This window comes from Trichosurus vulpecula, chromosome 9 (genome assembly GCF_011100635.1).
Source record: "Trichosurus vulpecula isolate mTriVul1 chromosome 9, mTriVul1.pri, whole genome shotgun sequence".
Taxonomy (NCBI): Eukaryota; Metazoa; Chordata; class Mammalia; order Diprotodontia; family Phalangeridae; genus Trichosurus; species Trichosurus vulpecula.
Genome location: NC_050581.1, coordinates 85,985,775 through 86,129,953, shown reverse-complemented (window position 1 = coordinate 86,129,953; position 144,179 = coordinate 85,985,775). Strand labels below are relative to the sequence as shown.

General features: G+C 37.3%; 2 protein-coding genes across 2 annotated transcripts in view; one reads left to right on the top strand and one right to left on the bottom strand.

Annotated features, from left to right (window-relative positions):
* Nucleotides 1–34,561: 34,561 nt before the first annotated feature.
* KIAA2026 (KIAA2026 ortholog) lies at nucleotides 34,562–119,321 on the top strand. The gene is made up of 8 exons (XM_036737989.1): nucleotides 34,562–35,901; nucleotides 64,876–65,076; nucleotides 76,060–77,477; nucleotides 84,669–84,748; nucleotides 90,984–91,073; nucleotides 108,343–108,458; nucleotides 113,281–113,468; nucleotides 115,022–119,321. Exons 1-8 carry the CDS (start codon nucleotides 35,261–35,263, stop codon nucleotides 118,708–118,710), a joined length of 6,423 nt encoding a protein of 2,140 aa, XP_036593884.1. The 5' UTR covers nucleotides 34,562–35,260; the 3' UTR covers nucleotides 118,711–119,321.
* A 10,088-nt stretch (nucleotides 119,322–129,409) lies between these two features.
* Nucleotides 129,410–144,179, bottom strand: part of MLANA (melan-A) — an 18,919-nt gene continuing 4,149 nt past the window's right edge. Inside the window, exons 2-4 of the mRNA XM_036737693.1 lie at nucleotides 140,130–140,226; nucleotides 136,498–136,614; nucleotides 129,410–129,478 (exon numbers count right to left, since the gene is read on the bottom strand). Of these exons, the coding sequence (XP_036593588.1) occupies nucleotides 129,410–129,478; nucleotides 136,498–136,614; nucleotides 140,130–140,226 (283 nt within the window). The remainder of the gene's footprint in view (nucleotides 129,479–136,497; nucleotides 136,615–140,129; nucleotides 140,227–144,179) is intronic.

Sequence of the window (144,179 nt, the reverse complement as noted above, 5' to 3'; positions counted from 1 at the left end):
TATTCATATGATATTGTAAATCATAATGAATATACACATACACACATATGTATAGATAAATAGATATGTCATAATCTCTATGCCAGTATTTTACATAATTTTTTGCATTGGTAATTATTAATGATATTGATCTCTAGATCTCTTTCTTTGCCTTATCCTTTCCTCATCTGATGATAAAAAATCATGTTTGTTATCATTGAAAGAAGTAAATAAAGTATCATCTTCATCTATTTTCGAAAACTTATAAAGCATTGGAATATTTATGTAAATGTTTTATAGAATTTACTCATAAATCTATCTGGTCATGATAATTTTTTTTGAAGTTACGGTTCATTAGTACTGTTTGCTTATTTTTTATTGTATAATTTACTAAACTATATATTTCTTGGTGTGTTTTTTTTTTCAGTTCAGGTACTTATATTTTTGAAGGCATTCATCAATTTCTTTTACATCCTCAATGTCATTTTTATATAATTATGTGCAATTTTCCTTAATAGTTTTTTCAATATTTGTTAAATTTACCTCCCTTCTTATTTTTTACTTTATCAATTCAGTTTTTCATCTTCTTTTTAATAAAATTAGCTAATCAGGAAAATATTTTATTGATCTTTTTAAAAAATGAAACTAGCCCTTTGTTTATTACATATTTTTCTCCTTTCAATTCTATTAATTTTGCCATTTATCTTAGTGTGTTTTTTCGTGCTTGCCTTAAGGTGTATTAAGTTGTTGTTTTTTAAAATTTTTTGACTATAAACTCATTGATATTCTCTCTTGTTAATACAAGCAATTTCCTAAAGGAAAATAGGATCATAGATTTAAAGATAGAAGATACCTACCCCACCATTTTGCAGATTAGGAAATTGAAGCTAAGTGATTTGCCTTAGATCATGCAGGTCATAAGCAGCAGAGACAGCATTTGAACTCAGAAGCTCTGATTCAAAAGCCAGTGATCTTTCCACTGTGCCAAACCGTTGGAAAACAAGTTCACAAAGGATTTCATTTTTTAAAATAACTTTTACTGTATATCCTGAGCTCAGAACACATTTAACTCACTCTTCTTCATAAAATAAAAAGGATAAAAATGACCAGAGGTCTAACAGAATGACCACTTTTCAAAAACTTCCAGATACCAAATCAAAGTTTCAGATATTGCATAAGGCAGCAAAAAATATTAATACATTCATTTTAGAATGATTTTCAACACATTTCAAAACAGAGAGGGATTTTTACTTCACTGAGGAATTCAACTAAGCAAAACACCCCATTCCATGAGTATTCATTACTCAGGATTTTATCGAAACATTTTGGAATCAATGAAACCAAAAACTCTCCCTCCCCCTCCCCATGTAGTAGTCGCAAAAAATATGCTTAGAGAGAGAGAGAGTCCTGACTTTATACAAACAGCAGGTTAAATGGCAGAAAGGGAGTTATAATATAACTGTAGGGAGGAGTGAGCAGGAGTATAAAGGTACAGGCAGTCCAATTTATGCATTTATTTTTGGAACATGACACATTCACATTTAATAGTGGTGCAAAATTCAATCATTTGTCCATAGAAATTATTTCCAATTCAATTCAATTAAAAAAAATACCTGCTACATGCAAGGAGCTCTTCTGGCTGCTGCAAATACAAAGACAAAAAGAAAATCTCTGCCCTAAAGAAACTCACATTCTGTTGAGAGGAGAGGTTACAACATGTACCCAGTAAGTGATTACAAATTATATATGAAGCAATAAAGTAATTCTGAGGAGAGAGAACATAAACAACAAAAGATCACTAACACTTTGTGTAAGAAGGTGACCCCTGATCTGTATTTTGTAGGGACTTAGAATTTTAAGAGACAGAGGAGACAAAGGAGAGCATTCCAAAAATGGCCTTTGTCTGTGTAGAGGCATGAGATGGAGTTCGATGTCCTGGACAGGGAATATCATGTTAAACAGTATTATACATAATGATTAGAGTCTATAATACTACTGTGGAAAATATTATACTATTTTATATCATTTTTAATTTCAACTAGACCCAGAGCCTGAATTAATGAGTATGAGCTGAATTAATGAGAATGGGCTTCTTTGTTGTCTCTAAGTTTGCTCAGGAAATACCCTTACCACTGTCAACAAGGCCAGATTAGACTGACCTAAGGACATTCTTACCCCTGTTAGCCATTAAAGGATAAGACCCTAACTCCAAGAGAGAATATTAACTGACCTTTGTCAACATTCTTTACAACCCTATTCCATTAAGGAAAATCCTCTTCTTGTATCATGGTTAAACATACATGGGGGTCATAAACGTGAGGTAATACAGGTTTGCTAGGTCTGCTAAAATAACGTATATAAGTTTTCTCATTCCTTTGTTCAGACAGCCAGAGCTTATACTCTGACTCCTTGTACGTACAAGTAAGCTAGCTTAGCTATGCTTTAAGGGAAAATAATAAACAACATGGATTTTTCTATCACCTAGCTCTGTTGTTTCCTTCAACCAAATTTTCAGGTTTAACACTACTAACATGAGAGATACTTTCATAAGTAAGCTCTAATAGGCTTCCGAAGGCTAGTTAATTCATGAACCTGATCACCAACTATAAAAATGTTTCTGAGACAGCAGCTTCCTAGCATACTAAACTGGAACACTGATAGCAGAAATGACCTTGGTTTCTTTAAACAGCTGCATCCCTTACATTTTGGTGTGCTTTATTATTGCTGTTGTTTTCTTCTCTGACATTAAAAATAAACAAACAAAGAAACCACTGCTGGACGCAAGAGACTGGAGCATTGTACCCACTCCCTCTTCCTGGGTGTGGGGGGAGGGAGTCCCTCTGCTCTGGACCCACACACAGAATTCTGATCAGATTCAGTCCTGAGTAAGCCCCTCTTATGAGGAGAGGTTATGTTCATCTTTTCTCTCCTTTATCCTTCTCATTGCACCAACCATCATCTAATATTGTGTTGTCTATAAAAGCAGTGTTTAAAGTTTTATTTCTCTTAATTTATGAGTTTATTATGCTCCAGAGTGTGATTAATTTTTATTAATGATCTTTGTACACTGGAATTTTTTGGACAAAGCAGAAATAAAAATTTATAATATCAAAGGAGATAAACATGGAAATGACGTTATATTTAAATGAATCATAAACAAGAAAGCAACACCAATATCAAACATGTACAGGAAATACACTGGAATTAAAAGCTAAATTATCTAATCCATTTAATTTTTTCCACATATCTAATTTTTTTAGAATTCTATCCAATTCTCAAACTTGTCTTATTTTTCTTTTTTACTCACTGTATCCAGAAGATGCTGTAATAAAATATCTCATTATCAATATTTTTATTTGTATCCTTTTGAAATTTAGTCAACTCTTCTTTGAAAAATTTAGTTTGTATTCCATTGGATGAATATATATTCTAATAATTATATACTTTCAGTGTGAATGGACCCTTTAGTCAGGATATAGTTACTATCCTTATCTTTCTTAATGCTTCCTAACTTAAATTCAGCTTTGCTTATAGTCATAATTAAATGACCTAATTTTCCAGAATCAGATGACTCACAATGAATCTTAATAACCCTTCATTTAAATCAATGGCTCTTTTTGCTTTAAGCATGCTTCCTGTAGGAAATATATTATTGGATCTTTCTATATATTCTTTGTCTCATTTCTTATAGGTGAATTCAATACATTAGCTTTCAGTTATAATTGTTAAATTGTGATACCCATAATCAACGATTCTCCTTCCATTTATTTTTGTTGTTGTTGTATTAAGTACATACATATTAGTCTCTTTATTTACTTTCTTCCACACTCCCAAAGCACAATTGTAAGCTTAACAAGTTTTCAAATGAGCCATTGGGATCAATAGCAACCCAAATTTAGCATGGGTATAGATATGATATATAGATATATATTTCTGGAGAGTAGGAGGCTGAAAGTATCTGAGTATTCACTCCCTCATTCTCCTATCTTCAATAGGGCTATGGAGTTGGATATTTGCAGTCTAGGGATATGATATCCTTTGTGGGGTTCATGATAAAAGCTGCCTTCCCTGGTCACTCCAGGGGAAGGAGTAAAGGAGTCTCATCCCAGATTTGAAAGGTAACAGCTAAATCTTCACCAGCTTGGTTTCCCTTCCCACCAAACACTTGTTAACACAAACAACAATCAAAGGAGGATAATAAGAAAATGTATTTAATCCAAGAAAGTAGTAAAACCAATAGGGGAAATTTCATATATATATGTAGATATAGATATATATGCATATACATATACACATACACATATATACATGTACACACATATGAAAATTATATATACACACATATATACATGTACACACATATATATGAAAATTAAATATATATGTTTGTGTGTATATGTATGTGTGTATGTGTATACACACACACACACACACACACACACACATATATATATATATATATATATATATATATATATATATAAATACATTTAATCCAAGAAAGTAGTAAAACCAATAGGGGAAATTTCATATATAGATATAGATATATATGCATATACACATACATACACACATATATACATGTACACACACATATATGAAAATTATATATACACATATATACATGTACACACATATATGAAAATTATATATACACACATATACATGCACACATATATATATGAAAATTAAATATATGTTTGTGTGTATATGTGTGTGTGTGTGTGTGTATATATATGAAAATACATTTAATCCAAGAAAGTAGTAAAACCAATAGGGGAAATTATACTAGTTTAGGTGATAGAACATAAGAGTAAAATGACTATGACTTGAGAAAGAGATGAAACCTCAACTCAACCAAAGAGGGAAAAATCTAACCCAAGGAGACCACCCTTAGTAAACTCTGGGTGTACAGGAGCTAAGAATCAAAGGACATATTTAAGTGACACCTTTCTCCACAAGGCATGAGTTTCTGGAGGCTCCTGTTAACCATCCAAAAAGGTGGGGACTTCTTCACCTCTTCTCCCCTCATGTTTCCCCATTTTCTCTTTCTTTCCCTATAGTCTTTCCACCAAGCTAAAAGCAAGTCTCCCCGTACATGTTCAGGTACACAATATCATGGCCTCAGACGTCTTTTCAACCAATGAGTAGTTACATCTCCCTACACATACTCAGAGTCACAAGGCTGTTGTTTGGAGATAGGGGTGTTACATAAACTTTTAGTTGTTAACCAAAACATTTGTTAATTGAGTGACAGTCTTCATTGCCTTGTTGATCCCCCGGGTATTCCCATGCAGAAATAATACCAACACTTTTGTCATTCTGGTGTTATAAGCATGATCATGGGAATCCTTGATTTGCTTGACTGAGGCACCTCCACTGAGTAGTGGCTCTTGGCTAAACAACATACATACTGAGGGGATAACACAGAAACTCTGGATTGGTCCCAGTGAGACAGGGTCACACCAAAGATAGTTGGTTATTGAATGTAATGAGAGACAGACTCTTGCAGAGAAACCTTCCCCCTCAGTAGTCTCTGACAGCATTAGAAATGATACCAAGTCCCCTTTGAGGTACTTTTTATGTTAGACTTCTTCAGGACTCTTCAAGTGGTGAGTCGCTTCAAGAGGGAAAATGAAAAAGGCCAACCCCACTTCAGGCTGCTGAAGGAAAAGACTCTGGGAAGACATGAAAGATAATGGTAGTCTCCATTATGTCCCTACTGCCAGCTTCTTACACTACAGATTTCAGGAAATCTCTTGGAGTCTACTACATGAGTAAGATTTTCCACCCTTGGAGTGGCCCAGAGTCAATACAAAGTCAGAGTGAGACACTTTTCCAGCCTAAGATATCTTAGGAAGTTGACAGCAGAGGTTATGACACTGGGTTGGGGGCCATCCTAGAACACAGTTGCAGCAGCACCATAGGTGGGCATTGGAGGCAGCTGCGCCAGTAGCAACAGCTTCAGGAGCTCTCAGCCTAGGGACCATAAGGCAGATAGGACAACTGGTCAGAAAGAGATTGTAAGGCACCCTTTGCTGGCAGAGGGTATAGCTGGTGCTGACTGGCAATTCTATTGGCCATGAGCAGTTCTGGGTCACAGTTTCAGGGTAGAAAGGAGCACCAATGGTAGGTCACAAGGGAGCAGGGGCCCTGGTTGCAGTTCCAAGGTAGAAAGGAACATTAGTGCTTGAGGCTGCAGGGAAGTAGGGGCCCTTCCTCAGTAAAGACCAGGAGAACTGTGACTACAGAAAAAGGTAGAGGAAGATAGAATAAGAAGAAGAGAGACACAGAAAGATAGTAAGAGAAATCTGATCCCTGACCTCTTTTGGGAGACAGACACCACACCACACCACCTAACCGCCAAATGAATCTGGGCTCCTGCAAAGCCAGAGCCTATAATGGGAAGAGCTATCACGACAGAGAAAGAAAGACAGAAAGAGAGAGAAAGGAGGGAGAGAGGGAAGAAGGGAGGAAGGAAGGAAGGAAGGAACGAAGGAACGAAGGAAGGAAAGGAAAGACTTTTATGATGCCAATGATGACCAATACACAAACCCAGAAAAAAACTCAAAAATACCCATAATCAAAATCTCAAAGAAAAAAAATATCTCATTTCTTCTTCTCCCCTCCTCCTTATCTCACATCACCTAGATGCCTTCTACCACAGTGTCCTCCTTTATCTTCCTTTCTAAACGCACAAGTGATCTCATTTCATCTCATCTTCTCCAGCACATTGTCCCCTCCATTATCCTCCACTCTCTCATTTATCTATACCACTCTGGTACAGGCCCTCATCACCTCACACTGCAATAGCTTGCTAGTTAGTCTGCCTACCACAAATCTATCTTCATTCCAGTCCATTCTCCATTTAGCCACCAAATTGCTTTCCTAAAGCACAGGTCCAATTATGTTACCAACCTACTAAAAAAATTCCAGTGGTTCCCTATTACCTACAGGACCAAATATAAAATCCCCTGATTTTCATTCAAAGTCCTTCATAACCTAGTTCTCTCCCCACTCCATCTCTTAAATCTTATTACACCTTACATCCCCTTCACATACTTTTTGGTCTAGTGACACTGGCCTCCTTGCCATTTCTCAAACAAGATACTCTACCTTCAGACTTCCAGGCATTTGCACTGGCTGTCCTTTATGCATAAAATGCCATCCTTCCTCATCTCTGCTTCCTGGCTTCCTTTAAGTCTCAGCTAACACTCTACCTACCTTATACAGAAAGCTTTTCCAAATCCCTCTTAATTACAATACTTTCCTTCTATTGGTTATTTTCCTATTTATCCTGTAGATAGCTTGCTTGTACATAGTTGTTTGTATGTTGTCTGCAAACAATTAGACTGTAAACCCAGTGAGAGTCCAGTTTAGTTTATGTAACACAAATTTGCAGGATACATTCAGAACTTCCATTCAATAGTATATGCATAGAAAGCTAAGGTAGTGATAACAGAGTGATCCAAGGCTAAGACTTGGCAGGGTACAATCTGAATTATAATAAAAGGGCAACAGATTCAAGAAAGAAAGGGCAGTGTAGAATTAAACTGGTTCACCAAGGGGTCAAGAAGGGGAAAGGAAGAGAGTGTAGCTAGTGTAGGGGAGATTAGCCTGGGAGGGGAGTGAGCAGTCAAGGGATTGAAGGGTCACTGTGTGAAAGAAAAGCAGGGTTTAGTGTTGGAAGGCAGAAGAAGAGGTGGAATACCAATAGATTGTGTTCAGATAAGGGCATTTCAGAGTTCAATGAACTTTATTAAAGTGTGCTTTTGTGGGTGATGGCAAAATCAAGGGTATGACCATTTCTTTGTGTGGCTGAGGTACAGTGGAAGAGTAGGTCATAGGAAATTAGTAAATTGAAGAACTGTGAGTTTAGGGCATTTGAGGGTGATTCAACATTCTCCTAGTATGAAGGCAGAAACTGAGGATTAAAAAAAAGGATTGTGAGCCAGTGGAATGTCTCTAGACAACAATTACCAGGATTTTGATTGGGTGGGGCTTAAAGAACCCTAAAGAATCAACTAAAAAAATTAATTGAAACAATAACTTCAGCAAATTTGCAGGATATAAAATAAAAGGATGCAAATCATCAGCATTTCTATATAATACCAATAAAACCCAGCAGGAAGAAAGAGAAATTCCATTTAAAATTACTATCGAACATATAAAATACTTGGTGATGAAGCAATAGCTAGGGTGCAAAATGAGACATTTACTTTTGTATACAGCCAATGAGGAAATTTGTTTTGCTTGGCTATGCATATCATTTTGTTTTTCTTTCTTTTTTTTCCAGTGAGAGAGAAAATAGATTTCTGTTAAAAAATGTTTTTTTTAAATAGAGAAGTGGGAGTACAATAGAAATAAAACATTTCATGTGCTTTCAGATAAGGTCATCAGATTATGAGTTTGCTTAATTGTTTTATTTTGTTATAAGAGACCTCGTAGAGCGAGCATAATCTGCAAACATAATATGCAAACAAAGCACATTAATCGAACTTAAAAAAAAGTTTAACCCACCCTCCCCAGGATTGAAGGAGCATGCCCCTGGTTGGAGGGAATGGTTTGTACTTTCATTCTCACTCACCTTTGTAAAAGCTAACTGATGTTAATTGGTTAAATGTTACTAGGGAGCTAATCGTTAATCACTGCTGTCAATCAATGATATAAGGGAAATATTAACTATAGTTGGTGATTGATATTGGGGAGAACACATTCGGATGGGAGCTTGATCTAATGACATTAGAAAGATAATCCAGCCCCTGAGAGGTACTATGGGAATCTGATTTGCCAGGATGAGTGGGAGTTTGAATAAAGACCATCATGGGAAAAGAATATTGAGTAATAAGAGGAAAGGGTGTCTTGCAGTATGATTGGTCTGGCAGGAAATGAGAAGGTATTGCCTCAGAGATTGGCAGATAATTAAAATGAAGGAATAACTGAGAACGGAAAACAAGAAAGAGGACTAGGAACTGGATAAATTTCAAAAAGCAATACAAAGAACATCGTGAGCAAGAAAGAAAAGCAAGCTGATAAAGGACCTGGACTAAATAAGGAACTTGTAAAAGAGCAGCAAGAGTTCAATCAAGTGCTAAGGGCAAAGGTTGTGAAATAATAGGCTCAAAATCAGCTATTAAAAAGGGGAACACCCAGGCATTGAAGCACCTAAGAGAAGCAAGAATGAAGGAAAGGCATTCATTATGTATGTATCAGATGCCAAGTACTGTGGTAGGTGTTGGGGATAGAAACACAAAAATCAAGACAGTCCCTGTTCTTAGAGAGCTCATACTCTGATCAAAGGAGATAACACATATTGAAGTGTGCAACTGCAGGGCAAATGGGAACTCCCAGAGATGCTGAGTGGGCATTAGCAGGTCAGATGGCAGTATCTGGAGGTTTGGAGGGCTTAGTGACAGGATACGTAGTAAGAGCCAGAGGATCTTGGTCCACAGTTTAGAACAGATGTGTATACATACATACATACATATATACATACATACATATATATACACATACATATATAATACATATAAAATACACATATGTGTGCATATACATAAACATACACAAATGTATATATATACATACATAAACAGTATGTTTATGTGTGTGGACATACACACACATATATATGGATATATGTAATATTACTGTACCTTCTTCTCAACTCTACCTCTGGCAGCTCGCTTACATGATGCCTTGCCACTGGCTCTCCATCAATTGTAGAGAACTCCCAGGGTAGAATCTTACTTCACCAATGCAAATGGGCAATTCATCTGTAATCTGTAGTCTTATAGAATTGCCTGGGGGTCACTGAGAGGCTGTACATGGCTATACAGTATGTGTTGAAGCTTTTTGAGACTCAAACTAAAGTTTTTCAGACTCCAAGGCTAGCCTTCTCTAGTCACTATCCCATATTGCTTTAAGATATTGTTACAGAGCTAAAAAGGCTGCATAACCATGGGTAAATAACTTATCAGAACCTCAATTTTCCAAAAGTAGGATAATAACTGCCTGTACAACCTATCTCACCAGTTGTTGTGAGGCCCCAAATGAGATAATGTATGTAAAGCACTATATAAATGTCAGTTACTCTTATTAAGTATATAATCTTGGAGGCAAAATGGCATGGCTCTATAGCTCTAACAGAACCATAGCTCTTCATTCGTCTTTTTAGACAATAACACAGGGCTCCAGCTAAGAACTCTTTTATTTTATTTCCAAAAAAAAAACCATCAGTGGACCCAACCAGTTGGGATTGGGACTCCTAGAACTAGACTGATCACACAGCTTGTGTGAAGGAAATGCCTCTGTCTTAACTGCCCTAGAGTCATCTCAGCAGAGCTAGTATTAGGGGAAAAAACTTCGGCTCAGTGGAATCTAGCTGGGTGCTATGGCTTGATGAGGCATGCTAATTATTCTAATCTAGGCAATGTGCCCGGCAAGCCTGGGAAGGGGAAGTAACCTTCCCTGAGTCCTGCACAATGATTGAATTATGCAGCACCTTCCAATTTGACCTCCAATACTATTAGGAAGAGGGAGGAGTGGGTTAATATTTAAACTGAATAACTGTTTCCCCATTTGAACCAAAGTCACAGAATTTGAGATTTGGAAGGGATCTCAGGGCCTATCTAGTTCAACCCAAATACAAAGGGAATACCTACTGTAGTATACCTGACAAGTAGTGATCCAGCCTTTGCTTGAAAACCTTCAAGGAAGGAGAAACCACCACCTCTTAAGACAATACACCCCAGGTTTTATTTGTTTCAGCCTTGTCTGACTCTTTGTGATCCCATTTGGGTTTTGTTTTGGTTTTTTGGACAAATATAATGGAGTGGTTTGACATTTCTTTATCTAGCTCATTTTATAGATAAGGAAACTAAGGCAAACAGGGTTAAGCTATTTGCCCAGGGTCACACAGCTATTAAGTGTCTGAGGCTGGATTTGGACTCGTCTTCCTCACTCCTGGCCTAGCACTCTATCCATTGCACCACTTAGCTGCCCCTGGTTTAGACAGCTCTAATTGTTAGGAAGTTTTTCCTGACATCAAATCTAAATTAGCCTCTTGCAACTCGCACCTATTGCTCCTGGTTCGGTCCTTTGGTGCTAAATCAAATATTCATGATCCTTCTTCCATATGATAAGCCTTCAAATAACCTTGAAGACAGTTATCATATCTTCCCTGAGTCTTCTCTTGTTGAGGCTAAACATCCTCAGAACCTTCCATCTTCATGTGACATAGACTCAAGGCCCTTTACCATTTTTATTATCCTTAGAATACTCTCTAGTTTATCAATGTCCTTCTTAAACTGTAGTGCCCCAAACTAAGCATGAAACTCCAGGTGGGATCTGATGGGCAGAAGACAGTAGGATTCTTTAATATTGGAAGTTATGCCACTCTTACTTAATTTAGCCCAAGTTCATTAGCTTTTTGGGGTGCCACATCACACTGAGGACTCATATTGAGCTTGAAGTCTACTAAAACCCTCAGATCTCTTCCAGAACTCTAACTATCCCTCCCCAATCTTGTACTTGTGAGCTGAGTTTTGTGTAAGATTTTTATAGGATCACAGAATCATAAATCTACAACTAGAAGGAACTCTAGAGGTCATTCAGTTCAATCCCCTCATTTTACAGATAAGGAAAGTGAAGCCCAGCGAGATTAAGTGACTTGACCAGGGTCACACAGCTCATAAGGGTCTGAGGCAGGATTCAAACAAGATACTGTCCCTATTTATTTACATTTATCTCTACTGAATTTTGTCTTAATAGATTTAGCCAAATGTTCTAGCCTAGCAAGATCTTTTTGGGTATTGACTCTATTGTCTAGTGTGTTATCTATCTCTCTATTCCTCCCAGGTTTGTGTCATCTACAAATTTACTGAGCCTACCATCTATGCCATTATCCAAGTCATAGATAAAAATATTAAACAGGGCAGGGCCAACCACAGATCCCTGGGACACTCCACTGGAGACTTCCTACAACACTGATATTGAAACATTTACAATTACTCCTTGTTTCTGGCCATCCAAACAATTTTGAATCTAATTTTATTATTATCTAGTTCACATTTCTCATTATCTACAAAATAATAGTACAAAATGTTTTACCAAAAGCTTTCCTATAATCTAGGTAAGCTTTATCTACATTATTTCTCTCCTCCATCAGTTTGGTAAGCCTCTTTAAAAGCAAGCAAAGAGGGGAAAGGATTCTGGGAAGATGTCAGAGTAGGGCAGAAAACTTTCAGCTCTCCAAATTTCCTCCACAAAAAAAGACAGAATGTTGCCTCAGAGTAGCAGAAATAAATATGGGGTAAAGCAGTTATCCTCCTAAAACAATTTGAGAAATTTGGAGAAAGATCTCCAAGGGCAGAGACTCAGCCTTAGTGAAGTACAAACACCTCCAGGCTGACTCTGCAGAATCAATAAACAACAAGCCCTGAGGGCATCTGGGTTGAGAAGCAGCCTCAGCCTTAGAAACTTTCATTTGGCAGACAGCGTAGGAGTCTGACAGTGAGTAGGAGAAGAGTGAAGAACCTTATACTTTTGAAGGACACACCGAGGACAGGACAGAGAAAGAGCTACCACACACCTGGTGGGTGAGTGCAGTAGCGAGGGGTTGGGATCCTGTTGCTGTAGGCACTTGCACAACAGCAGAGTCCCTGGTTTCAGCCCCAGGGCAGAGAGGACAGCTATAGTTTGCAGCCACCTGGAGACCCTAGCAGTGGCTTAGGAGTGGAAGGAGAGCCCAAGGTTGGGTCCCAAGACAGACCTCAGAAAATAATAGTAAGAAGGGCCTGAGACTTGAAGCAGCATTCCCCATACCTCAGGACTACAACTTGATTACACTAGAAGCTGTTAAAAAACAAAGTAAAACAACAAAAAATAAAGAAATAAAAATGAGTAAGCAAAGGAGAAATAGCCCAACCATAGACAGTTACTGTGAGGATAGAGAATATCTGGATTCATTTTCAGAGGAAGATAATGGAGCTAAAAAAGCCACTCCTTTTTCAATGAGAAATGTCAAATGGTCCCAAGCACAAAAAGAGTTCTTGGAAGAGCTTAAAAAGGACTTTAAAAATCAAATAATAGAGATTGAAAAAAAATTTTTTTTAAAAAAGCACTCCAAGAAAATCAAGAAAATTATGAAAAGAAAGTCAACTTGAAATAGAGAATCAAAAATTTAAGGAAGAAAGTAATTCCCTGAAAACTAGACCTGGGCAAGGGGAAGTTAATGATGTTCTAAGACACCAAGAAATCATAAAACAAAATCAAAAGAATGAAAAAATAGAAGAGAAGGTGAAACATCTCATCAGATCTGGAGAACAGACTGAGGGGAAATAATATAAGAATAGTCAGACTGCATGAAAATTACTATAAAGAATCTTGATACAATATTATAAGACATTATCAAGGAAAATTGCCCTGACATTCTAGAACAAGAAGGCAAAGCAGAACAAAAATCCACTGATCACTACCTGAAAGAGTTCCCAGGAAGAAAATTTATGGGAATATCATAGCCAAGTTTCAAAGCTCCCAGGTTAAGGAGAAAATACTGAAAGCAACAAGAAAAAAAAAAACCAATTTCAATATCAAGGAGCTACAATAAGGATTACACAAGACCTAGCAGCTATTGCATTGAAGGACTGTAGGTCTTGGAATAATATATGCCATAGAGCAAAAGAGCTGGCGTTATAACCAAGGGTAACTAACCTAGCAAAGTTAAGTAAAATCCTGAATGGGAAAAAAACAGACATTTTACAAATTGAAAGACTTTCAAGTTTTTGTGACAAAAACCCCAGAAAATTTGACATATAACATCCAGGAGAAAGATAAGGTAAACATTAAAGACCAATTATAAGGGACTCAATAAGGTCAAATAGTTTATTTTGTATATGTAAAAATGTTAGCAGTACTTATGATTGGCATCATCATTTGGGTAATTTGAAAGAAAAGTTTGAGCTGAGCTGAATATGATGGGGTGATTCTAAAAAATAAAACTATGTAAGGAGAGATAAAAGGGAGTAATTATCTCATACAAATGAGGCATAAAAGGAAAAATTAATACAGAAGAAGCTAGTAGTGAAAAGGGCAGGTAGTGCTAGAAACTTATTCTCATCAGGAAGGGAAATATACACACATATAAATTTGGGTATAAATATATATGGGTATACATATATGACAAATTTATACATATATTACATATTATACATATATATATATATATATATACATACACATAAATCCTCTAAATTCAGAAAGAAATAAGAGGGCAAGGGGATAGGGTGGGGGGAGAGGATAAGAGAGGGACTTTTAGAGGGGTAGGTAGTGTGTGAGGTAAATGAAATGTGAAGACTGCACAGGGAAGATATGTATAAATATAGATCTATATCTATACTAAGAAATGTTTAAATATCAAGAAATAGGGAAATAGGGCAGTGGAAAAATTCTGAGGCTGTGAGAGCCTCTGGGAAAGTTTACCCTGAAACTTTTTGTTCTTTCTTCTGGTTCTGGTTTAAAGATTTGCTCAGTAAGAATAGGGTCACTGTGACCTGCTTTCCTTTACTGTAAAAGTATTGTAGAAGAATGGAGAGGGTCTCCCCCTCCCCTTATCCAATTCTCCTTCTTTAGATTTATAGATGTCATCTCAGTTGTAATCATTAACTAAGGGAATGGGAATTGGAGTTTCTGTGCCTCAATTTCCTGGTTGTTTGTCTAGCTTTTGTGCTCAGATTGTAAGCCCGCCTCCCAGCCAATGGTGAGAAGGGTCAGAAGTAGGCAAGAATTCTCTTGTGTTAGGGATAATTATTGGTGCTTTGCCCCTTGTAAAGCGCTTCCATTGCTAGATCTGTTCTAGCAGAGGATGCCCTATTCTTGAGAATTGAATAAAATTTATTTCTGTTCCCACCCTGAGATGGCTCCTTATTATAAATTTAATTGGTGGGGGTCTTTCATCCCACACAGTAGGTTAAGGAATAAGAGGGAAAAGAAGGGTAGAAGTAAAGCAGAGGAGTAAGGAGAGATAGGGTAAATAGGGTGAGAAGAATAGTGAGGGAAAATAGGAAAGAGGAAAATACACAGGCAATTGTAGCTCAGAATGTGAACGGAACAAATCTGCCCTTAAAATAGAAATGGATAGCAGATTAAAATTTTGAATTCAACAATATGTTACTTTCAGGAAACATTATAAAAATAAGATACACAGAAAGATAAAATAAAGGGCAGGAGTAGAATTTGTTATATAAAAAAGCAGGGATGGTAATCATGATCTCGGACAAAGTTAGTTAAAATAGATTTAATCAAAAGAGAAAAATGGAGAAACTACATTATGTAGCAGCAGTATTAACAATATTGTTTTAGACCATTTAAAAAATCTAGACATTATAAAATACCTGAGCATGTATCTATCAAAACAGACACAGGAACATAAACATAAAACACTTTTTATACAAATAAACTCAGATCTAAATAACTAAAGTAATATTTATTGTCCTGGGTAGGCAAAGCCAATACAATTTTTAAAACGACAATTTATCTAACTAATTTATTTATTCAATGTCATCCCAACTACACTACTAAAAAATTATTTTATTAAGCTAGAAAAAAATCATAACAGTTCATTTCAAAGAGCAAAAGGTCAGGAACTTCAAAGAAACTGGGAAAAAAGATGTAAAAGAAATAGATTCAGCAGTATCAGACCTTAAACTATATTATAAGGGAGAGCATTGTTAAAGTGTAAAAAAAGGATAATTTCTATTATTTTAAATTCAAATTTTCTTGTCTAAATAAAACCTATATAGCCAAGAATAGAAGGAATGCAGAAAATTTGGAAAAAAAAAACTTTCATAGACAATCGCTCAGATAGGATTTGATTGGGCCAGAATACTGCTATGGTACAGGAAATGATGAGCTGGTTGATTTAGAAAAACATGGACAGACTTGGACCCATGAAGGAAGATGCTGTCTACTTTTAGAGAAAAAGATGACAGGTAGAAATAAGCATAATACACTCTTACACATATGCGTATGAGTGCATATGTGTATATATGTTTATAGATAGCTAGGTATATGTACATATATACACACTTAATTATAGCCTTCTTTAAGGTAGAAATGGGATAGGGAAAAAAATAAAATAAAAAGTACACAGCAGAGAACAAAAGAAAACCAACAAAGAAGCAAAGAAAAGCTGGGCAGCTTTGAAAACAATGTGTAGTATTTATTATATAGGTTTTCTTGAAATGGAAATTTTTTGTTTCATATTGAATCCTCTTTTATGGTCTGCTATGTACATGGCAATGTTCCTTTTTTTGCCCTTTTCTCATTTTGTATTTAAGTTTAAAGTTTAAAAATTTATTAAAAAAAAAACAAATGAGGTTAGTCTTACATGACCTGTTTTTGATGAAGCCATGATGGCTCTTTATGATTACCATTTCCCTTTCTAGGTGCTCACAGACTATCTTAAGCATCCAGTCTAGATTTGTCCTAGGAATTGATGTCGTTTACTGGCCTATAGTTTGTAAGTTTTGTTCTCTTCCATTTTTCTTAAAATTGGGATATTTACTCTTCTTCAATCTTGTTATATCACTCCAGGTCTCCATAAGCTTTCAAATATTACTGTCAGGGCCTTAGCAATTATATCTGCCAGTTCTTGCAATAGCTAAGATGTAATTCATCTGAGCTAAGTGACTTGAATTCACAAAGAGCAACTAAGTTCTCTCATTCTCTGCTTACTTATCTTAAATATGAACTCTCTGTTAGTCATGTTGGTTCTGTCATTTCTAGTACAAAGGTCACTCTCCTTGGCAGAGAAAACAGAAGCAAAATAATTGAACAGCTCTGCCTTTTCTCTGTTGTCAATTATCATCCCATCTACCCCAAGAGGATGGCCTATCCTTTCTTTGATCTTAATTATTTTTCCCAATATAGCTTCTTTAAAAAACCATTAATATCAGTCCCTTCAGGCAAATCTCATTCTTATTTTTTATCATAATTGTTTTTCTTGGTATCTTCAGAATGCCAATCATAACTTTCCCACCACTTCTGGCCTGACTTATTCTGTAGTATCTTAGTCCATGAGATGCTACCTATCTTTCCTCTGTACTTTTTTAACTCCTTCCCTAACATATGTGGTACATGTTAGACCAGTCCTGCACAACTTGCAGCCCATCAAAGAATTTTGGGCAGCCTAGGAAAAATGTAGAGGAAAACATCCTCTACATTTTTCACAGGCTACCTGAAATCCTTTGGCAAGCCTCAAGTGGCCAGCCCATGGGTCCCTGGTTGTGCAAGCCTATGTTAAACTACGGTTGGATTCCCCATCTCTATTACAAACTTTAGGAAGAAGTGGTCATTCCTTACCTCCTGCAGGGCAATAAAATCCCAGGGTTCCATAATCATTGGCATTTCTTTTTAGGTGTCTTCAAGTAATATCCTTTGTGCTCTCATGAACCACCAGAAGTGAATAATTGTTATCCCTTTTGGTAAATCTTGGGTAGTTTTCTGCTTTGTCTTAAATACATACTGTGGTGAGACTACAGATTTTTCTTTTGTTATCAGGGTAACAAATAGCGATCTCAATAAACTTGAATAGGAATTTAGCAACTACTACTACTTATTCTCTTTCCTCTGACCCTTACTCCATGATCTCTCACCTGATATCTTCTGTGGTTCTACTATATCATAGTAGCAGAACTCACAGGAACATGTGTCCAACCAAAAAAATATCCTGTTGTTTCAAATGAGGCAAGTAGTTATCACTGGAGTGGTTGTTCTCCTTCAGCCAAAATGGAATCCAGAAATATCTTACAGAGACTCTCTAAGTCCACCATAGCTGAGTCCCACAATAACTAAGACCTGGCAGTCTAATATAGAATCTCAGAAATATGTGAGGCATGGGACAAAATATAAGGAGTGGTCAGTCTGAGGTTGAACAAAAGGCAGGTTTTGCCACCCTCATACACTTTGGCCAGTCTGTGTGTGAATCTGGCTATGCCCAAATTGGGAGTGGGGTGCAAAATACAACAACTATTCTTTGCCCCAGTTACACACATAATACAAATGGTTCTATACAATGAGCTGAGTGTGGTAGGATGCACCACAATTTTGGTCACAATTAGATATGGAAATTTGATGCATACAGAGTTTCAGATAAATGTGGGCAAAGTGGTAGCCATATCCACCTGAGCAAATTTATTATGAATGGGCCCTCTAAGCCCTTCAAAGTTTAATCTATCATAGCAAGAGTATTCCATGCCAAGTCTAACAAAGGAGTTGCTATAGTCTACCAAGGTTCTTTGCCTCTGTTGAAGCCAGAGAATGCACTGCTTAGCCATCTGACATTTTCTAAGGAGAATGTCAAAAGTCTCCTTAAGTTCCTAAAGAAACCTTTCGGTAGGCAGGGATCCAGTGAGGGTCTGGTCCACTAGGTGGGATACCACAAAAGCTACCTTGTCCTGGATTATAAGGAATCCATGAAGGTGGAGTTATGTGAAAATATTGCACTAAGATCAGAGAGGTCCTCTGCCAACAGTGAAAAAAATCCGGAGAAGGAAGAGACAAAAGAACAATATACATAATGACTATAGCAATGCAAGCAGTGTAAACAAAGCCGGAAGAGAAAGAGAGGCTAGTGACTTTGCACAGCCCTCCCTCACTTAAATCTAATTCATTTGCACGTCATGGCATCACTTCCCTGAAGTCACGGTCCTCTTTGAGAACAAAAGACAAACAACAAGGACACAGCTAGTAAGTATTTAAGGCCAGATCTGAATTCAGGTCTTCCTGACACCAGGCCCAGCACTACTCATTGTGCTAGCTGCTTCTAGATTAAATGATTCACCATTAGTCATGTTGCTAGTATGCTTCAGAGAAAGGACAAGAGCCAAATTTTCTTGACTCCAAGGCAGGCTCTCAAACTATAATAATAAACTTCCTCTCAAGTCACCAAGTGAAAGGAGGGAAAAACCAGTCTCATGTTAAGTGTAAGAGTACTGGGTAGCAATTTATCAGTAAGTGATATGCTATTAGGTAATTTTTCTTAACTATTTTTAGGTAACAGGTTTTGTAGGAGATTTGTTTGGATACTTGTTGGGAACTACGTGTTTTGCCAAAACAATGTATTGGTAGAAAGGAAAAAGAGAGGGAAGGGAATCAATAAATATTCATTAAGCACCTACAATATTCCAGGCACTGTGTTAGGCAACAGGGATCCAAAGACAAAAATAGAACACATCTTGTTCCCAAGGAACTTACATTCTATTGTGGGAGATAGCATATACACATTTAGCTGAGTTAAACTTTTTTTTTCAATTAACATTTATTTTCTCTCCTTCCTACCTTTCCTCCCTCTATGAGGAAAAAAAAAAGGAAAACAAAACCCTTTTAGCAAATAGGAATAGCCAAGCAAAATAAATTCCCAGAATGGTAATATTTAAAAATGTCTTTCATTCTGCGTATTTATTTCACCACCTTTTTGTTCACAGGTGGCTAGCATTCTTCACCATTGATCCTCTGGGATTATGGTTGATAATTACAGTGATCAGAGATATTAAGTCTTGCAAGGTTATTTATTTTCATAATGTTGTTATAATATAAATTTTCCTCTCTGCATCAATTTATTCATACAAGTCTTCCCAGGTTTCTCTGAAACTATCTTCTTCATCATTTCTTACATCACAATCATATCCTATTATATTCAGATTATATGGTGTAATTTATTTAGCTATTCCCCAAATGATGGGCACCCCTTTAGTTTCAAGTTCTTTGCTACCACAAAAAAGCTGCCATAAACATTTTGTACTTATGGGTCATTTCCTTCTTTTTTTCTCTCTCTCTTTTGGGTATAGAGATAAAAAGGTATCATTGGGTGAAAGAGTATACATTGTTTAGTAACTTTTAGGGACATAGTTCCAAATTGCTTTTCTTGGCTAGACCAATTCCCAGCCCTAACAAAGGTGAATTAATGTATCTGTTTTTCCATGGTACCCCCAACATTTTTCATTTTCCTTTTCTGTCATCTTCACCCATCTGATGGATGTAAAGTGGCACCTCAGGGTTGTTTTAACTTGTATTTATCTAATTATTAGTGATTTTAAACTTTTTTAATATGGCTATAGATCACTTCAGTTTCTTCCCTTGAGCACTACTTGTTCATATTGTTCAACCATTAATTGATTGGTACTTATTCTTATGAATTTGAATCAATTCTTTCTACAATTTGAAAATGAGAAATTTGATAGATGGATTTCCTCAGTCAATTGTTTCCATTTTAATCTTGTCTGAGTTGGTTTTGTTTGTGCAAAAACTTTTTCAACTCTACGTAATAAAAATTGTCCACTTCATGTTCTATATCCTCTCTGTGCCTTTTCTGGTCATGAATTCTTCCCTTATCCACAGAGCTGAAAGGTAATTTCTTCCTTGCTCCTCCAATTTGTTTATGATGTGGCCTTATGTATCTAGGTCATGTAACCAATTAGAGCTTATGTTGGTATATGGTATGAGGTGTTGGTTTAAACTTAATTTCTACCAGACTGTTACCCAATTTTCCCAGTAGCTTTTATTAGATAGTGAGTCTCCCCCCAGGAGTTGGGGTCTTTGGGTTTACTGAACACTGGGCTACTTTGTTTGCTCCTATACGTCATGGTGTATCTAATCTATTCCATTAATAGACCCCTCTAATTTTTAAACAGTACCAAACTATTTTCATGTTTATTGCTTAGTATTATAAATTGATACCTGCTAGTGTTAGGCCCCTTTCTTTTCCACATTTTTATTTGCCTTGCAGTTTTTGACCTTTTATTCTTCTGAATGAATTTCATTATTATTTTTTTTAGCTCTATAAAATAATCCTTTGGTAGTTTGGTGTGGTGCCAAATAAATAAAATAATGTAGGTACAATTGCTATTTTATTACATTGGCTTGGTCTATACATGAATAATTAATATTCCTCCAATTACTTAGGTCTGTTTTTATTTCCATAAACTGTTTTATAGTTGTATTTATAAAGTTCCTGTGTGTCTTGGTAGATGGACTCTCAAGTGTTTTACATATTCTATAGTTATTTAAAACAGAATTTATGTATCTGCTTTTGCTCAATTTGATTGGTAACATACATAAATGCTGATAATTTATGTGGACTTATTTTAAATCTCAAAACTCTCCAGAAATTATTGCTTCAATTAGTTTCAGTTGAGTCTCTAAGGTACTCTAAATGAACCATTACATCATCTACAAAAAAAAAAATAATTTTGTTTCTTCACTCAATTTCCTTTTCTTATCTTATTGTTATGGCTCATATTTTGAGCACTGTATCAAATAGTAGTGGTGACAATAAAAAGGTTTGCTTTACTCCTGATATTAATGTAAGGACTGTAGTATATTCTTGTTACATATAACATTGGCTCTTAGTTTTAAATATGCTACTTACCATAGTAAGTAAAATAGTAAGAAAGATCCATCTAGTTCTGTTTTCTAGTGCTTTTAACAGAAATGGCTTTTGTATTTTTGTCTACAGGTTTTTCTGCATCTACTGATATAATCATATGAATTTTGTTGTGTTATACTTAGTGTACTCAATTGGATCCAATTGAATTGGATCCTAATATTGCACCAATCCTGCATTCCTGCTATACATCCAACTTATTCTACAATAGTGTATAATATTTTAATATTTTTCCTTGCTAATATTTTAAGATTAAAAATATAGCAGAATAAACCACAAGCAAAAATTCTCATTAACCATCTACATCAGTTGGTTCATTTCCTACTGATCTTGGCATTACAGTATGTGCCTATTTTTTTAATTCTCATTATTATATTTTGTTTTTACATTACTGTCATTTTCAAATATGTCCTACCCTTCTCCCCTACCTAGCACTCCATCCCTTATCACAAAAAAAAAAAGAAAAGGAAAAAAACAATTCAGGAAAACTAACCCATCAGCCAAGTCTGACAGTATTTGCAATGTTCCTCATCCATAGTCCTTTACTTCCGTAAAGCAGTGAGCAATGCACGTTTTCACATCTGTTCTTTATAGCCAAACTTGGTCATTATAATTATACATCATTCATTTTCAGGGTTTTTTTTCCTCCCATTTAAATTACCGTGGTGATTATGAAGATTGTTTTCCTGGTTCTGCTTACATCTCTCTGCATTCATCCATTTAAGTCTCTTCTGCTTCTCTCAGTTCTTTACAGACATATACACATATATAATATATATACATACATACATATATATGTATACACACACATTTTTGTAATGTCACAGTAACATTCCATTATATCCACATACTGCAATTTGTTGGGTCATTTTCCAAATGATGAGACTCTCTACTTTGTTTCCAATCTTTGCTCTTACAAAAAGTGCTGCCATTAATATTTTGATGTATAAGGGGCCTTTCTGCCTTTGACTTCCCTGGGGTAAATACTTGGCAACGGAGGAGACTTTAAAGGTTATCTAGACCAGAAGTGTCAAACACGTGGCTCTATAGCATATGTAGACCACAACACTCCCAAGTGTGGCGTAAACCAGATTAAAATGCAATTGGTAAATATTTTTTAAAATGAATAAGAATACAATAAAGCATAGAAAATATTAATATATGGTTTTCTGGGTTGATATGCAACCTGTAGAAATCTTTATATATGGTTTAGTGGCCCCCGATTCTACTGGAGTCTTGACAACACTGACCTAGAGTAAATCATTCATTTTATACATGAGGAAACTGAGTTATAGATGTAGAATTACCAAGACTTGTCAATTAATTGAATGTAGGTATGAGGAAGAGAAGAGTCATATGTTCTTCCTAACTGAATTAGAACTAAACTAGAATTAAAAAGAAGACTTCAGGTGTGAGTTGAGCAGGGCAGAGTTCATTAGAACTATCACCACCTTGTTGCTAGAAGCTTGTCTTTCTGCGCAACCTATTAGTGGTTTTGGCTGCTGTAATATCTTTGGACTTATACTGAGTTTGGAGTTTACCAAAATTCCCAGCTCTCTTATCTCTCAGATAAACTGCAGACTTTGTCCACCCCAACTTGCAATTGTGAAGTTGATGTTTTGAACCAAAGAAAAAGACATTAAATGTATTCTCATTACATTTTATTCTTAATAATTACAATAACAGCTAACATTTATATAGCACTTACTATATGCCAGGGGCAGCTAGGTGGAGCAATGGATAGAATACTGGGCCTGGAGTCAGGAAAATTCATCTTCCTGAGTTCAAATCTGGCCTCAGATATTTACTAGCTATGACCTTGGGCAAGTCACTAACCCTGTTTGCGTCAGTTTCCTCATCTATAAAATGAGCTAGAGAAGGAAATGGCAACCTACTCAAGTATCTCTGCCAAGAAATCCCAAATGGGGTCAGAGAGAGTCAGACAGGACTGAATAACAACTATGTGCTAAGCTCTTTACAAACGTTACCTCATTTTAATGATAGCAACAACCCTTTAAGGTAAGTACTGTTATTATCCCCATTTTACAGTGCTCCATCCCCTGCACCTCCATCCACCTCACTGCCCCTCCTTAGGTTTTGTCCAATGTTCTATCCTGTCAAGAATTTTTTTGATCCTAACATCTAGTATGTTGGCTATTCCTCCCAGCATTGTGTCATCTGAAAATCTGACATACCATTTGTGCCTTTATCTAAGTTATTGATTAAAAAATAGTGAACAGCAAGGTATAAGGACAGATCTCTAAGGCATTCCACCGGAAGCCTTCTTGAGGGCTAACTACTATTTGGATCCATCCAGTCAATCAGTTCAGTACAATTACACAAAATTCTTTTACAACTCCCTTATCAATTTGCTATCTCACTTACCATAGCATCTTTTGTAAACTTTTTCATCCTTCCTCAAATCTTTCATGACTAGCCTCCCCCCCATCTCAGCTGAAAACCTTCCTTTACATCATGCTGAAAAAACTGAAACCACTCACTGAGCTCATTTTCATCCCTTCTTTCTCCATATCACACCACTCAGATGCCTTCTACCACTACCTCTTTCTTCACTCGTGTCTCACATAAACAAGTAGCTCTTCTCATTGCCAAAAGCTCCCATGGATTCAACTATCATCTCTTTGTTGATGATTCCCTGATCTATTTGTCTATCCCTAACCTCTCTCCTGACCTGCAGACTCACATCTCTAACTGCCCATTGTACATCTTGAGCTGGATGTCCTATAGACATTTTAAACTTAATATGTGCAAAACTGAACTCATTATCTTTTCCTCCAAACCCTTCTTTCTCTCTAATTTCCCTATTACTGTCCATTATCCTCCCGGTCACCCAAACTTGACTCCTCCCTCTTTCACCACCTCCTCCTCAATATCTGATCTCCTGCCAAGTCCTATCAATTCTACCTTAAAACCTCTCTCTTATATGCCTCTATCTCTCCTCTGACCCTGCCACCATCCTGGTCCAGGACTTCATCTGTCACACCTGGACTATAGCCTTCTAATTGGTCTTACTTCCTCAAGTCTCTTCCTATTCTATCCAGTCTATCCTCCACTCAGCTATCCAATTGATCTTCCTAGCATGAAGGTCTGATCATGTCACCTGATCATTCAATAAATGCCATGCCTCCCTATCACTTCTAGGACCAAATGTCAAATTCTCAAACCCTTTACAACCTGATTCTCTCCCATCTGTACCATTTCCTCCCCATCCCATCTATTCTGTGATCCAGTGACACTGGCCACCTTGCTGTTCTTAGAACAAGACACCTGAGCATTTTCACTTATTGTGAAAGCCTAGAATTCTCTCTTCACCACCACCCATACTGTACCCTATCCCCCACTACCCTCATCTCCATATCTTGTCTTTCCTGGTTTCCTTCAAGTCCTAGCTAAAATCTCACCACCCACAGGAAACCTTTCTCGATCCTCCCTTAATTTTAGTGCCTTCCCTCTATTGATTATTTCCAATTTATCCTGTACATATCTTGTTTATAAATAGTTGTTTGTATGTTGTCTACCCCATTTGAATGTGCTCTCCCTTCAGAACAACAGATGTTTTTTGCCTGTTTGGTTTTCTTTGCCTTTCTTTGTATCCTCAGTGCTTTAGCACAGTACCTAGCACATAATAGGTGCTGAATAAATATTTGTTGTCTATCATCTTTCCCACATATTTCCACAGTTTAATATCCAGGGAAACATGTTAGAAGAGAAGCAGTAATTCTCTTTTAAGCATTCTGAAGGCATGAGTAAAATAAGGGTAGGAAAGGTTAAAAACTAAAAATTAAATATTTTTCTAGCCATATGTATAATTCTTACTAAGCTGCATAGTCATTAAGCGTAAGTGATAGGCAGTTGATAAAGTTTTTATATTTTTCTCTTTGCTAGTACTCTAGTATCTATAAACCGTATCAATGTAGACATTTTTTCTTGTTATTATATATAACTTAATCTCCTTTCTCTCCCTCTCATATTTCTTAAAAGTAAAAATCCTTGGTTCCAATTTTTTAAAACCTCAGTTTCCCAAACATCCCTCCATGGCTCAAGACTGTGGCTTCCTCTACTCTTTTTTGACCACCCCCTCCCCACTTTCCTTTCCTATGTGCCTCATCATCTGAGAGAGTCCTTGATGACATCTACCTGTTCCTTATTCCCCACCTTCTTTCCCAGAAGAACTAGCCTTAACTATCTCAAGGTATGAGCAACTCTGGGCCACAAAATTAGAGACAGAAACATGATTGGGAGGTGGGACAAGAGAGATGGCACAGGGCACAGTGAGACTAGACTATGGATTACTAACATCTGGGAGCCCCTTTGGGAAGGTGTGTATGTTGTAGGGAGAGCAAAGTAAGGGGTCAGGAGAGGAAAGCTATATTGCTTCAGCAAGGCTAACTCCTGGTCCTGATAATTCCACTGGAAGAAGCTAGTGATATTCTGACACAGGTTGCCCTGACAGCACCCATGGCTGAGCTAATACTCTCTTTGTCAAAAGATCAACTCTTCCTTCTGCCATCCTCTACCCTATTTCAGGAACAAGGCTCTCTGCTCCACCAAGATACCCATATCCTATCACCAAAGAGCCATGTTGCCAATGGTGACACCAGGCAACCTAGCAACCTTCTGTTTTAGTATTCTGCATATAAGAGTCGAGAAGTTAACAGCCTAGCATAGCAACAACAGATTTTCGTCCTTCATATGTTGTAGGAAAGCCCTATACTGAAGGTCATAAGACCTATGTTCAAATCTCAATTCTGCTTGTGTCATCTTGGACAAGTTATTTATCTTCTCTGGGCTTTAGTTGAGGAAATTTATTAAATGAGAGCCTTGGACTAGACTACCTCTGAGATCTTCACCTGCTTTCTGATGCCCGATACCGGATCGGCTTATTGGCAACAATGCCTTTAATTTTACATAATAATGATGATTAACTTTTGCATAATTTTAAGATTTTAAAAATAATTTTCCTCACAACAAACCATTCAGTTAGTGCAATTATTACTCCGATTTGATCCAGGAGAAAACCAAGGTTCACAGAGCTTAAATAAATTGCCCAAGTTTATATGGTTTATAAACAGTACAGTTGAAATTCATATCTAGGTCTCTAGATCGACGCCATGCCCAGTGCAATTAGTATAATACCACACTGCCTTTTGGGGGGGGGGGCAGGAAATTGGACTTAAATGACTTGCTCCAGGCCACATAACTGATAAGTGTCTGAGACTGCATTTGAACTCACATTCTCCTTACTTCAGGACCTGTTGCTTTATCCACTATGCCACTCGCTGCCCCCATACTGCCTTTTAAAAGGCAAATATCCCAAGGAAATAATTGGGGTCCTCTGCTGTACCAATGGATTGGTGATTTCATTAATGTGTATAACCCTCTGTAAGGGCAAGCGAAGTGGGATTTCTGCTGTTATTTCTCTTGAAGTTCTAGTTCTTCTCAGCACCAAGGCAATCAAGTGCCTTTGACTGAGTCTTGCCTTTGATTCAATCAAGAGTCTTTGATAATCTGCTTAAGTCACAAGAAGGCCTAAGTCACATGAGCCTGGGTCAGGAGAGGAAAGCTGTATTGCTTCAGCAAGGCTAACTCCTGGTCCTGATAATTCCACTGGAAGAAGCTAGTGATATTCTGACACAGGTTGCTCTGGCAGCACCTGTGGCTGAGCTAATACTCCCTTTGTCAAAAGATCAACTGTTAAGTTGCCTCCTGGCTTTGAAAACCCAGATGTTGGTGCTTCTCTCTCTGGTAACTATGAACGTATTGTCTTGGTCAGACAGTTAGAAGCCTTGTCTGTTGATCTGTGTTTATTTTCTCTGTTTATAATTTCTGTTTGTGATTTCTGGTTGTATTTTCTCTGAAGTTCAGGGTGCTGACTTTTCCCCTGAACTAAGTGAATGATATATGTAAGTTCAGTTAAAGATTGTTGACCCCTTAAAGTTGCTTTCCTTTAAAAAAGCAGATCAAAGAACCTGTGCTAGAAGCCCTCCTGTGTGCTGGTGTTACTGGCCTTACACCTCCACAGCAGCTGCAAGTAACATTGTTGTTACACACTCCAATGACTCAGACTGAAATCTATCCATGTCTACTCAATCTGTACTCCTGTCTATATCCTCCTCCAGATCCACTACAGGAGTTCTACTCAATGGACATTCTTTAAGTGAAAGCATCTAGGAGGCACAGTGGATAGAGCACTGGACCTGAAGTTAGGAAGACCTGAGTTGAAACTCAGCCTCAGGCACTTACTAGTTTGTGTGATGCGGAGTGAGTCATTTAACCTCTGTCTGCCTCAGTTTGATAATCTTTAAAATGGGGTTAACAATAGCACCTAACTCCCAGGATTGCTGTGATGATAAAGTGAGATATATGTAAAGCAGTTTTATAAAACCTTAAAGGTCTATTAGAAATTCCATTATTAGTACATTTAAGCATTTGAAGGGCTATCATAAAGGAGGGACTGGACTTGTTCTGTTCGGCTTTAAGCACAGAACCAAAAGCAATGGGTGGAAGTTACAAAGAAGCAAATTAGGCTTGATGTTAGGATAAACTTCCTAATAATTGAAGCTATCCAAAATTAGAATGACCTGCCTGCAGTAGCAGGTTTCCCCTCCTTGGAGGTTTTCAAGAGAGGATGGAAAATTGGTCATAGTAGGGCTTCCTTTGGTGTTTAGGTTGGACTAGATGGCTGCTGAGGTCGCTTCCAATTCTCATATTCTCTGTTCTGTGATTCTCTGACCTTCAGTAGATACTTATGAGGGCTATTTCATGTTTATCTCCTGTTCCATTTTCTCAGTCATATGTTTTTCGAAGAACATCCTTTGTCAGCTTCTCATGCACAAATATTTTGTGCTACTGAGTTGTAATCTGCTCGCATTCACTAATACTCTTTGAGTCCTCAACTTCAGTTTTTTTTAAGACTATTATAGCATTCTATGATTGGTAGCTATTGAAGTATAAATTAACTGATAATCAGGACAGTGTTTGACCTAGTAGTAGGAAAAGAAATATTGTGTGCACTGGACCCTTGAATGAGAAAAAGGGAGAAATAAGACTGAAATATGAGGAGGCCAAAGACCCTAAAACAAATCACCTACTACACAACTTTGCTAGACTTGTTCCTGTTTACTATCAACTGTACAAGACAAATAAAAGCTGTGAGGTATTTAGGATCTGCCTGCTGGGTAGTCACCAGAATTAGAGTATTGCAAATACCTTTGGGGTATTTATGGTTCTTGGAAACAAGTCACCTGAATGGACAAGGCTCTAGTGTTTATCTGTGTGTATAAATACATACATATCTATATGCATTGTCTGCATATGTTTCTTGGGACAATAATAATTTTATTGTCATAATAATTTTAATGTCTCTTTTTTTTAAACTGAGATTATTCAGCATGAAATGTTCTATTTCCTTGATTCATAGTTTGGTTTGTAAATGATTTATAACTGTGTAAGAGTGTTCAGCTTAAGTAAGAACAAAAGTAAAACATGATTCCTTCTCATCTGAAGGAAAAATACTGTTACCTTTATTTCTCAGTCATCAATTCTCTCTTCTCCATTTACTTCCACTAACTTACACAATACTTCCATTATCAAATTAGCTAGAATGATATTTTTGCTTTTTAGTCACTCCTCAAAATGTTTATCTTTAAGAATAATTATATGGTGACTGTCACAGGCTGCTGCAACTTGAGTGACAGAAACTTGGGTGCTTTACTAGAATGCATTGGTCAGTGTGGTTTAGTGGGAAGCCCACTGGATTTGGAGACAAACTAGTTTGGCAGAGGTAAAAATTGACCTATAGGACCTATCCTATGGAGTATGCCCAGAGCTTCCCTTCCTGGTTCTGGTTTACCTCTTGGGGTCTTAGGGAATGCTTCTAGCCTAGCACCTAGCACTGAAAGAACCTAGTGTTTTGATCTGATGTAATGAACTTTGCATGGTACCTTGGTCCCTTCCCCTCATGAAATACTAGAACAATTTTAAAAAGACACAGCTTCCAGAGACTCCCAAGTGTGGCTAATATTGTGTTCCTTCTCTGAGCAACCTGTTTTACCAGTAGACATGTGCCTGGAGATGTTTGGAGAGGTGAACAGAGGTGAAATGTTAAATGCCTAATCAACAGCCCTTCATTGTTGATGATGTTTACGTATCAATTTCTTAGAGGATCATATCTATATTTATAAGTCAATGTAGCATTAATGTGATTGAAGATCTTCCCCACCCATTCAAAAGGCCTCAAGTGGTCCTAGGTGGGAAAGCTTGATAATATCTTTGTTTGTAAGTAGGCCTAAAGTGCCTACTTACTAGGTACTAAGCCCATGTGGGCATGAAGCCCTCAGGACCCTATGGGGAATTGCTAAGGCCAGAGCCAATGGTATGTGCACTGAGTTCTAGTCAATCATGAATTCAGCCAATCAGAAACCTGAGTTCTAGCCAATCAGATGCTGGCTAGGACTGTATAAAAGGAGAGTGCAGAATTGAAGAGGAGCAGAATTAAGAGGGGAAGAGAACTGAGAGCAGCAGAACTGAGAGCAGCAGACATCAAGAGGGCGCTAAAAAACAGACATTGAGAGAACCAGCATTGGCAGAGCTGCAGAAGAGAGTGCTGAGCAGAGTTAGGATTCTTGAATGATTGTTTACAGGAAGGCCCTGGGTGTGGGGGAGGGGGTTGTAAGGTTACAGGATGACGTGGTTCCTTGCTATAATACTGTATTTAATTTCCTTGTTACTACATAGAGGTGGGCTTACTGATTTTGGAATATAATTGCTACCATATCGATTGGGGGTATTGGTTCTCGGATTTGATCCTCTGGAGTGTAAATAAATTGTTATACTTCCTCTGCCTTCTACATAGAGAGTTTTTCATACTTTGAGATTCTGAACCATTCAGGTATGTTCACAGTCATCCCCAAGGTCATGAATCTTGCTTAACTGATATAGTCAAGTTGCTGAATTTTGTTTTAAGTTATTCTATTAATGCATATTACAAATCCCCTGTGTTTCATTTTTCTTTTGCATGTAGGAATAAAATACTAGTCCCATATCTGACTCACACTGTACACTGAGTACTTTTCTGCTACCCCATTTTAGGGAAACCCTAGACATGAGACATAATGTAAATCATAAGAAATTTTCCCCAAGGTACTGGGGTAAGATTTAATGATCCAAATAATATGAGAAAAAGAAGCCTAGATACCTTCTTAGAGGCCAGGCTTCCCCTGGACTAACATTGGTCCAAACTGTATGACAGTGGTTCTTCCATAGTTGTTCCTCCTTCATTCTCAGAGGACCGATGACATCATAAGGGTGATGTCTTGACTTTCTCTGCATTTAGACTTTAGTGAAGCAGAACTTCACCTTTAAAGTCTTCAGCCTCACCATCCCCTCCAGAGTCATCAGAAGCCAGAGGAAAGACAAGAATCAAGACAACTGCTGATAGCCCAGGGTTCAGTAGGTGACCCCAACCTTTCTCAATTAAGATCTTTCCCAGGTCTCAGTTTGTCTGAGGCAATGCACATTCAAAGACTAAGGGCTAGGTTGTTGTTTGTTTGTCCTTCATTCTTGAAGAGGACCATGACATCAAGACGGTGATGCCATAACTTGCAAATGAACTGGAATTAAGAATGAGGGCTGTGCAAAGTCACCAGCTTCACTTTCTCCTCTGGAGCCATCTGGGTCCAGTGGCAAGACAGAGATCAGGGTGACTGGAGATGGCACCCAAGGGCTAGATAAGAATTGAGACAAAAGATGGCCTACTTTACCACCTAGAAAGTATCAGTCTAAGAGGGGAAGAACCTCAAAGTTTCTGGTCAAAACAGAAAACAATTGCTATTCATACTCATTCTAAGCCATGGGGTGGGAACTATTATTCAGTGGAAGCCCCATAATTTGGGTTTAAAGGCTGGTCAAGTAGCTCCATTTGAATCACAATAGGCTTTTTTAAAGCCTGTTTTTTTAGAGCCATATTTCAAGAAATCATAAATGAAAACTTCACAGGACAAAAAGTAAATTGTTCCAGCTTTTTGAAAACCAAAAAAAAATAATTTGAAAAAAATCTAGCCCTGCAAACTTACAAAATATAAGTCACCAAAAACTAAATTCCTATGGATAGAACATCCACATATATGGCTATGGAGCCCCAAGTGGCAAAAGGGACCTTATGTAGTATGGGAAGAAGAAGCAGAAGAGGGAGAAGGAGAAGAGGAAAGAGGAGATGAGGAAAGAAAAGAAAGGAGGAGAAGAAGGAGGAAAAGAAGAGGAAGAAGGAAAAGAAAAGAAGAAGAAATAATAATAGGAGAATTCCCCAACTCAAATTGGTATGTTGGGTCCCCAGAGGGCAGCTACTATTTACTCATAGAAAAGATGGTAAAGACAGTTAATACAAAATGTTCTCCAAAAACATGGTTCACTCCTTCCACAAATACACGCAGCATCCATGGCAGGAGTAAGCTTAAACTTAGACCAAAATAGCAGTGAGGTACATGTGTAGAAAACATGTGACAAAAGTTTAAACTCATGATACTTGCTCTGGAAGTCCTCTTTGAAGAGGCCTTATGTAGAACCGTTTTTCTTGTTCTTGTTGTGGTTGCTGTGGCTGCTGATCCTTCATTCTTGAAGCGGAGTAATGAATGACCTTCCAAGGGTGATGTATTGACTTTTGAATAAATTGTATTTAAGTGAGGCTGAGCTGCACACAGTTGTCAGCCTCATTCTCTCCTCCAGAGGCATCTGTTTTTCCACATTAGACAAGGCTCTAATCCTGTCTCTATTTACACGGACACTGGGCAAGTAACTTATAATATCTGTGTGCCTCACTTTTCCCATTTATAACATTAAGGGAATAGAGATTTGACTGAGTGATCGTTGGCATACCTTTCAGCCCTAATCTGTGATTCTCCAACTAACCTTTACTATCTATAGATTCTTCATTGAAAATCCATTTAAAGGTAATTTCAAATTTGGTAATTTGCCTTTATTTGGACAGCTCTCGAAAGTCAAGAAGGTACTGTAACAAAAAGAGCAAGGAATCTGGAATCAGGAGACCTAAAACTGAGTCCTGACTCTGTCATTTACTAATTTTATGACTGGGTAAGTCACCTTACCTTTCTGTACCTTTATCTCTTCATCTGTAAAATGAGGGGATTGGATCAGTTGATTTCTAAGGTATCTTCCAGTTCTAAAACCCTAGTATTACTTACATTTGAATAGCACTTTAAGATTTATGACTTTCCTTACAGGATGCACAGGAGAACACGTACAAAAGTAGCACGGAAAACCAGGATGGGCTGTGCTCTGCATTGTTGTAATTAAACAATCGATAAGCATTGATCAAGAGCCTGTGCCAACACTGTAGATCTGCTAGGTGGTACAGTAGCTACAGCACTGAGCTTGGAATCAGGAAGACTTTTCTCCATGAATTAAATGTAGACTCAGACACTTACTAGCTGTGTGGCCCTGAGCAAGTCACTTAATTCTGTTTGCCTCAGTTCCTCATATGTAAAATGATCTGGAGAAAGAAATGTCAAACCACTTCAGTATCTTTGCCAAGAAAAACCCCAAAATGGGATCACAAGACTTAAACAACACAACAACAAAAGCCAGGCACTGTGCTAGATACTGGAGATACTGAAGACAAAAATGAAATAGTTCCTACCCTCAAGAAGCTGTAGGAGAAACAATATGGAAATATAGATAAGTAGTTGAGGATAAGAAGGAGTACACACTTTGGAGGAAGGCAGTATCAAAAAAAAAAAGGCTCATCTGGGAAGGGGTCTTTAAGCTAAGCTTTGAAGGAAAGGAAGGGATAGAGCCTTGGAATTATGAAGTCCTGAGTTCAAATGCTGCCTTATACATCTATTAGCTGCATGACTCTGGGCAGTCACTTAGCTTCAGTTTCCTCCATCTGTAAATGAAGGGGTTGGACCCATTGGCTTCCTGCTCTAAATCTCTGAGTAGCCAGAAAGAAGTGCCTTACAAATGGGAAGTACCTTGTCTACAGGACCAGCACAATTTCTATTACACTAAGCTGTCAATACATACTTCCTACTGAAAGTCCTACTCACTTCCAGAGTACTTAAAAACGGAAAATAAGAATTTCATAATTATGTCTTTTTGGAAAGAACCTCAAACACCCAATTATTCACTGAGGAAATGTAAATGCACATTTTGGCCGGCCCTACTCACTTTTAATTCAACAAATTCCATTAAATAACTGGCTAGATTTCTTCTGTAAATCTGCGATCCCATACTTATCAATACTTATCAAATGTCTACCAGCATTGGACCGGGAATACCGAAGCAAGAATCGAAAAATCCTTGCCCTCGAGCAGCCTATTTTCGACAGGTGGGTAGATGCAACAAGTGAAAAAGTGCAGTAAATGCAGGGTCATTTGAGGATGGGGATAACAAACAACTTCGGGGGCGGGGAAGGGCAGGAGTTAGTAGTTTGTTTTGTTTTGTTTTTTTTTTTTAAGTAAAAAGTGGCCCCTGAGCTGAACCTTAAAGGAAGATCTTCCTAGGAACGGGATTGGACCGAGTGCATTCCGGCAAGAGGGGCGGGCAGCCTGAGTAAAGACGCTGAGGCGCGATTTTTACTAAGGTCCCAAGGAGCTGAGTAGAGTTGACACAGGAATATTAATATTTTTAACCACCTGCCATCGATAGACTCCTCAGTAGCCTTAGTTCTTAAAGCCTGACAGCGGGTGTCCGATCCTTCACCAACAGCAGCCTTGTCCACTACTCCAGGACTGGGCCCACACGCAGATCTCACTACCTTCTCAGGTGAAGCGGGAGGGTTGGCAGCACCTTCCACGCATGCGCCTTTTCGTCTCATCCCCGCCCCCTCCTCCCTTCCCCGCCTTCTACTCCCTCTCGCAATTTGATGACGTCATTGATCCGCGCGCAGCCTACTTAGCCTCTCGGTCCTGTACCAGTGCCGGAGCCGCGGCGGAGGTGGGAGGAGGGCAAAGGTGGTGGGGGGCGGAGAAGAAACCTGTTTTACTACGCATGCGTGCTGGGATGGCGGCGACGCTTCTTTCTCTGCCGGTTTCCTTGGCTCGCCCCAGTCAGGGAGGGCTAAACCCCCTCCTCCTTCCTCTTCCCCCCGCCCGGCGGGGCTTCTAACTGACAGTTGGTCGCCGGGGTCCCGTCCACGCGCGGTCGCGCGCCGCCTCCTCCTGCCCAGGGTCCCCCCCGCCCCCTTCCCCCAGGTAGAGAGGGGCGGGAGGGGGTGTGGGGAAGAGGAGGAGGAGCCGGAGCCTGAGGAGCCTTGAGCGGCGGCCACCGCGGCCCAGCCCGGCCAGGGCCGCCGGGGAAGGGAGGAGGAGAAGCCCCCCTTCCCCTGTCCCCGTCCCCAGTCCCCCACGTCCCTACGCTGGGGTGCCCGAAGCCCCGGCGGTGGTGGTGAGCAGAGAAGCGGGGGAGAAGAGGAGGAGGAGGAGGAGGGGTTGGGAGAAGGTGGAGGGTTAAGGCGGAGGGGGCTCTCGCGCCGGGGGTGGGGGGAGAGGAGGGCACTTGGGCCTCTCCTCTGCTCCCCCCTACCCCCCACCCGCGAGCCATGTAACCCCGCCCCGCCTGGAGCTCGAGACCCCCCTCCCTCTCTCCCCCGGACCACAACACCCCCAGCTCGCCGCCCCCCCCACCCCCCCTCCGCGCGCGCGCACCGGGCAGCTGTCGGAGAGAGCCCGGAGGGGGCCCGGCGCGGATGTGGAGGGGGCTCCGCCTCCCCGCGGGGCCTTGAGGAGGCCAGCCTCGCGCCCCCTCCCACCCGCCGCTGTCCCCTAGGCTCGAGCTGCCGCGGAGCCCGGGCCCGCCCGGGACATGAACGTGCTGGAGACGCTCGGGGAGATGGAGCCGTCTGGGGAGGAGGAGGAGCAGCAGCAGCAGCAACAGCAACAGCCGGAGGAGGAGGAGGAGGAGCAGCAGCAGCTGGAGACCGCGGCCGCAGCAGCGCTGACGGCCACGGCCTTGGCCTCGGCGTCCGCCCGAGCGAGGGACTCGCCTCTGGAGGAGGACGAGGAGGCGGTCGTGGTGGTCGAGGGCGGTGGCCAGGAGCAAGAGCTAACCTATGAGCTTCAGCAGGGCTATCGTATCCTGGGCGAGTTCTTGCTGGAGAAGCACCGTGGCCTGACCGGCCCTTTCCTGCAACCCCCCGGCGGCGGTGCTGCTACCGCCGCTGCTGCCGCCTCTGCTGGCGGCGAGGAAGAGGAGGCCGTGGTCTGTGGGGTTCGAGGCACCGGGAGCGGGAGCCGCCCCCTCTCGCAGCCGGGTCTGGGCATGTGTTTGTTGAAGATGGAGGAGAAGTTCTCCAGTGGCCAGTACGGAGGCATCACAGAGTTCGTGGCGGATTTCAGACTGATGCTGGAGACCTGTTACCGGCTGCATGGGGTGGACCATTGGATGTCTAAGCAGGGTCAAAAACTGGAGATGATGCTGGAGCAGAAGCTGGCGCTCCTCTCCCGGTAAGTACAGCCTCCCCAAGACTCACTGACACCGTGGGGAGATACACGTGTCCCAGAAATTGGGCGGGCCGGGGGCGTCTCTGATAGGTGAATGTCTGCTCCTGGAGTACGAGCAGTGGAGGAGGAGGAGTATTGGGCTTGAGAGAGAAGGAGTGTGCATTAGTTTATCCTATATTATTTAACTGGGACTGGTGACCAGGGCAGCCAAAAACAAGTAGGAATAAATTAAGATTTCAGATATAGGTAAGGCTGTTCATTTTGAGAACTAAAAGAGAACAGGAAGATATATCCACAGCTATTAGACCATTTGGGGGTGAAATTGGTTGGTAAGAGAATGTGGTTAGATAATTCGAGGATTATGCTACTCATTTGCCATCAAAGGTTTGTATGGAGCCCCTTGAAGAGTAAAAGGTTACTTCAGATCTTTCCTGCTTCTCTCTTCTTCCCCTGATCTTCCTTTCCAACTCAAGAAACTGAACTTTTGCATCATAGATGAGTAGGAATCATTTGCTAATGCAATATACTGTCGTATAGTAAGTGGGGGAAGGAGGAGAGCATGTTAATGTATAGATCCTAACCCTTTATTCCCTGTTAAAGCACATTTCGCTTGGTTTATGCCACCATTTTCTTAATCACCAGAAGTACCATTAGGTAGGGTAGGCTCTTTGTACGGTTCTAGGTATTTGCTTTTCAGGACTATGAGATAAAATTGTAACATAATCAGATTGAAATCAAATTTAGGTAATGGACTGGCTCATGAATAGAGCATCTTTGATTTGACCTAGATTATAACTATTTTAGGAATTACTAATATTTAGAGTTCTTATGTTGTGTCAGAAAACTGTTGAAGATAACAGATTATTTGAATTTTCATTTCATGATTATTGGAAAGCTAATTGGCTATAAGAACGTTATTAACTAGACATCTGGATTTGAAAATGTCATATTGCCTGAAGGGTTGTATGTAAGCATTTCGTATGTTGTAAGGCTTTTGTTTTATTTGAGGGATTTTTATTTGTTTTCTTCAGTTGGCAGTGATTCTTAACACTGAAAGTTTTTCTGTACTTGTTAGGTTTTTAAATGTTGTTCAGGAACTCTGCTTTAAGGGAAAGAAACTCTGTCATGAGATGTCTAGCTCCTAATTTGTCTATCTTGTAAGTTTTATTTTGAGTTGTTTTTCTCAACATTTATATACTGTTAGTATTTCTCTTAAGGCAACATGACATAATGGAAGGAGAGCCACACAAAGCCAGGTGGATCTGTGAGTTTCCCCTGTGACCTATACTGACTTTATGCCTGTCAGTTAACCTTTGAGCATTTTAATCAATTCTCAGGTATCTACCTGTATTGGCAGAGAAAGTTTACTCACCTGGGAGTTCAGTGTACAGCATAGGCAATTTCCCCTATTTCCCAGATATACCATTGTGCCTAACATATGTCTAAGAACAACAACAAAGCTATGATCCTTAAAATTATTAAAATAATAAAATTCTGCCCAAATTATGGTCATAGAATTTTAGAGCTGAAAGAGATCTTAAACATCACCGAATAGAATATAGCTCCAAGAGGATAGGGATTATTTACTTTTTTTCTTTATGTCCCTAGCGCATTCCATAGTGCCTGGAACATTGTGTACACTTAATAATACTTGGCCAATGCGTGACCTTGGTCCAGAACCGTATAGGATAATAGATATGAAGTTCTTTGAAGACTGATTCAAATCCTGAGTCTGTTATACCTTACCATGGTGACATTGGGCAAATCACTTAACCTCTCTGGGACTCAGTTTCCACACCTGCAAAATGAGTGTGTTGAACTATAAATCAGTAATGACATTGCTTTGTGCAAAGTTTAATAAACTCTTACTTGCTAAATCTCATGGCTCTTTCTTATCCTTCTTGACCTCTTTGTGGCCGTTAACACTTTGAATCACCAGTCACCGTCTTCTGTTTCATTCTCTTCTCTCTAGGTTTTTTTGTGACACCACTCTTTTCTGGTTCTCCTACCAATATGACAACTCCTTCTCAGTCTCCCTGGCTGGATCTTTATCCAGGTCACACACACTAACCCTGGGTGTCCTGCAGATCTGTCCTGTCCTCTTCTCCCTCCATACTGTTTCACTTGTTGATCTCATTAGCTCTCATGGATTCAATTATCATCTCTATGCTGATAATTCTCAAATCTATTTAACTATCCCTGATCTGTCTGACCTCCACATTCACATCTCTAACTACCTATTGTGCATCTCAAACTGGATGCTCCATAGACATCTTTAAATCAGCATGCCCAAAAGTCAGCTCCTTTCCCCCAAGCCCTCCCCTCTTCCTAATTTCCTTTTTACTCTCAGTCATCCAGACTCACTTAAGTGTCCTGTCAAATTCTCATTCTCACCCCACCCCATTCCCATATCCAATCTGTTAAGACTTTTTGATTTTACCTTCTTATCTCTTACCAAGGGTCCTTTCTCTCCTCTAACGCTACCACCAGCTGGGTATAGTCCCTCATACCTGGACTATTATAATAGCTTGCGGGTTGCTCTGCATGCCACAAGTTTCTTCCCGCTCCAGTAGGTGCTTCACTCAGCCACCAGTGATTTTCTTTTTCTTTTTTTTTTTTTTTAAGGAGTCTTTCGAGGTTAAGTGACTTGCCCAGGGTCACACAGCTAGTAAGTGTCTAAGGCTGCATTTGAACTCAGGTCCTCCTGACTCCAGGGCCAGTGCTCTATCCACTGCATCACCTAGCTGCTCCTCACCATTGATTTTCCTGAAGCACAGGTCCAACCATATTTACCCTCCCTATACCTCCCCCCTTCCCCCCAGTGTCTCCCTGTCACCTGCTGTGTTAAATATAAAATCCTCTTTTGGTATTCAAAGGCCTTCATAACCTGGCTACCCGCTGCCTTTCCAGTCTTCTTTTGTACACCCTTTCTACATACTCTGTTCCTTCCTGTTCCTCGTGTAAGACACCTCCCAGCATTTTTGCTGACTCTCCCTCATACATAGAAAGCTCTCCCTCCTCATCTCTGCCTCCTGGCTTCCTTTAAGTCCCAGTTGAAATCCCATGTTCTGCAGGAAACCTCTCCTGATCCTCTTCCCCCACCTTAATTCTAGTGCCTTCCCTCTAGGACTATCCTTTTATTTTGTATATATCTTGTTTGTACATAATGATTTGCATGTTGCCTTCCCCATTAGATTGTGAACTCCTTGAGCTTAGGCTGGTATTTACCTTTTTTTTTTTTTTTTGTTTTGGTATCCTTAGCACCTAATACGACATCTGGCAATAGTAGGCACTTAATGAATGTTTGCCTGACTCGTCCAGCTCAAAATCCTGTGATCTTCTCCACTTATAACTGAGGAAACTATGGACTAGAGGAGATGAGTGTTTTGTCCAAAGTCATGTTACTAATTAGTTGCAGAACCAGAGCTAATAGTTGGTGGGTCTGCTGACCACTAATCCACTGCCCTTTCTAACCACATTACCTCCTGTCATAAAATGAAGGTGTGTACTATAGATAATGATAATACTGTCTTTTAATAAATACTACTGTATCATAACTTTGAAATATTTAAAATGAATGTACTACGTAAAATACTTTGTGGATACTTTGAAGGATACAGAATTTCATTAAGTGGTTATTTTCTTTACAGATACAACACTTCTCATCCTGTAGGATTCTTGTTCATATTTTCCCATAAATATTCCATAGTGCACATACCCAACATGCTAGAGTCTTTTTTTCTCTGCTAATACTTTGGCATTATCAATGTACCACATGTGCCATCTGTTTCACTCTTACTACATGACTGTCTTACCTCTTTTTCTGGTTATATATCTTTGTAGTATCTTTTATGCCACTCACATACAACTTGTTGATAACATGTAGCCTGTCTTTGCCTACTGTGTACCTTTCCAGTGTTCTTTTATGTCTGCCTTTTATTCTTTAGAGATTATAGTTCATAATTTTTGCACATGTAGCGTCACTAGGGCAACGTAAAGGGTGAACTTTTGCATCTAGGAAAGTACCTGGCACATAATAGATGCTTGACAAGACAAGTGCTTGTTTGTCCTAGGCAGTTTGCAGTGATTGAAAGTATGCTGCATTTTCCCAAGTGAAGTCTAACTCCATCTCCTACTGTTTAATTCTTGGCCCATTGCCTCATCCTTTTGCATTGCTTATCCAAGGTATTCTTATTGATGGACTAATTTGATGACCCATGTCATAATCTGAGCCATGTATATTTCATCTCTTATTTTTTTTCCAGAGTTACTGCTTAGAGCTATCTCTTACATTATACTGCATTATTAAAAGGAAGTTCATTTACTGCTATGTAATCTACAAATAACAGCATTTAGAAAGCTTACCAAGAAAAAGTCTTTTTTTCTTGTTTTAACCTCATATAGTATATTTTTCATGACATCAGTGGATGCATTGAACTAATATTCACCTCCCTGTTAAACACCTCACTTGATATTAATATACATTGGGATCCTTGAATAAAATTATTTTTGGAATTACATCTATTATGGAATCTTGAATGATTTTGGTGGATGCATGAGAATCACCTTGTCTGATCGGAGTCTTCTACTCTTTCAAGCATACTTTCTTAAAATTAACAGAGAGATCTTGTTTCCTTTATCCCCCAGATGATCATAAAGGTACTGTTGAAAATCTCCTACAAAAGCTTTTGAATTTCCTTTATTATGTTTCCATGGATGATGCACATATAGACAATTCTAATAAAGATTTTATAGAGATGACAATGTAGGTATGTGGATCAGTAACTGCTAGTGTTTTCTCAGTTACTTTTTTAATCATCTACATTCTTTTGGAATCTTTTACACTTTTGAGACCTTGAAAATTGATCTCTCAGTGCTTAAAACCAACATCTCTAGTACTAATTTTATGTATATTGGTCGAGTCTAATTACTCTTCTGATTTTATCTTATTAAGTGCTGTTGTCATTTCTTTCCATGGAATGTAAATGTGATAGACCACGTTTAGTGAATCTACCCCATCATTATGAGTGAGAATCACTAAAAAAGAGGTACAGTTCTGTATTGTTTTACATATGTTTATTAGCTTGGGAGGGGGGCAGAGGTCTCATCAACTAAATTTTTTTGGAATAAATAGCTTAATTTCCATCTTGTTTCAAGCCTCTAGCAAACTTTCCTTCTCAACACTTTTTCATTGTTTCTAAAGATGATACTGTTCATATTCTTCTGACATACTCCTTTGCAATATTTTGTAAATAAACATATGTTCTAAAAACTGGGCTGCTGCATCTCTCTGTTTAGCTAGGAGACTGTTTCCTTACTAAGGTGGTCTCTGGTTGTTTTTCAGCTAACCTGTTGTAGCAACAATATGCTAACCATAATAAACAATATTTATTTGTTTATCCGTTCACTCATTTATTTAGCTTTCTTGGAATTCAGAAAGGTTTGGGAATGGCATATATAGACCATGATTCTTAAAGGAAACTCCAAACAAAATTTGAAATGATGCTCTCTTTTCTTTTATTTCCCTGTAGAAAGTACTATAAATTAAAAAAAAAAAAGAAATCTTATTTCTTGATGTCCCTTCATTTTACAAAATAGCCATAGCAACATCTTATAGTAGAACATGAACTGAACTTTGGAAGCCAGGAGACCTGGGCTCTGTTCATAGCTGTGACACTAATCTTGGTAAGATCATAAGATTCAGAGTTGGAAAGGACAATACAATTGATCTACTGTAATCCCCTCATTTTATGTATGAGGAAACAGAGGGCCTGAGAAGTGAAAGGACTTTCCCATGATTACTCAGAGAGTAGGCAGTTGATTTCAAATCCAAGTCTTTCTGAATCAAAATCTGGTGCTTATTCAACACACTGCTTTCTTAAGGCAAGTCAAAAAACTTCCCAACTTTGTTTTTATAGACTCCTTGGACCCTAGACTTGGAAGGAATTTTAAGAGTCATATAAATATACCAACATCTGTACCACCCCCATCCAATTTACAGATGAGGAAAAGAGATCTAGAAATGAATAGATGAATTTATACCTAAAAGGGTTGAAAAGTGAAAGAGATGCTAATTATGGCAATTAGCAATGTTTCATTTTTGCTATTGATACTGGGGGAGTAGTGGGGTGTATGGAAGCGGACAGCTAAATTCTTGCCATTTCCAACAAGAATAGATTTCAAAGTGCTTAGAATCATTGCTTTCAATGCCTCAAACCCAGCAGGATACTCTGCTTTCCCTTGAGCCCACGGGGGTGTTGCCACACTTAAAAATTCAACTCATACAATATTATATGGTTTAGAAGCAAAAGTTTATTTCAAGTACTCTAGTTAATAGGACAAAGTGACATAAGCTAAATGTGCTTATCTAACATTTATTGGAGGAAAGGGAAATGATGAAAGTTATTTGTTCTATGTGCAGCTGAATAAAACTCTGAACAGATAGAACTTGAGAAGTTTTTAGAGTTCACCACTATCACAAACGTGTGGGGAATATCGAGGATACTCTTATTTTCTGTACTAGAACTGTAAGCTAATTTTAAGTGAACACAATTTTCATAAACATCTGGGTAAAACTGAATAGATTGAGATTAGGATATAGATAAAAATAACAAAATTCAGTTCAGCAAATATTTATTAAGTGTTTGTAGGGCTAGAGAATTTGTGGAGCACTGAGAGAGATTTGAATAGAAGTAAAAGGTACAGTCTCTGACGTGTGGAATATAAGTATGTAAGAGAAGTCCAAAGTGCGATTGGGAGATCTTGGGAAAGGATAGCAATTTCTAATGGGAAAGATCAGGTGAGCTTAATGGAGGAAGTGATATTTTACTTTTGTCAAGTATGGTGTAGTATTTCAGAAGTGTGGAAGGGGAGGAGGCCATTATAAACATTGGGAACAACTGGAGCAAAGGCTTCTTTATACCCACTTATTCCTTAATCTGGCTTTTATCAGATATTTTTCCAGATTTTACCAGATTACTGCATTGATATTGGTTTCTCAATGGTCATGAATGATCTCTAAATTACTACATTCAGTGGCCTTTATACAATTTTCCTCCTCCTTGACCTCTTCATACCATATAAAATTTCTAACCTTTCTTAATACCCCTTCCTTGGCTTCTATAAAAATGTCCTCTCCTGGCTCTACCTTATAACTGTTGTATGTAGATAGTTTCTAAATCTCTTTTCCCTTAAGCAGTCTCATCCATTTCCTGTGACTTCAACTCTGGATGAATTCCAAGTCCATATCATCAGTTTTCACCTCTCTAAAGCTCCAGATTTGTGTTTCTCACTGCCTTGTTTCTCTTCACTTGGGCATCCTGTCAGCATTTCAACTTTAGTATAGCCAAAGTTAAATATATTTTTTCCTCCCAAATAAGTTCCTTTTTTCTCTATTTCTGTTTATGACCCCAGCATTGTCCCAGTCATTCATGCTTGAAGCAGTCATATCTGACTCTTCTTTCTTTTACTTCCCTGTATCCAGTCAATTGCCAAATCCTGTAAATTCTGCTTACAAAGTATCTTTCCTCCCTATTTTCACTAATAGAGCCTTAGTCCAAGCCCTCATTATCTCACCTGAATTGTTGTAATAGCTTCCTAACTCATCTACTAGCTAACAGCAGCAACAACAAACTACTACAACTATGACTAATACTACAACATAGCCCACATTTCTTTATCTTGTCCAAAAAGTTAACAAGAGATTGTCATGTCACATTTACTCTTTTTTCTTTAAGAAGCAGTCCATCTTCAGTATTCCAAACTTTTCCTAGCCCCCCAGAATATTGTGAGAAACCCAGATCTTTATTTGGTTTCCAACAAAAGACTAATAGCTTAAAATTCACATCATATTGCAAATGTTTTTCTATCTTCATATGGAATTATGTCTAGCCTCTTCCACCATCCTAATGATCTTCCTCTGGACATACTACCATTTGTCAGTGTTTTTCCTAAAGTATAGCATCCAGGCCAGAGTACAATGGGACTGTCATCTATTCCCTAAAAGTCAAAGATTACAGTAGCTTTTTTGCCTGTAATATCATACAAAACAACCAGTTTACTTTCATACAAACTGTTTAGTCAGGTACTTCCCATCCTGTACTTGTACAGCTTATTTTTTTTTTGAACCTAAGAACTTGGCATTTATTCTTATTACATTTCTCTTTTTAAATGTGTTGTTAATGCCTTAGTCTTTACATCACAATCACTCTTCTCCCCATTGAAGCCTCATTCATGACAATGAATGGTGTTTGACAATGTATGTGATATTTTATACTATTAGCCCTCACTGGTCTGCTTTGAGGGTTTGTTTCACCATCTCTTCTCCAGAACCTTCATTGGTTTTTGCATTACTGATTGTGATCCCTATTGAATTTCATCATAATAGATGCAATCCGACTTTTTTTATAAGCCTGCCAAGATTTTCTTTTTGGATCCTGACTCTATCATCTAGAATATTAGTTATTCTCCCCAGCTTTGTATCATTGGTGATGCCATCTATAACTTCATCCAGGCACTATATAAAGATAACACCTTGCCTTTCTCATGTTGATCACTATTTCAAGCTCTGTCCTCTGTTCCATTAACATATCTCTTAATATCCAACCCATTGTGGCACAGCTCAAATTCCACCACCTTTCTGAAGCTTTTCCCCGTTACTCTAGCTGCAAGTCATCTCTTTCTCCTATACCCTTAAAAATATTTTGTACCTTATGTTATTATTATTGAGGGCACAGGTCTTATTGCAGTTATCTTTTTTAGCTTATTCAGTTCTTAAGAGTACTTTTCATAATAGACTCAAATTTGCAATTTCCTTTGGTATGGACTTTAGGGAAACAATATATGTAAAACTACATTCATTCAGGCTAATTGTCCGCTGAGGGATTATTAGGGTGTGTAAGGGAAAATTTTTACAATGAGTTATATTGGGTTTATATATTTATCTGTAGTGTAAGGCTCTGAGAAAGTTTTTGCTTTCTGTTCCTAATAGCCTTTTGACAACTTTTTTGTCTTGTTACCTTTTCAAGGTGAAGAAAAAGGGGTAACTTGTAAAATGCAAGCCAGGTTTTTACTTGTTTATAGTTCTTATAAAAAGTTTTATTGGAAAAATTTTGAAGGTACTAAATGTATGGAAATCTTTTTTTTTATAATTTAGTTTTACTTAGAGGCATGGTACGTAATGAATTTCATTTGTTCATGCTGTTTCTGGTAGGTGGCAATATGTCTCTGAAGACTCTCTGAAGCAGTATTCTTTGTGAACAAGCGCTTTAAGGTTATGGGTGGGGTGGGGTTAATCTTACAATGTGAAGTAGCTGGTTTCCTTTGTTTCTACAGCCTTGAAAAGGGAGAAAATGAGAAAGAACACCTATAATAAAAATAAGGCCAAGTCCTAAAGGATAAGGTTAGTTGTTGATGCCATGTTAAAAAATAAGTAGGCCCACTGGTGAAAGTTACAAATAAAATTTTAAAAATCTAGTCATAAGTCTTGTTAAAATACTAGTACCAAATGATATAAAAATAATCTGGTTTGGGGCTATATATGACACTTAACATATAAACACTCCACTTCCCCCTTCCCCATCCCATGTTTTGGAGAAAGAAATATGTGGCAGGGGGTGTCCTTTAAAAATTTCTAATGTAGTTTAAAATTTTTTTTTATAGAGGTAACAGGGCATAGTGATTATAATGTTGGACTTGGGATCAGAAATACCTGGGTTCAAATGATGCCTCTGACACTTAACTAATTGTGTCACCCTCAACCTTTATTCAAGTCACTTAACATCTATGTGCCTCAGGCAATTCCTAGAACTTACCTACCGTATCTCCCAAATAATAGCTGGACTTGCATCTGGTAAGAGTGAGTTCCCAAACTAGGGCTTCCTCAAGGTGATACAGCTCAAGGTGATACAGCTCTGTCACCTATCGAATTTAGCATGACATTGTCATTTTTTAGTATCTCCCAGTCTACTTCCTTTCCTTTGTTTAGGATCTGCTTTATATAGGAAATTTTTTCACACTTGAAGGATTGGGAATAGGTTCTCTTCTCTCCTTACCTCTCTGTAGCATTAGACACTTAATACCTTCTTTTCTTACATGTTTTCTCTTCTTTGTATTTTTGAGACACTGTTCTCTCTTGGTTCTTCTATCCTACTGTTAATTCTTAGTCTCTTTTGCTGGTTCATTATATTATACCACCTGACTATAGGTGCAACCCAAGCTCTCTCGTAGTCCCTCTTCTCTTTTCCACACTCTGTCACTTGGTAACCTGATCAACTCCCATGGGCTTAATTATCATCTCTATGCAGGGTGCGTGTGTGTGTGTGTGTGTGTGTGTGTGTTGTGTACATGTATCTTGGAAAGGCAGATGAATAATGAGGTGAGTTGAGATTGATTGGAAGTAGGCATGGTTAGCTGGTTTATATTTGGAAAACTGTAGTCTTTTCAGTGAACTGAAAAGCTGCTGCTTCTCCCCTCTCCCCCTTGCCCCAGTTACACCTTTAACACCAATATTCTCCAATTTATTCTCTGGACACAATCATGGAAAATCATGATCTCAGAATCAAAATGATACATAAACAGGGCAGTGGAAGGACAGATGGTGAATATAAGGTTTCAGAGAATAAGCAGGGCTTGTACATGTGAAGTGCCACAGACTATATCAACAAGGCTAAGGTAGGAAAAAGATGGATCTGTGGATCAGTAAGCATTTATTAGGTGTCTACCATGTTCTAGGTATCAGATCTAAAGACAAAAATTAATAATTCTTACCTTCAAGGAGCTTATATTGGGGAAACAACATGTACATATGTACATGATACATACAAATTGAATGCAAGTTAATTTTGGGAGAGAAGGCATTAGCAACTGATGTCCAGAAAGGTTTTATGTAGAACATGAGAGTTGATCCTCTATAGAGGATTTATAGAAGGATGTGGACAAGAATTACAGAGGGAAAGTATGACTGTTATATTATCTGTAGTACATGTTCAGCACCTTGCACAAAGTGATACTAACACCATTTAGGTACCATGCTTTATCCTCACTCTTTCCCTTCTAGCCACTTTCTTTTCCCCAGAAGTCAGAAAATGCCCAATTCAGATGTGAAGTAGGGGTCAAATCCTGTTACCATTGTTAAAGAATTTCTGTGGCATATATAAAACATACACATGTAGACTTCTAAAGGAACTATTTAAATAAAGTATTTGCACCATCAGTGAAAAGAGACTTGTTATCTAGAATGATTAGGAATCAAAGGACCTGGGTTTGGATCCTGTTTCTTTTACTTATACCTAGTGTAGTGGATTGGTCACCAGACTTTGAGTCAGGAAGACCTGAGTTCAAATCCTGCCTCAGACATTGTGTGATCCTAGGTGAGGCATTTAACCTCTCTGATCCCCATTCTCTCATATTTTAAGTGAAGAGGTTGAACTCAGGAACTTCTAAGGTCCCTTCCAGCTCTAAAATATATCATCCTATCATATAGGAATTTTTTAGTAGTAGATTCAACATCTGTATTGCTTCCCTACCTAAACAAATAGTGAAGAAAAGGAGGGAAGTGGAAAAAGACAAGGATACTTTTTTTAAAAATTTATTTATTTAATATCTTTAGTTTTCAGCATTGATTTTCACAAGAGTTTGAATTACACATTTTCTCCCCATTTCTGCCCTCCCCCCCCACTCCAAGATGGCGTATATTCTGGTTGCCCTTTTCCCCAGTCAGCCCTCCCTTCTGTCACCCCACTCCCCTCCCATCCCCTTTTGCCTTCCTTTCTTGTAGGGCAAGATAAATTTCTATGCCCCATTGCCCGTGTATCTTATTTTCTAGTTGCATGCAAAAACTTTTTTTTTGTTGTTTTTGAATATCTGTTTTTAAAACTTTGAGTTCCAAATTCTCTCCCCTCTTCCCTTCCCACCCACCCTCCCTAAGAAGTCAAGCAATTCAACATAGGCCACATGTGTATCATAATGTATAACTCTTCCACGATACTCATGTTGTGAAAGACTAACTATATTTTGCTCCTTCCCAACCCATCCCACTTTATTGAATTTTCTCCCTTGACCCTGTCCCCTTTCAAAAGTGTTTGTTTTTGATTACCTCCACCCCCATCTGTCCTCCCCTCCATCATCCCCCCCCCCCCTTTTTTTTATCTTCTTCCCTCTTCTTTCCTGTGGGGTAAGATACCCAGTTGAGTATGTATGGTATTCCCTCCTCAGGCCAAATCTGATGAGAGCAAGATTCACTCATTCCCCCCTCACCTGCCCTCTCCCCTCCTCCCACAGAACTGCTTCCTCTTGCCACTTTTATGCGAGATAATCCACCCCATTCTATCTTTCCCTATCTCCCTCTCTCAATATAGTCCTCTCTCATCCCTTAATTTGATTTTATTTCTTTTAGATATCTTCCCTTCATCTTCAACTCACCCTGTGTCCGCTCTCTCTCTCTCTCTAGATATATATATATATATACACATACATATATACATACATACACATTCACTTGTATATATATACACATAAACATATATATATGCATATTCCCTTCAGCTACCCTAATACTGAGGTCTCATGAATCATACACATTATCTTTCCATGTAGGAATGTAAACAAAACAGTTCAACTTTAGTAAGTCCCTTGCAATTTCTTTTTCTTGTTCTTTTTCTTGATTACCTTTTCATGCTTCTCTTGATTCTTGTGTTTGAAAGTCAAATTTTCTATTCAGCTCTGGTCTTTTCACTGAGAAAGCTCGAAAGTCCTCTATTTTATTGAAAGTCTATATTTTGCCTTGGAGCATGATACTCAGTTTTGCTGGGTAGGTGACTCTTGGTTTTAATCCTAGCTCCATTGACCTCCGGAATATCGTATTCCAAGCCCTTCGATCTCTTAATGTAGAAGCTGCCAGATCTTGGATTATTCTGATTGTGTTTCCACAATACTCAAATTGTTTCTTTCTGGCTGCTTGCAGTATTTTCTCCTTGATCTGGGAGCTCTGGAATTTGGCAACAATATTCCTAGGAGATTTCTTTTTGGGATCTATTTGAGGAGGCGATCGATGGATTCTTTCAATTTCTATTTTGCCCTGTGGCTCTAGAATATCATGGCAGTTCTCCTTGATAATTTCTTGAAAGATGATATCTAGGCTCTTTTTTTGATCATGGCTTTCAGGTAGTCCAATAATTTTAAAATTATCTCTTCTGGATCTATTTTCCAGGTCAGTGGTTTTTCCAGGGAGATATTTCACATTGTCTTCCATTTTTTCATTCCTTTGTTTCTGTTTTATAATATCTTGATTTCTCATAAAGTCACTAGCTTCCACTTGCTCCAATCTCATTTTTAAGGTAGTATTTTCTTCAGTGGTCTTTTGGACCTCCTTTTCCATTTGGCTAATTCTGCCTTTCAAGGCATTCTTCTCCTCATTGGCTTTTTGGAGCTCTTTAACCATTTGAGTTAGTCTATTTTTTAAGGTGTTGTTTTCTTCAGTGTATTTTTCAGTATTTTTTGGGGTCTCCTTTAGCAAGTCATTGACTTGTTTTTCATAGTTTTCTCGCATCCTTCTCATTTCTCTTCCCAATTTTTCTTCTACTTCTCTAACCTGCTTCTCCAAATCCTTTTTGAGCTCTTCCATGGCCTGGGACCAGTTCATATTTTTCTTGGAGGCTTTTGTTGTAGGCTCTTTGACTTTGTTAACTTCTTCTGTCTGTATGTTTTAGTCTTGTTTGTCACCAAAGAAAGAATCCAAAGTCTGAGACTGAATCTGGGTGCGTTTTTGCTGCCTGGCCATATTCCCAGCCAACTAACTTGACCGTTGAGTTTTTCAGCGGCGTATGACTGCTTGTGGAGTTAAGAGAGCTATATTCCACGCTTGGGGGGATGCGCCAGCTCTGCCACACCAGCACTCCTCCTTCCCCAAGAACCCCCAACCCGGACTGGACTTAGATCTTCAGCAGGCTCTTCACTCCTACTCTGATCTGCCACTTAATTCCTCCCACCAGGTAGGCCTGGGGCTGGAAGCAACTGCAGCTGTACTTCTGTAGCTGCCCCACCTCCGCTGCCCCGGGGCGGTAGCCGAACCCTGAACTCCTTCCACTCCCGCAGCTTTTCCCACTAACCTTCTCTGTTGTCTTTGGTGTTTGTGGGTTGAGAAGTCTGGTAACTGGTGCAGCTCACTGATTCAGGGCGCTAGGGCACGCTCCGCCTGGCTCCTGCTCTGGTTGGTCCACGCCACTCATGCTGGGCTCTGCTCTGCCCCACTCCGCTCTGCTCCCAGCTCCATGTGGGATAGACCTCACCCAGAGACCATCCAGGCTGTCCTGGGCTGGAGCCCTGCTTCCCTGTGCTGTTTTTTGGGTTCTGCAGTTCTAGAATTGGTTCAAAGCCATTTTTCATAGTTTTTTGGAGGGACTCAACGGGGAGCTCATGCTAGTCCCTGCTTTCCAGCCGCCATCTTGGCTCCACCCCCTCGCTTCTCGACAAGGATAGTTTTAAGACTGTTGTTCATTATTTTCTTCACACCTCTCCCTCTCCCCAATTTGATTTTAGCTGTTACTCTAGCTGTTGTAAAATAATTATTTATTTCAAATGATATTATGGTCAAATAGTCAGACTTTACTCTCCTAACCTTGTTAGAGCTTTCCTTTCTTTGCCACCTCACTCAGTGCTGTGTCTTAGTGTCCTAGCTTCACAGCTTACTGCTGCAGAACCACATCACCAAATGGGAAACATATAAGTGATGTTTCTAGAAACAGGAAGCCAAGGGGACCACTAGCTTTCCAGAGCAGTAGTCACAGATTTACAGTATCTGGGCAGGGAAGAGAATATTTGAATTGAAGAGAATTCTAGCTCAAAAGAAAACATTGCTTTGTTTGCAATTAGTAAATGGAAATGTGATATAAGTAGCAGGCTCAGTGATGGTAAGATGTATACTTGGACCTTTCTGACTTTGTTGGTGCTTATTTGCTCACAAGTTTAGTCCTATCAAAATGTAATCAGCCTTATCAAGAAAAAGATATGTAGGTTGTAGTTATCCCCATTTAAAGTCAGAAAAATACGTTGAAACTGAGTGAAATGTTTTCATTTCTGGCAGCAAGTTGCAACATATGGCAGTCTTGAATTTCCCTTTGGGATATTACTACCCGAAGCTCAAGAATTTGAGGTTTGAAAAATAGTTTCAGGGGGCAGAGCCAGGATGGCAGCTGGAAAGCAGGGACTTGCTTAAGCTCTCCCCCAAACACCTATAAAAATGCCTCTGAACAAATTATAGAGCCACAGAACCCACAAAATAGCAGAGGGAAGCAGGTCTCCAGCCCAGGACAGCCTGGATATTCCTGGGAAGGCAGTGCTGGGAGCAGAGCACAGCCTAGCATGGGCTGCACCAGGACCAACCAGGCACTGAGGAGATCAGAGGAGCTGGCCATAGGGGCCATAATCACTAAACCGTAGCAGTTACCAGACTTCTCAACCCACAAATGCCGAAGACAGTGGAGCAGGTTAGTGGAAAATCTGCTGGATTGGGGTGAGAGAAGTGTGGGTTCAGACCAACCCCCAGGGCAGCGGAGGTGAAGCAGTGGCCACTGCAGCAGCAGCAGGAAGCTCCTGCGGGTGCTTACAGAGCTCCAGCTGTGGTTCCTTTTGGTCCCAGGCCCACCCAGTGGGAAGAATCAAGCACTAGATCAGCGTGGGAATGCAGGGAGAGCTTTCCTGGCACAGGGGCAGGGTTCTCTTGCTTTGCCCTGCTTGGATCTGGCTTGCAGTCCTGGTTGGCAGTTCTTCAGGGAGGAGGACTGCTGGTGTGGCAGAGCTTGCGATGGTGGTGGAGTAGAAGTAGCTCTGAAAACAGCAGCACAGCCCCAAAAGCTTGAGACAAAACACTCACTACTCTACAAGCAGTCATACCCTGACAAAAACTTCAAGGGTCAAGTAATTGGCTGGGAACATGAACAAGCAGCGAAAACGGACTCAGATTTGGACTCAGACTTTGGAATCTTTTTTTGGTGACAAAGAAGATCAAAACATACAGCCAGAAAAAAGTCAACAAAGTCAAAGAGCCTATATCAAAAGCCTCTAAGAAAAATATGAATGCTTCTTAGGCCATGGAAGAGCTCAAAAAGGATTTGGAAAAACAAGTAAGAGAAGTAGAGGAAAAATTGGGAAGAGAAATGAGAGAGATGTGGGAAAACCATGGAAAAACAAGTCAATGACTTGCTAAAGGAGACCTAAAAAAATACTGAAGAACATAACACCTTAAAAATAGACTAACCCAAATGGCAAAAGAGCTCCAAAAAGCCAATGAGGAGAAGAATGCCTTGAAAGGCAGAATTAGCCAAATGGAAAAGGAGGTCCAAAAGACCACTGAAGAAAATACTACCCTAAAAATGAGATTGGAGCAAGTGGAAGCTAGTGACTTGATGAGAAATTAAGAAATTATAAGACAGAACCAAAGGAATGAAAAAATGGAAGACAATGTGAAATATCTCATTAGAAAAACCACTGACCTGGAGAATAAATCAAGGAGAGATAATTTAAGAATTATTGGACTATCTGAAAGCCATGATCAAAAAAAGAGCCTAGACATCATCTTTCAAGAAATTATCAAGGAAAACTGCCCTGATGTTCTAGAACCAGAGGGTAAAATAGAAATTGAAAGAATCCACCCATCACCTCTTGAAAAAGATCCCAAAAAGAAAACTCCTAGGAATATTGTCTGCAAATTCCAGAGTTCCCAGGTCAAGGAGAAAATACTGCAAGCAGCCAGATAGAAGTATTGTGGAAACACAGGATAACAGAAGATCTAGCAGCTTCAACATTAAGGGATTGAAGGGCTTGAAATACGATATTCTGGAGGTCAATGGAGCTAGAATTAAAACCAAGAATCACCTATGCAGCAAAACTGAGTATAATGCTCCAAGGTAAAATATGGACTTTTCAATAAAATAGAGGACTTTCAAGCTTTCTCAGTGAAAAGACCAGAGCCAAATAGAAAATTTGACTTTTGAATACAAGAATCAAGAGAAGCATGAAAACGTAAACAGGAAAAAGAAGTCATAAGGGACTTACTAAAGTTGAACTGTTTTGTTTACATTCCTACATGGAAAGATGATGTGTGTAATCCATGAGACCTTTCTCAGTATTAGGGTAGTTGAAGGGAATATATATATATACATATACATATATATATATGTATATATGTATGTATATATATGTATATATATCTAGATAGATAGATGGATAGATAGAGGGCACAGGGTGAGCTGAATATGAAGGGATGATATCTAAAAAATTAAATTAAGGGGTGAGAGAGGAATATATTGAGAGAGGGAAAAAGGGAGAGATAGAATGGGGTAAATTATCTCACATAAAAGTGGCAAGAAAAGCATTTCTGTTGGAAGGGAAGAGGGGGCAGGTGAGGGGGAATGAGCGAATCATTCATCGGATTTAACTTGAGGGAATAACATACACATTCAATTGGGTATCTTACTCTACAGGAAAGTAGGGGGAAGGTGATAAGAAAGGGGGGATGATAGAAGGGAGGGCAGATTGGGGGAGGAGATAATCAAAAGCAAACACTTCTGAAAAGGGACAGAGTCAAGGGAGAAAATTGAATAAAGGGAGACAGGATAGGATGGAGGGAAATACAGTTAGTCTGTCACAACATGATTATTGTAGAAGTGTTTTGCATAATGATACCTGTGTCATCTGTGTTGAATTGCTTGCCTTCTTAGGGAGGGTGGGCGGGTAGGGAAGAAGGGAGAGAATTTGGAACTCAAAGTTCTAAAAGTGGATGCTCAAAAAAAGTTGTTTTGCACGCAACTGAGAAATAAGATATACAGGCAATGGGGTATAGAAATCTATCTTACCCTACAAGAAAATAAGGGGAAAAGGGATGGGGCGGGGAGTGGAGTGACAGAAGGGAGGGCTGACTGGGGAATGGGGCAATCAGAATACATGCCATCTTGGAGTGAGGGGCAGGATAGAAATGGGGAGAAAATTTGTAACTCAAAATCTTGTGTAAATCAATGTTGAGAACTAAAAATATTAAATAATAAAATATGAAAACTAAAAACTAAAGAAAATGGACATAAAAAATAGTTTCATAGCAGACTCCATCAGTCAACAAGCAAGCATTTGATGTTGGTCATACAGATTATAAAGAATGAAACAATTTCTACTCTCAAGGTGCTTACATTCTTTGTCTGAAGGGATCCACCAAGCGCATATTTAAATAAATATAGAATAAATAGACAGAATAAATATAGGATAATTTGTGTAGATCAGGAAAGACTTCATGTAGAAGATGGTGTTCTATTTTATCTCAGGGGCAATAAAGCAAACTAGAGTTTGAGTGGGGGAATGACATGGTCAGATCTGTGCTTAAGGAAAATCATTTTGGGAGTAGTATGAAGAATGGACCAGAGTAAGGAGAGCTAGGAGGTCGGAAGACCAATTAGGATACTTTGGGAATAATCTAGGTGAGAAGTTGATAAACTCTTGAACTAAGATGCTGACTATGGAAATGGAGGGGTCAGGTGTGAGAGGTGTTGTGGAGGTTGAAAAGCAAGATCTGATAACTGATCAGATTTGTAGAGTGAGGAATCATAAATAATGCTGAGGTTATAAACATGGGAAACAGGAGAAATTTGGAAGAGGTCTGGATTGGGGGTAAAGATAATGAGTTCAGTTTTAGTTACATTGATTTCAAAATGTTTTTGGGATACACAGTTTGATATGTCCAAATACGTGACTAGAGACGCCGAGATATTTCAAATTCAGGGGAGTGACTGATGCTGGTGTAGATGTGTGAGTCATTGTAATTAAGGTAATAAACTCTTGGGAGCTAATGAGATCACTAGGAGACAGAAGAGGGCCTAAGATAGAGGCTTGAAGAATTCCCTGTGGTGTAGATAAAGACCCAGCAAATGAGATTTAGAATGAAGAGTCAGATAGGAAGACCAAGAAAAGTAGTGTCATGAAAACCCTGACAGGAGATAGTATACAGGAAAAGAAGGGGTTAGCTGTGTTAAATGCAAGGGAGAAAAGATCACTGTGAGAGGACTTACAGACTATTTGGTTTATTAATCAAGCAGTCATTGGTAAGGGAGAGAAAAGTTTTAGTTGAAAGATGAGATTGGAGGCCAGCTAGTAAGGGTTGAAGGCTGAGAGAAGAGGAGGTTGAGGAGTGCCTTTTCCCAGGAGTTTCGCTGAGAAAGGGGTCTGAGATATAAAATTATAGATTGAATGTCTGATAGGGTCTGATGAAGGTTTTTTAAGGATGAAAGAGACTTCAGAATGTTTGAAGGCTTTAGGGAAAGAACCAGTAGATAAGGAGAGATTGATAATTCAAGAGGGAGAGATTAAAGATGAGAAGGGTCAGGCAGAGGAATGATTGAGGTTATACTCTATTGGAGATGAGAAGGGAACACATCAAGGCACATATGAAGTGGTTTACCTTGGCAAGAACAAGGGGCCACCACATTGTTAGAGACAGTGAGGGGGTGAGGGTTTCAGGGGCTTTTGAGATGAAGAAGGAGCGCATGTCAAAATGGAATAGATTTTCTCATTACGGTAACACTAAGATCCTCAGCTGACAAAGTTGTGGAGTGGGGTGGGGCAGGGCATAAGAGGTTTAGAAAAAGAAGGTTTGCAATAGTGTCTGTGAGGAGTAAGAGAGGGAATCAAGGGAAGAATAAAGGAATTGTCTCCATATATCTTGGTCTCACTTGAAGTTGGATGATGTGAATTTGTAATAAATGCAGTAAGCACAGTTGTAGGACTTTATGCAGCTCCATTCAGTAACATCTCAGTAGGATCAGAAGTAGGAGTTAATTCAGAACTGAGGTTTGGCAGGAGATGAATATCAGGACAAAGGGGTGCAGGATTTGAGAGCAGAGGACAGCATACAGTTGAATGGCTAATAGGAAAGGGAAGAAAATGAACTTAGAGTAGGGCTTTATAAAGTATCAAAAAGTGGAGGGATTGGAGGTCTCTATGGCTGAAGAATTGATTCAGGAGGGATGAGGCATAGGGAAGAGATGGAATGATAGGAGAGGAGAGCATTGTCAGTAGAGGAATGTCAGAGTTCCTGATTAAGGAAGTGGAACACTTGTGATGGTGGTGTCCAGAGTGTGACCCTCTTTATGTGTGAATGAAGTATGGCGTAAAGGAGTAGGTCATGGGATTTAAGGAAACTGAGGAATTGGGAGTTCACGGAGTTTGTGGAAGCATCAGTAAGGATAACTGAAGTACCCTTACATAAGAGCAGGAGTTAAGAAGATGGTAAGCTAGGTGTTGACCTCTTTGAGAATGTCTTGGGTGCTAGTATACAACAACCACTGTGAACTGGATTGGATGGAAAATTTTGATACTGTGAAATTCAAAGGAGGAGAGTTTGCTGGTTGATGGTAAAGGAAGAGTGTGGAAGTGGCACTTGTATGCAAGGAGTACTGTAACTACTCCTTCTAGATGGAGAGTAAGGACCTATGTTTGTTGGGGAGTGGGATATGAGTGAATGTACAACATATGCTTGAGAGAATGGCCAGGCATGTAGTGTCCTCAGATCAGTGAAGACTGATAGATGGCGTATAAGAAAAAGAAGTCCAAAACAAAAGGTATTTGTTTACTATGTTAAGGGAATCCTAGAGAGCTTAGTGGAAGGCATTGGCATGATTGGAGAGGGACATGGATGGGATAGGGTTGATGATAATGTGCTTCTGTGTGGCTGGTGATTTATTATTCAGAGTGGGGAGAGCAGCAGGTGTTGGGAGATTGTTCTGTGGTAATGGTAGGTAGCAGACTTATAATGAAGCTCATAGTCTCCAAGGAGTGTTGTTGCTGGGCACATGCCTCTCCCACCTGTTCCTCCTATGTAGCTGGGGAATGAGGTAGAGGAGGGAATGTTGCCTACAATGTGGGCTTGGGTTGGTATGAGTTGTCCTTGTCCTGTTGCTGCACTTCTAATATGGTCGTAATTATTTACTAAAAATTGCTTATTTGAAGATGGCCACTGACCTTCTCTTTGCCAAATTCAGTGGCTTTTTTTCAGCATTCATCCTCCTGAACCTCTGTAACATTAAATACTCAGTCACTGATTCATTTTTTTTTTAAAAGCTGCATCAGCTATGATAGTTTCCCCGATTACTCTGGTAGTCTCTCCTTTATTTGGACTCCTTTTTCACTTAAAAGCAGTAACCTTCAATTTAATACTTTCATAAAAGAGCAAAATAAATTAAATGGTATGGAAAATACCACTGTGACACTTCCCACCCCCCAGAACTCCCCCTTCAGTCTCTCAGATTTCCACAGCATTAATGAGAGAGAGAGAACATCTCTAGCCTGGAAAATTCATACTCCTGGAACTTTAAAGCTAGAATTCTTCCCTGCACTCAACACTGCTGGTTACTGGTTATATCATCTGCTGATCTGGTAATGTCATGGAGTTGTATGTTATGCTGCAAGCTACTGGTGTGCTCTGCTAAGCTATTATATTATCTCTTCTGTGCTTCCATCTGCTAGTTATTTGCAGGTGCTCTGCTGAATTTTAGCTGCTGTTTAGATTCCTCCCTGCAGAATTAGGGTTTTAGCTCTTTTTGGTTCATAGTTGTAGTGGCTGTTTTCAGCTCTTATAGGAGTCAGACCTCTAACTGCATCCGGTTAGCAAAAATTCTTGGACTAAGGCTAAATCTGTCTCTTTTGAACTTCCTTGCTTTCTGTTGGAGCTTGCATCTTCCTGTGCTTGTTCTACTATTTGACTTAGGTTGTGCACACTCCTTTCAAGTCCCAGTGTAGACTAATGGTATAATGGGAAAAAGTCCTGACCTTGGAATCATGGGACCTGAATTGAAATATGTGCTCTGCCGTTTAATACTTGTGTGTCCTTGGACAAGTCACTTAACCACCCTGGGCTTCTGTTTCTTCATCTGTAAAATGAGGGGATTAGTCTAGATGGTTTCTAAGGTCTCTTACAATTTTAAGTCTATGGTCCTATTATAGACACAATTGCCAGTCTGGGTCCATCCACGTAGAGCTCCCCAGGATATTGTTTAATTTAGCAAGATTAAAGGGGCAGGATGAATTTGACAACTGTTGTCTTACTATCCTATAGTTTCCAAATTCTATTCTTCCTATACTATTAAACTAATTTGAACTCAGTACAGACAAATTAAATCATTATACTTGATTACAAAAATATAAGCGTGGACTTTAATGCTTTTTCCAGCCTATTAAAAACTTATGATTCTGGTAAGGTGAATATTGAATGATTAAATAAAAGTTATTTAATATAGAAATAATGTTATAAATGAAGATCATTGTTGATAAAGAACTCAATAAATATGCAATTGTACCTTAAAACAAGGAACAAAAAAATTAAAATAAGAGTAGAGATAGCATCATGCAAAAAGCAGGGGGAAGGGAAGGGTTGTTTTGATTATCTAAAAAATTTCACCTTTCACATTGGGCTGTACAGGATTAGGTTTAGAAATGATTAGTTATCTGTCACTAGACTTTTTAGTAGGTTTAAAATGTCAAGTTTGTTATTTATTAAAATTGAGATTGTAAATTTGGTACCTGATCTTAGAGTTTTTGCATATATGTCTGACAGGAACTACATTTGATCATTAGACAAGCCGCTTTTAGATGCACACTTGAAGCATAGTCCTATGACATTAACATTGTCAGTACTCTCAAGCCAACTAGCGTTTCCTTATTCTCTTATGTAATGACTGTTGGATTGCTCTTTCTTATTTTAGTTTAATTCCAGTGGGAATAAATATATGTAGGTACAAGAAACATTGAAGGATTAATTTTTTGAATGACAAAATCATTGGGTTTAATGTTCACCAAAATAGCTAGTAATAATAAAAATGGAATTATAAAGAGCATCCTGTGTTAGTCAAATAAGCCTTTATTAAACAATCGCTGCCCAAGAATGGTGTTTAATCGTTCCTTGTTTAGGGACGTAAGTTATAATTTGTTCTTTATCTAAGAGTAAAAATGTTCAGTTTTAAATATGAATATGATCAAGATGTCATTTGACTTAACTGTAAAATATGATATTTGACATGTGGCCTCTTCTTTTTAAACCCCTCATTATTCTGGGTTTTTAAAAAAAATTGATAATGGTACATAGGAGTTTTCCTATGGCCTATATTTTCTGCAGAATTTTACTTAAAGCTATGTAAGTGAACTTTGTTCCTCCTGCTTTATGTGCTTTTTCCATTTATAAGTATAACATCTTGAAAAGTTCTGCTGTGTGTGCATTGGTATAATAAGTCCTTGATGATTGTTGAATAACAGTCCACAGTACCAAACTGTACCAGTTAGTATAGCAGCAAGTAGGAATCCACCCGAGGGTCCCTCCTCTGGCAAAGCATTGGTTTCACCCCCATACATAATTTAGAAAATGGATGAGGAAATAGTATTCACTGTTAATTCCTGATTTTCCTGCTTCACATGACCTCAGAAGTATTCTTACCAAATGTAGAATTCCTTTAAGTTCTTTTTCCCTTTTTTTAGCTTCCTTTTTTTATTACGAACTTGACAAACATATTTCTTTATACAAAGAACAAAAACATAAGAATGTTGCAAAATGAGTTATGTTTTCAGGCCATACAATATAGGAATTTATTTGCTTATGCATATTTAAGGTAGGTTTTATTTTTGTTTGTTTTTATTCAGTGGGGGATAGTGAAGGAGAGAGGAATTGGGAATTGGATTGTTAAAAAAAAGGAAAGGGAATCATTTGTTAAAAAAGGGGGGGAGTCATTGAGTCATCTTAACATTTTAAAAAAAAAACAAAAGCCATTTAGGAGTTGATTTATTAGAAATCCTAATTGAGATCACATACCTATAAAGAGTCTATATTGAGTGAAATTCTAAGGCAAAATGAAAATGAGATCATTGGATCTTATTTCTCTGGATAGAAAAACTTTTTAAAATTTTATAATTATATATTTTTAAAAACAGGCTGTTCCCTAAAAATCTGGAGATGCCCAGTAACTTGCTGAAAAGGAATAGTCCTTGAATTCATTTCGGTTATTCTGGTATTATTTTTAATGTTTTCTTATTTATTTAATATTTTAGTTTTCAACATTGATTTCCACAAGGTTTTGAGTTACAAATTTTCTCCCCATTTCTACCGTCCCTCTCACTCCAAGATGGCATATATTCTGATTGCCCCATTCCCCAGTCAGCCCTCCCTTCTGTCTGTCACCCTACTCTCCCCGCCCCCCAATCCCCTTTCCCCTTGTAGGGCAGCATAGATTTCTATTCCCCATTCCCTATATATCTTATTTCTCAGTTGCGTGCAAAAAGAACCTTTTTTTTGAGCATCTGCTTTTAAAACTTTGAGTTCCAAATTCTCTCCCCTCTTCCCTTCCCACCCACCCTCCCTGGGAAGACAAGCAATTCAACATAGGCCACACACGTATCATTATGTAAAACACTTCCACAATACTCATGTTGTGAAAGACTAACTATATTTCCTTCCATCCTATCCTGTTCCCCTTTATTCAGTTTTCTCCCTTGACCCTGTCCCTTTTCAAAAGTGTTTGCTTTTGATTACCTCTTCCCGCATCTGCGCTCCCTTCTATCGTTCCCCCCTTTTTTTATCTCCTTCCTCCTTCTTTCCTGTGGGCAAGATATCCAATTAATTGTGTATGTTATTCCCTCCTCAGGTCAAATCTGATGAGAGCAAGATGCACTCATTCCCCCTCTTTCCTCCTCATAGAACTGCTTTTTCTTGTCACTTTTATGCGAGATAATTCACCCCATTCTATTGCTCCCTTTCTCCCTCTCTCAATATATTCCTCTCACCCCTTTATTTTGTTTTTTTAGATATTTTCATATTCAACTTACCCTGTGCCCTCTGGCTATACATATATACATACATACATACATATATATATATATATATATATATATGTATATTCCCTTCAACTACCCTAATACTGAGAAAGGTCTCATGAATTACACACATCATCTTTCCATGTAGGAATGTAAACAAAACAATTCAATGTAGTAAGTCCCTTATGATTTCTCTTTCTTGTTTACCTTTTCATGCTTTTCTTGATTCTTGTATTCAAAAGTCAGATTTTCTGTTCAGTGCTGGTCTTTTCACTGAGAAAGCTTGAAAGTCCTCTTATTTTATTGAAAGTTCGTATTTTGCCTTGGAGCATTATACTCAGTTTTGCTGGGTAGGTTTTTCTTGGTTTTAATCCTAGCTCCTTTGACCTACAGAATATCATATTCCAAGCTCTTCAATCCCTTAATGTAAAAGCTGCTAGATCTTGTGTTTCCACAATACTCATATTGTTTCTCTCTGGCTGCTTGCAGTATTTTCTCCTTGATCTGGAAGCTCTGGAATTTGCAGACAATATTCCTAGGAGTTTTCTTTTTGGGATCTTTTTCAAGAGGTGATGGGTGTATTCTTTCAATTTCTATTTTACCCTTTGGTTCTAGAATATCAGGTCAGTTTTCCTTGATAATTTCTTGAAAGATGACGTCTAGGCTCTTTTTTTGATCATGGCTTTCAGGTAGTCCAATAATTCTTAAATTATCTCTCATCGATCCATTTTCCAAGCAGTGGTTTTTCCAATGAGATATTTCACATTGTCTTCCATTTTTTCATTCCTTCGGCTCTATCTTATAATTTCTTGATTTCTCATCAAGTCACTAGCTTCCACTTGCTTCAATCTAATTTTTAGGGTAGTATTTTCTTCAGTGGTCTTTTGGACCTCCTTTTCCATTTGGCTAATTCTGCCTTTCAAGGCGTTCTTCTCCTCATTGACTTTTTGGAGCTCTTTTGCCATTTGAGTTAGTCTATTTTTTAAGGTGTTATTTTCTTCAGTATTTTTGGCGGTCTCCTTTAGCAAGTCATCAACTTATTTTTCATGATTTTCTTGCATCTCTCTCATTTCTCTTCCCAATTTTTCCTCTACTTCTTTTATTTGCTTTTTGAAATCCTTTTTGAGCTCTTCCATGGCCTAAGAAGCATTCATATTTTTCTTGGAGGCTTTTGATGTAGGCTCTTTGTTGACTTCTTTTGGCTGTATGTTTTGATCTTCTTTGTCACCAAAAAAAGATTCTAGATTCTAGAGTCTGAGTCTGCGTCCTTTTTCGCTGCCTGGCCATGTCCCAGCCAACTACTTGACCTTTGAGTTTTTTGTCAGGGTATGATTGCTTGTAGAGTCGAGAGTACTTTGTCTCAAGCTTTAGGGGCTGTGCTGCTGTTTTCAGAGCTACTTCTACTCCACTGTCATCACAGGCTCTGCTACAGTAGCACTCCTCCTCCCCCAAGAACCTCCAACCAGATCCAAGCAGGGCAAAGCAATCCCTGAACTCCCGTTCCAGTCTGCTGCTTGATTCCTCCCACTATGTGAGCCAGGGACTCTGGAAGCAGCTGATGCTGGAGCTCTGGAAGCAGCCGCAGGAGCTTCCTATTGCTGCTGCTGCCACCACCGCGTTGGAGCCGGACCACATTCTAACCCGATCTAGCAGTTTTCCCACAAACCTGCTCTGTGCTTTGGTGTTTGTGGGTTGAGAAGTCTGGTAACTGCCACAACTCAATGATTCATGGCCCCAAAGCCTGCTCCAGGCCAACTCCCAGTCTGGTCTGTCCTGGCGTGGCCCATGCTGGGCAGCACTCCATTCCCAGCACCGTGGGATAGACCCTTCCCAGCGACCATCCAGGCCGTCCTGGACTGAAGACCTGCTTCCCTTTGCTGTTTTGTGGGTTTTGCAGGTCTAGAATTTGTTCAGAGCCATTTTTTACAGGCGTTTGGAGGGATTTGGAGGAGAGCTTAAGCGAGTCCCTGTCTTGTAGCCACCATCTTCTGGTATTTTTTTAACAATTTATTTATATTTATATTTTTATATATATATATTTATTTACAGGTGAGAGGAAAACATTGAATAGCTGAATTTCACAATCTTATCATGGTTGCTAGCTTGTGTTCCTAGATGGAAGAAAAAAAAAGGAAGACCAAAAGGAATCATAGACAAACAGGACAACTTTAAAAGTTATATGTTGAATTTATTATATCCTTTAAAAGAAATGCAAGCTTTACATAATGGAGATTTTTAGTTTCTTATAAAATAGGCTTTTTCAGTTCTATGATATTTATGGGAATACTCATTTTAGTAGGCATTTGTTAATGTTAGAATTTTTAAAAAAGAAAATTCATTGTTTGTAGTGTACGTGCTTTGAGACCCCTTTATTGGTGAAATTACTGTCATGAAGTTCCTCTGTAACTTTTTAGTAGTAAAGCACTATGGACGAGAGTAGAGGAGGTTGTCTAAGATGGAAGTGGTCTTGTTTTAGTGAAGTTGAAATTGATTTTATACAAATTGGCCTCTAGGACAAGGAAAGAAAATAATTTGTGTTTTAAGTTACAGGCATTTTGCTCTACTCACTTGCAGTGCTTCTCTTAGAACATAGACTTTGCCAGTTTAGAAATGGCCATTGAAAAAAATTCCAGAAACCTATATGTGCAAAAATATTTATAGCAACTCTTTTTTGGTGGCAAAGAGTTGGAAATTCGGAAGATACCTTGGGGAATGGCTGAAGAAGTTGTGATATGTGATCATGTTGGAATACTGTTGTGCTATTTAAAAAAAAAAATGACAATCAGAATGCTTTCGGGTGCAACCTAGAAAGACTTACATGAAATGATGGCGAAGTGAAGTGAGCAAAACCAGAATAAACATTGTATGTAGTAACAGCAATATTGTACGATGGTCAACTGTGAGTGACTTTGCTTTTCTCAGCAATACAGTGATTTAAGATAATTATGAAGGACTCATGATGAAAAATGCTATTAACCTACAGAGAAAGAACTGATGGAGTCTGACTGCAGATTAAAGCTTTTTTTCTTTTAGTCTGTTTTCTTTTACAACATGATACATGGAAATGTTTTGCATGACTGCATATGTATAACCTATATCAAATTGCTTGCCTTCTTGCATGAAAGGGAGATAATTTGGAACTCAAAAATGTTTTAAATGAATGTTAAGAATTTTTTTACATGTAATTGGAAAAAAAATCAAATATTTGAAAAAATAAAGTAAAAAAATAAAAAACCTCAGAAATGATAATATACATCATCTAAGTAGGATGGCTTATTTAAGGAAAAAATAAAACAGATGTTTTCTTTGGGAGATTTCTAATATTCTTCAGTTTACCAGTCAGAAATATTGTGCTTTTCCTCAAATTGCAGTTGCGAGTAACACCTGCTTAATTCATAGTGAGAGGTTACATAGACATAAATTCAGTCTAACTTTAAAACTTATCATAAAATTAATATTTTTTAGAATAGAGAGATTTTTAAAATTAGTCCATTAAGGGAACTGTCAATAAATAAGACTACTTGTAGAATCAGATTAGGGTTCCAGGGCACTCATTAAAAATCTATCAAGAAGGCATTTATAGTGAGGTAGGAGGAAATCAAACTATTTCTTCACATTTGGCTCTTATTTTTATAAATTAGGCTGATAATTTTATTCATAATACGATATTTATGTGTTTGTAAAGTTCTTTGAAAAAATTTGTATTTGAATTTTCCTGTTTTAGTGCTAGTCATGTAAGTATGTAATTTTTTTTGTATATACACATTGAGAAACATGATAGACTTGAAAAATATTTCTGACTGTTGAGGAGATGATGTCTTGTTTAATTTTAGAAAGTTGAAGAAAACTAAATTTTCATTGAAGTCATCCTAAGTTGAACCTTTAAAGTTTAAATACATTTCAAAAGTAGAGAAGTAGAATTTGATCTGTGATATCCTGGCAGAATTGAGGAAAGTTAGAAACTTTACATAGGGAAGATGAGAATCCTACCCTATATTTATGTTTTAACTGAATTCCTTCTAAACTTTTAACTTGGAAGGGTTTTATTTTTAATGTGTAGTTGTGTGATGAGGAGAAGAGGGTGATGAGGTTTTGTTGATCTGAGAGGTTGTCCTCTTGTGAACTAACTTAATTTTTCTTTGCCAGGCACTTGAGAGAAAAGACAACAATAGCAGTTACATCCAGAGGTTATTATGGATTAGAGGATGAGAAAGGAGCAGCATGTACATCAACAAGGCGTCGCTCTACACCTCGAAGTTTGGCAGGCTTGACAAGTGGAGTTTTTGAGTCTATAATGGTTCAAGTTTTGAGACAGGAAGAACAGCTAAGAGCAAAAGAAGAGAAAAGGTAAATAGAAAAATAAATTCTTAGGTGAATATATGTTCAAATTTTTAGTTGATAATTTTTTTGAAGAATTTGATACATACCTGTGGTATGTATGTGCCCACCAAAGTTCTGAACCCAAATCATAGTGTTATACTCAAATTTATTCTCACTGGAATGTATACTTGAAATGGACCAGTGCAAATAAGTTTATATAGAAATAGAACATCTAAAATTTCAAAATCATTTTATTTACAACTGAAAAAAAACAAATCATAGACTAACCAAATTTCAGAATGTTATCAGGCTTTCTAGCTTGTGTTTCTGGATGGAATAAACTTTTTAAATTGAACAGTTTTGCAGTTTGTAGAATTTTAGAGCTGTTGTGGTCTCTAGAGTTTACCTGGTCTGTATAGATAAGGAAGTGAAAAGCCTAAGAGGTTAAGTAAAAACCAAGACCACTCAAGTCATTCCAGGGCTGAGACCAAAAGTGATATTTCCTGACTTCCAGGGAGATGAATTTCCTTAATTTCAGGCTATTTGAAGAACTCTCGTTGATGCCACAGGGAGCTGTCTATGCTATTAAAAGGTGGTTTATAAGTTTTATCTTGCTCATGTAGCTGTGAATTAGACTTGCTTTGTTTTTTGAAGAGTTTACATCTCAACCTTGAGACTTTTTTTCTCAGCAAGAGTATTTTTCTCTTTCTGATAGCCAAGGGCAGAATAGTTTCTCTGAGCCAATTTTTTTTCTAAATTTTCAAATAATTTGACAGAATACAAAGAAAAAGATTTTCTGATGTGTAGAAAACCTGCAAATCGTTCTTTTTGAGCACTTTGAAATTTACTGTCACTTAAATGTTATTGATAAATTTTCTTTTAGTTTCCATCAGTACTAACAAATGTCCAAATATAGGAATCTGAAAAAAGCGGTATAAGGCTTTATCTTTAAAGGATGAATTAACATTGATTATAAAAGCTATGATTTATTTCAGCAATTTAGTAATTTCAGTAATAACTCCCTAATTTATCTTATTTTAGAAATTTAGATTCACATAGTTAAGAGAAGGGAGTAATATTTTTATAGTGTGTACTATTGCCAAGCACTGTGCTAAATGCTTTACAAATACTATCACTTTAAGTGTTATAGGATAAAATTGATACATGAAGAATCATACATTTTCCCCCTTTTTGTGGCTGCTATTTATAATATAATAGATACCATGGCATATTTAAGGGAAACATGTAAGTTTTATAAACATATATGAAAATTTTTCATTCATTTAACCTCTTAAAATTTTCCACCAAATTTATGGTGTTAGAGAAACCATTTAGAGTCAGGAGTACCTTTGGGTTTAAGCTTTTTCTCTGACATATAAATGCTATGCAACCTTGGGCAATTGTTTTACCTTTCAGTGGGCCAGGCAATTCTCTAAGAAAATGAGTTGCAGAACTATTCCTGATCTGCATTGTCAGAAGTTTTCTCACTTGCATTACATTGATATAATCACAGGTCTGTACCAACTAACCTCCATATTCCCCCCAAAATCTATCAATACTAGAAGGTATATATACCGTCTGAAAAATGTATATGGATGAAATTTTTATAAACTTTATTTTAGGGGAGAATTCCTTTATTAGTGAAGGATTGCTTTAGTAGTAGAAAGAACTTTGTAAAGTGAATAACCATCTATAATTTATCTGTTTTAGAAATTTAGGTTCTTTAGTTGAGGAAAGGGAATAACATTTTTATGGTGCCTACTATGCCAGGCACTTTGCTAAGGGCTTTACAAATGCTATCTCATTTGATTCTCACAACAGCCCTGAGTGGCAGGTACTGTTATGATTTCTAATTTATAGTTGAGGAAACCAAGGCAGACAGGTTGAGTTACTTGCCTAAGGTCGTATTTGAACTCAGGTCTTCCTTACTCCTTACTTACTTCCTTACTCCAAGTCCAGTGTCCTATCCAGCTTCCTCTAGACCATAATGTTACATATAAGCCGTACAGTTTTGATTGACTAGATTCCATGGGGAGTGAGGCATTAAAGTTTATTTTATTTTGGGGTGTTACTTTGATGGATTTATGATCTCATCAAAGTAGGTCCTTCCTCCAGTGACAGAGAGCACAATCCACCCATACCTTCCCACATATTCTCTACCGAACACCCAGAAAGCCCCCTGGGGACCTCTCTCTTGTTCCAGATTTCAGTAGAGCACGCAGACTGTCGATTAATTCTGTCTTATGCTCACTTCACCAGCAGCCCACCTTTTCTGGTTTTTGATAACATCCTATTCTTTGCTTCTCTTACACATTTGGTCATGTGATATACTGAACTCATGCCTACCATGTTCCTCTTCACTGCCCTCTAGGTGGCCCTCAACTTTAATTTTTTTGAAGACTGTGGTATTCATGGACTCACAGCCATTTAGCCATCCCCAGAAATAGATTATTGTTAAAAAGATGGGCATTTGTGTTACAGTCATTAAAGGCCCTGAACAATTTCCCAAAGGCAGTCCAACCCACTCTCTTCTTCCTGCCAAATTCTGGTTAACTCAGGATTAATACAGTACACATTTTCTTTTTTCAAAAAAAAATTTTTTTAATGTGACATAGTAATGAATGTCTGAACTTAATTTGATATTTTATGATCTAAGGTCATACAGTTAGAGATGCAGGATCATCGTTTTGAACATTCATTCAGCAGATAGGTATAATTAAGGCAGCTAGGTGGCCCTAGTGCCTGGGCCTAGAGTCAGGAAGACCTGAATTCAAATCTGGTTTGAGATATTTCCTTTACAACTTGGCCCCAGACTCCCTTTCCAGTTTCGTTATTCATTACTCCCTTCCCACACTCTACATTCCAGTTGAATCAGCCTTTATGCCTGCTCCTAATCTCCCTTTCCAGTTTTATTATACATCACTCTCCTTAATACAGTTCAGCCAAGCCAGACTTTTTTTGTTTTTATACATAATGTTTCATCTCCATTGCCATACTTGCAACTTACTTCCTATTTAATACCTGTGACTCCTAAAATCCCTATTTTCCTCCAAGACTCAGCTGAGGTCCCACGTTTTGCATGAAACCTTCTTGATCCTCACAGCTATTAGTGTCTTTCCTACCAAAATTACTTTGCAGTTACTCTGCATATATTTTGTGTGTATTTATGTATCTACGTTGTCTGCCCCAGTAGAATATAAACTTCTTCACGGCAGAGAATGTTTTGCTATATTTGTATCCAGAATTTAGCAAAATATCTGTGAGGTAGATGCTGAATGCCTTTTGATTGACTAATTGTTAGACATCTCCAGCAGGATATTGCGTAAGCATATCTAATTATTTTCCTCTCCAAAAGTGCCCCCCCCCTCCCCAACGTTACAGTTTCTTTTGAACACATCTTTTCAGTCACCAAGGTTTGTAACCTCCTTTTACTCTTCCTTCTTTATTACTCCCATATTTCATATCCAGTCAATTGATATTTCTCATCAGTTCTAGCTCCCCAGCATCTCTTGAATTAATTTATCCCCTTCTCTCTACTCATGGCTACTGCCTTACCTGGACTTGGAATTTGTTGTTTCTCAAAAAATCTTCCAAAGGCACAGATCTCTCATATTTCCTTTTGTCACCAGGATAAGAAGCGAACTCCTCTTTTTGGCATTTAAAACCTTTAGTACTCTGACTTTTCAGGCTAATTTCATATTATTCTGCTTAATGCTCCCAGTTCAAAGCCAAAGTGGCTTATTTGCTGTTACCTCAACTCAGAATTCTATTTACTGTCTCTGTGCCTTTACACAGGCTGTTCCCCAGGCCTCTGATGAACCTTACTTTGACTTCTCACTTTTGATTCTTTAGGATTCCCGTTAAGGTTCAGCCGTTCCTGGTCTCACAAATTCGTGTTCCTTTCCTCCTCAAATTATCTTGTATTCATTTATCAAGTATTGTCATCCCTCTGCCTTTATCTCCTTTCAGCATTTGTAAGCAGCTTGAGGGCAGGAATTTTTTTTTCTGCTTTGTCTTTCTATTACCTAAACCCAGTATAGAGTCTTACATATGGTAGGCACTTAAGTAATGATTACAGAATTGAAAGAAGACAAGGAAGAAGCTGTTCTATTTTTCTGGAAGTTATTGGTTACCTTGGAGAGACCAGTGCCAAGAATGATAAGACAAAACCTAGGTTAAAAGTATTGAGGTGGTAAATAAGTAGGTGCAGTAAATACAGCATACTTTGAAGTTTAGCACTAAAGGAGAGACAATACAAAGAATTAAATCTTTAGGAGATGGCACAGTGAAGATTTATTGCTTTCATGTCCTAAGTATATCTGTCTTTTTGTTTTTTAAGATGGAGGAGACCTAAATATGTTGGCAGACAGAGGGGCAAGAGCCTGGAGAGATTGAACGTGACAGAAAGGACATGAGAAGGGATGGGATCAAGGGCACAAATAAACAGGGGTTAGCTTTGGCAAAGAGAAAGACCACTTTAATTTTCCATGACTAGAAGAGGATGCAGAAGACAACAAGTTTTTTTGTTTTGTTGTTTAGTATTTTATTTTTTCCCCAATTATATGTAAAAACAATTTTTAACATTCATTTTTAAAACTTTGAGTTCCAAATTCTTTCTCTTCCTTCCTCCCCCACCTCTCCCATTGAGAAGGCAAGCAATTCTATATAGGTTATACATGTATAGTCATGTAAAACATTTCCATTTTAGTCATGTTGTAAAAGAAAACATTAAAAAAAAAACTTCAAGAAAAAGTAAGTAAAAAAAAAAAAAGCATACTTCACTCTGTATTCAGACACCATCAGTTCTTCCTCTGGGAATGGATAGCATTTTTCACTATAAGTCCTTCATAGTTGTCTTGGATCATTATATCGCTGAGAATAGCTAAGTCATTCAGAGCTGATCATCTTACAGTATTGCTGTTACTTCATACACAGTACATTTCACTTTGCATCAGCTTATGTAAGTCTTTCCAGGATTTTCTGAGTATCCTACTCGTCAAATAGTATTACATCACAATCACATACCACAGTTTGTTTAGCCATTCCCCCATTGATGGGCATTCCCTTGATTCTTTGCTATCACCAAAAAAAGTTGCTGTAAATGTTTTTGTACATGTAGGTCTTTTCCCCTTTTTTATGATCCCTTTGGGATACAGACCTAGTAGTGGTATTGCTGGATCAAAGGGTATGCACAGTTTGATTGCACTTTGGGCATAATGGAACAGGAATTTTGGGTTGGAATGGGATGGAGTGAAGTTGAGAAAGACAAAGATGAGAAAATAAGAGATTGAAGCTTCAGGTAGTTATGCTCTTATAGGCTGAAAATTGATGAAAACAGGTAGGGAGAAGAAAAGTTCACCTGCTCCTGTTACTCCTCTGGGGTGTCTGGGGAACAGGGTGTTGGAGTAGGGGGTGAGAGATAGGCACATGAGGGTGCTGGTCAACTGGGTTTGGGTCTGGATTTGGTCTGTGGTTATGGCTTTGGCTTTTGTTTTTCCTTTAGGGTCAAGTCATAAGTCATTCAACAAATATTTTCTTAATCTAATTTTTTAATTCTGATCTTAATTCCAAAAAAGGACATTTCCATACATAAAGCAGAACACAGAAATAGTATTTTATATGAAATGGTGAATTTCCATTTCATACTGTTGTCCTGGGCCCTTTTCTTTTTTCCTATACTGCTTCACTTGGTGGTCTCATCAGTTCCCATCTATATGCTGATGACTCTTAAGTCTACCTTTCTTGACCCAAACTTTCTTTTGGCCGCCAGACTCACATCTCCAATTGCCTTTCAGACATTTCAGACTGAATGTTCAGTAGATATCTTAAACTCATCATGTCTAAAACAGAACTTATCTTTTTCCCTAAACCTTCCCCCTCCCCTTCCATCCCTATTACTGTAGAACACAATCCTTCCAGTCCCTCATCCTTGCAAAATCTAGGCATCATCCTGGATTCCTCACTGTCTCTCAACATCCACATCCAATCTGTTGCAAAGGCCTGTCCATTTCACCTCTGTACCATCTCTCAAATATGCCCCTTTCTCTCCTCTTAACACTGCTAGCACCCTGTGCAGACCCTCATCACCATACACCTAGATTATTGTAATAACCTGCTGTTGGATCTGCCTCCCTCAAGTCTCTTCTGCACTCCAGTCCATCCTCCATTCAGCCACTAAAATGATTTTCCAAAAGCACAGATCTAACCACGTTGCCCACCTGTTCAGTAAACTCCAGTGGCTTTCTGTGACCTCCAAGAGCAGATACAAAATGCTCTATATGGCATTCAAAGCCCTTTATAACCCAGTCCCCTTTTACCTTTCCAGTCTTCTTATACTTTACTACCCTACATATAGTCTTTGATCCAGTGATACTAGGCTCCTTGCTATTGCAAAAACAAGACACTCCATCCTCCACTCCAGTCATTTTCTCTAGCTGTTACCCATACCTAGAACGTTCTCCTTCCTCTGCTCCCTGGCTTCCTTTAAGACTCAACTAAAATCCCTTTTATTGCAATCCTTTCCCAACCCCTCTTAATTCTAGCACCTTCCCTCTGTTAATTAGTTCCTGTTTATCCTGTATTATAGTTTGCTCTGTGTGTGTGTGTGTGTGTGTGTATGTGTGTACATGCACATTTGCATGTTGTTTCCTCCATTAGCTCCTTGAGGGCATGGACTCTCTCTTTTTTTTTAAATCATTGTTTATTTATTTATTTATTTATTTAATGTTTTTAGTTTTCAGCATTAATTTTCACAAGAGTTTGAATTACAAATTTTCTCCCCATTTCTACCCTCCCCCCCAATCTAACATATATTCTGATTGCACGGTTCCCCAGTCAACCCTCCCTTCTGTCACCCCACTCCCTGCATCCCCTTTTCCCTTACTTTCTCGTAGGGCAAGATAGATTTTTAAGGGCATGGACTCTCTTGCCTCTTTTTGTATCCTCAGCTCTTAGCACAGTGCCTGGCACATAAGCACTTAATAAGTATTGATTGAACTACACATTACTTCTAGAGGTATCCTACTTGTCTGTGCTTCCTTCTCATCTGCACATTTTAAAAAAAGTTTCAGTGGCCCTCTTTTTTTAAAATCGTGTTGCTAACTTAGCCCTCTTTCCTTGACACTCCCCCCTCCATGAACTAAGAAAAAGGGGAGAAAACTATTAGAAATAAGCATAGCCAAGCAAAATAAACCCAAGTGATACCAGCGTCCAAAAGTGTTTGTCTCTGCAGCTTGCGCCTATACGTTTTCTCTTAGGAGGTAGATAACATCTTCATCATATATCTTCACAGGACATGGTTGTTTGCTGCTTTGATAAAAGTTCTTAAGTCTTTCATAGTTGTTTTTCTTTTTAGTGCTGTTGTCTTTATATAAATTGTTCTCCTGGTTCTACTCACCTCACTCTTTTTTTAAAAGTTAATTATTTGTTATTATTATTTTTTTTTTAGTTTACAACACTAGGTTTCACAAATTTCTGAGTTCTAAGTTTTCTCCCTCCCCTTCACCCCCCAAGACAGCACGTGATCTGATATAGATAGGTTCTAAATAATACCTTCACGTTAAACTTATTTTCCCAATAATCAAGTTGTAAAGAATTATAACCAATGAAATGAACCATGAGAAAGATGAAACAAAACTAAGAATCAAATCAAATAGAGAGCAAATAGTTTGCTTCAATCAGCATTCAGACTCTGTAATTCTTTCTCTGAATGTGGATAGCCTTTTCCATCCTGAGTCTTTTGGAGCTGTCTTAGAACCTTGCATTGTTGAGAAGAGCCAAGTCTATCAAAATTAGTCATCACAGAAGTAATGTGTCTGTGGTTGTGTACAATGTTCTCATAGTTCTGCTTAGTTCACTCATCATCAGATTTTATAAGTTTCTCCAGGTTCTTGTGAAGTCCAACTGCTCCTTATTTCTTATAGCACAATAGTATTCTATTATATTCATGTACCACAATTTGTTTAGCCATTCCTCAATTGATGGGTATCCCCTTGGTTTCCAGTTCTTTGCCACTACAAAAAGAGCTGCTATAAATATTTTTGCACATGGTTCCTTTTTCCCCTTGTGTGATCTCTTTGGGATATAACCCTAGAAGTGGTATTGCTGGGTCAAAGGGTATGCACATTTTTATAGCCCTTTGGGCATAGTTCCAAATTGTTCTCCAGAATGGTTGAATCAGTTCACAACTCCACCAGCAATGCAGCAGTGTTCCAATTTTCCCACATCTTCTCCAGCATTTAGCATTTTATTATTTTGTCATGTTAGCCAATCTGACAGGAGAGACGTGGTACCTAAGAGTTGTTTTGATTTGCGTTTCTCTAATCAATAGAGATTTAAAGCAATCTTTTTTTTTTAATTCAATTTTATTTTATTTTCAATTTCAAATTCTCTACCTCTCCCCTCCCTCACACACTGAAAAAACAAGAAAAACATAACCCATAACATTTGTCATGTAAAACACATTTCCACATCAGCCATGTTCCCTCACCCCACCACTGCCCAAGGGGAAAACAATAACGTATAAAATAGAAGAAAACATGCTTCAATCTACACTCCGAATCCACCATCTCTCTGTCTAGAGATACATAGCATGTTTTATCCTGAGTCATTAGGAATTTTGTGTGGCCATTGATCAATAGATCAGCGTCTTTCAAAGTTGATTATTTTTTTAAAGTTGATTATTGCACAATTGCAGAAATGCAGTTGTTTAGCCATTGTGGAATGTTTAGCTGTTCTGTAACTGATGGGCATCCCCTTAATTTCCAATTCTTTGCTGCCCCAAAAAGCTGCTATAAATATTTTTATACATGAGTCCTTTTCCTCTTTCTTTGACGTCTTTGGAATATAGACCTAGTAGCAGTATCACTGGGTCAAAGGGTATATATAGTGCAATAACTTTTTGAGCATAGTTGGTACACAGCATGAGATGCTGATCTGTACCTAGATTCTATCAGATTGGAATGTGTACCTTGGCACATAGTAGATGCTAATAAATGTTTATTAACTGACTGCTTTCCAGTTTTCCCAACAGTTCTTCCCAAGTAGCAAGTTCGTGGCCCAATAGCTAGGATCTTTGGGTTTGTTCAACATTAGGTTATTTTGTTCATTTGCTTCTGTACATTGTATACCTAATCTCTTCCACTGTTCAGTGTATTTCTTACCCAGTACCAGATCATTTAGATGATTTCAGCTTTATAATATAGTTTAACATCTGGTAGTACTAGGCTCCCTTCTTCTCAATTTTTTTCCTTGATTCCCTTGATATTCTAACTTTTTGTTCCTCCAGATGAAGTTTATTATTTTTTCAAGCTCTGTAAAGTAATCATTTGGTAGTTTGATTGGTATAACACTGAATAAGTAAATTAACTTAGATGGCATTGTCATTTGTGTTATATTGGCTCAGCCTACCCATGAGCAATTAATATTTCTCCAGTTACTTAGAATTGTCTTTATTTGTATAAAGAGTATTTTGTAATTGTGTTCATATAGTTCCTGTACATGTTTGTAGGCAGTATAGAAGGAGCTAGTAGGGGAAAATTGAAAACTTGAGAGATGGGGATATTTAATAGAAACAGTCTGCTAGAGAAAATGGGAGGTGATGGTATCAAGAGTGCATGTTAAGAGAGATTGGATTTGTCAAGGAGAGAAGGCAACTGAGTGATATAAGATGAGGAAAAAGAGAGAAGAGGAAGCTTTAAGCAAATGATCCTCATTTTCTTCTTTGAAATATGATATCCTCAACTAAGAAGATGGCAGGAAAGCATGCTATGAGAGACTTGAGAGGAAGGGTGGCGGAGGGAAAAGGATGGGATCTTAGTAGGTGGTTCCTTCTTTTCCCTTCCACCCCTGCCCCCCACTCAAGTCATTTGAGAAGTTAGAAGCTACATAGTAAGTAGAACGGGGAATCAAACCCAAGTCCTCTGATTAAAAATTCATTGCTCGTTCTTGGCTACCAAGCCACTTCATGGGGGTTGCTGGTTTTATTTGCGATTACATTTTTTTTAATTTATGGAATAAGATATAACATAGTATAATAAAAAAGATGATTGCACATGAAACTGCAGATTTATTATATACAACTTGCTATTCCTTTTAAATATATAATAAAGTTATCATATAAATTTCTTTTTTTCTTACCTATCCACCCCCACCCTAGAGATGACTACCATTAGACATAAACATATATATATATATATATATATATACATACATACATACATATATACAATTATTTTATACGTTGTTCTATTTATCAGTTCTTTCTTCAGATGCAAATAGCATCTTCTTTCTTATGTCCTTTGCTGTTAATTTGGGTATTTATAACAGTCAAAATGACTTATTCATTCAAAGTTGTTCTTAAAACAATATTGACTGCTAATTCATAAATAAGCAAAAGTTACACGCCCTAAATGTTCTCAAAGTGTGAGCAGTAGTTATGTATCAACTGGATTTGCAAATTAGGGCAAAGTTTGCCTTGCAACAATGTACCTAGTTAATGAATAGGGACCTCAATAAGTATTATGAGTATGATTAGAAATCCCAGTAATGGATGTAGTCCAAAATTGGGACTATCCCATCTAATAAGGATGCCTATCATTAGATCTTGGTCCAGCCATTAGATATCAGCCTATTAACCTTATTGACCTATTAACCTTATCAGAAAAATAGCACACATTGAAGTATCATTGCTTCCTTGCCACATAGTGAATGCTTAGTAAATGTTTGTTAAATTGACTGTTAAATTTATTTTTAGTATTTGGCCTAGCCAACTTTATTAAACAACTGTTTTTATGGTTTTAGTGAGGAAGTGGACATAACTTAGAAAATGCCAGGGAATGGTCTGGTGAATGGAGTTTCAGTGGTTATTAAAGACCAAAACATTGAACAGTAGTGGGGTGTTTTTTTTTTCCTCCGAAACAGACATTAAGTAGCATTTATATTTTACATTTTGTATTTTCTGGAGTTCTTTTATTCAGAACTAGTCTTCTAATTTTTAAAATTTTTCTTTAGGATACGGGATCAAGAAAGAAAAGAAGCAGAAGAAGCTAGTCAAAAAGAAATAGAAGAATGGGAGAGAAAACTTCTGGCTCAGGCTGCTCCAACTTGCATGGAGACCATGTGGGAAATTCCAGCTATAGGACATTTCCTTTGTTTAGCCCAACACATTCTAAACTTGCCTGAAATAGTGTTTTATGAGTTGGAACGTTGTCTTCTGATGCCTCAGTGTAATGCTTTCTTGTCAAAAATAATGACTTCTTTGTTAAGTCCCCCTCATCGCAGACCTACCTTACACAGAAGACCCACTCTGCCTTATAGAACTTGGGAGGCGGCACTGAGGCAGAAGGTGCAACAGTGGTACACTGTTGTTGGGCAGACTGAGAATCCTGATGGCTGTGCTGAGAAGCTTGGATTGTGCCCTCAGTTTTTTAAAGTCCTTGGTGAAGTTAACCCTTTAGAGGACAAACCATTTCATGAACTCCCATTTTACCAGAAAGTTTGGTTACTGAAGGGCCTCTGTGACTTTGTGTATGAAACACAAAAAGAAGTTCAAGATGCTGTACTGGGACAGCCTATCCATGAATGCAGGGAAGTGATCCTTGGCTATGATTACCTAGAGAATGCTTATGTACATTTCCCACAGTTTTGTGGGGCAGATGTACGCATTTACAAACAGAGACCCTTTCAGGCACCTGAATTTCCAGTTCCACCTATTAAAATACAAAGAGTACCTCGGATTAAACTTGAGAAATTAAAGGGTGAATATGCTAGCAAAAGTAATGGAGAACATAGGTGTGGTAGCAGAGAAGAATTACCCTCTGCCTCCAAAAGAGAACAGATCAGCATGGAAACTGTTTGCTGCCCAGCTAAAATCCATTTGGATAATCATGGCGTCTCCATGGAAAAAGAAATAAAAAATAACTGTGAAATTAAAATTCACAGGCCCTGTGAAAGTAAAAAAATGGGATGCTGTAAAGAAAATTTAGAGAAACCAAGCAGTCCAGGGGAAGTTACTGGCTTTGGGGAGCCTCTCAGCCCAGGTGAAGTGAGGGTTATAGAAAACAGGGAGAAATACGGTGAAGCTTCCAGAGTAAAAACTGAACCTAGTCCATTAAAAGAGAATGCCCTTAAAACTTGCCAAGTACATGTGAATGGAAGTCACAGTGATAATCTGGACGTGAACTGCCATAGAGTTACAAGAGATATCATATTAGAACATTCACTGCAGAATCATAAAAAACTCAAACTTAGTAAAATACGGGCAAAAAAGAAGAAAAAGAAAAAAAAGAAATTGAAAGATGTCTTAAATGAAAATTTACAGAGAAAACGTGAAGGTCTTCATTCTCTTACATTCAAGTCTTACAAACCTGAGATCCAGAACAAGTTATTTATCATCAAAAAGAAAGCTAAACACAAGAAGCACAAATCTGGTAAGCTGATGTACTGTTTTGAAAAAATGCAAGAGAGTTGTACTTCCAGGATGTTCTATCAGCTAGTTTGGGAAGCTGTAAGTCACAAACTGAAATTCACCTTTGTATTATATGTTTCCAAGCAAGTTCTATGTATTAAAATTTTTCATATGTGGAATTATATTTATTCTGTTACCTAATTAAACTTGCTGCTTTTTAAGCAAGATATATATATATTTATCTTACATTGAGAATAGATTATCTCTTTTAATTTTTACTGCTAAAGATCTATGATCCAAATTACTAACATTTAACTAAAATATTTTATTAAGTGAGTTCAGAAATTAATTATTCTGTTTTGATATTGTCAAAGGCCCCTTTTTTCCATTTGGTTAATATTTACTGGTCGAATTTACTGGTTAGCCATTCATGTAAGCATGCAGAGGGAATGTAAGATGAATCCCATATCAATTAGTTTTTACTGCTTATTACCTCTGACTTTATAGGAAAAAAAAAAGTAATGCACAAGATTAGAACTATCAACTAAAATGAATATTGATGTACCTTTTTAAAAAATTGTAGATTTCAGTTGTCCATTCCTGTTCTGCCATTATTAGGGATGATTAAGATTTGGTTGTATTTTGAAATAAATGGCTGTTTAATTCAGTACATCAGAAGAATCTAGCTTCTGTTTCATTTAGTTCAATTCAGGTGCCTCATTGCAACATGGAAGTAATTCTGAATTTATAAAAGCTTTACCAGAAGAGCACGAGTTCCGTTAGGTCCTAGCCATCTCATCACCAAGCCCCATACTTGAATCCTCTGTTAGCATCTGACAGAATTTATGCATAACTTTAAAGAATTCATACTCCAATGAGATATTGAAACTGGATTTAGATAAAATAGAAGATATATTCTCCATTTGCCTGATTACTAGCCAACTATTTCAAAATATTACCAAATCTTAATTATCATTGCTTAACTCAAAAAAAAAATAATAGGATAGACATGAAATCTATGGGAAAATCTGAAAAATTCATTTTAGCTTATAGTTCTAACTTTCTACATCCATCGTTTACAAAGCATTTATTAAATACTTGTGTATGATACAGTTTTAGATATTGTACAAAGATAGACTTAGTCTCCATCCTCTCATGTAGGTAAAAAAATAAAAATGTTTCTTTAGTTAGGAATGAATAGTAAGGTATATATTGTATTTTAGGGGTACAGGCTAAGGTGTCCTTGGGAGTTCCATGTCCATATTGATCAGTGTAAGTGAAAACAATCTGTTAAATTTAACCAGTATTTACTGAGTACATGAAAGATAGGAAAATTTAAATATTAGGAGGTGGGAATTCTAGATGGAGGTTTGGTTAGGTGCATAGCAGCATGAACAAAGCAAGAATAAATGGAAGTAGGAATGAACGTAGTATGTTCAGGAGACATTGGTAAAATTATCTTTACTAGAGCTAACTTAAGCTCTTTGAAAGTTTCCCAGATCAGAGAAATTGGAATTTTAGGAGCATTTTAAATAATCAAAGATGCCCAAAAGAGTGGCGTTCTAGACATCTGTTGCTGTTCTGAAGAATTTAGAAGTTGGTTGAAAGGATGAAGTGGGCTTATGTCAGATATGTAAAAGGCTGTGAATGGTGTGTAGAAGGAATGGGTTGGTATGTATGGATGGTAAGGAAACTGAGATGTATAGACTTGGGATTATGATCTTGAGCTCTTGTGAAAACAGAGCACCTAAGCACCACTTTAGAGCTCTAAGGAGGATGCCAGTGGTCAAGATGAAGAGTTCATAGGCTCATATTGGAGCTAGAAGAGACCTGAGAAGTCACTGAGGCCAACACCTCTTTGCCAATGAGGAAATAAGAAACCCAGAGAGCTTAAATACTTGCCCAAGATTATACAACAGTAAGTGGCAGAGCTGGGATTTGAACCCAGGTCCTCTAATTCCAAATCCTATGCATAAACAAAGCAATTTTGATAGTGACAGTGACAAATTTGAAGGATGCAGTTCTTTAATATTCTATTTTTATTTAATATTTTAGTTTTCAACATTGATTTCCACAAGATTTTAAGTTACAAATTTTCTCCCCATTTCTACCCTCCCCCCATTCCAAGATGGCATATATTCTGATTGCCTCATTACCCACTCAGCCTTCCCCTCTTTCACCCCACTCCCCACCCCCATCCCCTTTCCCCTTACTTTCTTGTAGGGCAGGATAGATTTCTATGCCCCATTCCCTATATATCTTGTTTCCCAGCTGCATGCAAAAAACAATTTTTTTTTTAAGCATCTGCTTTTAAAACTTTGAGTTCCAAATTCTCTCCACTCTTCCCTTCCCACCCACCCTCCTTGGGAAGGCAAGCAACTCAATATAGATCACACATGTATCATTATGTAAAACACTTCCACAATGCTCATGTTGTGAAAGACTAACTATATTTCCTTCTATCCTATCCTGTCGCCCTTTATTCAGTTTTCTCCCTTGACCCTGTCCCTTTTCAAAGGTGTTTGCTCCTCCCTCTATCTGCCCTCCCTTCTATCATCCCCCCCCTTTTTTTATCTCCTTCCCTTTTCCTGTGGAGTAAGATACCCAATTGAGTGTGTATATTATTCCCTTCTCAAGTCAAATCCGATGAAAGTAAGATTCACTCATTCCCCCTCACCTGCCCCCTCTTCCCTTCCAACAGAACTGCTTTTTCTTGCCACTTTTATGTGAGATGATTTACCCCATTCTATCTCTCCCTTTCTCCCTCTCTCAATATATTCCTCTCTCATCCCTTAAATTTATTTCATTTTTTTTATATCATCCCTTCATATTCAACTCATGAAGGATACAGTTCTTGTAGTCCAGCGAAATAAATAGTCTGGGCAAGAGAGGAGTCGTTGAGTTAAAGCATAAAGAGTCAACAAGAGCATTGCATAGGTATGGGAGTTAGATTGGAAGGATAAACACAAACTATCAGCTGGATTCAATATGTGGAGTAAATGGTAGGACAGAAGTAAGTTAGATGCCCAGGAGCTGTATTGAAGATGACAGTGTCACCTGCTGTAATGGAGAAAATGTCTCTAGTGCTGTATTATAGAAGGAATGTGGGGCAGTTAGGTGGCGCAGTGAGTAGAGCACCGACCCAGGATTCAGGAGGACTTGAGTTCAAATGCGGCCTCAGACATTTGACACACTTACTAGCTGTGTGACCTTGGGCAAGTCACTTAACCCCAATTGCCCTGCAAAAAAAGTATAAATAAATAAATTCAAAAAAAAAAAGAAGGAATGTAAGTAGCTTTTTAAATTGCCTGTTGAATTTAAAGGGCAGAGCAGCCTGAAGTGTCTCAAAATGCCACATGAGACTAAGCTACCAAAGGGATATTCAGAAGAGTGGTATGATTTTAAGGGTTAGGGCTTACCCCCAAATATGCCCATAATGTATCTGAAATTCTGTCATTTAGAGAGAAATAGTTGGTGCATGACTTTTGGTTGGCACATGATTATGTACTCAGTGTAGTCTCTGAGGCTGAGATGCACAGAGTATGGAGCAATTCTCTACTGCTGGTGCTCATTTTAGCCTGACAATTGACACTAATGAATAGTATGGTAGATTTGTTCATGCGATTGCTGAGAGCGGGACAGTAAGGAAATAGAAATTTCGGTTATGGAGTAGAGGAGGAGAAGAGCTTTAGAATAAAGATGAAGGTGGTATCTTTAGTAGGAATCTGTAGAGCAGAATGAAGATGGAAGCAGGGCAGACAGAGGAGTCAACTGTACTTCCCAGTTTGCTCAAAGTTGTGTTACTGTGCGCACATGCATGTGTATATGCACACTTACACATATTTTTTACATATGTATATACACACACATATTTGTATACACATGCATCTATATAGATAGATACATCTCTATCACCTTTTCCTAGCTAGGTGGCACAATGGATAAAGTCAGCCTGGCATCAAGAAGACCTGAGTTCAAATTCTGCCTCAGATACTTACTGGCTTTATGACCCAGGGCAAGTTACTTAACCACTGTCTGCCTCAGTTTCCTCATCTGTAAAATTTGGAAAATAATAACACCTACCTTTCGGGGTTATTGCAAAGTTCAAATGAGATAATACTTGTAAAGCTCTTAGCACAGAGCCTGCTAGATAGCAGGTACTTAATAAATGCTTATTCCCTGCCCTTCCATTTGATTCTCACATCTCAATTTTTATGTTAGAGTATCGTTTTCCTTATTCCAAAATACTAGAGTGCTGTTTCAGTTATGATATATTGGGAGAATTCCAGTTTCCATATTGACTCCTCTCTATGAATGGGCTTTTTGGAGGTTCTTGGCAGTTTAAACTCTGGTGTTTTTGGTGTTTCATCTACTGTAGCACTCACAACTTTAGTTGAAGGGTAAGGGGTAGGTATTCTCCAGGCCTGTCCTGAAACTCACAGTGATATGCTTTCTATATACATGAAGTTTAAACCTTAGAACAGTAGTGAAGTTTTGTGTGTGTTCAGAATAATTTCTATCTTAATAATTTTGAATTTGAACAAGACATATTAGAGCCCAAGGCAAGTCATTCAGCCTTTCTCAACAATAGTTTCCTTGTCTATAAAATTAGGTAGTTAAGCTAGATTATTTCTAAGATCCCTTCTAGCTCCAAATCTGTGACCCTGTTATCATTTTTAGCAATATAAGGATGTTGATGATTTTAGGAAAGAGTATGGGGTATCATTGAAGGTGGAGACATTGCATAATACCACAAGGGGGCAGTATAGAACTGTATACGGCCTCTATATTCACCCTCTACCATTTATTGTAAGATACATTTGGAATTTGTAATAGTTCATACGTTGCACCTGTAAGACTTGGTAAAAGGGACTGTCTAACTTGAGACTCTTGTGGTATAATTTTGGTGAACTTTAAAACATATAATATTGTAATATGGTATTTGTATAACTTAAGGTTACTTGCGTAAATACATTGTGCTCAATTGAAAGAGTGAAAAAAAGTAATTAGATTTTGTGTAGCTCAGTTTAGTGCTGAACAGAGTTCACTTGATTGGTACTCCATTCAACCCAGGTTTGGATATTTCACTCATTCTTTTAAAACTCTTCATCGGATTTTGACCCCTGTAGACACAACACCTACATTATTTTTCCCATCTCTTCCTACTGCCACCACTCATACTTGTGAAATAGTTTCCTAATTTTCTTCCTTCTATTTCCTCCTGTTCAGTCCATCAACTTGCCAGGTAAATCTTCTAAAAACTGAGCTCGGATTTGCCACTCCTCTTTCTCAGTTCTTTAGTTATTCCTTATTGCCCATTGAGCTATGCCCATATTCTTCAGCACAACATTGCCTCCCCATTATAGAAGATTTCTACTAATTAATTTGAAATTAATTTATAGAAGAATAAAAACAGATGCTATTTGTAAAGCACTTTGCAAACCTTAAAAGTGCTGCATAAATACTGGCCATTATGATCAAAACCTGACTTTTCCAGTGTTGTCTCCCACACTCCCTTATGTTTCACTCAAGCTGAGCTATTAATTCTTTGATCTCTGAACACACCCAATACTTGCCTGATTTCACAAATGATATTCTTTCTATCCAGGACTTTATCCCTACTCTCTGACACTGCTCCCTGCCCCTCAAAACAAACCTCCAAGGGTTGAAATCTTGCATATATGAAAATAAGTTGATATACTCTCTCTTTCAGCAAGGCTTTTTTCATGTCCCCAACATGTCATCTCTTCCTCCTATGAAACACTTCTGGATCCTTATTTATACCTCTCTTAATGGCACTTACATATACATTTACTTCTACTAATAGATTTTAAACAACGTTGGGGTAGGGATTATGTCATATTCATTTTATAGCCTTCACACGGAGCTCTTTGCACATAATAGAATATAAATGTAAAATTGAATTAAACACCTATGTTATAAAATTTTAAGAAAACACCAGATTATATAGCAGGGCTTGTATAGAAGCATTATGAAGATTTGTGATTTTTCCTTCTAGTCCTAGAAAAAAGGCAGATTTATTATATCCTGAAAGGGATAGGAGAGTATGTTTTCATGTTTTGTTGTAAAACTAAAGTTAGAAGTATTTTGATGAATTTTTCTTTGTAATGAGAGGCAGCATGATAAAGTGTTTAGAAAGACAACTTTAAAGTCAGGAAGCCCCCTCAAGTTCTAACTCTGGCCCATACTAAATTTGTGTTAGGCTAGTCACTTATATCCCAATGTCCCAGGCAACTCTACAGGTTACAGAGGAGTTAGCCATCTGCATCAGGAGATTCCACACTAATGAAGCCATAGATCCAGATCCTTAACAAAAAACAATATTGTAAGTTTCTGGAGGGCAGGGATGATGTTTTATATTTTCGCTGGTGGCACTGTCATGAAGCCTTGTATATAGGGTGTGCTCTCTACATATTTGTTGATTTTTAAAAATTTGACGATTCAAATGAATAGACTGGTGTACCAAATGGTGTTTCATATTTAAAGTAAAGCTTATGTTTGTAAAATACTGAATATAATTTTTGTTAGCTTAAACTACAAAGTTTAATAGCTAGTTTTCAGTTATGAGATGGTTTCCTTTGGTTTTGAGTTGAATTTTCCCACAAATTCTCATTTCACAACTATGTACTTTGAAGGTATTTACTTTCTAAAAATCATCACATTGCCAACTACCAATAACACTACTCTTAAGATATATAATGGGATTAGATTTGTATTAATAGTAGTAGAAGAAAACTACTGTGGGAATTTATATTATGCTAACCAGAGACCTAAATTCCAAAGTATAAATAGATCCATACCAGAAGCTAACTGCAGAAATTTAGTGTCGCAGGTAAGTTTAATTTTTCTTTTATGTTATTGTTTTAGGTTATGTGTATGACTTTTTTCAACTACCCTTAATAATGGCAAAGTACATTTTTTCCAAGTTTGTTATAGTAAAATTTTGCTTTATACAATACATTTGAAGATTATAATAGCTGTGTTCATTACATAACATTGTTAATATACTTGTTCTACACAGATTGTTGTAGTTTAATGGCTTTCACCTAGTTTGATTTTGAGCCCTCATTTTCATTTGGCTTAACCACATCCATCTATTATAATTTAATTCTGAAGGCTATATATAACTTGGCTTTTATTTATGAAGTGTAATAAATATCATTATGAAGCTTTTCTCTTTTAATCTTGCAAGGAAAAAAATCCATATCTAAAAAAGCAATCACAAAGAAGAGGAAAGCTGTCACAAAGTCACCTACTGTACCAGAGTTTCAGGTAAATGTTATAACTTTGCTTCAAGCTCTCAAAATAGAATTTTTCTTTTTACAGTTGTATCTCATGAAGTCGGTGAACTCCAAGAAATTGTAGCCTATGATTTTTAATAAAATGAGTCTCTAATTTAATAAACGAGTCTCGAATTTTTTCATACCGTTGTAGGCATGTTCAGATGCTCCTGCTAGAATTTCAGATTTTTTGTGTGTTTAATGTGTTTTCAAGTATTAATATTAAAAATCTAAAAATTAAAAAATTAAAATATTTTGTATAGAATAACTTCTCATGTAAATAGTTCCTAATGTAAATACAAATTAAAAGCAAGTGTGCACATGAAACATAATATTCAGAAATGAAGTTGTAATTCAGACAAAAGTTATTTCACATCGTGCCAATGATCTTATCTGTATGTGAACAGTGATAATGTTCTGCCAAAATGACTGGTAAAGAGTTGAATATTTATAATTTCTTAAACTTTTAAGTGGAGCTTTTTGTAACTATTAGTTAAAAGACACTGGGGAGGGGGGCAGCTAGCTGGTACAGTGGATAGAGCACTGGTCCTGGAATCAGGAGGACCTGAGTTCAAATCCAACCTCAGTCACTTACTAGCTGTGTGACCCTGGGCAAGTCACTTAACCCCAATTGCCCTCTCCCCCACCCCCTGCACACACATACACTAAAAGACACCGGCATATTTTATTTCCCATTGTTATTCAGGTAGAATTTTTTTTAACAGAGTGCCAGGGGGTTTTTTTTTTTCAGAATTTTTTTAATGAAATGACCTTGATTATCTCTCATTCTGTAAAAACAGTAGTTACAGGTATGAAGTCTTCTCACTACTCTTATTTGCACTCATTCTACCACTTTGGCATAAAATTTAAGCATAAGACACTATTGTGTTTTATCTCCCATCTTGCCTGTAACTTAAATCCAAGTCACTATGGTAACTAGCAGCCCCTTTTAATAAACACTAGTTCTTTGTTTTCCCAATCTAAACTCAATATATAGTCTTAGTTTAAGATAATATTTTTCAAATTGGGTTGGTTTTAAAGGTAAAATAAAAAAGGTTCATCATGTTAAGATTTGGGGAGAGATATATAAATATAATATGTGTATGTGTACAATATACATCATAAATGGTTTATATTCTTTGTGCTGTGGTCATTATGATTTTGACTTGAAAGTAAAGTGACCAGTTACCAAAGGAGAGTTTATTTGCTTTAAATAGATTAGCAGTTTACTAGGAAACTTAAAAAATTGTTTAGGCATACCATTTCAGTCCCCATGAAGAGATTATTTGCCGTGTAAGTACATAATTTTATTAAGTGGAAAATTGGTGTTAAAGTTTTGATCTTCAAAAATAGTTGGGGAATTATTATTTGAAATCCCCACCACAATATGAAGAAGCAGTGTGGAGGAGAGAGCACTGGATTGGCAATCAAGCGTTCTATTCTCAGTTCTCCTAATAACTGCATGGCGTTAAATCACTTAAATCTCTTTGAGCATCACTTTGCCTAATTTATAAAATGACAACGATTGAATTACATAATCCCTTAAGGATCCTTTGAGCTCCAAAATTCTATGATTTAAAAACAACAACTACAACAACAACCATTAGTGTAAGGAGACTGGGACAGTTTAGGGCTTGTTGGACAGGGAGAAACCTTAGTGGGAGTATTTCAGCCTATTTTGATGAAGCCCTATAGCAGTATTAAAAAGATGACTAAGTAAGGGGAGATGGAACCATCTCAACCCCTTAAACTCCACCCCTACTCCTCCTTTTGCTTCTTCCAGTGAGATGCAATGAGAACAGAACTTTATGACAGTCTCATGGTGAGTGCCTAATGGCAGGTGATTACCAGGGAGTGATTAGTACTAATCTTGGTAATGATCTTCAGGAAGATAAACTCTATGGTGGATTGGCACTTTTGCTTTTTGTCATCAGCCACTCTGACAATATCTTCCTTTGAGATTTTCCTCTCTTGTCAACCCTTGCTTGCTTGTTTCACTCAGAATCTATCACAGGCCTCACCTCTCTGCATTATCTCTCCACCTGAGAGAGAGAGAGAGAGAGAGAATCTTTCTCCCCATCTCACCTAGGCTGGAAATGTAGGGGCAACTCAGGTCCAACCCTACAACTTAGTGATATCAGACTTTTGACCTATGCTCTTTTCCAGTTGGGTCAGTTTGCCTCTCCTTGCACAGCCTGGTGGCACCATATTAATGCCAAACTTAGTACAGACACCTGTCAGCACAACCCACTGCAGCTCAGAACTCCTCAACTGAAGAGACTGACCAGCCTTCACGAGCTCTTTCTAGTAGCACTGATTACAGCCATGCGCCAGCATGCTCCGCTTTCATTCGTAGTAACATAAAACATTAACATGTTAATTGATTCAGGTTAAATAAGTTTTCCCTCTTTTTTACATCATGTTCGAAGTGAAACTTATGATAGCCACTTGGCAGGCAAGTCAAGTGAATTGACCAAAGGACACAAAGAGCACATCAGGAGAGCTGACCCTTGAATGTTTTGAATCAATTCCAGGGACAATCCTCCTAATGCTAGTGTGCCCTATGGGTATATATACATATACATGTATATATGTGTGTGTATATATGTGTGTATTTCACTTAGGGCCCAGTGCTGAGATGAGGCCCTTACAGTGCAGCTGCTCCCTCTCGCCCATCAGATCGGGGTTCCCCATTTCCTCAACCTCTTTGGATGATCGGCACGGCCCACTCTGAAATACACACCAGAATATAGTTCTGGGCAGACAGGGATATAAGAAATTTTGACTCAAGGAGAGCATCACAGGCCTACATAAAGCACATGCAAATATACTTTTTACACAAATGCATTCAACCCTTCTTTTTCATACAGGAACAGTGCTTGTGACCTTAAGAAAGGCCAAATGAACAATGAGACTCTAAAGCGTAACCACGAACCCACCACATGGGGTGTGTTTCATATAAGTGTAATGTGAAGATCAGTTGCTACCTATACTGTGGTCAGAATGTCACAGTTAACTCTACACATCTCCTCATCTTCAGTGAAAAACCACCTGACATCTAGATATGCTGCCTTAGCACTCTGTTTTCTGATTTTCAAGTCTGTTTTTCTTAATGTTTAATGCTTTTTAAAAGAAGAAACTGATTATAAATTGGATTTACTAACAGTAAAAAAACATCATGGAGAATACCATATTTTAATTTTGAAGGTCTGGTCACAAAATAAGTTAATTTTTTAAACAACTTAATATTGAAGATTGTATCTGTGCTTCCAGTACATATAAAATTTCATGTGTTGTATGCTAGACTTTGTGTAGAGGGTCTGATTTGTTCCAGCGATTATTAGAAGAGCTTATCTACAGGTGTTTATTTTGTACAGGGTTTTTTGCAAATGCAAATTTTTATCCATTAATTCTTATAATAATTCTGCAAGATTAACATTTTCCCATTTTTGTTTCTTTTCTTTTCTCCCAGAGAAATTAAGTCATAGTGAGCTTAGTTACACTGAGTATTCTAGAAGTTAGACCTGAAATAAAATTGTTTCACTTGATGATGTTCTGTTTATATGATTGTGCCATTTTAAAAAGTTATGATACACTTCAAAGTGACTGTCTAATTTTTACTTCCAGCAGAATTTTTAATTGAATCTTATTGTCACCTTTTTTTCCTTAAAGTTATTTTAATTTCTCATGTAGTACTTTGGGGGGAAATATATAATTTTATTAATGTGGTAGCCTGTCACTTTTAAGTTTTAATGCTATAGGTATATCTTTATTATTGTAGTTCAAATAATATTCAGCTAACTTCAATGTAAATGTAATAAAAAATTTTGGTAGTTTTTAAGGCAATGTTTTTATTGTTTTATTTGTCTTTTTTATAACTAACTGTAATTTGGCTTATACTAGGATTTTATAAATATGCAAAAGTGAAATTTTTTTTATTCAACAACCTTATTTATAATTTTAATTTTAACAGTATTGGCAAAGTGGAGAATGATACATAGCCCACGTATTCCTACAGACTTGAAATTAGAGAATGTTTAATTCCCTATAGTTCAGTTCCATTTCTGCTGGTAGCCCTATACTGTCGGGACTTACCCATTCTGCTTTTTTCATTTTCCTACTTATTCAGTCAGTCAATCATTTATTTAGCAATGGATGATCAAAAGGAGCATTCTCCAGAGAATGAGTCCTTAGGCCAAGATGCAGTGACTAACAGCTTGGGAGAAGACCCCAGTATGTCATGAAACATTTACTGTGTCCTTGATTTATAATCTGAGCTATTCAAAAGTTTTCTTTTTTATTTAATTGTAAAATTTTTTTCAGGGATTTATTTTTCAGATTTGTAAGTCACATAAGAGAAGAAATTGGAGTTTAAGAATAACAACTGTGCTTTTTGTAGGATTATATTGTCTTCAGTACTGCATATTAAAGTGTCAGAATCTCTTTATCTACTCCATAAGGGAAACTTGTTTTTAAGAAGCATCATTTGTAGCCAAGTTGTATTGAAATGAGCTTGCACGTCCCATATACTAGAAGAGGAGTTTTTAACCTACTAAAAGTTTAGTCACCATCTAACATTTTACTTTTCCTTTCTTATACACACATTACAGCAGTTTTCCTTTAGCAACTATTTATTATCTATTATATGCACAACTTGCTATTTTGAATTATAAGAAACATTTTAGTGCAAGTGCTTAAATGGTCAGACAGTGAATTCAGTCTTCTTCCCTGGACCATCAAAACTTCATGCCAGGTTCTCCGTACTGTATATTTTCAATTCTTACACTTTTGCTCTTTTGTCTGAAAATACATATCTTGTTACTAAATCTGAGCTTCATTGTTACTCTAGGTGTCATTTTCTAATGCACGATGTATTCTAACCTGAAAATTCCTTAAGTTTTAGGTTTGAGATTGTGTATCAGTCCTAAAAATTTGAAATTATGTAGGTTAAATCTATTACAAGCAATCTTCACAATAATAATGTCTTACCTTAATAAAAGACAGTGGGTCCCCTTTTCTCCCTTTCTGGAGTAATAATAATTTTTTTAAATTAAATCTTTTTCTTAAAATATAATGGGCCTTTGGGGAAACATCTTAATTTACTTGCATAAGAATTAAGGAATAGTTTAAGATTATTGTAATGGGGATAGAGGTTATAGAAAGAAAGAATGAACAGCTTCCTTGAGATGAATAGAAAAGTATTAGAAAAAGAATAAGGTTCTATCCAATACCACTTTGTAGTTAACATTGCCACAAGAATGTAGATTGCTCTTCTGCTGTGTTTGATTGCAGTTTGTCATAGAAATAGTCAAATTGTTTTAGTTACAAATAATTTTTTTTACAGTAAATTTGAATGCCTAAGGGAAAAAACTGATGTAAAATACGTTTTCTTCAGAGTGTAACTTCCAAAGGGAAAAAAATCCATTGAATTGCTAATCCTTTTTTTTTTTCTGTATTTTTGATTGCTACCTTCATAAAACTTTTATAGTTGATACCAGTTAGAACTAATATAAAAGTCCATAGCTTTGGGAATAAAAAATTAATTTGGGGATATTAATTAGGACAAATTATTTTACTCATTTGCTGTCATTATGTAAAGGATCTATCAGAAAGCTCCGAAAGGAAATCAGAAAAACAATATACTGTTTAGAGGTACTTTCTCTTCAACTCTACAGTAAGTTGTGTAAAAAGGTCTACTTCTTTCAGTTTGTTGTTTGAATAACTGCCATGTAATATAGGTCTTTATTCTCTAAGCCTTGACTACTGTAACTAGGTCTTGCTAATTTGTGTAGCTACCAAAACAAAAGTTTAACTTGAACAGCTATATATTCATTACAGCATTTATTCACCTACTAAAAGACTGTCTGATGCAATACTTTTTAATGGTGATTCAGAAAACTGAAAACTAGGGCAGGTTTCCAGATCTGTCATTTGAGGCTGAAAACTTGTTAAGAAAGAACCTGGATTGGAAAGCAAACTAACAGGTGGGGATATGCAGAATACAGCCACTAGTATTAAAAATTTAGCTTCCCTAGTTTTAATGAAGTTTATAAATTATAAACCAATAAGAAACTACAAAAAATAATATCTGGGTTTTTGCTTACTTTTTGCTTATTATTATAAAAACTTAATTGTAGATTCAATATATGTTAAGACATCTTTTGTTACCACATTTTAGGTGTTTTATATTACATGTTATCAAGCTATGTTTTTGTGTTTTATTTTAGCTTATTTGCACTAATCTTGATGAACTCAGGGAATTAATCACAAAAATCGAGAATGAACTCAAAGATCTGGAAAACAGTAGGAAAAAATCGGTAGGTGTTGATCCAAACATTCTATCTGTTGTTGTCAGCATTCAAATATTATTCCTGCTGTTTTCTAAAGCCTTTTTATTACTAAAAACAAAACAAGACAGAAAACTTGTTACTCTCTCTAGATTCCATGAAAATTTTATCATGCAAAATAGTTGGAAACATCATTTCTCTTTATTTTTTCTGTAGCATGTTATTTTAATTTTTAATAATAGTTAAAAACATGTCAGATAAAGCCTTGGATATTGCACAATATTCTGGTTGCTTGCTTTGTGACTGAAATTTTCTCTATAGTTTAATACCTGCCTTTCAGGGAGTTGTTTTTTTTGTTTTGGTGTTTTAAAATCATCAAATGCCTTACTGAGAATTGAATTTTTTACTTAAGTGTTACCTGTGTGCCATAAATAATTGTAAATAAATTAAAATGGAAAGATTTATGACCTCCTTTCCCCCATTTTATGCAGATCTTTGTGGTTTTTTGACATGTTATTTTTAAGTCCATCAGCCTTGTCACTTTGTTCTTCCTAAGAATTTTCATCACATGTTGTCAATTTAAAATTAACCCTCAACTTAATTACATTTGAAAGACATGGTTAAAGAATAAAAACTTGGTAAAATTATTTATGTTTATTACTAGTTCTGGTAATACCTCATTATTCAGATTTCCAGCAACCTAAGCCATCTGGAGTACAGCTAGGAACCTGGGAATGAGCAAAAAAAAAAAAAATGCCTGTGCATATTGAGGAAGAGAGTCATATGGAGTCATCCTTGGGTCTTAATCTAAAACTTGTATATTTAGAATTATGTATAGAATAAAATTACTAATTTCCAAATCTTTTTTAAAGAGCAAGTACTGGTCTTTAGCAAGGAAGAACAATTAGTAAGTTGGTTCTATATTTCTTTTCTTGGAGATAATCACTTGTTTTAAGTTGAAGCATTCCTTTTACATTTCATTTCATAAAGTTGATCTGTCAGCACTTTATTCTACTGATACCTATAACCAAGATATGGAATCTTAATGTAGACTTTGTTATCCTCCTAGTAGAACTATGGATAGAATCCTGATTTATGAATTTGCCAACAGCCCTTCCCAGCTATTTCCATGTTTTTTAGACTATGGGGGATTCTTGTTTTATTTCGTACAAAATTTTCATCATGTGATTTTTATATGTAGTTTTTAAGCAGATTTTATGTAAGTAGTTGTTTGTGACCCCCAAACCTACAGGAATGAAATACACAACTGCTCCTAGCTTTATAAGCAACCATCGCTCAGCCTGCACGTCTCTTTGTTTTCATTTTTTTCTTGAATTGTTCACCATTGAATTATATGGCCAAAAGAAAAAGGTACAAATATTGGGAATGCTTTCTGTTGCAGTTTAATCAACTTAATAATAACATCTTCAAAAAACTTTTTAATATATTCTCATTTGATCCTTAAGACAACCCTCTGAAGTTATCTGGAAATATTATCCTTATTTTACAGGTGAGATAATTGAGGCTGAGAATCCTGAGTGAGTGTTCAAATCTCATTAGTAGGAAAGCTAAGCCTCAGTTCTTCTGACTTTTCCCAGTAGGCCATGTTGCATTCCTTCTCCTTAAAGCCCCTTCTAAGATTGTGGTATCATAGACTCATAGAACATTGGAGCTAGCTAGTCCAACCTTCTCGTTTTACAGATGAAATTGAAGGCCAACATGATAATGACTTAAGTAAATACATCTGCTAATTATAGTGTTAAGATTTGTAACCTGTGTCCTCTGATTTCAAAGAGGAGTTATGTTGATATTAATGAAATCAAATTAATACTTTTTTGTTTCGTATTGTTCAATTTATGATTCTTAGGTGACACTTTGAAGGCAGGGGTGGACATTATAGAAGACTAGAAAAGGCCCTGGACTACGAATTAGAAGACATGGGCTCTAGGTTAAGCACTCTCTTAACTAGCAGTTTTTTCTCTTTCAACCCTTAAAAATTTCATAATTCTTTGAATTATTTTCTTTGAGCTATCAAGAGACCACAAAAGAATGTTCAGCCATCTAAAACTCTTAAAATGGATCTCTCTAAATTATTTTTAAACCATAGTACTTGTAGCCAAAATTCCTTAGGAATCTGGCCACTTTTGAAATGAACAAGGGTGTTCTTCAGAGTGATATAGATTGTTGATGTTGAAACTCAAATATCTAAAGTTTCTTACATTTGTTTATAATAAGAGAGCATCATATACCAACAGTTCCTCTTCAGCAGGTGAAATATCTGCTTAAAAGACTCCTTTGGCCATTTTCTAGGGACAGCTGAATATTAGAACAACAAAAATAAGGGAAAATCATTAGAATTTTATAATAGGCTTCGTAAGAGAAATTTTTCTTTTTGTATTTCTACATAATGTTATTTCATATTCAGTGACAGTAGACAAGGAAATACAAATGACTTACATGGAAATTTAATTGAGCAAACCTTGAATATATTTTATTTTTATTCTGTAGCTGCTTTTCTCTTTTGGATGTCTTCATTTGTTTCATTTTCTTTTCTGGTGATCTAGATTGCCCATCGACCCATAAGAAATGGGCATTACTGAAGCTATACTCTAATTCAGGGGCCCTTAACCTGAAGGTCTGTGAAATTGAGTGAGGAAAAAAAAAGTCTTTACTTTCACTGACCTTTTGTTTCATTTGTAATCCTATGTATTTTATTTCATGCATTTCTAAGTATTATTCTGAGAAAGGTTCCATAGGCTTCACCAGACTGCCAAAGACTGCCACCCGAGGACAAAAAAAATTTTTTTGATAAGAACTTCTGCTCTAATTCATGGAAAAATGATTGAAATGACTGAAGAAAGGGGTTTTTTACAAAACAATGCCAGTAATTTTGTGAAACTATCTTCACATGGATAGACAAGCTTCACCATTATCAACTGAGCCTATATTGTAGAAGGAATAGACAGTGGAGTGCTTTCTTTAATCTTTTTAAAGTTACTTAGGGAAAAGTTATCTCATGGTATAGCTAATTTTCTATATGCCTTTTGGAGACAATCATCTATATGCTTTCTAGGTATATATTTCTAGGGTGCTGTGTTTGTCTGAAATTACACTTTGGGAAAATTCTGGCTAGAGGTAAGTTACATTTTCCTCTATAATCAGAAGTTCTCTAGTGTGTTCAGAGTAGTAAAGACTGACCAAGCATTAAACATTATTTAATAATCACTCTACTGTACTCTCTCAGTTAGACCACATCTAGAACATTGTATTCTCTTATGGGTACCACATTAGCCAAAGCTTAAAAAATGTGTTTGCTCTAGAAGGGTTAGGTTGTAATCAGGCGAAAAAAACCCTGGACCAGCAATTGGGAAACTGTCTATATGACCTTGGATTAATTACTTTTCTCTGGCCTCAGTTTCTTCATCTATAAAATGAGAGGCACTGTACTAGGTGATTTCCAGGGTCTTTTCTAGCACTGATATTCAGTGTATAGAGCATTTAATAAAATCACCTTTCAGTTTCACATGCCTGATTATCTACATTGTGGATTGTTGCTTCAACATAAATAAAAGCTTCTTAACGATTAAAGGTTGTCCAAAACTGTAGTCTGAAGAGTCAATGAGAACTCTCTTTATAGAGATTTTCAAGTAGAGTGTGGTTGGCCACTTGTCACATGTGGTGGAGTGAATTCTTACTCAAGGTGGGGTTGGATTAAGTCCAGCTCTGAGATTCCGTCATTTTACTCTTCCTTCATGCCCCAGAGTCCTTACTGTGAATCTCATTTATTATGCTCTAACAGTATCTTCTCAGGGACTATCAAAATATGTGGGTTCCTTTGCCCTATAAATGACTGTACACTGCTGTGCATGTTTCATGCTTATGCTTATCTTTTATGGTTCTTTGTCTAATTTGCTGTCAGTAAATTAGCATCTATTAGTATCTTCTAGTCTTTCTCTAATTTCCTTTATGCATTGTACTATGGGCTAGGAAACTCTTATAAAATAAATAAATGAAAGCCTGAGGGACTTTTACTGTGAATCAAGTTCTTGACCACAGCTTGGTGCAATGAACTAAAATGTATTTTAATTTTAACTGTCTAATATTGGAAGATTGTTCAAGGTGTACTTAAAGAAAGAATCTTAAATTTTAGAGAATCTCTTAGAGCAGGAGGTTATTAACCTTTTTGGTGTCATGGACTCATTTAAGCAGTCTGATGAAGCTTATGGATTCCTTCTCAGAATAATGTTTTTAAATGCATAAAATAAAATATAGAAGATTACAGAGAAAACTAATTATATTTAAGTACAGTTATCAAAATATTTTTTAAAACTAGCTCATGGATCCCTACTTAAGAGCCCCTGATCTAGGGGAACTTCAAAGTCATGTACCTAATTAGTGGTACAGCTAGGATTCCCAGATTACCTTATTCCCGGTTTAGCACATAGTTGTACCATGTTGCCTTTTGAGTGAAGCAAGCATGATATTTTAGTGTGTCTTAATTTTTTTCTATATAGCATTATAGTTCAAATTTTCAACATGATTCTGTTTTTCACTGGAATAAAAGGAGAAGATTAGGACTCTGTGAAAATGTTAATAGTGAAAAAGCAGTAGCATCATGCAAATACATATGTTTTGGAGTTTATGTAACTAATAGAATGAGAACCTGTTGGTATAGTGAAACTGAAGTAACAAAATTAAGATTATTTTCTGATACATTCGTATTTTATGGTGTTTATCCATAGTAGTAGTAACAGTAATAATAATAAAAACTAGCATATGTGGGTGGGTGGGTGTGTATAAACTTGTTGAAGTTTGTGAAGAACTTAACAGCATATCATTTTATCCTCACAACAATGTTTGGGGTTGTTATTATCCCCATTTTACTGATGAAGAAATTGAGGCAAATGGAGGTTAAGTCACTTGTAAAGAGTCACACAACTAGTATCAGAGGTCACATTTGAACTTCTGTCTCCAGGTCCAGCTATCTGTCCATTGTGCCACCTTGCCGATCAGTCTTGCTTAGAATAAGACCTAGATTTCTTACTCCCAGACTTTTGGAAGTACCTTTGTTCTCCACCTAAGTTAAGCTAAAGTAGAGCAAATACAGACGGCAGCATCAAGGCCAGAGTCAGGGCTAAGAGCCATTTTCTGTCATCATGTGATGAATAGGACATAGGGCAATCAGTGGTTCCTTTCCCATTTCCTAAACATAAGGGTATGTATAACCTTCTATTTGCTTAAAGCTGTTTAAGTTTTCTTCTCATTTCTTGATTCTTCTTAGACGCTTTTTATTCTATATGAGAAAAATAAAGCTACTGTGACAGAGCTACAGTTTGTTGTACTCTTTCCTTTGAACAATACTGCTTATTTCTGCTTGCCAACTCCCTCTTGTGGGAGAAAATAAAATTGGGTATGGTAGAAAAGGTTGAATGCAAATCAGTCAAACTATATACCAAAGTCCCTTTATGTAAGTGTTTTATTATGTTTGTAAATTATATATTTTAGGGGAAAACTTTTAACAGGTCCCAAAAAATCAGACAGATTGGCCTTTTCTTTGGAGAATTGTGAGTGAGCCTAATCTCCATCCTTGATTTTATAAGTTAAATTAAAATACCTGAAGTCAGCCTCAGAGCTTTCTCTTCCCACTTTACTCATTATGATTTAAGGCCTCTTATAAATGTTTTCCCTGTCTACTTTTTAATAGGCATGTTGTAGAAGTTTTCTGGTCTGAAGAAGGGATTGGGGACTGGAGCAGGATTATAGAACTAGACCCATGATTTCATTGGTGTAAAGAACTATTGGTAAAGAAACTCCCTTAACCAATAGCAGGTCAGTACCTGCTCTTCAACTTAAAGTGTTAGAAGGTTGCCTACAGCACTAGGCATTAAGTGACTTGCCCACTTAACCATATGTATCGTGGGTGTTACTTGAATTCAGGACTCCTTGACTGAGTCTGCCTTTCTCGAGGTTACAAGGATCAGACAATTATATATGGGTAATACTTTGGAAATAAAGGTGCCATATAAGTATATTGTGGTATTAGGTCTGTTTTCTTCGTTCATATTTATTAATGAACAGAGCAATAGCTCACATTTATGTAGCACTTTACGTAACACTTTCCTCACAACAGCTCCTTGAGTGTTAGGATTCCCATATTATAGATAAAGAAACTAAGGCTAAGGAAAGTTGTGAGTTGCCTTCTATTATGTAGTTAGTAACTAAGCCAGGGTTTGAAACCAGATGACTTCTGCTTTCTGATTACAGATGTATTTTCTATTTTACCATACTTGTACATCACTTTAGTTGCAAAAATTAGAGTTATTAATAAATAATACACATACACATCAAAACTATGTAGTGTTTGGTGAAATTAAAGATAAATAAGTATGGTAGAATCCTGTTATGAAATGCCTCACTTTTGATGTTTATATATTTTGATTGGTAGATGATGTATTAATCTCTTAAAAGTTGTTCATTTTATTCAGATGTTGTCAAAGTAACTTGTTAAAAATATATCACTATATGTGATTTTAAAAAATTAACCTTGGAGGTGGTCAAACGTCCTAGTGCATAATGGGAATTCTTTGATGAAACCACTAAAGGTCCATTTAAACAGAAGGCTCCTTACCTTTACCACTGGTCAAGCAGTCACAGGATTAAAAGGAATTCTATTGATTAGATGGCTGCCCTGAGGCAGCAGCTATATCTTACCTGCATATTGAGTTTAAAAACACACACACACACACACACACACACACTTATTTACTAGGCATTTGGAATCTAAAAAATAGATTTTAGTCAAGTATAAACAATCTTAGGTTACAAATTATGTGTTGGCTTTTTAAAGTCCTTGTGCACTTCGACTTTTTGATAGCTTGTTGGTATGACAGAAACAATCTATAGAGAGCATTTAAAACAAAGTTTAGGACAATTACGCCATGGCATATGATGTTTTCTTATTTCAGATCCTGTGACAAATGAAAAAATGGCTATCGTAGACACGAAGGTAAACTCTGTGTTTGTTGCAGACACATTCAATGTCCTTACTGGTTGTGAAAAGAAAATTCAATTTGTCTTTAAATACCACACATGGATTGTTTCTCACATACCTACAGCCTATACTATTAAAAGTCAACAATTTTTTTTAGCTATAGAAGAACTTAAAGAATACATGCTGACAGATAGGCAAATTACAAATGCTCAGCTTCGTCTCAGAATCTGAACTGGTGCGACCACATGCATATCTCACTATCTAGATTAAGCCTACCATTGCTATGCCCATATCAACTTAAATTTTTAAGAATTAACTATAGAAATAAAATTTGTTTTGTAGCAGTTTTTAAATGTGATATCTGTTTGGCAAAATTGGAGTTCTTGATTGAATTTTACATGTTTTGGAAATTTTATTTTCTCTGTGTGTGTGTGTTCATGTTCTAGAGTCTTTGAAAATGATTGTGCTTTCTGAATGATTGTTCACCTAGTCCTGATTTTTGCTGGCTTTAAGATTTGATTCCTGCCTAATTCCAGGCCAAAACTCTTCTTCCCATTGTTTCGTAATCTGAGGTGGTTGATCATTTTCATGATTCTATGCCTAGAAAATCCTTAAGTCTCATTTGGGCCTTCACTGTTTATGACAGCTTCTAAAATTGGCTTCTCCGCCAGCTATCTCTTGGTTCACTTAGTCCTTTTAACCATGTTTTATCTTCTTGCTATACTGGTTCCAGTCTTACACCCATACCTTGTCCTCCTCGCACCATTATTCTTACCCTGTCAGTCAACTTCTGGCTTACCACAAAAACCACACACAATCTATAATGTCGTTTATAGTGTGTTTATATTTATACATATGTGTGTGTGTATACAGGCACATATACATATACACAAATGTATATTTGAGGTGGGAATTTGCTTATCACAAATTCATATGGATAAAGAGCATAAAACTAGTTTTATAAATCAGAGGACTATGTATAATTATATCTGTCAGTGAATTCATAAAAATATGAATTTTATTTGTTTACCAACAGGAATTGACTTATCCTATACTAAAGAAAATTGTATATATATGTATATATATATGTATATGTATACATATATATATACACATACACACACACATATATACATATATATAAATATACAGAGAAAGTAAGGAGAAAACGGTTCACATTTATATAGTGCTTTGAGATTTATAGAACACTGCATAATAAGCTGGGAGGGTTGGTAGTTTAAGAAGGCAATTGTAATTATGTTCTTAAAAATATAATAATAGACAAATTGGAATATTTACAAGTTGGGACACGTTAGCAAGTGGTTTATATTTATTTGAAGTAAATAAGTATGCAAGTATACCCCATGTAACATTTCCCCGAACCAGCATCCTATCACAGTAACATTGGAAAGTTATAGCCAACTACCATAACCGTTTTGTAATGCCATCATGCTGATTTGTCCAAGACCAGGTAGGCTTGGCTCTGCTTTGGCTCCCCTGCCTTCTACCCAACTGTCTCATTTCAGTACCTGCCTCTGACTCTCATCACTAGGCTTTACAAGCACAATGTGATTCGCAAATGGCTCCAGCTTTACTTCACTCAACTGTTCGTTTGGAACTCCCTGCCCTAGGATTTCATTTTGCCCAACTTATTTTCATGGAATCTGTTAGCAGTGTTTGATGAAGTATGCCAGTACTTCACAAAGTTTATCTGTTAACTGAAAACTACTTACCCCTAAATACCCCATAAATACAAATGGTTAAATATTATAGTTAACTGTGGATTATCCAAGGATGAGCTATTCCTATTTACCTACAATATATCTTGCTGGCAAGTACTTTGTGACTTTGGTTTTTTATTGACTTCTCTTAGGGGTTTCTTTTTACTCTCATTTGGTATGTAGCCTCTAACAGCAGGAATGTTCTTTGAAAACGGAAAACTTGATTACCCCTTGCAGCCTGGGGAAGGCTTAATCGAACTGGAAAGATTGGGAACTTTTGTATCTTGTGTCATTCAGAGAGATCATGTCCATTACTAAAATGTAGTAGTTATCCAGGGGAGAGTAGGCAATATGATGGTTTATCTGCTAAACATTTGTGAATTTCTGTGATATCAGACTTTTCCATGTTCGAACATAAGTAAGATATCAAACTCAAATGTTTTCAAAGATAATTTTTATAAATCTTCAGTTTTGTAGTTTTGTCTAATTGTGCCTTTGCTACTGTCTATCAACAGAAGTAAAATTTTGTAACCTCTTTAATGTGGTTCATTTGACAAAGAAAGAGGTAGTTGAATTTTACAGTTGCCTGAAAGTATCTTCAGTTTCTCTCATGGATTTAAAATTTGCTTAGATCTCAGAATAATCTTACGAATTCCAGAACTCCATAGAACATTAAATGTTGACAAAATTTTCCTATCATTTCATTAGTGTGTAATTGTTTGCTCACTCCCAGGAAAGACCCATATAATAAATTTAAATAACAGAAAATTGTGTCTATTGTGTATAGCAGTTCATTCTCAAACATTTTGTACAGAAACACTTTGTTTATTTGGAGTTCATTTATCTGGTAACCTCATCTATTAGAAGTTAGTGTAAGAACCCTCCAGAATTTTGCCTCAGAACAGCCAAAATTGATATGTATGCAACATAAAAACTAAGGAACTTTACTCAGAGCCTGTCCATTGTTTTGCATAGTCTAACAAACCTGGGTATTTGATTTTCTAGTTCATAGTACTTACAAGTAACAAATTAGATGGGGAGGCAACAGAGGACCCTCTAGGAAATTGAGGTACTGCTATAGACAGGCATATTTCCAGCCACAAGAAATGACACAAAATAGCATGATAGTGTGAGGTAGAAGAATGCACTTCAGGAAGTAGAGAAATGTGTAATACATTTGAGAAAGATTTACATTAAAATTTTCTAAAATATAAAGCTCTGTAATAGGGTGGTAAGCATTAGTTATCTAGAAAATTCACTTATGTGAAATGTCATATTTGCCAACATGACAAAGTAATGATTCATTGCTATAGTACAAGTTTGACTCAGAGTTGCTTTAAGATATCTGCTTATCATTGTATATGTTCATCCTTTAGGATGAAATGAAAACATCGAGCTATTAATTAGTTGTCAGTGTGTCTTTATCTTAATATGTCAAGATTATGCTTTATTTTGCACTAAGCTAGCCACACACTCTGTCATTCTTAATGAAACAGATAACTGAGGACAAGGATGCAGTCTTTGGCCATATTTTTTTCTGTTTACAAAAACTGTTGCAAGTCAACTGCCAGTGTTTTTTGTATTGTAGGAAGCCTCTTTAAGAATGTGATGGAGCTGTTGAGTTCCTCCCTGGACTTCCAGTGTGACGATTAGCCCAGACTGACCATGCTTCACTCCCTGCCTAGCTGTGCTTCAGTCACTCCAGACCTTGTCACTATGTCCCTCCACAAGTACCTTCTTCCTTCCCCTTTTAGCTCCCTTTTATGTGTTTTCTCTCCCCATTAGAATATAAACTCCTTGAGATCAGGGCTTTGCGCTTGTATGTGTGTCACCAGCACTTAGCACAGTGCCTGGTTGTCTCATTTGATCAATGGAAATAATACTAAAGAGGATTTGCTACCTTCTATTTTGCCACCGCAGCCTAAGAATTACAGGGCTTTTTAACCTGACTTGAAATTAAAATCTCATATATGTATTGACTTCTACTATTAGATTTGAGCTCTAGTGATAGAAAAATGGTTTTCTTTTGTATTTATATCCCTAGTATTTAGCAAGTCATTTGCACATAGTAAGTACTTAATGAATAGGTAGTCATTCCAAAGGGAAAAAGTAGAATGCAATGGAACAAAATGTTTTCCTTACCTAATAGCCTATTTTAAATGAAAATTGAAATTGAGTATAAATTTAAGTAGTCTATAACTGAGCCATTTAACAGTTAAAGTTCTTCAAGGGGCTTTATGTACATGTAGAAGCTTAGTACATCAATGCAATGTGTTGGTAAGAACTAGCTAATTTTAAGTAGATCCTATCCTTTTCATTCATGTAAAGGAGTGATTTCACCATATAACCAAACTAATGCACTTTTAAGAGAGAAGAATGTAGTACTAAGTTCATGACTTAGATATCCCTTACCAAAAGGAAAACATAATAATATATGCTGAGCATTTTACTCAAAATTAAAGAAAATGGTGTACAATGTTGAATAATACTGTTTTGTTCATCTAGTGCTACTAAGGTAAAATAAAATAGCCAAGTTTAATTGGATTTACCATGCTATTTAAATTACTGTTGTATTTGTTGTGTTTTTTCATACAGTTTGATGGTATACTATTTTAGGTTGTTTTTCAACAGCTGAATTCTCAAAATTTTCTTTGTGTTTAAAAAATGGTCATTTTAATGTAATGATTAATTTGGCCTTGTTAAAAGTTTTATATGCTGCATTTGGAAGGCAAAATGCTTAGGAGCCAACCCTATGACAAGAATATTTTTCTTAGACAATCCAAACTAATTTTTCATATTTCTTTTCTTAACTGGTATGTTTTTAAATCCCAAATATTTACAAAATAGAAAACAAATGACGATGAGAGAGGCAGCATTGTCACACTGGATTGAGAACTGCCATTAGTGTCAGAAGACCTGAGTTAAAATACCACCTCCGAAGCCCCTTGGTCTGGTAATCCCAGTCATATCATTCTTGGGGCGCAAACAACTCTGAGATTATAAATTGTACAGATGCTTCTGATCTGCATTACTAGTGACTATTCCCTTTTTGAAAATTCAGTTTGCCTATGAAATCATAAGTTTGACCAAAAAGAAATGGTGATCGATCATTGATCTTATGTAAGAAAATGAACTTAAAGTTTTATAGATTTGTGCTTCTTTAAACTTTTTTCTTCCATCCTTTTTTCTTCATATGAATATTGATAACTGATTTATTTGGAAATCACATTGCAGGACTAATCTGTATAAGTCACTGACTGGCACATGGATACAGATGACCTGCATCTAAGTTTAACAAAAATACAAAGCTTTTAGTTTGTGTGCAGAATGCATCCATACTGATGAGACATTTAATACATCCTGAACTTATTTGTTTTCCTCTTTTTCTTTCTTTTAGGTGTCCAATGTCCCCAGCATCAGTAGATTGCCAACTCCCTCTCCTTGAGACACCCCAGCAAGCATTATGCTGGTGCTGTCATACCCATCCCAGAATACTGCAGCAGAATGGAGCTGCCCTTTAGTTATAAGGTAAGTCTCCCCCACCCCACTCCTTTCACACACTTACAAGCACTATTTTACTTATACAGTATTGTGTGGTTTTGTAAGTTTTTTTAAATATTATTTCTCTTATAGATCCCTTAGAGGTTACAAAACTGAAATGTAAAAAACTTATAAAACTGCACAATATAAGAAAAAACTTACCTTATCACTATAGACCAACTCCATTTTGTAGTAGTTTCCTATGGTGGTTGTAAAATCTCCAGCATAATGCTGGCTGGGGTGTCACATGGAGAGGGAGCTGGCAATCTGCAGCTGCTATGGACATTGGATGAGAAAGCAATAAAAGGTAAGCTTCAAATTTAGACTGTATTGGATGTCTTTGGTTACATGGTGCATGCTCCCTATCTTAAAAATAATTTTATTTTTTTTAAACTTTGTGGCAGGTCACGTAAAATATAAATATCATGTTCCTCTTTAAGTGGCCATTAGTGAATATGTGTTTATTCTCAAGTCTAAGCAATGCAGTATGATTATTTTCAAAAAATATATCCTTATCTTCATCAGTAGCTGGGATTTTTCTCCTTCAAATTTGTGAATTTTGTCCCCATTATCACCTATTTGTTCAGAGAATAACATTAAGCCTTAAATGTTATGTGTATGAAGTTTTTAAGCATGTTTTTCATTACTTAAGACCTGGTATCAGATCATTGTTTTACACAACACACCTACCAATATTTATCCTTGACTCCATATTAACCAATGCAGATGAAGAGTTCAAAGACCTTTCTGGTTTTATTATATACATTTTCTCACTTATATTTCAGGTGTGAAGAAAGGGAACCTTACTTGTATTGGTAGGAGTATTTATTTCATTTTGAAACTTAGGGTTTTGTCTTTGTATTCTCAGCACTTAGCACAGTGCCTTACTTATAGTAGGTGCTTAGTAAATGCTTACTGAATTTAATTAAATATTATTAATCATAATATAGATCCCTACCATTGCGAAGATTTTCAAATAGAACTCTTTTCTTTTACATTATACTATTACATAAAAGCCCAGCTAAACATGCCATTGAAAATTCACCCAAAGAAATTCATCCCTTTTCAGTAGATTTCCTGAATAAAATTGTCTTAGAGGGACCACATACTGTGGAGGAGAGTCACTGAGGGTTCTAGAAATCAGGAAGTTTCTGGCAAAACTCCAGTTCTTTCTGAAGCAAATCTTAATGGTTTTGTTCTGTGTTCTCATCTGTGATGAAGGGGTTGAGTAAAATATCTCTAATACCCCTTTCAACTCTTAAAAAAAGTCATCATCCTCATTTAGAACCAGAACCATTCACTTAAAAAAATCTTATCCAGTACATTGCCTTTCACATCCTAGGCACTTAATGTTTGAGTGCTGAATGGATTTCCTCAGGATACTGAATTTTGAAAGCTTCATTTTTTTTTTCTGCCCAAATTAGGAGAAACATAAAGTGGGGAGGGGAGGGTTTCTTTTGCAAATAAATGTGATGGGAAAACTCACCAACCAGTTGAAACACTTCTTTTTAGAGTTAAAACAGACTTATGTGGAGTCATGGATGGAAGTGATGTAGTCTGTGCTTTCTCTATCTATGCTAGACTGAGCTCATCAAGACTACTACCATTTTAGGGAATATGGTTTCTTAACGAAATTTAATCCATTTCTTTTCTTTGTGGTCATTCTTTTGGGGTTAGAGAAGCACTAGAACCAAAGTAGGAACATTTAAAACAAGTTGGAGGACTTCACCTGTTTAATCCATTTACTTTGGCCATTACTCTGAACACTGAAAATAACTTTAACTTTTGTCTTTGTAGTCCTGCAGTGCTTAGCCCAGTGCTTGTCACATGCTAAATGCTTTAATAAAAGCTTATTAATTGATGTGAGAGAAAGCAATATAGGTTTTCTCTCCTGTTACAAATTAATAAATGACCAAACCATTTTGCTTAAAAGGTAATTTTTAGAACTCACAAAAAAAGAGAACATAAACAAAGACGTTTTCTTAGAAGGTGTATATATATATAGAGAGAGAAATCTAGGGGGTAGGAGGTGAACATATTAAAATTAGAAGTGCATTATATTGTTAAGGAGAAGCAGTGTGATGTAATAGATAGTAAGCTTTGGAATATGAAAAACCTGGATTCAAATTCTGTTATCACACAATCGCTGTGCCCCTGGCCAACTCACTTAAGTAAGCTCTCTGTGCCCCAGTGAACTCTTGTAAGACTTTTTTACTAATGGTTGCCAAGCTGCTTTAGTGTTTCCATGCTGGGAATTTTCTACGTCAGTGAAATCACAGGCCTGGACCCGCCCCAACCCCAAATTTAAAAAGCCTATTTTTAATAATACTTAAGATTTATTAATTGCTCATAATGTTGCTGAGAACTACATATTTCTGTATTTTGAAGTTAGAGATTAGTTTTATCTCTTTAATTCAACTAATTAACTTAAGCAAACATTTTCTTGCTAACATTTTTGTCCTTTTCCTGCTTAGAATTAAAAGCTGTCATATCTTGATATAGACATTCACTCTGTATATTAAAGACCTGATTTACAGATGTTCCATAAATAGGAACAGTTGATGTCACATTGCCTCTCTCACCTTGTCCCAAGGCTGTTCTTATCTAGCTGTGTTGTTCCTCACTTCTTTTCAGAGATACACAAACAATTCTAGGTCAGCAATGACATTTGGCGAACACCATGAAAGAGTGTTTGACATAATATATCCTATAACATCCTTTTTCAGCTACTCCTCTGTTCCCCCCAAAATATTGAACATAGCACACTTCACACCCATGCACGTGCACACACCATATGCACACAGCCCTCACACACCTCACACACCCTCTTCCCTCCTTTTAAGTTCTTCCCCATTTACCTCAGAAAAACACCTCTCCTTTCCCCTTTCTCCTTCCCTCCATTCTGTTTATAAGCTTTCATAATGAATATGACTAATAGTAGAGTTAGCAGATAGAGATAATTCGTGGTGTTGTGGAAAACTTTGTTTTCCAGTTTCTTCCTAAATAAAATGGGAATGATAATATCCCTTCTACCCACTGCTCTACAGCAGAGTTAGAAGTATCATTTTTCACCTTGTTAAAACAAGTAATCAAAATAAAAAGTTAAAACAAGCAAAGTAAATGATAGAGTACTGTACAGATGAGAGAGACAATAATTAAGGAAAAGGAAGATTTTAAGTTTTATTAGATAAATTAAAGACATAAGGTTGTCCTTGAAAGAATTCAGAAATCCTCCTTGGAAGCTCCTAAAAAGGCCTACCATCCACCTTCACATCCACTTATTAAACCTGCATTTTCTAAAGCATCAGCATTCATGATAAATTTTTTTTAAAAAAAGATTGCTTATTCACTTTGGGGTTTTTCCCTTTCTCTTATTTAATCCCTACTACTTGTGGTGGTGGTGTTTTTTATTTCAAATTATTATGTGAACATAACCACCATTTAAATATAGTTTTATTGAAAAAAATGTATACATCCAGACAAACATAAAGAGACTTTTAGAATATACCCTATTTTTAAATGATGCACTATCTTCACTTTTAAAAAACACTTAATAAAGTTTCTTGATCTGAGTCGGTTAGTATGATATGTAGAATATTATATGTAGAATAGTATAATATCTAGGATTTTTTGCATAATACTCTTGTTTTTACTCAAGTTGTACAAATGGGAGGGTGCAGAAGTATCAATAAATGTCTCTTACTATTTCTTGAACCCTTGTTTTGTTATTGAGTGTGAACACATACACATATTCCCTCTCCCATCTTACAGTCTCTAATTTCTAATCATTAGCTGCATTTGTAATGGTGATTGAGTTTTAGAAGAGATGGGGAGCTAGTTTAGTTTTGGGTAGAATCAGTTGATTTTAAGGTCTTAAATATGATTTTTCTTAGTTACATTAGGATATTCAGTATTTCAGGATTACATATAAGAATAAATTTATATGACAGACAATTAAGATTTCACATGTAAAACAAATTTAACTTCAAGGTTTTGCTAGTATTTTAACTTATACTGTACATTGTGTAGAATATCTTTTCCTAAAGGTTGTGGTAATTTCCCTGCCTTAATGTTGTGTATATGTGCAAATTGATCTCCCTACCTGTTGCTATGGGATGAAGCTTATGACTTATGCATGATAAATGTGAGCCATAATGTACTGTTAACATTGTCTTTTTTTGTTTTAAAAGAAAATTTAGCATACTATTGAGCAATGCTTAATAGTGAAACTTGGGTGTACACACTAATGTTAATTTGTTTACTTTTGTGTGATGACCCAGAGATTAATGAATGATTATATTACTTAATACTCCTATGGTTTTAAATCAGTTCTCTTTATATTGAGTGAAACATAGACTCTTACTGAAAGATTTATCTGAATTATGTCAAATTTAATTTCTATAGCATGATTTTTAGTTAATAACAGTGAGATGAAGCATAAAAGATCTTTCTCCATCTTGAATAACTTTTAAAAATATGGTACTTCTGTAATTTTAAACACATTGTAATGAAATTATAACTTATGTGCCCCAAATTCTCCTTTTTGGAATAAGAATAAAACCATAGAAGTTTAAAACCAATTTTTAGTTTGTGAGAGAAATTGCAAGAAAAAAAAAAGGAAAAAAAAAAAGAAATTGCAAGAACTATACAGAAGAAGTAAAACTAATCTACTTTTTTTTTTAACATTAAGCTTTCATAAATTTTCTTTTTTATGTGTGACTTTTCTATTAAAACTCATAGCAAGTAGATTTGGCAGGGTTGTTTTACTTTCATAATTGGGATTTAATTTTTTAAGATATTTTTACCTCCTGGCTTTATGTCTAAACATAGCATAATTTCCACAAATAAACATGGGTAATAGCTTCAGGTATTTCTTACCACTACTAATGGGAATATGTTCTACCAGATTTGTCAGAGAGTAAATATTTTTATACTCTGCAGTTCCTTGAAAAAGCGTTTTACCTTTTATTTTTTCTATTGAGAACTAACATTCATTTGCCCCTGCATAAAATTTGAAGAACTTACCATAAAAAACTTATATTTATAGGGAAAATGGTATCATCGGAGGCAAGCTGTAAAAGAATTGCATGGTACATTGATACGTCTCCTAAATGAATTGCTGCCATGGGAACCAAAGCTAATGAAGGCTTTTCAAAGAAACAGGTAATACGAGATTTAAAATTCATCTTAAACTGTTTCATTATTTTTTGTGGTGGTTCTATTTTGAGATCACTTAGTTTTGGTTGTTTTTTTTTTTGTTTGTTTGTTCCCAGGAGAACTTGACTATAATTACTCTAGGTAGGTATCTGTTCTAAATCTTAGTGATCTCTTTGGGAAGAAATTTGATTTAAAAAAAAAACATCCTTTTGTAACTCATTCTGATAATTCATATTCTTTCCCTTTTCCATCAGAACCCTAGTGCTATAATTTCAAACACTTTTCCTCATGACTACTGCTACTTTAGAAGTTGGAGAATATTCACCACCACCCCTCATCCACTATAATTTTCCTATTATATATGAATATATCCTTGACATTCAACACATTCATTTAGTGATATTTATGGAGAGTATACTGTATACAAAGTACTGTTAGGCATCCCAGCAATGCTCTGCTCTCCGAGGAGAAGCTGTCCTTTCTTCGTGCCAAGGCCAACCCTTTTACTTGTGCCCTTGATCCCATCCCCTCTTGTCTCTTCTAGGAGTTTGCTCTTTTAATCTTCTCTGCCCTTCTTTCATCTTCAGTCTCTTCCCATGTACTGGCTCTGTACCCACTACCTATATGTATGCCTAGGTCTCCCACATCCTTCGAAAACCTTCCCTTGACCCTGCCATTGCTTCAAGTGATTGTCCCATATCTCCTTTCCTTTCCACAACCCTTCCCCACCAGAATTCCCAGATACTTTGGCTACTGTAACACTACCTTATAATTGGGGGGGGGGGGAGAATAATATTTTATTTTTTCTAATTACATGTAAAGATAGTTTTCAGTATTCATTTTTTATAGAATTTTGAGTTCCAAATTTTTCCACTCTCCCTCCCTTATCCCTTCCCCAAGAGGGAGGCAATCTGGTAATCGGGTATACATGTGCAGTCATGTAAACATTAATCATGTTGGGAAAGAATAAAGAACAAAAAGGAAAAGCCATGAAGAACAAAAAGCAAAAAAAGTGAAAATAATCTGCTTCAATCTGCATTCAGACTCCATTGTTCTTTCTCTGGATGTGGATAGCATTTTCCATCATGAGTCTTTTGGAATTGTCTTGGATCATTATCTTACTGAGAAGAACTAAGTCAGTCATAGTTGATCATCGTACAATGTGGCTGTTACTACCTTATAATTCTCCTACCTGTATGGCTGCTTCTAGTCGATCTTCATTACTGTATTATCATGCATCTTCTACCCAATATGTTTAGGTATCCCCTGAGGTTCTACCCTTGGGACCCTTTTTTTAATATATTTTCTCTTTTGGCAATTTCAATTTTTCCCATTGGTTCAGTTATCACCTCTATACAGGTGTCTCCTAAATTGGCATTTTCTCTCTATTCTCTCTTCTGAACTCCATCTGCACATGACCAGTTAACATTTCCATCTATGTGTCCATTGGCATTTCAGATTCATCCTGTGCAGAACAGACCTTATTACTTTCCCCCTCCACCAAACTTCCCTGTTCCTTTTGAAAGTAGCACCATTCATCTAATCAACCCAGGGTTGCAACCTTGGAATCGTCCTTGACTCTTTCTTTTTACTACCCATCATATCCAAACAATTGCCAAGTCTTGTTCATTCTACCTCCATAGTATCTCTTTTGTCCTTCTCTTTTCTCACAGTCACTACCTCAGGTTCATGCCATCATTGCTTGTCACTTAGATTATTACAATAGAAATTTTCATTGTTTCTGCTGTCTTTAAACTGCCCCCACACAAGTACCTAAATAAACTTCTAGAGAAATAGTTCTGACTCTTTCACTGCCCTACTCAAAAAACTTCAGTAACAACTTCTTACCTCCAAGATAAAATGACTCTCATTGGCCTTTAAAGCTTGTCATGCTCTCATTCTAACCTGCCTCCTCGCCTTTATTTTGTATAATCCTTAACTAACTTCAAACCTTAGCTCAGTTGCTATTTCATGTGTGAAGCTTTTTCTTACCTCTCTCTTTGTTAGTGCCTTTTCTTTCTCAAATTACATTGTATTTAATTTTCTGGGTCCATGTTGGAAACCTCAGAGAAATTTCTTGAGGGCAGAAATTATTTTATTTGTATATCACTTAACACCTAGCACAGTTCCCTGCATGTAGTAGGCTCTTAATGATGTTTTCAATTTTATTTTAATTTTTTAAAAGATTGAGTGTCTGCCTTCATGAAGGGAGAGATAAACACACAGAGAATTGCGTTTAAAGAGGTACCAAGTGCTATGGGAGTTCAGAGGAGGGACAAACTACAGATGTGTGTACAAGACCCAATATATACAAAAGCTCAAAGGAGCTGTGATTTCTTCAGGGTGGGGAATTCCCATGATGGGAATTTATTTCACTCTAGCAGATCATAGCCCCTCTATGACTTTACTAAGTTCTGTTGAGTTGCCTGAGGAATGTAGAGATTAGGTGACATCCCTAGGGTCACACAGCTGGTAAATAAATAGGAGTTAAACCTGGGTCTTCCTGACTCCAAGCCCAGCCCTCTATCTGCTACACAAGGCTTAACCCCAATTGCCCTGCCTTCCCCCCCTCAAAAAAAAAATAAGAGGTATATAGTTTATATAGTAAATGTAATTTGTAGTCTAGTAGAAGGATAAGAAACAAAGACATAGCTATAATGTACAACATTATGTAATTGTATTAGAGAGATAAAGTGCCATATGAGGTTCAAGATAGAAAATTATAACTAGGGGAATCAGGAAAGGCTTTATATATGTCACTTGATTTAGTCTTTAAAGAAAGTCTAATAGTGAAAGATGGGAAGAAAGAATATTCAAAGGTTTAACAGGAATAATTGAATGAGCAGAAGTACGGAGTCACAAGGAACACAGAGAATGTCCAGGAGGAAAGTAGTTAGATTAGGCTGGAGCATAAAATATGGGGAACATAATAGAATAAGAAAATGCTGGAAAAGTAGAGGGGCTCTAAGTTCTAGAGGCATTAAATGCCAGATCACTGAGTTGAACTTTAATTGGTAGATAGTGTGGAACCATTGAAGTTTGTCGAGCAGAGGAGTAGCATTACCAAAACCAAACAAAAGAAATATTTTGGTGGCAATAGTATGAAGGACAAATTATAGGAGACATGGAGAAGTGGGAAAGTTTAGTATGCTGTTGGAATTGTGCAGTCAGTAGTAATGAGGGACTTTCATGATGGGGGGGGGGTGGCATAAATAGAGAGAAGGAATAGATGTGAAAAATGTTGTGGAATTGGACTGTGTAGGACTGTGTAGGTAATTGCTTCTTACCTCTCCCCAATTTCTCATTTTCGAAGATATGCCCAAGGTGCTAAATGCAGAAGGCAAGGTGAATAGTTGTGTCATACACAGAGAAATAGTAACATTGGAAAGTGAAGGTTAAGGGGAAAACACAATGAATTCAGCTTTGAAGTGTCATCAGATAAGATGAGAGAGTCTTAATACTGTGGATTTGAATCTCAGAAGAGGTCCTAACTTGGAGGAAAAGATCAGAGAGTAGCTTATAGAAGTTTTCAGTTGAGAGTCTTGGAAGTAGTCCAAACTAAGAGTGAATGATATTTGCCAAGGAGAAGAAGAAGAAGAAAAGACCAAGGATCTGAAGGTTGGTAGATAACAAAAATGGGTAGCCTAAGTTGATTGCATGGGTTCTGAAAGAAGGAAGGATTTTGAGGCCTGGAAGCACCTAGTGAGGAAAGGGGAGGATTTCAACTGTAAGTCTAAGGAAATTGTAAAAAGAATGTCCTCCAGTGAATAAGGATGCAAGGGATGTTATGTCTTCAGTGAAGAGCCAAATTTTGGTTAAAACAAGAAAGTAGAATAATGTTAGTTGAAAAGTTCTAGGACATAAGAGAATTTGTTGAGCATACAGTGGTAATCTCAAAGAGCAAAGTAGATTAAGATAGAAGATGGGTAATCTGCACTGGAGTGGGCTTGGAAAAGAGTGGAGCTGAGAGGATTCTTAAATTTGCTTTGTAATTAAACAAAAAGTGAGATTCCTTGGTATATGTAACTTTATAGATCATTTCTTGAAAAAGAGTTAAGTATGAAGCTTGAGATGAAAGGACAGAGAAACTCAAAGCTAAAGGCTAGGAATCATTGCCAATTGAACTTCAAGCAGCAATTGAAGATAAAATTTCGTTGAAATAAGCCAGTGGAAAAATGTTTCAGTTTATGCACAGATTTTTGGGAACGCATCTCTTGTGTAAAGCAAATCATTCCAATTGTTACCTCTCAGTTCTCTCTTCCCCAGGCTTCTATTTCAAAAATTACAGTGCGATAATAAAAAATTGGAGAGCATTAATTATAATTTAAAATGTTGGAATTAGGAAGTTGGGGATAGACTTTACTCTCTTACTAAAATTCACATGATTGAAAGATACTGGTACTTAAATTTTATTCAGCTTTTTTGTTGCTCTTCTGAGAATAAGCCTGTCTGTATAGGATTTTCTTGTGAATTTTTTTGAAAGTTACTGTGACCAATATGTATACACTAAATCAGCATAGCTGAACAAAGAATACATTATCATCATTCTACAGGTTACTTATAGAGCAAACTGGCCTAATAGAGGTGTCTTCAAAGAGGAATAAGAGTAAAGTATTCTTAATACTAACCTGCTATATAACAGAAATTACCATTATAACTTAAAGCTCTATGTCTTTTTTCTGGGTTTTGTTACTGTATAACACTAAGTATTTTAAGACACATTTGAGACATAATTTGAGTCTGAATTTTAAATGTTCTCTCTATAAGATTAAATGACTTACCCAAAATGTTGGAGGGGAAACGTCTTATTTTACGTATTTTGTTTTAGGAGCCGACTGAAGAAAGACTATGATGATTTCAAAAGACAACCAGATCACGATAAATTTACCCGAGAACTATGGACTAATGAAGAAGGTGAAGGAGATCCTGGAAAAGAATCTCCTAGGGTAGAAATCATTAAATCTCTAGAATCAGCAGACCCTCTGGATATTCTAGATAAAGAACATCTTGATTCTGGTAGGTACTCAATTTTAAAAAAAATTCATCATTATGAAGAAGAGGAGATGCTTTTAGTTTGTTTTACAAGTTTACATGAGCTAAAGTGAATTTTGGCAATGGAAAGAGTTAATTAGGAAAATCTGGTGACATTTTGATTATTAGTGGCTTTATCAAATGTTCTTTTGGTAAGCATTATTTTTTTTAACCTGGTGCTATTGTAGTTTGCAGCTGTCCTGGTACCATAGCTTTTAAAAGTCTGGGAAATTGACATCTTTATGTTACAGTATGCAGTTAGGTGGTGGTGGAGTCAGGAAGGCCTGTTCAAATCCAGCCTCAGTCACTACTGGCTATATGACCTTGGGCAAGTTGCTTCATCTTTGTTTGTCTAAGTTTCCTCAACTCTAAATTGGGGATGACAATAATAGCATCTACCTTGTGGGGTTGTTGTGAGGACCAAAGGAGATGGTATTTGTAGAGCACCTAGCATTTATATGGTGCTCACTATGCACCAGATACTGTGTTAACTGCTGTCATTGTCATCATCAACAACACAAACTACCCTTACCTGAAGACTGCTTCTGGGGAGTTGGTTCTGGCCCTTCCTTTTTCCTTTTGGTACAATAACTATATTTCTTGAGGACCACCATGTTTTATTTTGGCGAGTTTTAAGTGAAAAAATAAGAGGTTTCTAATTACTAAATAAATTTTTTACCACAAAGCTCCTTTCTTGCTACACCCTCTCCCCAACTTCCATTAGTGGCAGGGTGAGCAAGTAGAACCAAAACCTTTCACAAGAGTAACTTAAATAAGTGTTTTCAATTCCATGAATTCTTATAAAAATTAAAGATGTTTTCCTGTTCTCCATTTCCTTGTAGAATAGAACAAGAACAAGTGGATTCTTATCAAAACAATTTGACTAACCATCTTTAAAAATTCTTGATCTAGGTTTTTATATAGTTATATCATTTTATATAGTTTAAATAGTTTTTATATATTTTTATATACCATTTATATAGTGTTCACTATGCACCAGACATTGTGTTGAGTGCTCTACAAATATTATCTCATCTGGTCCTCACAACAACACTGCAAGGCAGGTAAAATTGAGTAACATCCAGAACAAGCATTAGTGAAACTTAAGTATTTTCTTTTATCCCTAATAACTTTAAAATAGATGAAACAGTTTGGTGGACTAGAGCCAATGACATAGTCATTGATCTAAGAATTTCCTTACAGAGTGAATCAAAAGCTGCCTGCCTTAAACTGTATTACCAATTGAAATTAAAGAAAAAAGCTTTTTCACATTAACATTTATTTGCATATGAAAATCCTTATGCATTGTGATTATTTCCAGTATCACAATCCATACTCAGCTTTAATAGCTGGGTATTTTTGTATTAAGCCTATAATATTTTTACCTTGATACTTGGTAAAATAATCTAATTAAATATTCATTTTGGTTTTTTTATTTTAAAGATATAGACTCATAGATGTTCCGCCATAAATGTTTTGTATAGCAACTAGCATGTTGTTGGTACATAAACAAAATACTTGTTTTTTATATTTTTCAGATGACATGAAACTGTCAGAAATTGATTTTCCCATGGGCAAAAACAGGCTGTTAAAAAAAGAATTGCCTTCTAAAGATGTGCAGAAGATACTGCCTAAAGCACTTAAACGACAGTCCAAACAAAATAGTTTTCTGGATGATAGCACAAAAGAGCTTTCACCAAGGAAGAAAGCAAAACTAAGCACAAATGAAACTGCAGTTGAGAACTTAGAAGGTGGTATGCAGGCTGACTGTTGCTTGAATGAGTCCAGGCAAACAGAGCCACCATCTCCTGAGACTTTTGCCCCAGTAGACTCAACCACATCTGCATCCACTTTCCTGAAAGGGACCAAACCTATTCAGGCTTTGCTTGCAAAGAATATTGGGAACAAAGTGACCTTAACAAATCAGCTGCCAACTTCCATAGGAAGGAATGTGCCTGCCTTGGAAAAAACAGTTACATCTTCTACCGAAGCAAGCCCAATAAAGCCAGCATTGACCTGCCAGACCAGTACCAAGGGTCCTTTACAGATGGTGTACAAAATGCCCTGTGGCCAGTGTGTGCCAATAGATCTTCATAATAGTTCTGTGAAGATTCAGATGCAACCTGTGACAGATCCTAAAACAGGAGAGAAAGTCATGCAGCAAGTTCTTATTCTGCCTAAAAATTTTCTGATTCAGCACAAAGAAGGAAAGGCTGTTGTTGCAAAAGAAATCCAGCCATTTCAACAAAAGTGTCCAGAGCAGCATTGTTCATCTTTCCCACAGACAACAAATGTAAACTCTTCTTTAGCACCAGTTCTTGTAAACCCAAATGGAAATATTTCAGCGCAAATGTCTAATACAATTTTCAACAAGAGTATGACATCTTTACCAAATGTGAATAGTTCCAGACCACAGACTTTGTCCTCTGTAACTTCAGCGAGTAATTTAGCACTACCAGTTAAAACAAGCCAAAGTGAAACTGGAAAAGTTAAGAACTTAGTTTCCACAACCACATTCCCCCGACCTGTTGCCTCACCCACCATTTCCTCAACGGTTCAGCCTCTATTGTCAGCAGCAACACTAAGTGGATCTACAAATCCTAATGGTTCCCTTCACAGTTTAGCATCACAGCCAACAACCGAGTCTCCTGATGCAAAGCAAGAACTTAAAACTGTGTGTATAAGAGACTCACAATCAATCCTTGTTAGGACACGTGGTGGAAACACTGGAGTTGTAAAAGTGCAGACCAATCCAGATCAGAATTCACCTAATAATTTATCTCCAAATTCAGTTTTCACATTTACTCCTCAGCTCCAGGCTTTTCTGGTGCCCAAATCCACAACTTTGTCATCCTCCACTTTTTCACCAGTGGCAGGAGCAACAGCTACATCTTGTCTCCCTCCTTTTGCCCAGTCTTCTGTTTCTGGGTTTGTTCCCCCACCATCTTCTGTTTCCATTCCAGCCCTCCCTTCTGGTTTTAATCAGACAACAGGGAAGAACCTCAAACTTACTTTAGGCCAACCTTCGTGCAGTAGTAATTTGGGTCAAATGGTTGATAAAACTGTACCAGTATCCTCTTCTTCACCCTTCATGCCTTCTGTTTCTTCTGGCCCTCTACTTCAGTCAACAACAAGCAATTCAGTTAATTTAATTAACATTTCAGCAGGAAATTTTGGACAAACCAACACAAGTATTATCCATGCTCCAGCTACACAGCAACAGGTAGATTATAAAACGAAGAATTACCCTGTTACACCACCCGAGTCAACTACAACAACAAATGGAGACATGATCAGTGGTACTCCAGTTCAAAAACTCATGCTGGTCACAACTCCATCTATGCTTTCCCCTTGTGGTAGTGCTGCAGTTAACATGGTGCCTACACCAACATCCACAGGTGTTTCCACCCAGAAATTAGTTTTCATTAATGCTCCAATGTCCAGTGGTACTTCAACCCCAGCTATAATTGCAGAATCATTAAAACAAGCCCGACCTCCCTCCATGAGCAAAACTTATGTGAAGACCACAGAACAACCTCAAATAGTGCTAATTCCATCTTCAGTGGGAGCCCCAATAAAAATAAATTCATCACCCACTGTGTCTCAAATAAAAGATGTAAAAATTGGACTGAACATAGGCCAGGCCATTGTAAATACTACAGGCAGTGCTCCAAATGTCCCATCAATTAACATACTGCAGAATGTAACTCCAAAAGGAGCAGAAGAAAAAGGCAGTAAGAGTTTTATTTTGCCCTTGTCAACAAGTGGTAGTTCAGCTCCAGTAAGCTCAAGTTTTATGAATCAGAATGTTGCACCCATTAATGAACCAGTGGTTTCTACAGCAAGAGCAGTTAACATGTTTTCGGTAACAGCAAATGCATCTTTGACTTCTCTTTCAGCAACATCAAGTTCTGCTTCAATTGGGACTCGGCCTACAGTCTTGGTTAGTGGAAATGAAACTTCTTCAAGAATTATGCCAATTTTAACAAACAGACTGTGTACATCAAATATCGGAAACACTGTGGCTATTTCAACTGTGAAAACAGGGCATCTTGCATCATCTGTGCTGATTTCAACTACTCAACCAACGGTGTCTCCTCAGTGTTTGACATCAGCTTTACAGATACCAGTTACTGTTGCCTTGCCTCCTCCTGTCACTGCATCTCCTAAAATAATCAACACACTTCCCCATCTGGCAGCAGTTCCAGGTGCCACACATCCCATCCCCCTTCCTAAAAGACAATCACAAAATTTTGTCCAGTTTCAGTCACCAGGGATTTCAGCTACAGTGCCATCCAGTGCAAACACAAATAAACCTCAGACTGTATTACCATCTGCTTCACTCAATGCAGGTAAAATAATTAGTTTTTCCAACTTTGCTTCTCTGCCAAACCAGCAAATGCCTCCAACTTTAGTAAAATCAGCTCATACTTACAGTTGTGCTCCCGGTGCCTCTGCCATTCAGACTGCCACTGCACCTTCAAATGTAACTAGTCTGGTAGGGGGTCAATTAAATGAACCTTGCATTCAGCAAAAAATAGTTATCAATACCAGTACACCTTTGGCACCTGGGACTCAGATCATGATTAATGGCACCCGATTTATTGTTCCTCCACAAGGTCTTGGCGCTGGCAGTCATGTTCTTCTTATTTCTACCAATCCAAAATATGGCCCTCCTTTAGCCCTTAACAATGGTCAAGGTATTCAGCCTACAACTCCTGATAATCTTGTGCAGAAGATTACATTAGCACCAAGTAATTCTTTAAGTTGGCAACCTGCAAAACATCCCCTAAAAAGCTCTACAAAAATTGTGAACTCTCATGGGAATGCAAGCACCGTACCTGTTGTACATGCAACACCCACGGTAGTAAACACAACTGCTAAAGTGTCTGCTCCAAGCCCCGTACCAACAGTGTCATTGACTTCAGTAATTAAACCTCCTCCATCTACTCTTTTAGCTAAAACTTCTTTGGTTTCTGCAGTACATGCTGGTAACCCTCAGCTGCCAAGTAATGCGTCAGTATTCCATTTGGACACATCAGTAAAAAAACTGTTGGTCAGCCCAGAAGGAGCTATTTTGAATGCCATAAATACTCCCGCATCTAAAGTTTCTTCACTATCTTCATCTCTTTCTCACATTGTAGTATCTGCTGGCCGAAATTCTGCCACTGTCTTCCCTACTTTTCCGTCATCTGGCTTAGAAAAGCCTGACACAGCTGCATCTTGAATTTAGACTAAATGAGCCAGTTTTAATATTGGGGCATTGTTTTGACTCCCAAATAAATTTTAACTGTTTATTATACTGTTGAAAACATACTATATACATAGTTGATTTTTTTCCTATATCTTTTCATTAGATTACCACAGGGTTTTGTTTGCTTGGGGAGGGAAAAAATGTTAAATTTCACTCAAATGTATGGGTATGTTTTCAAGGGTTGTTCGTTTGATAAAGGTCAGGAATGACCTGTCTGTTAACATACATTACACAAGTCAAGTTTGACTAGTTTAGAATAATCTAGCCTTTTGCACATTTGCATTGACCTGTTTCCTCTTGAATTCGAACTGTTGCAGCGTGTCTACAATACGGTAATCTGTGTCTTTCATTTGTGAGATCTTATTTTTGTTTCTGTAAAAAATATATATATATTTATGCATTATAAAAATGCAGTCCACGTTGTAAAATTGTACATATTCCCAAATCCCTAACAATCTGTACTAAACTATATGTACAAAGAACTATGCTGTCTTATTTATGTTTTGTTTACATAATGTATAGTTTTTTAAGTATTTTAGTAATTTTGGACCAGTGTACTGTTAGCAACAATGCAGAAGAATCTGCATGTAATAAAAAGAAGTTGCTGTATTTCTTTGTTTGAATAATATTTCTAAAGTGTGTGCTTGGGGCAGCTTAGGAAAAAAACACATTTCTGGTGTGACAGACTATATAAATTAAGAAAATTCTTTAACAAAAGCAAAGTAACTAGAAAATTTGACTCATGTTTCTCCATGGTTTGACTGAGATTGGACTCTGATACTATTTAACATTTTCCAGGTTTTGGTTGCTTTTAAATCCAAGCTGGGGTTTAAAATCATGACATACTAGCCAAAAGAAAAGTTCATTTTTAAAAGCAAGATACTTTACAGCCAGTTTCTGCACATTACATAATGTGTTTTAGATTTAAGATAGTTGGTCCTCTGGAAAACTAAAAACTACATCAACACTGCCTTGGATACAAAATGAAAGGGTAGTGTGGACACCAGGTGATTTTAAGGTTTGCACTATGGTTTTTGGGATTACAGAGAAAATCATTAAATTCTTTATCAAACCCAAGTTTTAAAAAAAAATATCTGCTGATGTTTATGTTTTACTTTGTTGTGATGTTAGCCAAAAAAAGAAAAGAAAATATATTGCAAAGAAATGCTTTCCCACCAATGGATGAAAAAGTTTGAAGGCCATTATTCAAAATTATTTAAAATGCAGTGTTCAGCCTCCCTCAGATAAGGGAGTATACCTTCTACATTTTTGTATTCACAGATTAGAATTTGAAAGGACCTCCATTACTGTTAGTCCAACTCATACCCCACAAAGAATCCCCATAAAACATTCAATAAATGGCCATCCAAGCATTGTTTGAAGACCATCAAAAGAAGACCTACTGCCTCCTCAGACAAGCCATTCCATTTTTGGATAGTTCTAATAAGACTTTTTTATTTTTTAATAATCAAGTCTAGATTTGCCTCTTTGCAACTCTCATCCATTGTTCCTGGTTCTGCCCACTAAGGTCAAGCAGAATGAGTATAATCTCTTTTTCCTTTGATAGCCTTTCAAATACTTAAGTATCACAGGCCCATAGAATTGTAAAGAACTTTAGAAATCATCTAGGCTAGCCCTCTTATTTTACAAATTATGGAGACTGAGATCTAAGGAGGCTAAGTGACAACCCACAGCCATTTGATTACAGCTATGATGTCCTGTCTAACACTTCTCCAGCTTAAACATCTTCAGATCCTTCAACCCAGTCTCATATGGCATGGACTGAAGGCCTCCCATCTCCTGGTTGCCTTTCTTTGATGCTTCCAGATTATCGGTATCCTTTCTAAACTGCAGCACCTAGAGTTGAATCAGTGCTCCAGAGGTGGCCTGACCAGGAAACAGTATAACTGTTACTTCCCTATTCCTAGATGCTATGGTTGTCAACGCAGTCGAAAAAAATCACCTTATCTATTGCAAACACATCACACAGGTGATTCATATTGAGCTTATAATTCACCAAAACCCCTAGATATTTCTTCTGACAAATTGCTGTCCAACCATGCCTCCTCAGTCATATAGTTTGTGAAGCTGATTTTTCAAACTGAAGTTTAAGAATTTGCATTTTTTTTGCTATTAAGTTTCACCTTTTAGATTAATCCAATGTTAACAGCTTGTCAAGGCTTTTTTGGATCCTAACATTTACTATGGTAGCTGTCCCCATTTTTTTGTCATCTATAGATTTCATTAACAATATGCTATGCTTGTATCCAAGTTGATTAAAAATGTTAAACACAGGGCCAAGCTCATATTGCCGAGGACCTTCTAAGTTGTCCTTAAACTATTCAGCTCTTTCATTCTGGCTGTTCAACCAGTTCTGCATCAATATGATTGTGCTATTATCTAGTGCACGTCTCCATCTTTTCCACAAGAATAGCATAAGATACTTGACCAAATGCTTTGCTAACATCTAGGCAAAGTGTATCTACAACAGCACCAGACATGCCAGTTTAGTAACCCGGTCAAAAAACAAAGAATGATTAATCTGGTATGTGGGATTCTCAATGAAGCCATGCCTGCTCTTTGGAATCCCTGCTTTTTCTAGTTCCTCGCTACCCATCTCAATACTTTATTCTAGAATTTTCGCAGGAATCTCAGATAAGCTTACTGATCTATAATTTGGCCACTCTATTCTCTTCTTTTTTGTTGAAAACAGGCATTTGCCCTTCCATCCTGTGGAACCTTTCTGGTTCTCCATGACATTTCAGTTGACAATGGAGCAACAATTCTATCAGTTATTTCTATAGAAGTACTTAGTGCAAACCAGGTGACTTGAATTCACCAAGGACAGCGGCTTGTCCTCTTATTATTTAAAATGGACATGAACTTCCAGTTAACTATTTCTATTCTGTCCTTTATGATCCAAAGTCTCCTTGGCAGAATAACATCTACTAAGAATCAAGCAGTTGTGCTTTCTCTGTTACAAAGTGTCTCATTGGACGCCAAACAGTCATGTAGCGTCTCTGACCCTCCTCTTTCCCCCAGTTTTTTTTTTTAATTTAGAAACTTTTTTGTTGTTGTTAAGTTTTCCTTGCCAACTTCAGCTTATTCTGAGCTTTAACAAACTCCTGAGGTTCTTCTTACAGGAACTTAGCATAATTTTGCAATCATCCTCTGTTACCTTTCTGTCTCATGCATGAATATAAAAACAACCTGAATTGGCTGATGAGTTCTCTGTGTCCACAACAGTTCTTCAGACAACTCCCCATTTTCCCTCTCATCAGAATTGCTTCCTTTTATTTCTTCAGAATGTTGTTTAGAGTTTCCCATCCCTCCTGGGCTGATTTGCTCATAGAATGTTAACCCATAAGATCATTCCTGTTCTTCCTCAACCCATTAAAGTATGCTCCCCTGAAAAGTAGGGTACATCTCAGAGTGCGCCTAGATTTCCTTAATCAAAAACTCTGAAAGTTACTTGTCTTTTCCCCTATCACTTCCACCCAAGCAACAGTTCTCTGTTAGTGAAAATCAGGTGCAAAACAGAATTCTCCTCACTGATTCTTCTATGTTTTGAAGTATGAAAATATGAAGGCACAAGAAATTGTAGGCATATCGGCTTTTGACAGAATTCTAGCAAATGTCTAAATGATAGAAATCTGCTGTGCACCCCTGCCCCATCTCTCTACTATATTCTGCCTCTATTTGTCATGTTTCCTAAACTCATGTTCTCTCTGTCCAAGAGTTTTGTGGTATGAAAATAATTTATATTTCTCTTTATACAAATGATTTTTACCATGGTCCTTGGATTTCATTACATTAGTATATCTTGTTAATACTTTCCTCACCCTTTCCCTCTTTTAATTTGACTTTTCGTTTGAATAAGGCATACCTATCCAGTGCCATATTCCAGTCTTGAATTTCATCCCACCAAGTCTCCCCAATTATCTGTGAGGTCAAATTTGCATATGTGTATTAGGACCTCTAGTTCCCCCCCCCCATTCCATGGTACCTTTTTTTTTAAAAAAAAGTATGTTAGAGCAGGTTTTAGCCTTAATTTTGTCAATGTGGAGAGTTTTTTGAGTGTGGGAATTCTGCCAATGCAGATCAGCAAATCCCATGTATCTGGGATATCTGTGAGGTCAAATTTACCTATGTGCATTAGGACCTCTACTTCCCTGCCCCCATCCCATAGTACCTTTTTTTAAAAAGTATGTTAGAGCAGAATGAGGGGGTTTTAGCCTTAATTTTGTCAATGTGGAGAACTTTTTGAGTGTGGGAATTCCTTCTACCAATGCAGATCAGCAAATCTCATGTATGGTGTAGTCCTAGAAAGTGACTAGAGTCACTGAGAAGTTAAATGAGCTTCTCATACAATTAATTTGTGTCAGAGGTAAGACTAGAACTTGGGTCTTCCTGAATCCAAGACAGCCTTCTATCCATTACACCATACTGCCTTCCACCCTACATGTGTCAATAAGTATTTTGTAGATGAATTAATATACTCAAATACCAGAATTTTTAAATGATGCAAAACTTTTTGTCTTGAAACAGTCTTTATATGTAGCTTATCAATTTTGTAACTAAATTGAAGCTTCCCTTCAATTTCTGAACACGTTCCCAGGGCTGTCTTTGACTTTTCAGACAATATATGGTAGGAAAAAAACATAGAGTAGTTTTAGTTATTAGCTCAAGGAGAACATAATTAAGAAAATATGATATAACATGTTCTAAAGGCCAGTTTTAAAATTACCTACTGTTTGGAACTTTTCACAGAACCTTCCTTTGATATCTTACCTCCTACAACATAGAAATTCAAGAATTGTCTGAAAAGCAATTGTGAAAATGAATTTTTAATCACTCAAGATTCTTACTAGTCATTATTGATATTAAAAGATCCTGGACTTCAGAGTGAATGTTTATTAGTATTATTCTTAACATATCAGACAGTAAATGACATTATGCTTCCTAAAATGACATTCTTCACACTTTACTAGATCTAAACTTATAACCACTATGTTAATATGCAAGGGGGAAAATAAGCAACAAAATCCTTTCCTCCGTTCCAGGTTTGAAAGGACGATGTCTGATATCTTGGATGAAGAATACAAGTTGAGTTTTTTAGTTTTATTTTATGGTACATAACATGTTCTTAAAAGGTCACTTATCAGGAAAAATTAATCTCAGCATTGAAGTGGGAAGAAAGATTCCTGTGTATCAGAGTGGTTTCGCTTCTAAGATTTATATAAAACTGGACCTATTTTTGATGGCCAGATCATAAAAAAACTAAAGTTAGATTAAATACATTGAATTAATGTGCCTCTTCCCAATGTTCTTTCTCTTGAAGGACACTTACTATGTTTTTCATATAATTGAGTTCATTTGAGTGTTGCCTTTAGCAAACCTAAAGTTATATTATTAAGGCATAAAAACATTGACTTTTATTTGTCAATAAGATGTTTAGGTCTTATCCTACACCAAGATATGCTTGATATTAAGTAATTGGAATTGCCAGGTAAGATTTTCATCATTTTAAATAGAGATAGTAATGTATGTATATTGTCAAAATAATTAAAATCCTTTTTTGTTCAGCTAGGTCAGTTTCATACAAATAAAACCAGGGAAAAACAGATGGGAACAGTAATAGTACATAAACAACTCTAAGAAATTCGATTTTCTTTAGTTGTAACCCAAAATGGCACCAGCTTTCCCCATGTATAATTTAGAATTAATCTGCAACTGAATCCTTCATTGTTTCTAATGTAGCCACCTCCTTCATCTTTCTTCATCAGTGATTCGTTCTCCAATTATTTGTCATGTAAATAACAGTTACTAGATGCTTTAGAGGAAAATTTTGAAGTATTAGAGGCTCTCTCACTACAATTCTTGGATTTTAGTTATAGAAACTATACGTATATGAAACCAGTATAAAGAACAATTGCAAAGTAATAGATGAATTGCTAGATGATCAGTTTATACTGGTTTATGCTTCATATGTGTGTGTGTGTCTGTAGGTCTGGACCTATGATTTCATTTGTTTTGGAAGACTGCCTCTACAAATGCAGATCAGCAATTTATCTGTAACTTAGAGTTTTAGTGAGATCCTGATCATAAAATGTTAATGGACTTACCCATGAGCATCACAACCTAATATGTGTCAGTAGCAGAACTGGAACAGATCTTCCTGACTGCGGATATCCTTTTTATGCATTCCGTGCTATCCATCGACTGCTATAGTGCTTGTCCTCTCACAGCCTTTCTCCTTTCCAGGGTCCCAGTTTCTTTTTTGATTGACAGCCATAACCTAATGAGGTAACCATCAAGTGCTGGCCAGTGGCTTTCAGAGGTCCTGAGATCACCAGGGCAAGTCCCTGAGCAAAAGGAAACGTACCCCGAAGACAGAAAGTTTGGGTGTGGCTGTAGGGTATACATGCCAAATCCTGTTGTGGAGGTAACTTGGTTCATGAAGGCTATGCCAGCAGAGCCATATCTCTAGCAGCTCCAATGATGGATGGTCTAATATGCCCATTGTCCTGGCCTCTTACCTTTCCAGTCTTCTCATACCTTACTTACCTCCACGTAGTTTATGATTCGGTGATGCTAACCTCCTTGCTGTTCTTCCCACAAGACAATCCCATTTCCCAACTCCAGGAATTTTTACTTCCTGTCCTTCAACTGAAATTTTCTCCCTTCTCATCTCTACCTGCTGGCTTCCTTCAAGTTAAATTCCCATCTTTTGTATGAAACCTTTTCCTGATCCCCTTTGATGCTAGTGCCTTCCCTCTTAAATTATCATCTCCAATTTGTCTGGCATGTATCTTGTTTGTTAATATCTTGTTTCCTACATTAGACTGAGCTCCTTGACAGCAGAAACTGTTTTTGCCTTCCTTTCTATCCTTAGTGCTTAGCACGGTGCCTGGTACATAGTTAAGTGCTTAATAAATGATTCCTGGCTTGTTGATCAGTCTAGCTAAATTCAGAGAGGTCCATTACTAAGTTGGCCACAAGTTTATGGATTTTTTGGCCACAGCAACTCTTGAAGACAACCTATTAAGTTCTAGTAGTGTTTCATTTTGCCTCAGTGGAGGAAGTACCCATATTAATGAAAACACAACCTTGAGATATTGAAATGCATATAAGTGCATATGTATATATGTTATGTGCGTATACATCTATGTATAGATAAAATAAACTACTAATGTTTAAGGCTGTCCTAAGACTTTTGGGACACCTTGTGTGTGTATGTATACACGTACATACAAACACACATGTATGTGAGTGTATTTGTGTGTATATCTCAATATCAAAAAATATAAGAGTCTCTATTCTCAAAGAACTACTACAGAGATGCAGGGAAGAAGGGATCGGAAAAGAGTAGGGCTACTTTGAAAAGTTGTCTTAGGAAAAAAGTGAACGCTAATGCCCATGACAAGTCTTTCTCAAACCTTTCCCAGTTTTTCCCTGACTCATTTCTAGGTTGGGGGATGGAGTAGACAATGGTAATAGCTTCATCTTTCATCAGGCCCTGGGAAAATAGATCTAGTTAAAGTTGTAAGATTTTTGAAGGAGTTGTGATATTAAATGATGTGTGCATTATACATCATTTGATTGATGTATCTGATTGATTTGATGTATTGATCATAGGATCAAAGGATTTAGAAACAAAGATTTCTTTAGGGATAATATTATAGATGACATACAGCCATCAAAAGTTTGCAGATCACTTTATTCATTTGAACTTCACAATAACCCTGTGAGATGTACACTATATGTATGACTATCCTCATTTTACAGAGGTGGTCTGGGGGCTGGTGGCAGCAAAGATGCCCTAAACTTCAGCAAAAAGCTACCTCCCCCACAAAGTGACCCAACCAGTGGCCTATGCATGATGTCTACAGCAACAGAATTCAGACTAATAGGATTAGCCCTCCTACTAGCAGTACAATAATGGCTTTTGGACTGTTTATATCAACTATATTGCATCCCAGTTCTTTTTGAATGATACATCTCTCATAAAGGTCAGAAGACCCCTGGAGCTCTGAGATGAAGAGGGACATGATGGTGAAGAGTTCAAGGACATCCCTCATTAAGCCAGTTACTCTGACCTTCTGATTAAGGGAAAAGAAGCATTAATGCAGAAGGACATTAATTTAGTTCAGACTATAGACACAAGAAAAATGCAGCTAATCAGCTCCAACATCAGTTTGAGGAGCAAAATAAAGAAAAACCTAAATCAGATTACTGTTCTTAAACCAAGGAAAGAATGCAATCATACCGGGGCAATCTGAAAGATACAGACTCCAAAAAAGGTTTAAAAGACTTAGTTTCATTTGAATCTAGGTAGCAGAAAAATAAAGAAAAACCACTGTTCTAGGTTATATTTTTTCTCATATTAGAAAGAGAAACCAGATTGTTTTCAACATAGTTGAAGCCGAATCACAGAGTATGTGCATGAGTTACATGTTCTTATTAATTGTAGTAAAGTCACAATAGATTTACTGAGGCTCAAAACAATTGTGATGCACCCACATTGTCAAAGATAGGATTTAAAGCCAGGTGTTTCTGACTCCAAGTTCAATGCTCTGCTGAAATCCAATGAGACATGGCATAGAGGATCCATGTCACCCAAGCTCACAACCTACCTATCATCCTCAACTCTTCACTCTCATCCTCCATGTCCCATCAGTGGTCAAGCCCTGTCATTTCTACCTTCATAACATCTCTCAAATATTACCCCTTCCTATGACACTCTCCCCACCCTGGTGCACACCCTCATCATTTTATGCCTGGACTAATACAGTAGCCTGCCTCAATTCTCTCCCCACTTCAGACCATCCTCTACTCAGCTTTCAAATGAATCCTTCCAAAGCACAGGTCTGACTATGTCATCCCTCTATTTTACAAACCCTGGTAGCTCCCTATTATCTCTAGGATAAAAATATAAATGTAAAATACTCTTCTTGGCATTCAAAGCCTTTCATAACCTGGCCTCCAGTCTTCTTAAACCTTCCTTATCCCCAGGTACACCACAATCTCATGACACTGACCTCTTTGCTCTTCCTGGAACAGAACACTTTAGCTCCCGACTCTTCGTTTTCGTTGGCTCTCTTTGTAAGCTTAGGATTTTCTCCCTCTGCATCCACTATCTCCTGGCTTCAACGCCCAGTTAAAAATCCCATCTTCTACAAGGAGCCTTTTCTAATTCCCCTTAATGCTAGCGCCTTCCCTCCGTTGATTATCTCTAATTTTATTCCATATTTTTCTTGTTTGTGCCTAGTTATTTGCACATTGTCTTGCCTGTTAAATTGTTGAGAGCAGGGACTGTCTTTTACCTTTTTGAAATAATACTCTTTAATGATATTGGTGTATAGTTATCTATCCTGGCTTTATTCTTCCGTGATTTAGGTATTAGGACTATTTTTGTTTTATAAATTTTTTTTAGTAGAGCACTTTCTCAATATTTGAGAATAATTTGAATAGCATAAGTATTAATTGTTCCTTAAAATTTTGATAGAATTTCCCTGTAAATCCATCAAAAAAAGTTTCCCACCACCATCACCGCCACCCTCCCACTTTGGTAGTTCCTTTACAGCTAGTTCAATTTCCTTTTCTGAGACTGGATTATTGGATCCTTATTTTACATTCTGTTAATTTCAGTATTTTATATTTTTGAAGTTATTCCTCTATTCCTTTTCTGTTCCCAGGTCTGTTGATACAGTAACTTATAAAGTTGACCTCTCGTGTGGCAAATGATTGTGTGTGTCTTGTGTTTTAAGTATTATTTAAGCAGAAATCTTGTGATAGCACAGAATCAACAAGAATACAAATGATTTTACTTTTCTGTGCCTCAGGTTTCTCATCTGTAAAATGATAGGCTTAGACTAGATGACAGCTAAGCAGGGGTGTGCCAGTAAATATTGAACAACCTGATCTGTGCAGGGAGGGGAGACTGTACACAAGACACAATTAACAATCAGCTTTCATAAGTGAATTCGAACAGGATGCAGCCTACCCCTACATCTAATGATCTCTTCTAGTTCTAAACCTATAACCCTATGATTAATAGTATAGGTTAGGTACAGAATTTTGGTGCTAGAAAATACAGAGAAGGACCTTAGACTTTAATCTTTCTGTTTAGGTCAATGTGATTGTCATTGAATTTTGGGAAGGAAGGGGTGCAGCAATTAGCAGAAAAGTAAATAGGATGAATTGGCTGGTTTTCTCATACTCATAAATGTATCTTTTGTGATATTTTCATGATGAAAGTTTATAACTAATAATTTTGTACAAACTTCATGCCGATGAGGAGCTAAACGTCTATATTCTACATTGTAGTTGTTAGCATTTTTAGCCAGAAGGCAACTGAACAGAAAGAACCAAAGGCCAAAAGCCACTTGCTATATACTCCCCCACGTAATACTGATGTAGCGTAGTCATATTAAGTTGGCGTAGAAATCAACCAGAATCAATGGTTTATTGATGTGTAAAATATTACTCATTGTAACATTGCATTTAACTTTGGCATTTAGTTAGTACCAGTAGCTGTGCCACAAATAATTTGACAATTAATTAGTTTTATTCCTGCAGTACACTACTATAGAACATTAGCCTTTCATATGAATTGAAGCAAAAGCATAAAGAGGATCCTTCCAGTGCCTCTGATGTTTCCTGCCGAGCATTAAGGAGAATAAGGTGGTAGGGACTGTTCTGCAGGGAACTTCTCATAAGCTGGTGGAGCATCAGGTATCTGTGGGAATGAAAAAAGAATGTGTTTATCAGACCTAAGAACTTCCATGCAATGAAATAAGTATTCTCAAATTCATCCATTTAGGTCATGTTCACATTTTTCTTGGTTTCTAAGGAATGCGGCACTGAACTGGGAAGAGACCTAAGTTCTAGTCCTGGCTCTTCTACTAACAATCTCTGTCATGTTTAACAAGTTAATCAGTCTCTATGCACCCCATTAAAGGTGGTGCAATAGATAGGGTATTGGATCTGGAGTCGGAAAGATGCGAGTTCAAATCCAGTTTCAAGTACTTACTTAGCTGTGTGACCCTGGGCAAGTCACTTAACCTCTCTCTGCCTCAGCTTCCTCGACTATAAAATGAGGATAAAAACAGTACCTGCAGCCCAGGGTCGTTGTGATGATAAAATGAACTAATGTTTGTAAAGTACTTAGCAGACCTTAAAATATGTATACGTGTGTGTGTGTGTATGTATATATGTGTGTGTGCTCCATATACTATTATATATACTATATGTGTATGTATATATATTTACACATATATGCTAGCTAGTATTATTGTTATTTCCTCATCTGTAAAAATGGGGTTGTTGTACAAGACGACCAATAAGACTGCTTCACTTGTAACATTCTGAGATTGAGGAAAAAATCAACTTTTTTGTTGTTGTTGAAAACCAAGGTCTCCATGATAATTATAGCCTAAGAGTAAGAGTTGGATGGATGATCAGATTTAGAGCTAGAAGGAATCTTAAAGGTTATTTGATCTGATCTTGTTTCACATATGAAGAAAGAGAGGGGTATATATAGAGAGGGAGACAGACATCTGGATATTTTCTCCTCTCTCGGTTTTCGTGACCTCTTTCTGTCCGGGTTCCCCTTCCATCTCCTCAGTTCCTCCTCATTCTACTTTACTGATCCATTATCCATAGCAGAGCCTCTAAAAGGGAGTGTCCCCCAAAGCTCAGTCCTTAGTCACCTTTTCCACTCTATCTCACCCATTGATCTCATCATTCAGGCAGTCAGCCAGACAACAAGCATTTATTAAATGCTTACAACGTTCTAGGAAGGGATCCAAAGAAAGGCAAAAACACTGTCCTTGCCCTCGAGCAGCTCACATTCCAACATAGGGAGAGAACATGCAAGCCACTATGTACGTACAAAATATACACAGTATAAATGGAAGATAACCTCAGAATGGGAGGGATCAGGAAAAGCCTCTTACTGAATGGTGGTGACTTGAGTTGAGTCTCAAAGGAAGCCAGGAAAGCCCAGAGGCAGAGGTCAGGAGGAAGAACATTCCAAGCATGGGGGATAGCCAGTGAAAAGGCAGAGATGGGAGATAGAATGTCGTGTATGAGCAACAGCAAAAAGTCCAGTGTCAGTGGACTGTAGCATGCATGGAGGGGAGCAAAGTATATGACTAGAAAGGTAGGAAGAGACCAGGATATGGAAGACTTTAAAAGCCAAAGAAGATTCTATATTTGATCCTGGAGGTAATAGGGAGCCATTGGAATTTATTGGAGGAGAGGGAGAGACATGGTCAGACTTGGACTTTAGGGAGATCACTTTAAAAAAAATTATTTACTGTTTTATTTTTCCCCAGTTACATGTAAAAACAATTTTAACATTCGTTTTTAAGACTTTGAGTTTCAAATTCTCTCCTTCCTCCCTCACCCACCCCACCCCACCCCTCATTGAGAAGGCAAGCACTTTGATATAGATTTTACATGTGTAGTCACACAAAACATTTCCATAACAGTCATGTTGTAAAAGAAAACATAGATCAAAAAACAAACAAAAAGCCCCTCAAGAACAATAAAGTAAAAAAAAAAAAAAAAAGAGGTATGCTTCAATATGTATTCAGACACCATCTGTTCTTTCTCTGGATAGGGATAGCATTTTTCATCATATAAGTCCTTTAGAATTGTCTTGGATCATTGTGTTGCTGAGAACAGCTAAGTTGTTCACAGCTGATTGTCTCACAATATTGCTCTTACTTTGTGCACAGTACATTTCACTTTTCATCAGCTCACGCAAGTCTCTCCAGGCTTTTCCGAGAGCATCCCGCTCATCATTTCCCAGAGCACAATAGTGTTCCATCACAATCACATACCACAACTTCCCTGTTGATGGATATCACCTCAATTTCCATTTCTTTGCCATGAGAAAAGACCTACTATAAATATTTTTGTACATATAAGTCCTTTTCCTTTTTTTGTTTTTTAAGGAAGATCACTTTGGCAGCTGAGTGTAACGTGGACTGTAACAGAGAAATTCTTGAGGTAGGCAGACCAGCCAGTAAAGTATTGCAATAGTCATGGCATGACATGATGCGGGACTATACCAGAATGATGACAGTGTTAGTGAAGAAAAGGGGACATGTACAAGAGATATGGTGAAGGTACAAATCACAAGACTTTCTATATTTTAGATATGTGGAGTAAACATAAGTGAGGAGTTGAGAATGACATTGAAGGTGTGAGCCTGGGCTACTGGTAGAATGGTGGTGCACTTGACAATAATAGGGAGCCTTGGAAAGGGGAAGGGTTGAAGGAGAAAAAATAATGAGTTCAGTTTTGGACATGTTGCGTTTGAGATGTCTATGGGAAGTCCATTTCAAGATGTCTAATAATCATCTTTTGATGAGATTGGAGGCCAGGAGAAAGCTTAGGGCTGAATAATTTGATCTAAGACTCATCTGCTTTGTTGTTGTTCAGTCATTTCAGTCTTGTCTGACTCTTTGTGACTCTATTTGGGGAGTGGCAAAGATACTGGAGTAGTTTGCCATTTCCTTCTCCAGCTCATTTTACAGATGAGGAAACTGAGGCAAACAGGGTTAAGTGACTTACCCAAGGTCACATAGCTTGTAAGTGTCGGAGGTCACATTTGAATTCAGGAAGACGAGTGTTCCTGTCTCCAGGACTGGCACTCTGCAATGCACCACCTAACTGCCCCTATCATCTGCTTAGAGATAATTGAACCAGTGGGAGCTGATGAGATCACCAAGTGAGATAGGGTAGTGAGACAAGAGACAGACCCTTTCGGGACACTGATGGCTAATTAGTATAATCTGGAGGTAGACCCAGCAAAGGAGGCTGAAAAAGCGGTGGTCAGACAAATAGGAGGAGAACTGAGAAAAGTGTCCTAAAGAGGAGAGAACAACCATCAGAAGAGGGTGAATGACAATATCAAAGGTTGCAGAAAGTTCAAGAAGAATTAGGATTGAGAAAAGGTCATTAGCATTATAGCAGCTCTTTTTATGGTGGCAAAGAATTGGAAGTGGAGGGGAGTCCCCCATTTGGGGAATGGCTCAACAAGTTGTGGTATATGATTGTGATGGAATATTATTGTGCTATAAGAAATGATGAGTGGAATAGTTTCAGAAAAACCTGGGAAGACTTATATGAATTCATGCAAAGTGAAGTGAGCAGAACCAGGAGAACACTGTACAGAGTAATGATGGATTGTAAAAGACTTTGCTACTGTGATCAAGATAATGATCCAAGACAATTCCAAAGGAACCATGATGAAAAATGTTCTCTACTTCTAGGGAAGTACTGATAAACTCTGAGCACAAATTGAAGCATACTTTTTTTAACTTTATTTTCTTGTGTGTTTCTGTGAGTATTTTTTTATGCAATATGGCTCATGTAGAAATATGTTTTGCATGAAAAAAAAGATTGATCAACAAAAAGGTCATTAGTAACTTTGGAGAGAGCAATATTTCAGATGTATGTTATGGTCAGACACCAGACTGCAAATGTTTTAGAAGTGAGAGGGGAGGAAATGGAGACACTGAATTCTCAAGGAAAGTCCCTTTGGCCAAAAAAGGGAGAAGAGATATAGGTTATATATGCGTAGTCACACAAAACATATTTCCATATTAGTCATACTGTGAAAGAAAACACAGACCCCCCCCCAAAAAAAAGAAAGTAAAAAAGTATGCTTTTATCTATATTCATACTCCATCAGTTCTTTCTTTGCAGGTAAATAGCATTTTTCTTTATGAATCCTTCAGAATTGTCTTAGATTGTTGTGTTGGTGACCATATGTAACACTTAATCATCATACATACAATATTGTTGTTATCATGTACAATGTCCTCCTGTTTCTGCTCACTTCACTTTGAATCAGTTCATGTAAGTCTTTCCAGGTTTTCATGAACTTGTTTTTTAAAAAAATATTAAGTGTATTTCAATGTAATTGGTTTTCTTTATAATCCTATGTATTTTATTTTATGTGTTTAAATTCATACTTTCTCTAGGATAAAATTAAAAAAAGCTCTCTATTTGGCATGTAAAGCTCCTCATAACTTCATCCCTTCCTGCCTTCCTAGCCTTCTTTTTTTTTGGTTTTGTTTTTTCTTTTGGGCAGGGCAATTGGGGTTGAGTGACAAGGTCACACAGCTACTAAGTGTGTCAAGTATCTGAGGCTGGATTTGAGCTCAGGTCCTCCTGCCTCCAGGGCCGGTTCTCTACTTACTGCGCCACCTAGCTGCCCCCTTTCTAGCCTTCTTACACACCTTATCTCCTCCAAGAATTCTATAATCTAGCCACACAAGTCTATTTGTATTTCTTCAAACACAACACCCCATCTCCTCTCTCCGTGCCTTTGTCTTGACTGACCCCTACATCTGGAACAGTCAGTTCCCCTACACTCCCCCTCCCTCACTTAGTTTCTCTGGTTTCCTTCAAGACTCAATTCAAATCTCACCTTCTATAGGAATCCTTTCCTGGGCTTCCAGCTAGCAATGCCATCATCTTCCAGGTTATTTTCATCTACTCTGTATCTTGTATTTACCTTGTCATTTTCATGTTGTCTCCTCCACTAATATATTTGCTTATACCTTACATCTAATTCTATTATCTTGCATGTACCTAATTATTTACATATTGTCTTCCTCACTAGAACATATGTATGTTCTAGATAGGTGGCACAGCGGATAGAGCACCAGGTCTGGAGTCAGGAGCACCTGCATTCAAATCCAGCCTCAGACCCTAAGTAGTTGTGTGACTCTAATCTTTGCCTCAATTTCCTTATCTGCAAAATGAGCTGGAGAAGGAAATGGCAAACCACTCCAGTATCTTTGCCAAGAAAACCCCCAAAAGGGGTCACAAAGAGTCAAACACGGCTGAAAACAACTAAACAACAACCATAGCAACATATTCCTTGAAGACGGACTGTTTTTTGCCTTTCTTTGTATCCTCAGTGCCTAGCATAGTGCCTAACACATAATAAGCACTTAATAAATGCTCATTGACTGAATGACTTACAGTAAGTGACTTGCTCAAATCTAGGTCCTCCATCTGCAGACCCCATTTTATTTTCTCTATACCACTTTATTCTACCACACAACCCCTCCAAGAAATTGAATTTCAAAAGTACAAATAAATTGCGTATGTGGGAGAGGTATATTTATGATGTTTTCCATAGAATTATTTATCACTTAGTTTACTTAAGATAAATTACCTTTATAACAGAACTATAGAATTGTAATAATGAATTACTTTTCCCCTTTTAGAGGCACTAACTCAAATTTAATCTTGATCATGGCATGTGCACTAGTGATATACTTAACATTGACATTGGGCTACATTCATCATGTCCGAAGGAAATCCAAGGCCATTTATTTAGTTATCGCCAAGCCTTCAAACTGTGGCTTCTATGACAGCTGTACCTCATGGCCATAATACTCATGAAAGATAACTATATCCTGAACTAGAGATGTAATACCTGATAAATTAGCATATTCTTCATTGTACATTGACCCACCATGACTTTCACATAGGTGACTGTAATGTTTGACAAAGTATTTTAAAATTTTTAATTTATCCCTCACCTAAAATAAATTTCACAATAACAGGATTTTACCTGATTTAAAGTATCTTAAGTTGCATAAAATAATTATTCCACAAAATTTTTAAATTATATATCCAACATATACTGTATATCAGCTGAATTTGAACACCACTCATCAGTTTCTGATGTGTTCCTATTCTCACTTATGTCCCTAAGTTTATATTACCTTCCATTTTTATTGTATATATCTTATCTATACACAGTTGTTTACTTGTTGTCTTCCTCCTCCCCACACTACTAGAATGTAAGATCTCAGAGGACTTTGACTGTTTTTGCCCCTCTTTGTATCCATAGTGCTTACTACGGTGTTGGTATTCATTAAACATCTAATAAATGCTTATTAACTGACTGACCTAATGAGAAATGGGGGAGAGATCCTTACTTCAAGATCCTTATGATATTCCTTTACTTAATTAGCTTCAAGTACATCAGCTCTGATATATTTAGTTTATAAATACCATGCTTAAAGAAAAAAGGAAGAATGGGGGAAAATACATGTGAAAATATAACTGGTAAATACTTACTATTCAAAATATACAAAAAATTGCCATGATACTTTAGAGATGGTGCTAATATCAGAGATTAACAAGCATCCCACGTGAACAAACGCAAACAAACTGCATGGAAAAAATTCAGGCTGCTGTCACAGGATTGTAGAGTACATGAAGTAAGGTGTAAGAAGTCTAGAAAAGTAGGAAGGAGCCAGGTTATAAAGAGCTTAAAATGCCAGAGTCCTTTCTATTTGATCCTGGAGGGGCCAGGAAGCCATTGGAGCAACTTGAGAAAGAGAGTGCCTTGATCAAACCAATGCTTTAGAACAAATGTTCCTAATCCTTTTCTGTGTCATGGGTCCCTACTCAGAATAATGTTTTAAAAGGCATAAATAAAATACACAGGATTATAAAGGAAACCATAAAGGAATTATAAAGGAAACCATTCCATTATAAATGGAATCTAGGTCGAGTTATTTCCCTGGGTCTAAAGTATGGGACTTTGTCATCATTGATACTAGAAAATCTAAGTGAGCAGGACAGAACAGGTGACTGATTGTACTGATAGTTTTCCTTGATTCTTTGTTGTGAGTGTTTTCACTTATTTGATTTGAACATAACTACACAGGAAGCAAGCAAGCAAACAAACATGATTCCAGGAGCTTAACATACCACAGAGTTACAATTGCTGTTCTCCTGAAAGGGCCCTTTGCTGACAGGGAGAGCACCCTCATCCCCGTAGTAATTCCCCATCAGGGCTTTCCCAGTACCAGCGCAAAAGTTTTTGTCCTGAAATGTAAATTCAGTGGGGGTTAGTGGGAGAAGCAAGAAGAAAATGGACAGCAATGTAAAGAAATGAAAAAGATGCGGCACTCCCCTCCTTCCCGGCCCTGGACCCAGGGGTAACATTTTTCCCAAAGAGACCAAATGGTATAGCAGACCAGACTTAGACCATTTCTCTACCCAAATGACTTTGTAACTTAATCCCTTTGTGGCAAATTTTCTTGTGCCTAAAATGAGTATGATAATAATAAGCTATTAGCTGAAGCTTGATGTGAATTACATTGAATGCTTTGAATAAATGGGGGCCCATGATTGCAAAGAATACCTCAGCGAATTTCTGTTTTTGTCCACATAGTTATTCTCTCCAGTGGTACTGGTCACATCCCATTATATTCTTCCTCACCTTGGAGGACTTTTGTCCATGTCCTTCAAGAAACCCTCCATGGGGTCCAAGCAACATACATAGTTTGTTGTTGTTTACTCATCTGAGGCATTTCTGATTCTCCGTGACCTTATTTGGGGTTTTCTTGATAAAGACACTTGAGTGGTTTGCCATTTCCTTCTCCAGCTCATTTTACAGATGAAGAAACTGAGGCAGACACGGTTAATTGACTTGCCCAGAGTCACACGACTAGGAAGTGTCTGAGGCCACATGTGAACTCAGGTCTTCCTGACTCTAGGCTTGACATTCTTTCCACTGCACCAACTAGCCGCCCTACATACTTGAACCTTCCTCTAGTTCTTAACATTAGACAGGTACCAATATTACACATGGACTCCATTTAATATCCCTTTTCTTTAATGGTCACACATCTCTTTGATGCCTTTAACAGCATTTTTGTGAATATTATTTAAAAGATTTATTTTCAATTATTTAACAAATTATTTAAAATTAATTAAAATTTAAAGTTGTTTCCAAGAAAAACTTGAGGGCATTGAAAGTAGGGCCAATTTTCCCAAATTCTGTACAGCTTGTTTTCCTTCTCTAATTCAGTTCAGGGCCTAGTTTACTGTTCACCTTTAGTATCTGCCTGCAGTATAGGTACTGGTAGACCAGCTGTGTTATTTGTCATCCACCTATCATTTGAACAAAGGTCTACATGATTTTGTAGAGTGTTACAATAAGCTCTTAAGCAATTGCAAATCTCATTTAGAAGGCTCAGTAATGTTCTGGGGCTTGTTGCATTCAGCATGCCCTCTACAAAACAGGAGCATCTGGAGGACCTCAACATCTATAAGGATTTCATCTTCCATTCAGACTATGGGCTCAGTATGCCCCCATGACAGTGGCTTGGTTAATATACATCTCTCTGTTTTATGTTTTGTTTGATACCACTCACCAGATATCTTTGAACAAAGTTACCTCTGTTGTGTTGTATCAGAGAAACTTAGATAATCTTAACATATGCACAGCAGACATCTTATTGGAAGAAACCTTTAAAGTTACATTTTGCTCAACCAAGTAAAATAAATGCTTTTTAAATAGTCAATAAACAATAAAACAAATGAGATCTTATATTCTCTACACAATTTGTGGTAGAAAAGACATGTAATACTCTAGAAAACTGTCTGCCAAAGCCTGCCTATCCCTTTCTCATATTTTCATCCAAGATGATCTTTGTATGCATCTAGATTGTTATCATAAAGATTTTTTCCCTGATAAGAAAATTTGTGAGCTATCCTTCCATTTAGCTGCAACTTTCTTATACCTTCTGATTTCATTTATTATGAGAATGTCAATATGGCTCTCGTTCACCCCCAGAACTATCTAGTTTTGTGTTTTCCTTTATTTCATGGGTTGCCCATGATCAAAGAATTCATCATTTTGTGGCCAGCCCACTGGGGATGAACCTCTTTACTCAGCTAGGTTGGCTCTCAGACAGCAGGAAGCCTATTAGTGGTATCATACTTTCTAGCATGATGTAGAATTTGCGAAAGCTAATGCCCTGCTGGCACAAGTTCAAGCATCCAGGATCATGACCTTCATGTCCCAATAAGACGCTGGAGCATGACTTCAGAGGGCACATGAGATTGTGAAGAGAGCAGCATCCTATCGACAGTGAGAGATGTGAGTTGTTTTTCTTGGCTGACAAGGTCCTTCAAGGAATTTTATATTTGACATAGACACTAGAGATACCTTTAATTTTGACATAGACGTGACAGATACTTTTAATTTTGACATAGACATGAGAGATACTTTTAATTTTGACATAGACATGAGAGATACTTTTAATTTTGACATAGACATGAGAGATACTTTTAATTTTGACATAGACACTGGAGATAGCTTTCTTGAGGAAAGCCTTTTTTGCTCCACCAAAGAGAATGCTTTTTTTTATAAACAACACATAATAATCACAGTGGGATCTCACATTCAATATATTTTTCAGTCAATTGTGGTTACTATGGAATATCATTTGTGAACATCTGCCTGTTCCCTACTAGTGTTCTCATTGAGAATGTTTTAAATGTATGTCTAATTGATTCTCATTAAATTTTTCTGTAGATAATAAAGTAGCGCGTAGAGCTATACTTGGCACATAGTAAGTACTAAATAAATGCTTGTTGATCAATTGATAGGATAAGTAGTCGTTAATGTTCTATTGGTTGCTTTTTTTTTGTTAAGGTGAAAGGTTAAGGTGCAAAGGCACTCAGGTGGCATAGTGGATAAACCTCCTGGCCTGGAGTCAAGAAGACTCATCTTCCTGAGTTTAAATCTGGCCTCAGACATTTACTAGCTGTGTGACCCTGGACAAGTCATTTAACCTTTTTGCCCAAGTTTCTTCATCTGTAAAATGAACTGGAGAAGGAAACAGCAAACCATTCCAGTATCTTTGCCAAGAAAACCCCAAATGGGGTCATGAAGAGTTGGACACAACTGAACAACAAAGCAAAACTACCTTCTCTGTTTTCTGTTGATCAGTTTCTACTTCCTGGGTTCCCTGGTTTCCTGCAAGATTCAGCTCAAATCCCACCTTTTGCAAGAAGCCCTTCCCGCTCTGAAAGAGTCTAAAAGAACTCTGCCCCAGTCCCTAGACTGGAAAAGATAGAGCATCCTTCAATCCCTTGCAAATCCTCTCTATCTCCCTAGTCTTTCTCTCACAAAGCCTCTGCTGCCTCACTGCAACCTTTCTGTCCAATGATTTTTTTTCCAGTAGGGTCTTTAGCAATTCAGAGGAAATGGTAAAGAGAAGGGAATAATTGCTTGGCCTGAAATGGGATTATTGATATTAGAGTCATACACTGCCCCACCTCCAATACACATACACATCAACTCTGAAATTTTTGCAAAGCATTTAACCACACGTCATGTAAAAATAAGAAAATCTTGACTTGGTTCACTTTTATTTTTTACACCCGGTGCAGATGTCTTCAGCTGTTTAACAGCTACTACCTGGGATGTGGGACAAGGTTATAGAAAAAAAAATTAATTTGTTTTCCAATCCTTCTGTTAGGGTACCGGATGAAAATTTCCTGACTTACCCAATGTGGTAAAAAGGGAGTGTGTGAGCAGTACTCACCTGCAGGGTTTTGTAGCCACTGCGTCTCTTGCAATACCAGCAGCTAAGGAGCAGCAAAACCCCCAGGATCACAGCCAGGATGCCAATTCCTGCCGCCCTGTCCCGGAAGACAAGACAAATTCATCTTGCCACATATGAACATGAGTCTTACTTATTACAAAGCATCTATTCACAGGAGCTTCCTCTCCACACACATCCCCAAGCGGTTCACTCCATACTCCCTGGAAGAGTCCATTCTCACATTCTCCAGCCCTTCCTCAACTACACTTTTCAGAACCCTACAGTTGTGTAGAGGTCAGGGGTGTTTTCTAAAAGTCTGTCGAGTGTGTGTCTTAGAGGAACGACACAAATCAGTATCTGCAAAGAGAAGTCAGATTCCAGCCTTAGTAATACACTACTTACTATAACTACTAATACAAATTATGAAAATAAAATAATAAAGAGGCAGCTAGGTGGCACAGGAGGAAGTGCGCTCAACCGGAAGTCAGGAAGACATGAGTTTAAATTCAGCCTTAGACATTTACTACTGCTACTACCCCCCCCCCCACCATCACCACCACCACCACCATCACCACTACTACTGTTACTACTGCTGCTGCTGCTGCTGCTGCTGTTACTACTACTTCTACTGCTATGTGATAATGGTAACTATCATTTTATGTGGTACTTTAAGCTTAAAACAAAAAGCTTTACACAGGTTATGTCACTTGATCCTCGCAACAACCCTGAGAGGTCCAATGCTGTCCCCATTTCATAGATGAGAAAATTGAGGCTGAGGGATGTTAATTTGTCCAAGATGGACACAATTAATAAGTGTCTGGGATAGAACTCAAATTCAGGTCTTCCCAGCTCCACCCCTCCTCCCCTTCCCCCTCTCTATCCCCCATCCGCCACAGCACCCAACTGCCTCCTGGTTAATCCTCCTGTGCAATATTTCTGCTCCTTTACTCCAAATGTCTGCCCTGCTCTTGATATCTTTGCTTCTGAATTGATGGTACGGTCATGAAGGTGAATTTGAAGTCAGTCCCTGCAAGCAAAAGTCACGGTACAGCTTGCATTCCTTTCTCAGGTGTAGCCTCGCACTGTGCAGACACAGTGTTGATGTAGGGACTGGTGTAGGAGTGAGAGCTGATGCTGGCAACATCTTAGGGTGCTGTTGACAAAGGTCACTCTTAGACAATGAGGCTGCGTTTCTCTTGCAAAAGTTGCCAAGTACATTGAGATGCATACAGGATTTGAATTCACTCCTTCAGCATATATTTAGTATGTACCTAAGTATGTTTCAGTGCCCGGCACATAGTAAGAACCTAATAAATGCTTATTGCTTGACTGTTGATATTAAGAAATACTAAACTTGGGTCTACCAGGGTAAATATTTAACAACTGATTCTCCAAAAATTGCCCGAAACACACAGTATATCCTTTTAAATTTATTCTATGTTGTTAACGCTTTCTTAAGACTAGACAATCAACAAAACAATGAATCAAGTTGTGGTGTCTGCCCTAGGTATAAATGCTCACACTGAAAAATTTAACAATCTGCAGGAGCCCATAAGAGCCGGCTTCAGCACACCAAGTGACTTTGCCCCTAAATAACATATAATCTAATAATTTATTAAGGGAGATACAATTTTGTGAGTAAAGTTAGAAAATGTTTATCGCAAATTTTCTGCTGTATGAGATATGTGGGAGGGTAGGGCTAACCTGGTGTACTGGAAAGAGCTCTGGAGACCTGGGTTCTGTAAAAAGGATAGCGCAGGGAAGAGGGCAATATTCCTCAATACGGTCAGTGGTTGGCAAATATTTCTTAAGTGCCTATCTCTGTAGAAGGCACGTGCAAGACTAAGGGGATAGGAATTAGACTTGTGATTTCACTAATCCAGACAGAGAAATCCCAGATAAACAAACTCCATCTAACAATGTAAATTGGCATCTTCTCCATAACTTATGGTCACAAAGCCACTATCTGTCAGAGATGGGACTTGAATCCAAGTCTCCACAATTCTCCATCCACAATGCAACACTGCCTTTATAGGCTCTGGGAATACAAAGGGAAACATGAAAATAGTCTCAGCCCTCAATGAGCTGACATTCTACTGTTGATAGAAAAGTACTTTATGAAACATATGAAGTGCTATGTGAATATAAGCTGTTTTGTTATATAAACCAAATAGTTTTGCGTAATAACTCTTTCATAGAACTGTGGTTACCAAAGATTAATTACTACACAATCTTCTGGTAACATTCAATAAACCTAAGCTCCTCTCATACAACTTTTATTCAGTAAGTTAATGGTTGTCTGGTTTTAGACATTGCATCCTGGGAGTCAGATAAAATCCTATTTATCTAAAGAGCAAATCTAACCATGCCTTTCTCCCGAGCAGATTGCAATAGCTTTCTATTGCCTCGAAGGTCAAATACATGCTCCTCTCTTCTGACCTCTAGTCCACTTTTCTAGGTTTTTATATATGGCCCTGGTCTAGCCAGACCTGATATCTTATTGTTTTTCACACATGACACTCAATCTCTCATCTCTGTGCACTTTTCGTTTGCTGGATAAAATCCTCTGTTGGGCATTCAAGGCTCTTCATAATCTGCCCCCTTCTTCCAGTCTTCTTATGCCTGACACCCCACCATTTACTGTTTAATCCAGTGACAATAGCCTCCTTGGTGTTTCTCAAATAAGATACTCTGGGCATTTTCATTGGCTTTCCCCCATGACTACAATGCTCTCCCTCTTTAACTCTGCCTCCTTTCTTCCATCGAGTCTTAGCTAAAATCTCACCTCTAGAGGAAGCCTTTTTCAATCCATCTTAATTCTAGTGCCCTCCCTTTGTTAATTATTTCCAGTGTATCCTGTGTATAGATTGTTTGTACACAGTTGCTTGCATGCTCTCTCTCCCATTAGATTGAAAGCTCCTTCAAGGCACAGAGTCAGGGGTGGGGAACCTGTAGGCCCGCTAGATCCTCAAGTGCAGCCCTTTGACTGAATCCAAACTACACAGAACAAATCCTTTTACTATCTAGTCCAAGGTACACCCAAAATATAAATCCTGTTCCTAGTCATTTAACTTCTACTGGAAGATTTTCGTGAATGATGAACTTAGTGATGTTTTCTGAAATGGCCCATTCAAATTTTGTTAAGATTTTCCTTAACATGTTGTTGAGCTGAACCTAATAGATGTTGAGTTGAAATCTATCTCTCTGATTATGAAGGTCAATAATGAACCCAATTATAATTGGGTTCCCTAGCTTCTTCCTAAAGAGGAGCTACTTTTGGCTACCCCAAAATCTGATCAGCACTTTAGTACAGTGCCTGGCACAAAGTAGGCACTTGATAATTGCTTGTTGACTTGACTTGATCTCTAGGCACAGGTATGGAAGAGGAAAAAGAAATAGGCCCTGAGAGTGCAAATTACTGACAAAAGAAAGCGATGCCCTCTCCTTTCTAGGAAGGCTCCGAAATCTACTGATGAATCAATCTGTTGGTTGGAGAGCCCTAGGTCAGAAGAGAGAATTGGAGATAACGAGAGATGGAAATCTTTTTTCTAGATCCATTTAGCTTGCCAGCACAGATATGACAAGAATGGAATTTTGTCTAAGCATTGGTAGCAATTCCATATTAGTATGTCTCATTACTGTGTCATTAGGTGGGGGATGTAAGATTACAGCATTAAAGTATCTGAAAGAGAGTCCTTTAGAATTACAATCCAAAGTAGAGGCTCCCAGGGGGATAGGAAAGCGGCTCCTAAACCATGGGCAAGGATTAGGAAGAGGTTGATGTGAACACCTACGCAACTCTGGCCTGGAAGCTGGAAGTTGCTGGTCAATGTCATCACCTTGGATTTGGACTAGTATATCCTTGTACATATGTAACAAATAATTGCTTATCCCCCTTTGCTTCCTACCCCATTGGATGTCATACAAGCTGCCCATCTGACCTTGTTTCGTCTTCAGTGATTTCTCAAAGCTTATTGCTGTTCCAAAGTAATTTGCATGTCCAGGCTCAATTACCACTAAGGAAGATAGGAAATGGGAAGACGAGTAGGG

What these genes read in the sequence shown, in the direction of transcription:
- KIAA2026 (XM_036737989.1), top strand. Translation starts at nt 35,261, where the DNA reads ATGAACGTGCTGGAGACGCTCGGGGAGATGGAGCCGTCTGGGGAGGAG. An exon ending in CTACTGTACCAGAGTTTCAG is followed by an intron (nt 84,749 to 90,983) that starts GTAAATGTTATA and finishes GTTTTATTTTAG; the next exon opens with CTTATTTGCACTAATCTTGA. An exon ending in AAGGCTTTTCAAAGAAACAG is followed by an intron (nt 108,459 to 113,280) that starts GTAATACGAGAT and finishes ATTTTGTTTTAG; the next exon opens with GAGCCGACTGAAGAAAGACT.